General features: G+C 39.2%; 1 protein-coding gene across 4 annotated transcripts; it reads left to right on the forward strand.

Moving 5' to 3' along the window:
* The first annotated feature begins 20,951 nt into the window (after positions 1–20,951).
* LOC126248531 (DNA fragmentation factor subunit alpha-like) lies at positions 20,952–109,168 on the forward strand. Of its 4 annotated transcripts, XR_007545503.1 has the most exons (7): positions 20,952–21,052; positions 21,319–21,519; positions 45,250–45,415; positions 47,748–47,927; positions 83,684–83,829; positions 85,001–85,110; positions 102,823–109,168. XR_007545503.1 is itself a non-coding variant. In XM_049949586.1 (6 exons), the coding sequence occupies exons 2-5, from the start codon at positions 21,399–21,401 to the stop codon at positions 83,826–83,828; spliced, it is 612 nt and encodes a 203-aa protein (XP_049805543.1). In that variant the 5' UTR covers positions 20,952–21,052; positions 21,319–21,398; the 3' UTR covers position 83,829; positions 102,823–109,168. The 4 variants fall into 4 exon arrangements, 3 of the variants coding, with proteins under 3 accessions (XP_049805543.1, XP_049805544.1, XP_049805542.1); XM_049949586.1 differs by lacking the exon at positions 85,001–85,110; XM_049949587.1 differs by lacking the exon at positions 85,001–85,110 and having other exon boundaries at positions 105,731–109,168.
* Positions 109,169–144,179: the final 35,011 nt, after the last annotated feature.

Consider the following 144,179-nt stretch of genomic DNA (forward strand, 5'->3'; position numbering starts at 1 on the left):
TGTATTGTAATATACGGTGTATTTTCGAACATTTGCGAGTACCGCGACATACTTGTACCTTGTAGTCATTTTAGAGTTTGATTATGGTATCCTCGTTCAAAACTAATTTTCCTTAGTTTCATTATATACTTACGAGAAAAAAGGTATATGATCAAGAATTTTACTGTCCTGTGAAATATTGCACCAAGTACAATGCAGCCCAGTTTGTGTGCTGTTCTTGAGCACGCCACTGAACTAGTTGCTGTTCATAAGCAGATGGAAATCATTCTGACTACTGTCAAGCGATTGGAACCTGCTGCAGATGTTTTAGACAGTTACTGAGAGTCATGTGCCAGAGTTACCCGAAGTACCTCAAGTACTATCCTCTCCAGGGGATACTGTCTATTCTGCAGGAAATACAGAATCTGTCACTACTCGTTCATTTCACTGTAGGTGGTGTGTCAGTGGCAGGTCTAGACCTCCTGTATAGGGCAGACAGGGACGAAGGAAAACTCAATACCCATCCCACTATGCAACAGGTTCAAGGTGCCATTCCACTGATAACTGAAACTGAGTTGGTGAGGCTCACGTCACCTGTTGGGAAACGTGCTGTGCCCTGTGTCAAGGGAGACTAACACAAAAGGGCTAATCGTTGGCAGTTCAAACATATTGCGAATAATGATACCCATTAGGTAAATGGCAGCAAGGGATGGGAAGAAATACCAGGTTGCATTCAGTATGTGTGCCTCGGATATTGATTCTACCTGTTGGAAAGGCTATTCGGGCAGTCACTGATGGAACAGTGCAACCAGCTACAGATTGTGGCATACATTGGTATAAATAATGTTTGTCATCTGTACATGAAGTTCATCGTTGGACCTTTCCAGTGACTCGCAGAGAAGGTTGTAAATACCAGCATTTTCCCAGTGTTTCAACATTCCCAGTGTTTTAACATTGTTCCCTGAATAAATAGAGGCACCTTAGTTCTGAGTCGAGTGGAAGGCTTGAACTAGAGACTTTGAGGGTTCTTTGACAAGCTAGGTTGTGAGTTTGTAGACTTGCATAATTGGGTTGAAAGCTGTAGGGTCCCCATAAACGGGTCAGGTCTGTACTGCACATCAGAGGCTGCTACCCAGATAGCTGACTGTGTGTAGGGTGCACACAAGGCTACTCTACACCTCATCCAGGTAACAATAGCTGTAGGAAACTCAGACATATCAGTGTAAGATAAGGAAAGCACGAAAGTATTAAAATTTCCATAGCATCCAGAAAAAAATTGCTGGAATTCGAAGCGCTCCTAAAAAGCAGTGAAGCTCACACAATACAAGCTATGGAAGGCTGGTTAAAATTGGAAGCTGACAGTAGTGAGTTTTTTGGGAAAAATTTGAGCGTATATCGAATGGATGCTGTACAAAAGTTCCTCAGTAATACTCTAATCATCAGAGGAGACCTTCACCATACACAAATCAACTGGGATAGCTTGTTAAAATGGTGTTTGTCTTAACTGTGAAATGTTACTAAATTCCTTCTCTGAAAACTACTTGGAATAGATAGTTTGAAACTGCACTCATAATAGAAATATATTTGATCTGATGACAAAAAGTAGACCTGAACTCTTTGAGGATGTCCACATCGAAAATGGTATCAGTGACCTTTACGCAGTTACAGCAATAATTTATTCCAAAGTATGAAGGACAAATAAAAGAACTATTTGGTCAGAAAATTAGACAAAGAAAGAGTAGCATCATATCTCAATGAGGAACTTGAAATTTTTAGCTTAGGGCAGGACCATAAAGTGGAACTATGGCTCAAGTTTAAAAGAATATTTGGCCACATGCTGGATAGATATATACCCATTGGAGCAGTGTTTGATGTGAGGGACCCTTTATGGTATACAGCGCTGTAGAGAAACATCTAAAAAAAAAAAAAACAGAGGCTGCTACATATTAGGGGTAAAACAAATAATAGGGCTATAGATAGGGAGAAACTGAATGAAGCCCATTTGGCTATTAATAGAGCAATGCATGAAGCCTTCAATGATTATCTTTGCAGAAATCTTTCAAATGATCTATCACAAAACACAAAGAAATTCTGATTGTATGTAAAGGCTGTAAGTGGCACCAAAGTTAGTATACAGACTCTCACACATGAGACAGGAACCGAAATTGTGGATAGCAAAACAAAAGCAGAAATACTTAACTATGTTTTCGAATGCTCCTCTGAAAAGAAAAACCCAGGAACATCGCCCCAATTTAATTATCTTTCCACTGAAAAGCAAATGAAACTGATATTAGTGTCAGTGACATTGAGATACAGCTGAAATCGCTGAAACTGAACACAGCCCCAGGGCCCAATGAAATCCCTATTAGATACTATATCCAATTTGCTGCTGAGTTAGCCCCTCTGTTAACTATAATCTATTGTACATCCCTCAAACAAAAAGCCATACCCAGTAGGTGGAAGGAAGCACATGTCACACCCCTGGACAAGAAGGGCAGCAAAAGTGATTCACAGAACTACTGTCCAATATTCATGACATTCATTTATTGTAGAATCTTAAAATAAATTCTGCTCTCAAACAAGATTAGGTGTCTCTAACAGAATGACCTCCTCCATGATAAACAGTATGGATTTCAAAAATATCGATCATGGGAAACCCAATACACTCTTTTCTCATTTGACATTTGACTCAGTAGTACATTCACACTTATTATCAAAAGTACTATCATATGGGGTATCAAGCGAAATTTGCCATTGGACTGAGGATTTGTTGGTAGGGAGGACACAGTAAGTTGTCTTCGATGGAGAGTTGTTGACAGATGTGGCAATAACTACAGGTGCACCCCAAGGAAATGTGCTGAGTCCCTTGCCATTCATGTTATATGTTAATGACCTTACAGACAACATCAATAGAAGCCTTAGACTTTTTTGCTGATGATGCAATCATGACAGAGAGCAACGTTGCATTTTTTGTGTAATACTTGTTTTATGTCTTGTGTTGTGATGAGTGAATTCATTTCTGTGTATCAAATATTGTTCAAGTATCAGAACCTTGGAGCAAGTGGCGGGACAGTGGTGTCTGTATGTTTACGGACTGTAAGGAAGAGAGTAGTCGAAAAGAGGGTCATCAGGAGTTGTGAAGATTTCGGAAAGATAGTGATTAGTATTCCTTCAGGGCGGTAGGTGGGAGTTCATTATTGTGAGGGAGTGGGTAATGAGGAATGGAGTTTCTACATATGAGTCGATGAGAAGCTATCCAATCCTTGCATAGCCAGTGGCATGTAAGTGTATTCTGGCCACAAATCTGGAAAGAATGGTATAAATGAGAAGACTCATGTAGAGGGAGGTGAGCCTGTGGGAGAAGGGTGCGGGGGCTAGGTTAAATGAGTTTGGTAGGGATGTGGGTGGATATGGCATCTAACATGGTCTGCTGAAGGAAGGAAATGATACCAGGTATATCATCAGGGTTTTTAAAGGTTGTGTCTGGAGTCTGATATGGATGCTTATGGATTCATGGTAGGCAGACTTGGATAAATTTGAGACAGGTACTAAAATAGGGCACATGAGGATGAGTTAGAAGGTAGCTGATGGCGAGCAGGCTGAGTATGTGATAATTTGACTGAAACCAGAACTTCTGCAATGATACATCTGAAGAGTTAGGCGATGCTAGCATGATATTTAGGGTTGTGTTATTTTCAGGTCAGGTGTGTTGTGGAATGGGGGCTACGTCACCTCAGAGGGTGTAAGTAAACTGGTGGCACCACTGGAGGTGGTTGTTCAAATCAGAGGCAGTAATTTAGGTTGAAAAAGTACAGTTTATGTGGGTGAGGAAGTCATAGAGAATGGCAGGGAGTATGTACGGTTTATGTTACAAGTCAGAAAAAATGATTGCTTAAATGACCCTGTGCACACTACTCTAATCTTGTCTTTGCAGTCTATGGAAGTGATATGTAGGGTGTTATAGAATAGTCCTTGTTTCCTCACTTAAAGCTGATTCTTGAAACTTTATGACTAGGCTTTTATGGGCTAATTGGCATCTATCTTTGAGCATGTGGCTCAAACAAACCTGTGACCAGTCATACTCAATTTATTTTTATGTGCTCAATATCCCCTGTCAGTCCTTTTTGGTATGTGTCCTACACACTTGAACAAATATTCTAGGCCATATTGCATAAGCGCTTTTTAATCAGGCGTCTTTGTAGACTGATTTTACAAGTGTCCTACCAATGAACTGAAGTTAGCCACCTTCTTTACCTGTGACTAAGCTTGTCAGCCGAAGTAATTGGTGAAGTGAACAAATGTATTGAGCAGTTTTTAACTGAACAGTCTAAAGAAACATTAACAAAGTGAAAAGAAACTCCCAAATAGTGGATATGAAACTAGATACATCCTAGAAAACGTATATCAGAGTCAAACGCACTAGTAAAAGAGTTATTGGCAGCGAAAATAGGGATATTGAAATTCACCTTCGAACGAATGAAATTAATTTTTAGTTCATTTTGGACTGTGTTTCTTCCTCTATACAAAACACAGACACAGATCTGGGTTCTGAGAGGTCACTGGTACTCTTGCTATAACTATTCCTACAACTAATTTTGTAAAAATCATCGTCCAGAACCAGTCATACAGTGATTGTATCAACAACAGTACTATTGTAGCTGCATAGGATTTTATTTCAGGTCAAGTGTGGCTTTAAATCTTTTTGGGCATGAGTAAATATCCATTTCACTGTAATGTTTACTTGCTCTTTGCGACTGAATAAAAAGAAAATGTCATTATTTGAGATTGAAAAATAAACAAACTGCATTTTCTCGGAGGCATTCTTGAATAAATGCTTCACACGGCACGGCCACCACTGGACTGAGAGGACTACCCATGGCCACGCCTTCCAGCTGTTCGTAGAAATCTCCATTCCACGTGAAATAGCTCGTGGTGAGACATGCATGGAAGAGCTTTCTGATGTCCTGCGGGAAAATGGAACCGATGTGCTCCAGAGCGTCACTGAGTGGCACTTTCGTAAATAACGAAACAACATCAAAGCTGACCAAGATGTGGTTTGGTGCAAGTTTCAGTTTCTTCAGCTTCTCAATGAAATGTCCTGAGTCCGTAATGTATGTGCCGGTCTTCCCCACGTGTGGCTGGAGCAGAGAGGCCAATTGTTTTGCCAGTTTATATGTCGGTGATCCAGGAGCGCTAACGATCGGTCTCAGTGGAACGTTGTTCTTATGGATCTTGGGTAATCCATACAGCCGAGGTGGTAGGGCTTCTGTGTTGCGCAGGTTTCTCTGTATGTCCGCCGGCAGAGAATACGCCTTGATTAATCGATTCGTATTCCGTGTGATACGCTGCGTCGGATCTGCGCTTAGTTTGCGGTACGTCGTCGGATCTAATAGATCTCGTATCTTTTGCTCATAATCTTCGGTCTTCATTACGACAGTCGCATTCCCCTTATCTGCAGGCAGTACCAATATACTCTTGTCGGCGTTGAGATTCTTAATGGCTTGTACCTCTTCTTTCTTCAGGTTGCAAGGTGGTGGTTTTGCTCGGCGCAGTATCCTGGCTGTTTCCGTGCGTATTTCCTCTGCCCTTTCACAAGGAAGTGTCCGAATGGCTGCTTCGGTGTTGGCAATGATATCCTCCATAGGTATAGTTCTCGGGATGATAGCGAAATTCCCTCCTTTTTGAAGAACAGACACTTCCTCTTCGGTCAATTGTCGTTCAGTGAGGTTGTCCACTGTGTGTAACATGTCGGGAATCGCCTTGTCGGTCTGCTTCCGGCATCTTTCAAACTTTTTCTTCTGTCGCTCGGTGCAGCGCTCGAGTTCGTTCTGCATGCTCCTGTGAGTGATGCTGTCGATCTTGTCCCAGTCGTCTCGTTGTATTCTGCTACTTAGTTGATAGAAAATATCCAGAAGTTCCTGATCCGTTCTTGCCAAGTCTCTCCATGTTGTATGTATTCGCTCATGAAGAAAAGCTCGTTCCATTCTGTCGTAGATACGATGTGCTTGGGCGGTAGTGAATAGGCGCTTACACCTCAAGAACTTCGGTGTAGCACATTCATCTCGGCACCGTGACAGAAAGACGAGAGAGGACATCAGTCGCGCTTTCTTCTTCCGTCGTTGGTCAAGGCGTCGGTACAATCTGCAAATCTCCTCCCCGTAGAGGCGTAATACAAAATTGTTAAGGCTTTCGTGGCCACTTGTTGACAAACTGCCTATTGGCTTCTGTCTCGGGTTCTTCGGCCGACGTTCATCTAATGAATTTTCTGACGTTTCGCCAGCACGAGTGGCTGGCATTGTCAAAGCTTCACCCTGCATTGCCGGTGGTGAACTGGAGCCGAGCTCGCGGGCGCAGACTATATGTACCTGGCGCGCCAACGTCCGAGGGTTTCTCCGCGGTCATTTCCGGTGCGGATCTCCTCTTGCTACCTGCGACGGTCGTTCGCTGCAGTACGGGAAGCCAGGATCCGTTGACATTAAGGCTTTCCTCTTTCTTGTTCAAACTGTTCGCGTGTTTTTGTATTTCTACAGCTTCTCTGAACAAGCGCGTGTGATAATGCTTCTCTACAGCCAGAACTTCCGTGTCGGCGAATTTTATTACGTGGTCGGTCTCATTGAGTGCGTGCTCTGCCACGGCCGATTTCTCCACCTGCCCCAACCTACAATGTCGCTTATGCTCGTTGATCCTGGTGTTGATGGATCGTCCAGTCATTCCGACATAAACTTTTCCGCATGTGCATGGTATACGGTATATTCCCGACATTGCAAGTGGGTCTCTTTTCTCCTTCGCCGATCTAAGACACTCTTTGATCTTCCTTGTCGGTTTGAAAATCGTCTTTACGCCATGTCTGCGCAATATACGGCCGATTCTGTGCGTCACTCTGGGAATGTATGGCAGAAAGGCCGTACCCGACATTTCTTTTTCTGGTTCCTTACTTCGCCGAGTGTTTGGCTCTGTTACACTTCTAATATAATTTTTGGAGTACCCATTGCTCCTCAGGACAGTTGCATCTCTCGTTTGAGGTGTTGCGGCTCACATATTCGTCCTGCTCTCGTTACGAGCGTACTAATCATGCCTCCTTTCTGGCTCGGGTGGTGGTTTGACAGTTTGTGCAGGTATCGGTCCGTGTGTGTCGGTTTTTGATACACGCTGTGTCCCAGGTTTTCGCCGTCCCTTGTGACCAGCACATCTAGAAATGGCAGTTTCTTGTCCTTTTCTACTTCCATGGTAAATGTTATGTTGGCATGGAGGCTGTTCAAGTGTCTTAGGAAGTCACCGAGCTGTTCTTCACCATGGCTCCACACCACGAAAGTATCATCGACGTAATTGTACCACACCTTAGGTTTGCAAGTCGCCGAGTCCAGTGCCTGTGCTTCGAATTGTTCCATGAAGAAGTTGGCCACCACTGGACTGAGAGGACTACCCATCGCCACGCCTTCCAGCTGTTTGTAGAAATCTCCATTCCACGTGAAATAGCTCGTGGTGAGACATGCATGGAAGAGCTTTCTGATGTCCTGTGGGAAAATGGAAACGATGTGCTCCAGAGCGTCACTGTTTATAAGCTTCGAATAACCGAGAAGAGTCGTATGTGCTTTTGTAATCCATTTCTATTCACTTTCATTGTGTTTGTGTCGATAATTGATAAAGCCAGAACTCCAAAAACAATGATTGATAGTTTAGAGGCACCGATTTGTATTCGTTGCATTTTCAAGTCAAATGCAAATTTTAAATGTTCACGTTTGCAAGAAACTTACCTTATTTCCTTTGGTGTCCCATAGATGTATGCAGGGATGATATAAACAAGCCAGCTGTCATGTCAACAAAGTGAAAGATACGTTAAATTACGAAGGAACAGAACTGAATTTAAGATTGTCAGGCCCATTGCAATTTCCACATCTGCTTTCTCTTTAAATTGTACCTACCAAATGACATTCAGTGTGGCAAAGAACAGAAATTTACAGGGTAATACGACAACACAGTTGAGAGGCACCCACATGCCTTGCTCATAGTGTGGCATCAAGCGGTCAGGCCTGCAAGATGAGTGGTCTGCCAAGCGAGTGGATTCATTTTTATTTATCGAGTAACATGAACCCTAGTACTCACACTTACGTTACAAGTTATCCTCCTATATGATTAATACGCAACGGAAACACGCATCTGACTATCAGTAATTTACAGAACTCTGACTGTACACTACGCACTGGCAATACCACATTTTCTTTTTGCCTTTTTTTAACGGCTTTTGTCAACACGTGGCCACCGCACTGAATATGAATGCCGCACACATTATAAATTCGGGACATTATGACAACATACAATTCGAAGGAAAAGTCCACCAACCTTTTTCTTTTCACTATCTTATTTATTCCGATAAATTCTCTAACCTAAACACACAAATTCTATAACCTACAACAATACCACATGAGAAATTCCGCCCAGTGGGCATGGCTTTACATTGGTGAATCTCTATATTATGGTCTCGTAATTATTTAACGCTACAGTGCACATTCTGGATAGGATGGTGGATCTTTTATTATATCTCACACTTCGACTCTCACAATCATCATCACGAAACTTTCCTCCAGATCGAGCGGTACAGAAGGAACAAGCATAACCCACTAATCTTTTGAAACTACCTTGCTACTCTCCCATGCAAACCACACATACCCAAATTACATGACATACATCACACTACAATATGAAATACAAAACACTAAATAGTCACAACACTATCACTTTCAGCTTTCCCACTTCAACTAATATTTATCCCAGTTTCACACAACACTGCCCCACTTCGTAATACTACTTTCCTACTATGAACTCTGGAGATATATGCACGTCTTCCTGTGCAATGCAAGCCAAGTGGCGTTGCTGGACAGACGGCCGATTCACCTTGCTTCTCTCTCAGAGTTAGAATCTAGCGTCACACGGAATCATATCACGCAAAGTAATATTAAGAACGTATTCATCACACACGCGAGTCCTCATCTGATACCATGGACGAGTACTTCTCTTTATCTTTTGTCTCATACACAGTTTGAGACTCACACAGTACTCACCACGTGGAAGTACTCGTCTCTAATTTCAAGTCCTGCACACGCCATTTCTTAAATATTTCAACTTATGGTACACACACTATTTCTTAAATATTTCAACTTATTGTACACACGCTAGTAATTCAGCTTAACTTAAGCACACGGAAGTATTTCAACTTATTGCTACACGTGGTTTCATTGTGACCGTTGGTCACTTCCGAAGATTACTACAATCCCATTAATATTACCTGCCTGACATTTAATTCTCCTCACAAAAGTTCCTGAAATAGAGAAATTATTATTTCAAACTACTCTTAAATATTCCACATGCATACCATGTCTCCACTCTTTCGTCATTACGGAGCACAACTAAAACAGGTCTTAACAGCACAAGATCCAGCGGCAGAGTGCTGAAACATGGCCGTTCTCCAGGTCCTCTCGCACCTTTGCTGAAGTGGGGGAGCACCTTGCTACCGTATTGGTCAGCCACATTTCAGGCACTCAAAGCTCAGGTAAATTTCATCTCTTTGGTCCCACCAAAGGATCGTCTTAAAGATGATCATATATTCACATTCACTATCTGCAGTTAGCAGACAACCATACATTCATTCATTTCACAGATCTCACCAAACTGGTTGTAGGGATTTACTTTGTGGGAGTGCACATGTGATCAATTAAATAAATAAATTGTCATTCTTTCCCACACTGGTATCCGGCTTCGCTGTATTAATTGAAATTGAGTTATTTTACAAAAAAAGTGTTGTTCTGACAAAAATAATGAAGTATGTTGTACCTATTTTCAATGTCGGGCGGTACTGTACCCTTTCACAGTGATTAATGTAATGATCTAAGCCTGGACTTCGATAGGGAACTTTGCTTTAACAAATATGTAACCATTTAAGTACTTATAATTTAACTACTGTAACAGGTGTTCCACACATTTTACTGAAGATTTAATTAACTACATGTAGTAACATTAGCTTTATATTAAATTATTGCATTTTAAAACATTAGTCCCCATTTCCAGAATATTTCTTGCCAGGACTTTTCAGTTACTTCAGAATAACCAAACAATGAAAACCAAGTGTATTGCTCACTTCCAGAGAGCTCTTCGCCTTGGATTGATGTTGTTGTGGTCTTCAGTCCTGAGACTGGTTTGATGCAGCTCTCCATGCTACTCTATCCTGTGCAAGCTTCTTCATCTCCCAGTACCTACTGCAACCTACATCCTTCTGAATCTGCTTAGTGTATTGATCTCTTGGTCTCCCTCTACGATTTTTACCCTCCACGCTGCCCTCCAACGCTAAATTTGTGATCCCTTGATGCCTCAAAACATGTCCTACCAACCGATCCCTTCTTCTGGTCAAGTTGTGCCACAAACTTCTCTTCTCCCCAATCCTATTCAATACCTCCTCATTAGTTACATGATCTACCCACCTTATCTTCCGCATTCTTCTATAGCACCACATTTCGAAAGCTTCTATTCTCTTCTTGTCCAAACTGGTTATCGTCCATGTTTCACTTCCATACATGGCTACACTCCATACAAATACTTTCAGAAACGACTTCCTGACACTTAAATCTATACTCGATATTAACAAATTTCTCTTCTTCAGAAACGCTTTCCTTGCCATTGCCAGTCTACATTTTATATCCTGTCTACTTCGACCATCATCAGTTATTTTGCTCCCCAAATAGCAAAACTCCTTTACTACTTTAAGTGTCTCATTTCCTAATCAAATCCCCTCAGCATCCCCCGATTTAATTTGACTACATTCCATTATCCTCGTTTTGTTTTAGTTGATGTTCATCTTATATCCTCCTTTCAAGACACTGTCCATTCCATTCAACTGCTCTTCCAAGTCCTTTGCTGTCTCTGACAGAATTACAATGTCATCGGCGAACCTCAAAGTTTTTACTTCTTCTCCATGAATTTTAATACCTACTCCGAATTTTTCTTTTGTTTCCTTTACTGCTTGCTCAATATACAGATTGAATAACATCGGGGAGAGGCTACAACCCTGTCTCACTCCTTTCCCAACCCCTGCTTCCCTTTCATGCCCCTCAACTCTTATAACTGCCATCTGGTTTCTGTACAAATTGTAAATAGCCTTTCGCTCCCTGTATTTTACCCCTGCCACCTTCAGAATTTGAAAGAGAGTATTCCAGTTAACGTTGTCAAAAGCTTTCTCTAAGTCTACAAATGCTAGAAACGTAGGTTTGCCTTTTCTTAATCTAGCTTCTAAGATAAGTCGTAAGGTTAGTATTGCCTCACGAGTTCCAACATTTCTACGGAATCCAAACTGATCTTCCCCGAGGTTCGCTTCTACCAGTTTTTCCATTCGTCTGTAAAGAATTCGCGTTAGTATTTTGCAGCTGTGACTTATTAAACTGATAGTTCGGTAATTTTCACATTTGTCAACACCTGCTTTCTTTGGGATTGGAATTATTATATTCTTCTTGAAGTCTGTGGGTATTTCGCCTGTCTCATACATCTTGCTCACCAGATGGTAGAGTTTTGTCATGACTGGCTCTCCCAAGGCCATCAGTAGTTCTAATGGAATGTTGTCTACTCCCGGGGCCTTGTTTCGACTCAGGTCTTTCAGTGCTCTGTCAAACTCTTCACGCAGTATCTTATCTCCCATTTCATCTTCATCTACATCCTCTTCCATTTCCATAATACTGTCCTCAAGTACATCGCCCTTGTATAAACCCTCTATATACTCCTTCCACCTTTCTGCCTTCCCTTCTTTGCTTAGAACTGGGTTTCCATCTGAGCTCTTGATATTCATACAAGTGGTTCTCTTCTCTCCAAAGGTCTCTTTAATTTTCCTGTAGGCAGTATCTATCTTACCCCTAGTGAGACAAGCCTCTACATCCTTACATTTGTCCTCTAGCCATCCCTGCTTAGCCATTTTGCACTTTCTGTTGATCTCATTTTTGAGACGTTTGTATTCCCTTTTGCCTACTTCATTTACTGCATTTTTATATTTTCTCCTTTCATCAATTAAATTCAATATTTCTTCTGTTACCCAAGGATTTCTACTAGCCCTCGTCTTTTTACCTACTTGATCCTCTGCTGCCTTCACTACTTCATCCCTCAAAGCTACCCATTCTTCTTCTACTGTATTTCTTTCCCCCATTCCTGTCAATTGTTCCCTTATGCTCTCCCTGAACTCTGTACAACCTCTGGTTCTTTCAGTTTATCCAGGTCCCATCTCCTTAAATTCCCACCTTTTTGCAGTTTCTTCAGTTTGAATCTGCAGTTCATAACCAATAGATTGTGGTCAGAATCCACATCTGCCCCTGGAAATGTCTTACAATTTAAAACCTGGTTCCTAAATCTCTGTCTTACCATTAAATAATCTATCTGATACCTATTAGTATCTCCAGGATTCTTCCAGGTATACAACCTTCTTTTATGATTCTTGAACCAAGTGTTAGCTATGATTAAGTTATGCTCGGTGCAAAATTCTACAAGGCGGCTTCCGCTTTCATTTCTTCCCCCCAATCCATATTCACCTACTATGTTTCCTTCCCTCCCTTTTCCTACTGACGAATTCCAGTCACCCATGCCTATTAAATTTTCGTCTCCCTTCACTACCTGAATAATTTCTTTTATCTCGTCATACATTTCATCAATTTCTTCATCATCTGCAGAGCTAGTTGGCATATAAACTTGTACTACTGTAGTAGGCATGGGCTTTGTGTCTATCTTGGCCCCAATAATGCATTCACTATGCTGTTTGTAGTAGCTAACCCGCACTCCTATTTTTTTTATTCATTATTAAACCCACTCCTGCATTACCCCTATTTGATTTTGTATTTATAACCCTGTAATCACCTGACCAAAAGTCTTGTTCCTCCTGCCACCGAACTTCACTAATTCCCACTATATCTAACTTTAACCTATCCATTTCCCTTTTTAAATTTTCTATTCTACCTGCCCGATTAAGGGATCTGACATTCCACGCTCCGATCCGTAGAATGCCAGTTTTCTTTCTCCTGATAACGACGTCCTCTTGAGTAGTCCCCGCCCGGAGATCCGAATGGGGGACTATTTTACCTCCGGAATATTTTACCCAAGAGGACGCCATCATCATTTAATCATACAGTAAAGCTGCATGTCCTTGGGAAAAATTACGGCTGTAGTTTCCCCTTGCTTTCAGCCGTTCGCAGTACCAGCACAGAAAGGCCGTTTTGGTTAATGTTACAAGGCCAGATCAGTCAATCATCCAGACTGTTGCCCCTGCAACTACTGAAAAGGCTGCTGCCCCTCTTCAGGAACCACATGTTTGTCTGGCCTCTCAACAGATACCCCTCCGTTGTGGTTGCACCTATGGTATGGCCATCTGTATCGCTGAGGCACGCAAGCCTCCCCACCAATGGCAAGGTCCATGGTTCATGATGGAGGCTTAGGAAATCTAAAGTCAAATCACAGAAATAAAACCATACTGTAAAACTTTACAGTGCATCAGAATTTCAAGTATATATAAGAAAATAGCGCTTAAATAAGTCCACTTACGAATGAAATGTGATTTGTTTAAACTTTAGACTACAATCAGAACGATTACTACACCCGTAAGCGACGCAAGCCGGCATTTTTTATCAAAACACTTCATGACTACATGGAATCAAACCACCAGAAGCGAATGTTTTGGGGTGGCTAACATGGCGGACCTTCTCTTGGGTCGGCTTCAAGTTTGTGACGTCATGGCAACTCCTCTTATTTTTACCTCCATGGTTTTCCCATGCCTATTTTTACGGAGAGTCACGTGATACGAAGCTGCTGAGGATTGAAAGCGCATGCGTCAAAGGTATCAAAGTCGCCGCTACTGCGCTAGTCATAGATAAGATGTATATAGCAAAGATAAACATATAAGCGCAGAGTGCAAACAAAATAGTGCTGCTGCAAATCCACCATGCTTGTAAATACATAATTAATCTTTAAAAGTGGTAACATCTGTCGGAAATGAAGATGCATAAATTCTTTCCGAACGAAGGTGTGAAATAAGCGGTTTCCAAGCATTGTCAAAATGAAATCCTTCATACCGGTTTAGCAGGTTGTCGGCTAGTTGTATTTCTACAGCTTCCTTAATAACTGAGTTCCAGAAAGATGAAGCAGTAGTTAAAATCTTAACATCTTTATAATCCACGGCATGGCCAGTAGAAATGCAATGTTCGGCAACTGCTGACTTGTTGGACTGAAGAAGACGTGTGTGCCGCTGGTGTTCGACACATAGTTCATGTACAGTGCGCGTGGTTTGCCCTATGTAACATTTGCCACAATCACAAGGGATTTCATAAACTCCCGCCTTTCGCAAGAGCAGATCATCCTTAACGGATCCCAACAAGGCTGCATTCTTAGCTGGTGGGCGAAATATCACATCCACTTTACGTTTCTTCAAGATTCTAGCGATTTTAGAAGAAACATTGCCCACGTATGGGAGAAAGGCTGTAGATCTCACTTCTCTTTCCGCTTCCTCAACCTTTTCCTGTGATTTTTCTGCAGTTTTTATTTGCAGGGCTATCTTCATCTGCTGTTGCGAATAGCCATTTCTCCTAAAAACCTTCAAGTATTATACCATATAAATTATGTTGTTTTTATTTTTTATTTATGTGTATGATATATCTTTTTCGTGGAGGATACTGCAGCCAAATATTTATCGAATGACTGCAGGCCGTTTTCTACTTCGACTGTTATTTGTTTAATCTTTCTATCGTTGCACAACTAGTTTCAGCTCATGAAGCCACTGTGTAGTGATAATCTTTAATTTAGACAATCATGTAAATTGGCAGCGTCTTCACAATCTGTGCCTCCATTCCTATTGGTTTACAAAGTTTTGTCATGTGGTCTGTGTTTCTCACCTTATGTGCACAAAGCAAATTTCAGAACTTGTTGAAACATCAAGAAAAGTTGGATTTTGTAAAACACATTGACAAACAGATTGTGAAGATGCTGTAAGTCTAGGTATTTGGCAAATTTAAAGATTATCACTAGAGAATGGCTTCATAAGCCAAAAGTGTTTGTGGATAGGAAAAAGATTAAATAAATACCAGCCTAAGCAGAAAAAATGCTGCTTTTATTTGTAACTTATGCTAGCAAATTGTAAAATGAAATTTTTGGTGTTTTAACTCGCTGTCTCTTCCCCAATCTCTCTGTCCTTTCCCTCATGTCGGCCACTCCTCTCTCTCTCTCTCTCTCTCTCTCTCTCTCTCTCATACTGCATTAGACTTGTCAGATATACAGTGCACTATTAAAGTATGAGAGGGATCAAACTGGACCAACCAATGACATTTTTTTTGAATACTCGACGTAATAATAGTCATATATATCTACATCCACAAACAACCTGATGGTGTATGGTGGGGGGTACATCTGATGCCACTGAATGATGCCCTTTCTATATTCAATTCGCAATGGCACGTGAGAAGAATGATTGTCGGTAAGCCACTGCATTAGCTCTGAATTCTCGAATTTTCTCGTTGTGGTTATTTCGCGAAACGTATTTGGCAGGAAGTAATATGGTATCCAACTCTTCCCAGAAAGTACTCTCTCGAAGTTTCAATAGTATATTTCCCTATCATGTGCAACGCCTCTCTTGTAGTGTCTGCAACTGAAGTTTTTTGAGCATCTCTGTAGTTCTCAAGAGCCAACTAAACGATCCTGTGACGAAAGGAGCTCCTCTTCGTTGGATCTGCTCTATCTCTTCTATGAATTATATCTGGTAAGGGTCCCAGATTGATGGAGAATAGTCAAGAATCGTTCGAACAAGCCACTTCTTTAGTGGATGATTTTCGTTTTCTTAAGATTCTTTCTCTGAATCTATACTGCTTCTGATTTTCCTACTATTAGTTTTACGTGGTCATACCACTCAAGGTCGCTCCAGATAGATACTCCTAGATATTTTACGGGTGTTGCTGTTTCCAGCAATTTGTCATCAACAGTGTAGTTGTACAGCAGTCGATTTCTTTCCCTACGTACATACAATACGTTATTTTATTTACATCGAAGTGTCCCACACTGATCCAATGGATATCTGCATAAAGCTGTTATTAAAATGCTAGTGTTACCTATAAATACTTTTTTCTTTACTATGATCATTTACATTGTTACAATAATGTAGGAATAATAAAGGTCTTAGGACAGAGTCATGTGGCACACCATACTTAATCAATGATTTACTGGACAGCTGGGTTGGTGTTATAATGAAATGTTCTTTCATCTCATCGTGCCTGAATATTACATTATCCTGACTGTCTACTCGATAACATTTCTTTTGTTTTGGGATGCCTCCCACATTTTTTGGGCTAGTTTTTTGACAGTGAATTCGGTTCAGTAGTACACTAAACTTTTGCAGGGTCACTATCAGGAAATTACTGAGGTACTCTTAAATAAGAGGCTTGGGACTGGGGAACAACTTTAGAAGTCTTCCCTTGGTAATGCAAAAGGCGAGCAAAGCAGGTCAGTATGCAATAGCTGGAATGTCAAAAGGGAAGGACGTCTGATGTTACATACAATACAGTCACACTGTAAGAGCTGGGTGTCGAAAATGCCAATACAGCAGAATGACATCATAGAGAGAGGGAAATGCCATCAATGTGTCAACCACACAGGGTCAAATAACAAGGCATAAGTCAGAGGCAAGAATAATTATTTAGATCACTGATACTGCTGAATATATCCACAACTGCTTCTGAAAGGTGAAATTTAGACAGTTTTCAGCTACAGCCAAAGAGTCCACAAAGCTGACCAGTCATGAAAAGCAGACCAAGTGAAGTCATTTTTGTCTCACAATATCAACACAATTGATGCAGATCCTGTACGACTATTACTCCTGTGCAGTGGCTTGGTCTGCTTTTACTCAGTTCACAGCCCGCCAGCCCAGAAGGACGTGTCAATCAGTCCTCAGTTCAAGTCAAGACATTCATCATCATGCCTTCTGGAGGGCTACCCAGTGGGACCAGTCAACAATTGTCAATGGGCAGGGGCATGCCATAGCCACTGCCCACCTTCTTTCCTGTAGACATACTCCGATGGTGTTGGAGGCCTTCCTCCTGTCGAATGCTGTGTGTGTGACCCAGGCCAATGTCGCACACTCAGTGCAGGGCCAGTGAGTGCTTACTGGGATGCCGTCTATGATGTCAACGAGAACTGTCTGGTAACCAACTGCCACAAGGGGCTAACACCAGGTCAGCATAGGCAACACTGGCCAAGTTGAAGCCAAAGTGCCATGATGCCATAGGCCGCTGAGTACATGCCTCCACTGCTGCAGCAGCTGAGACAGTGTGGCAAATGAGAGTGTCAAAATGGCTCTAAGCACTATGGGACTTAACATCTGAGGTCATCAGTTCCTGAGGGTGTCAGTGGATGGTGATGTGGCTAGCGCCCTTCTGCCCACCACTACTGCTGGCAGCTGTGAATGAAGACAACAGTTTATTTTGGAACAATAAATGTTTGTTTGTTAATGTTGTTTCATTAGCACCTTCAGGTGCTGAGTAAGCCATCTTCCACTGAGTTAAGTCTCACCAATGCTCAAGTGGTGACAATCTGGCCTGATTGTGATACTGAAGACTTAACACTGTCTCCTAATGTACCGCCCAGTCACCAGGCAATTACATCTGGCATCAGAAGTGTTGCTGTCTGGCACTGTTACATCTCGTATCATCAGTACTGTGAACACTGTAGTGTGTGATGGCATCAGACAGACCAGTAAATGGAATCGAAGCAAACATGTTACAGGAGAAGCTAATGAAATAACTGTACTAGTGGCAGTGTACCAGAACCCACAGATAAGTGCCTGGCAATTACACAGCGATTCTGGTATATCTGTAGGCAATATTGTCACAATACCGCATCGTCATAAGTATTATCTGTACCACTTCTCACTGCAACAATAAATTCATGGTACCAATTTCCCTAACCACATGGTGTTTTGTGAATGGGCATGTCAACAAATGCAAACAACCTACATGTTCTTTGCTGAGGTACTGTTTTATAGTGAGTCTACATTCACAAACCATGGTAGCATTAATCAGCATAACATACATTACTGGAGTGAAGACAATCCACACTGCTTATGGTAAGCTGACCACCAACGTCCTTGGTTGGTTAATGTATAGTGTGGCATAATGGGAACAAACTCATTGGGCTGTATTTTATCGACGGCTCGTTGAATGGACGCAAATATCGAACGTTTTTGGAATAGGAACTACTGGTACTACTGCAGGACGTTGCCCAGGACGTTCGACAATGTATGTGATTTCAGCATAACGGTTTTTTAGCGCATTACACAATTCAATCACACGAGGTATTAGAATGTGTCTAGACTGGTAGATGGAACTGCAGAGGTGACCCTATTAATTGACCTGCTAGGTCGCCGGATTTAATGTCGCTGGATTTCTTTCTGTGGGGATATTTAAAAGATAAGGTGTAGCAGCAAGTACCAACAGGCTCTGAAGACACAGTCGATCGCATCAGAAACGCCTGTGCTGACATTCCCAGAAATATTTGTAGGGTCCTTTGAAAAGAGGATCACTAAGTGTCCTGAAGTTGATCGTACTACATTTAATTGAAAAAATAGAGTAGAGTTCCCCTTGAGCCATGGCCACAGTAGCGCATTGAGTAGTCCCCTGTTTGAAATGTCACAGGAATACAACGTTGCAAAAGGGGTTCCCAATTAGAAGTTGTGGAATAATGACCTGTCCTACAGTTGCAGCATGGAGATGGGGTCCTATGTGCCATTGCGCAGCATCTCGTAAATTGCGATTGTGTGCCCATTTCTATTCCTCTGATTACAGCACCAAATGTGGCGAAATGAAGAAAATGCTTGAGACAAAAGTATATCAATTTTGCTGTAGAATCGTAATCTGCAATAAAAAATAGCAGTTCCATTGAAGATTTCGAAGTTGCCCTCACCATGCACACATATGGTTGGGTAGAGGGTTTAGTGTGGTGTCATTGGATATCCCCCTCTGAGACAAAAATATGTAAATTATAACATGTTTTGAGTCCATGTGTAGTTTTCTGATGAGAAATTGCGGAGTAAAACTCATTGAACATGGGGAATTTTGTACTTTTACTGTGGCTGTTGAATTGCATGACACCTGGAAGTTTACTTCGGTCACAACACTTTATCTAGAGTGGATTCACTAGTTTCAGTGGAAAATAGCCATTTCCTCCAGTGCAGTATTTTTATCACAGTAATAAAATGGATTAGGCTTGCTCGGCTTATTATACAGTATATCAAAAGAGACGTCACTAGCTTATTAAAGGAACGCCATAATCCTACAAACGAGATTTATTGAAAAGTGTTATTTATTTACTTTCCCCTGCTGAATAATTCCTCATACTTAGGCTACATTTGTTAAGTCATTTACTACCTCTACCAATATGAGGAAAATGAGCTGTGATAGCAACAAATAAATGTTTTAATCTGTATCTTATACGTTTCTCTCCTATTTAAAATCGGAATTTTTGGATTCATTATTGTTCTAATTTTTAGGCTTAGTAGTTTCTGGCATCGGTTGATACCTACGAGGAAGACTGAAGCCAAATTGTGGATGTCTAGAGCTACATAAGTTTCACAGAAGTAGACAGAAGCAGTGATGTGAGGTTAAAAATATTGTGCTCTGTGTACCAGAATGTGTTCAAACTTCGAGAGTTCGAAGAGAACCCTGAAGTTAAGTAATTATTATTTTGAGAATACAGCTATTTTAAATGACTTGAAATATCGTAGAGGTGATATTTGTGATGTGAATATAAAAAGACCCATTCCACTTGATTATGATTTATCATACAAATGATCCATGTGACACGAAACTAACTAACCAACCTTATTATCTTCTTGGTATAACATTACTGCATGACCTGCATGATGACATATGCTCACCCATACGATCTCAACAGACTGATGGGTATTTTTAAGGAATTAAGAATCATGACCCTACTATTTATATTTATATTTGAAAGTATAGGCTTCCTTAAGAGCCATAGAGAGTTTTCAGAGGTGAACAGTGCGGTATTTTTAAGGAATTAGAAATCATGACCCCTTCAGCTGTGTTTATATTTGAAAGTATAGCCATAGAGAATTTTCACTTTTGAACAGTGAGATCCACAGTTATCGAACAAGGAATAAGGATGAATACAGACAATCAATACATTGCGACAGTGTACTATACAAACAGAAAATCCGCTATAGAGAATTGCCAGATTACATCAAAAAAACACCAAACATTAATATATTTAGAAAAAGAACTAAAAAAATCTACTATAAACAACAGCTTCTGAAACATTTATGAATATCTGGAATATTGCTCAAATCTGTAGGTACTGCATCATAATCTCACTAAACAATTATATATAATTGCCAAAGTATTCCTTGGTAAAACTAACCTTTTTTAATTAATGAACTCATATGTCTAATCATGTACCTACTTTATATTGCCCTATATATTGATATGAAATTCTTCTTGTAAAATCAACCAAGATGTTTCAGTAACTTTAGGGGACTTATGACCACAGCAGTTGAGTCCCATAGTGCTCAGAGCCATTTTCAGTAACTTTTCAGCAACGTGTCTACTTTTGTCTATATGTATGTACAAAATTTTGTTATGCCCAATTAAACTGTTTATGTCACTACAGTCATGAAGGTGTGTTGATAAAAAAAGGATCCAGACTTGATGAAATATTTCCAGTTATATACGACTTTATTTTGTGCATGAATGTAAACATGTAAAATTTTATACTGTTTTGTACTTTGACAAGTTCAATATCATGAATGTCATAAAATGGTGCTAAATAAATGCAAAAGTTAAAAGAGGGCGTGGTTGACGACGTAATGAAAACTGCGCCACTGAAGTTTTGGTTGCACCGTGTAGAAACCGTTGCTCATGGCGCCACTGCAGATTGGCGCGTCACTAGTTGCATTTGAGAACCCATCTTTTGTCGATCTAACATCGGTGTATATACTACCAAAGATTACCATTGCTTAATCTGACTGTGACATTTAAATAGGCGTGTCTGTTGATACCTAGTTGTGAGTAACATGACGTTTATGAATTGTATATATTTATGAGTATCGGTAGTTATGAAATGAATGTAGTGCATTGTTGTAGCTGTAGTCAACGGTGTTTGTGTTTACTATGTTATGTTCTTTTGCTATGTATGAATACAATATGAGCATGGCGTATTTAAGAGAAAAACTAGTATACCGAACGTAAATCAGTAGTAGTGTGAAACGATCCTAATATGCTGATTGATTTATAGTCATGTGTAAATGACGCCTTTTTATCCTTTCGTCAGAGACGAGTTGCCTGTGTAGCCGGATTACTCTTCTGTGCTAATGTATTTCTGAAAGTATTCCATAAGCTGGCATACCACCAATGGAAAAGAGCACCGAAGAAGCGCAGTCAGTTAAAGGGATACCCCTTAAAGTTGTTGACTTAGCTCGTGAATGTAAAAAAGGTGTCGTAGCCTCGACTCTGCAGGAATTAATAAGTCGAGGTATGTCCAATTATTTATGCATGTTTGCATGTGTGAGAAGGCGCTCATAATATGTCGTAGTTATGAGAAATTATTTTGTGAACTATATTTCTTTTGTGTTACTGTTGGTCTTCAATTCAGAATATGGTGGCGTCATTCTCTAATTGTATGTTGAAGTTGTATGTAGCACAGACGTTAAAAAAACAATTGCGCGGTAGTGAAAGAAGAGTAAGTAGGGAAATTTTTAAAAAATTGTTTACGGTATGTCCTAGGAGTAGATAGATAAGAAACAAATATTTATGAATGCCAAATTTACTCCTTTCGCTTGTGGTGTGACACAAACTCGAATTAAGAGTAATTTTGGATGTATGTACCAATGCTGCTTTCAGATGGATTTGTCTTTGATGAGTAGCTTCAGGAGAGGAGAAATGTTTTGTCAGGCTTTGTAATTTTTCTCTTAAACTACTTCCCTTTCTTTTCCCACCTAAAGAAATGTTCTGCAGTCCTAGTAATTCAGTTCAGATTCTTTATTGCTGTTGACTACACACAGTAGACTTAACTTTCTAGTGATATCAGGTTAATTACAACCAAAGTATTAAATTAATATTGATATTACATGTACAAATCAAGTAAATCATAGCCTATATCATTATTATAATCTTAAACATTAAAATAAACATATCCATATCATAGTACTCTTTTATATTATGTTTTTTTAAGTTTGTGTGAGCTTATGTTTTTAGTGTGTGTGAAATAAAGATTGTAATCCTAATCCCTCTGTTCAGTCCCTTGGTTTCTTCACTTTTTATATATTTGATGACATATGAGCAGTTCTCTAATTTGTCAGTTCTTTTGTATACCAGATAATTTTTCTGTAGTGTTCTGGTTATTTGAGGTGCTATCTTTTATTAATGGGAGACATTAAAACCAGAAGTCTGTACTTTTTTTAAAATACACTTATGGTGTATAATTAGCTGAATTACACAAAATGAAGTGACTTTTTGAAAAACAATAAATCCAGTGGCAATGCAAATTTCTCTGCTTAACTTACCATATGTCTAACTGGTAACAATACATCTAGCATCTTTGCCACCAATATACATATTGAGGTAATATTTTTTAAAAGCTTAGAAACTTCTTGATTTCATCATGCCCTACTTTAATGCTGGAAAAAGGAATTACACAATCACACGTGGAACTGGAAACTATGTATGTTTTAGTTGGCTGCTCTCACACTTATCATAAATATATAATGACTAATATAAATATTGCAAATGAAATTAAAGCCATATATGTTTGACAATTCCTTTGACGCCGTGGAATTTCTGGGGGGGGAAAAAGGGGGGGGGTGGTGATGCTAGGTATTACTTTAATCTTCTTATACAACATTAACCCAGAATTAAGTTTCAGATCATCTGAGATCACTGACTATCCATGCAATCATATGAAAGGTTATCTAAAATGTTTCCAATATATTGCCGTGATTCATACATTCGCACATAGTGTTAAAGTTCAAGTTGTTACCATCCTCGTAGATCTTTATATACAACGGTACTGGATTTGTCAGGGATGTGGAACACATCAAATTGCACGTCAGTTGGCAGAAGCAGCCAAGCTAATTCTGAATAGTATAGTGAAAGTCAAATTACGACTAGTGTTAATCTAGTCACATTCGTAATTATGGGAATTGCTTTACATATTAACAAACAGCAGCTACCTGGAAAAGGTCACTGCTCTTCACCATAAAATATGGGAGCTGTTTTTTACCTAATATTTGCAACTAAAGTGTAAGTAGTTATACACCTTACCTGTTGTGTATATTCGAGTAAAACTGCTTACGACAAGTCTTGTGCAAACATGACTCATTTCAAATATACTGCATCACCATGATGACATGCAAGAAAACACAATTATGTTGTGAATCAAAACAGATGAGTGGTATCGCAAGCCTAATTTGACCTGGTAGCATAGTAGTTGACTCAAATTCGGGAAAAAAAATTAGCCATTCAGATACAGATTTTTGTAGTTTCCCTAAATCAGTTAAGGATAGTTTCAGGATGGATTTAGAGAAATCACAAAAAATCTAAATCAGAATGGCTGGATGTGGGTTTGAACCATTGTCCCTCAAATGCGAGTCCAGTGTGCTGCATCACCTCGCTTGGTGGAAATGATTTAAACAAGCTTTATAGTTTTTATACTGGAAGAAACAAATAGAAAATTCTCAGCTCTTCATCTGTTGGAGACAGAGTAGGCAGATTTCAACTGGGGCTTTTATAATGCATCACCCATTGCTAATGGTAGTACTGTCTTTCCATTTTACGAACTGAAATTTTGTTTATGTATTTTAGACATAGGTTATGTTGACTTAATTTTTGCTTGAAGGTAGTTACAAGTAACAAGTTATAGAGGGCCAGAACCTTGGCCTCTACAGTCTCATTAGGATAGCATCAAGCAGAATAGGATGGTGGTGATGTACTGAATGCCCAAAGCCACTGATGAGACATTGTTATCAGAATACACATTAATTGATCAGAGGTATGCTGTTGCCTTTCTTCGCAGCAGAGCAGTGGGACGATGGGCACCGGCCACACTGGTATGCACCGACACCAGAGTGTCTTTCAGTCGCGGCTGCTGGGAGTAAGCGCACACATACTCAGCATCTCATGGCTAGCCAGAGCCATCTCAGTGGCCAGTATTGTAGCCACCAAATTACCAGGGCACCCTCATTGAATTTGTAGACTACATCCAGGAAAAGCAGCCAACAGCTCTGCATGAGGTGGCAGTAGTCGTGGAGAGTTGCATCAGGGCCTCTATGCGAGAGACTGGCTCGCAACGCTGGAGTCTGCTGATAGCTATGAGTCACGGGGGGTGGTGGGGGGTTGCAATTATTGCACTGCTCCATAACAATGGTGGTTGATCAGCTTGCCAAGGACCATCAGTGAGACCTGCTGTTGCAAGGCACAAAAGTCTGCCCATCAGCGAAGGCGAGGATGAGGCAGCAGCAGCTCTCGGCAGTAGAGTACATTAGATTTAGTTAGTGGCAGCATTGTAACTCATAGTCATCCCAATAGACTGCCAATACAGCATTATAGGTTAGCTGCAACACTGAGCTACAATTTGAGAGCGAAGCTGTGACAGTCAGGATATATGTATTTGTCAGGCAACATCAATGATGCTATTCTTTTGTGGGCATGACTGAACGTGCCCTAGTTTTCTGAGCTCATAAACACTTTTGGTTGCTTTGGGATGTCATAATTTTGCCTTTCAGGCACTCTTTCCTGCTATATCAGTAACTCAATAGAACTCTTGCGTTCGGTCAGGGCTTTCTTGGGACATTTCTGCAGTCACGATTATGATGATATCGATCTTATGTCATGATAACACATTGCTACATTGCTCACTTTAATATTTGCCATGAATATTATTCTGGGGTGCAACAATATTGTGGCAGTAAGGAAAATTTGTTGTATTGAATTATCATAATACAATCATTGGTACAGTGCAGTTGTGGTTTCCTGTTTCTATAAAATAAGAAAAAGAGTGGAAGTGCTGTAGTTACCATTACCACAAGACAAGAAATAGGTTGGATTCTGAAAATAATTGTAGCATTCTTGCCTCATGAGCTGATAAACATTTCTTTCTTATGCTGTAGTTGCTGTTTATAAACTATGCATACAAAATCGAAATGATGACACATGCAGCAGTATTAACAAATTTTTCTCTGCTACTGAATATGCAAAAAAAAAAAAAAAAGAGAGAGAGAGAGAGAGAGAGAGAGAGAGAGAGAGAGAGAGAGACAACACAGCGTTGGTACAACATTCTCGGATAATGGCACTGTCTGGTTCATGCAGTGGCAATCCATTGCTTTTTCAGGAGGTAACAAAATACACACGTCATGTATTAGAATGATCTGTATATTTTTGCAAGTGCCTGTGTCTCTTTTAATGCTACTTCTAAGTTTGACAACAACAATGGTGATTATTATAGTTAACTGGAATGTAAATTTAAAGCAGCAGCTTTTTATAAGACTATGTTGAATTGGTGCTTTTGTAAATGCTGCTTTTGTATTATAATGTAAGAAAAATGTCAACTTTAGTGATGGAAAACCAACTTTGAAATTCAGTTACACTGGAGTACCAAAAAAACTGGTAAAGGCATGTGTATCTGATAACATTTTAATAACCAGACTACTTTCCTTTGCCTTTCATTGAAATAAAACATCGGGAGGTGTGATTAATAATCAAGTACGTATATACACTGAAGCACCAAAGAAACTGGTATAGGGATGCATATTCAAATACAGATATGTAAACAGGTAGAATACGGTGCTGTGGTCAGCAACGCCTGTGTAGAACAACAAGTGTCTGATGCAGTTGTTAGTTCAGTTACTGCTGTTACAATGGCAGGTTATCAAGATTTAAGTGAGTTTGAATGTGGTGTTATAGTTGGCGCACAAGCAGTGGGACACAGAATCTTTGAGGTAGCAGTGAAGCAGGAATTTTCCCATACTACCATTTCACGAATGTACCGTGAATATCAGGAACCCCGTAAAACATCAAATCTCCGACATCGCTTCGGCTGGAAAAAGATCCTGCAAGAACGGGACCAACAGCGATATGATAGAAGTTCATCCCTTCTGCAAATTGCTGCAGATTTCACTGCTGGCCCATCAACAAGTGTCAGTGTGCAAATCATTCAACAAAACGTCATCTATATGGCTTTCGGAGCTGAAGGCCCACTTGTATACCCTTGATGATGCACGACACAAAGCTTTATGCCTCACCGTGGTCCACGAAGACCGACATTGGATTGCTGATGACTAGAAACATATTGCCTGTTCAGACGAGTCTCATTTCAAATTGTATCTAGCGGATGGACATGTATGGGTATGGAGAGAACCTCATGAATCCATGGACCCTGCATGTCAGCGGGGGGGCTGTTCATGCTGGTTGAGGCTGTGTAATGGTGTGGGGTGTGTGTAGTTGGAGTGATATGGGACCCCTGATGTGTCTAGATATGACTCTGACAGTTGACACATATGTAAGCATTCTGTCTGATCACCTGCATCCATTCATGTCCATTATGCATTCCGATGGACCTGGGCAATTCCAGCAGGACAATACGACACCCCACATGTCCAGAATTACTCCAGGAACACACATCTGAATTTAAACACTTACACCGGTCGCCAAACTCGTCAGACATGAACAGTATTGAGTGTATGTGTGATGATGACTCTTACTTTAGAAATAAATACAGTTTTCTGAACGATATATGTGCAGGATTTTTGGAATCAAAAAATAATATGAAGGAAGAAATCAGTTTTCTATCAACTGTTGTAAAAAGAAGACAGAATAATGACTGAAACATGTTGATCTGCAAAAAGATTGTGACCACCTGTAGCGTAATTGTTCAGTTCGTGTAGCTCATATTTGTATTAGCTTTGCCAGTACATTATGTCCACTTGGTACTAGTTCCAATCAACAGAATGATTTTTGTAAAGGCAGAGCTTTCATGCCAATTCAGTCAGAGCTTCAGATAGCTCCAATTGAATAATCAGTGAAAGTATTTCAAAAAGCCCTTCGTGGTCTCAGGGTTGTGTTGCTTTCTCAAATTCCACATGTGAGATGAGGCATCTGTGTTAGTTTTGATACTTTTTGGTATGCTAAGAATATTGCTAATCTTTTTTTTTTATTTTGACAAATAGTCTTTATGGCCTCATAAACTACCATTTGCTGTGTTACTGTAACTCTGGTAATTACCAAGATGCAGATATCAAAATTATTTTTTCGAATGAAACTATGTAGTTTTTTGGTTCTGAAATAGTATTTCTAGATGATCTCTACTGCTCTTTATGCATACTTCATAACACAAAAATTTACTGATTGTAGAGCCGTGTCATGTAAAATATCTATCACTGGATGAATGAAGCCCGTGTTTCATCTGCAGTTGCAGTGGCCTTCCTCAGAGTCACCAGTAGACATGCAGGTTTTATTTGTCCAATGCCCCTTTTTTATGATGCAACTTTACACCCAAAATGTTTTATTTCAAGTGACTGGCTGTGGAAACGTATGCACTTACTTTCTCTGTAAGTTAGTGCTAACTCGACTAAGCCTTCATTACAAAAAAACATTGAAGGCTTCAAAACAGTTACAGATTTATACTACTTTGACACTAAATGTCATATCAGCAGCAGAAATTAAATGAACTTTGGTGCGCCCTTATACCCCAGACCAATGCAGACTTAGATACCATTTTACTTTATTCAAATCTTCATATGGGCAATATGCAACTTGTTTGGTCATCCTGGTTCTGGATGTCTAGTAGTTTGTTGTTTTTGAGACAGAGAGTAAAATAATTAGATGCACACATAGTTTTTGATAACTTATTTTACTTAACTTGAATAATAGCAAGTCCAGAGCACAATCCAAAGCAAGTCCTTGAGATTGACTTGTTGGTATCCACAATATCAACAGAGGCTGAACGACAGTTCCTCCTTTAGACAGGGAGAACTTAAAGAACAGGTAGGATGGAGGTCAGTTTAGTGTTGTGTTAAGTCGAGTCAGTGGTGGTGTTGGCCACACAAGCTGATGAACATGTGTCTCGGAGCCAGCCATAGAGTGGCGGTGCAGTCACATGGACTACAGCCAACTTGGAAGTGTGGACTGATGGGGCATGATATCACATTCCTCCCTTCTCCCCCAAAATTCCTTGCCATCATCATGAACTGGTACTGCCAGAAATGATTGGGAGGGGGGAGGGGGCTGGTTTCAGGTGCCAGTGAGGAGGCAGGAGCCTGCAATTCAGCTGTTGACAAGCTCCTGCCTGTGTCCCACCATTCATCTCACAAATAGCTGGAAACATCAGCTGAAAAACCAGCCATAGAGTGTGCATTCAAACCCAGGGACTGAGCATTTTCTTCTATCAGCTGGGGCATGATAACAACTTGAGTGTTCACGGCGGCCCACTGGAAGGCGGCAGGGTGAAGTGGCCCCATCTCTCGTGGCTGGGGCTGCGGTGACCATGCTGTGTCACCATACTTCCGTGTCCAATGCAGGTGGCGTGGACCAAGGGAGCCGAAGGTGGCTGAGGCTGCAAGGTCATCCATAGCACCAAATCTGTAAATGAAAAACCCATAGCAGCTTCATGCAGCCCACGCAAACAAAACTGGTTTTCATAGTGCCTTCTCTACAGCTACATCTATACTCCGCAAGCCACCTGACGGTGTGTGGCAGAGGGTCCCTTGAGTACCTCTATCAGTTTTCCCTTCTATTCCAGTCTCGTATTGTTCGTGGAAAGAAAGATTGTCTGTATGCCTCTGTGTGGGCTCTAATCTCTCTGATTTTATCCTCATGGTCTCTTCACGAGATATACATAGGAGGGAGCAGTATACTGCTTGATTCCTTGGTGAAGGTATGTTCTCGAAACTTCAACAAAAGCCCGTATCGAGCTACTGAGCATCTCTCTTGCAGTCTTCCACTGGAGTTTATCTATCATCACTTTCGCGATTACTAAATGATCGTGTAACTGCTTTCCGTTGGATCTTCTCTATCTCTTCTATCAACCCTATCTGGTATGGATTCCACACCGGTGAGCAGTATTCAAGCAGTGAGCGAACAAGCGTACTGTAACCTACTTCCTTTGTTTTCGGACTGCATTTCCTTAGGATTCTTCCAATGAGTCTCAGTCTGGCATCTGCTTTACCGGTGATTAATTTTATAAGGTCATTCCATTTTAGATCACTCCTAATGCCTACTCCCAGATAATTTATGGAATTAACTGCTTCCAGTTGCTGACCTGCTATATTGTAGCTAAATGATAAAGGATCTTTCTTTCTATGTATTCACAGCACATTACACTTGTCTGCATTGAGATTCAATTGCCATTCCCTGCACCACGCGTCAATTCGTTGCAGATCCTCCTGCATTTCAGTACAATTTTCCATTGTTACAACCTCTCGATATACTACAGCATTATCCGCAAAAAGCCTCAGTGAACTTCTGATGTTATCCACAAGGTCATTTATATATAATGTGAATAGCAACGCTCCTACGACACTCCCCTGTGGCACACCGAAAATCACTCTTACTTCAGAAGACTTCTCTCCATTGAGAATGACATGCTGCATTCTGTTATCTAGGAACTCTTCAATCCAGTCACACAATTGGTCTGATAGTCCATATGCTCTTACTTTGTTCATTAAATCACTGTGGGAAACTGTATCAACCGCCTTGCGGAAGTCAAGAAACACAGCATCTACCTGGGAACCCGTATCTAAGGCCCTCTGAATCTCGTGGATGAAAAGCGCAAGCTGGGTTTCACACGATAGTCTTTTTCGAAACCCATGCTGATTCCTAAAGAGTAGATTTCTAGTCTCCAGAAAAGTCATTATACTCAAACATAATACGTGTTCTAAAATTCTACAACTGATCGATGTTAAGAGATATAGGTGTATAGTTCTGCACATCTGTTCAATGTCCCTTCTTGAAAACGGGGGTGACCTGTGCCATTTTCCAATCTTTTGGAACGCTACGCTCTTCTAGAGACCTACAGTACACCACTGCAAGAAGGAGGGCAAGTTCCTTTGCGTACTCTGTGCCTTGCAGCCTGGTCATACCCAGTACAACTTACAAAGGGCAGCCCGAGACTTAGGTGATAATACCCTACTACCAGCGCCTGTGTCTGGCAAAAACTCTGAAAAAGACCAAATCATGCACATTACAGTTAGAACAATTGTAGGATGAGAGGAAGAGAACTGAAGCATGCTCCTGTGTATGGGAAACACGTAACTTGTTCACCTCTTGCTTGAAAGCTCTGAGGAAGTGTCCTGCTTCATCATTGGGTTGAGAATGAAACTGTGTGGTTGTCACATACTTGATGCCGTTGACATCACAAAACTGCTGAAATTCTGACAATGTGAACTGTGGTTTGTTGTCCAAAACCAACACTTCAGGTAAACCTTTGATGCAAAAAGTTGCTGTCAGAGTCTTGCTAGTGATAGCTGTTATGGTGGATGCATGGATACTATGAATGGAAACTTGCTTGAAGGTGTCTAGCACAATTAGCCAAGGTGACTTCCAACAGGGCCCTGAAAAGTCGATATACAAACGTTACCAAGGGGCACTGGGCTTGGGACAGTTGAAAAATTTTTGTGGTGGAGCATCCTGGTGTCCCACACATTCTGGATATCCTGAAGTCAATTGTTCTGTTTGAGTGACCATGCTGACCCATGTGCAGTGGTGTCGGGTGAGTTCCCCCAGTGGCCTTGATGGAGGAGGCAAAGAATTTCCTTCTGAAGCAAATGTTGACAACCACACAGGACTTATTGTTGTCTGCATTAGGAGGATGACACCCTGCTGGATTGATAAGCTGTGCCAAAAAGCAATATAATGGTGTTTGACCAGATCACTAATCTGTTTCATTGAATGTGGCCAAGCAGTGCAGAGGTAGTGCAACAGAATCGTGAGACTGGGGTCTGCAGCTGTTGTCTGAACAATCCATATGTGGCTGATAGGAAAACAATCAAGTGTTTCCCTGTCACTGGACATCAGTGTGAAAACAAGAATCTTCTGAGGTGTTGAATGCGGAATCAGTGCCAACTGGTGGTTGACAAATGCTTAGCTATTGGCCTGTACACAATTTCATATGGGTAACTGGAGATGCACAGAGACCAATGCTGCAACTTTTGCACCATGCATGGGCGGACTGACTTTGAACTGCTGAACAATGAGGTGAGAGGCTTAGGATTGGTCACCAAGTAGAATTTTCTGCCGTGTAAGTATTGATGAAACTTGGTCACCTCATATACGATAGCAACAGCATCCTTCTTAATCTGTGCATAGTTCCATTGTGCTTTGTTGAAGGGTTTGAATGTGAAAGCATTTGCCCTGTCCAATGATTCAACTTTGTGTGAGAGAAGAGTGCCAATCCTGTAAGAGGGTGCGTCAACTGCAAGCATGACTCGATTGGCTGGATCAGAATCTACCAGAGAACACTTGCTCAATATGGCATCCTTCAGTTTCTGAAATGTGACTTGACACTCCCTATTCCACTCAAACGGAACATTCTTTCATTGAAAACAATGCAGTGGAGCTGCAATCTGTGCAGTGTTGGGAATGAACCAAATGTAATAAGTTAGCTTACCCAACACAGCTTGGAGTTCACCGATGTTCCTAGGAGCTGGGAAGTTCTGTATGGTGGTTAAGTGTGACTGCCAAAGGTGGATGCCCTGACTGCCGATCACATGACCTAAATCTTCACTCTCTGTCTGGAAGAAGGAGTATGTGGCTTTATTACATCTTAACCCAGCATCTGAGAGCAACTTGAAACAGTTTTCTGAGAATGGGAAGATATTTGTTAAGATTGTGAGCCAAATTGACTATGTCATCAAAATAGTTCAAACAAGAAGGAACTGTAGTCATCAGCTTTGATAGGTAATGTTGAAAAATTGCAGGTGCTGCCAAAGAGCAATCACAAAAATGTAAATAACCCCGTATGGGTGTTGATCACAAAAAATCGTCGGGGCTGTTCATCCAAGGCAAGCGTCAAGTAAGTGCTGTGAAGGTGGATTTTGGAAAAGAAATGACCTGCACCAAGCTTGTCTGTAGTCTCTCAGGTGTTGGCAAAGGAAGAGAGTCAGTCACAATCTGTGGACTTACTGTTGTGCTGAAACCTGCACATAAGCACAATTTGCATGTAGGTTTCATTAGACTAGCCAAAGGGGATGCCCACTGTCTAGCTGCTACAGCGGAAATCATATAATTGGCATGCCAAGATAGAAATTCCTGTACCACTTGATATGTGATAGTGTGAGGGATGGGTAATGCGCAGCAAAACCATTGTTATGCATTGTCTTTCGTGGTAATGTGAGCCTTGAAATTACTAGTAATGCCTAGGCCATATCAAGAAATATCACTAAATTCGTCACAAAGTTCAGCTACCTTATCTGTGGCACAGAGGAGTTCACAGAGAGGACATTGCATTGAATTTTCAAACCAAACAGATCAAAAGAGTCAATGCCAAAAATATTTTTACTTTTACGTGAGCACAAAACTGTGTTAGTAATGTTACGAAATGTGGCAGATAGGCTGCAGATACATAGTACAGGAATATCATGTCCCCCACAACTGGAAAGAGTTGTGTGTACCTTATGTAGAGAGGGTTTACCTAGCAGTTTATGTGTGCTTCCATCGAAAAGTGTCACTGACACACGCAGGCCTAATTGCATATGTATCTTGTGACCAGCAATCTGCAGAGTGATGAATGACTTACAGGCGTGACACTGAAGGGAATAAATGTGTAACTTCTTCCCTGTTGCATTTGATTGCATTGTGTAGCGCCAAAATTACTACTTGTCTTGAAGGAAAAAAAAATAAATAAATAATAATAAAAAATAGACTGAGGCCTAGTTGGACTTCTGTTTCTGCAGACTGACAGATTGAACACGACCGTGCTTGCCACAATAACACCACTTCAACCTCACGATGGACAGCCTGCCGCTTGTGAGCCATTTAACACTGAGGGCAGGATTTAATCCCACTAGCATGCTGCCTAGCATACTGGGTTTGTTTACATCACTGCCCTGGCTGAGGTTTTGTGTGCTGCAGTGTGTGAACTACTGGCACAACCTGTTTGCCGTTACACTGTACTGCACAAATAGGAGCGAAATCAAAGTCTGCTGCTGCCTTATCATAGGAGTCATGATGCTCCACAAATTCCAAAACTATTGCAAGCTGAGTTTAGGATATTTAAAAATCTGACCCATTTTGAGTACTGGCTTCCCTAATCATGGCATCACTATAGTAACATCCACATTCTCACTTGAATTTGCAATGGTGTGTAAGTCATTGCAGGTCTGCCACCCACTGCTTATGTGTTTGATTAGGTTGTTTACACAAGTGAAGGAATGTATAGCATGCAGCTGCCAAATTAATCTGTTCAAAATAGTACTTGTTTAGAGCAGCAATTATTTCTTCATAAGGAACACTTTCTGTGTGAGTGGTGGGAAAAAGTTTGGCGGCTAATGGGTAAACAGACACTCTGACTGTTGCAAGAAAATGTGGTTGCCTGTGCCTATGTGCAGTGTGATGCACTGTGAAGTGCGAGTCAAGATGTGCGCAGTACGTGAACCATTCCTCTTGTGTAGAATCAAATACACACAATGGCGGTATGGAAACAGGTGCTACTTGCTGTGGTGGTGGTGGTGGTGGTGGTGGTGTGTTTGCTTGTGCAATGAGCAGTCTGGTCATCATCTCCATGAATTGCTACACTTGTAACTGAATGATCTGAGTTACTGACAATTCTTGTGGGGACTGCCCATAATGGAACACACAAAAATAACACTTGAAAAGAGAGCACAACCACTACTATGCTACAGGAAGGTACAGATTAGAATCATGTGGAATAGCAGCCTGTGAAAAGCACAGAAACACAGTTAATTACAGGGCAAGCACGGCTAAGGACAACATTTCTGCAAGAAAGACACACAATTAATACCATCACCAGTTATTGGTATGGTGAGAAGTAGAACAAAGTAGCAACCAAACCAAATTTTCCCGTGTTGTTAGATGTGTGGTTATCTTGGTGGTTAATGCCAAGGAGTTTGTGGGTTGGGACAAGGAACAAAATAATGAGATGCACATGTAGTGTTTGATTACTTCTTTTACTTAACTTGAATAACAGCAAGTCCAGAGCACAATTTAACAGCAAGTCCAGAGCACAGTTAAAAGCAAGTCCTTGAGATAGTCTGGTTTGATATCCATATTAATAGAGATTGAATGGCACTGCTTCGACTAGACATACAGAGCTAAATGAACAGGCAGATTGGAAGTCGGGACAGTGTTTAGCTGTGCTGGCTGAAGAGAGGGTGTCTCTCAGAGCCGGCCACAGATTGGAGGTGCAGTTATATGGGCTGCTGCCAACTTCCAAGTGTGGACTGGCATGGCATTGTATTGATAGCACACGATACCACACAACTGATGGAGTATTTTCCATCTTGACAAAGTGTTTTATTGTTGAGAGAAGCATAAAATTCTTAATGATGCAGCATTCAACCAGTCACAAAACCTCAGGAAAACCTAATATTAAATACATTTTTACTACATAAATCTCTCTCTCTCAACAAAGTTGATGCAGCTGTATTGAAAATTTTTTAATTGATTCTGGAGATTAAATGTACCCCCCAGACACCCCCCCCCCTTTGTGGCAAAAAATGCTACCTCATATACTATCTCCATTTTGACCTATCTAAAAATGTGTATTTTTCAATTCCAATTTTAATAATAATTTTAGGTAAAGCACTTTTGAAAGAAGAATTTGTGGATCTGTGTGAACTTAAACAAACCTGCTTTGTCTATATGACACGAAAAATATTTTAGATGTCACAGTCACTGAGTGAATGTCCATCTCCTGCAGCATGTCAACATTACATGCTGCAGGATACTTGGTGCTACCTGCTGGAACATCACAGTTTTCTCCATTCTCAGTTGCTTAATTCATCAGCTATTTCCATGTTGTACCAAATGTATGATGGCATAGTCAACCAGTCAATAATGTAATGTCATATATGACCAAAAGAATGCAGAAAGGCATATTCATGTCTGTAAATGACATTCTGTTTAAGATACAACAAGCAGAGTTAGTTCTTTTTGCAGCTGACACTAGTATTGTAATGATTTGAAATGTACATACAAAATGGTAAATAATGTTTTTAAAGGAATTATTCGATGTTTTTCTGAAATTTAAAAAAATCAGTGGGCCCAACTTATTCAGTTTTGCACACCAATAATAAATGTAACACATTGTGAAGAAATAATAACTAGGGTGTAACATTAGGCCTAAAAAAAAAAGATGATGTTTGTATGATGAGAATTTAAACTGAATAAAAACATTTTTGAACTCTCAAAACAACTCAGTTCAACCACATTTGCACATCAAATCATTGAAAATCTTGAGAAGACATGAATCAGTAATTTACAATATTTTGTGTGTTTTTATTCAAGAATGTTGAAGCGATGTTTGTTTTTATTGTTCAGAAATGTCCTGGTAGAATAAAATTTTGTAGACATCTGTTTAAGGGGTTAGGCATTTAGACTAGTGCTTTACAGTGTATTTATTCATTCGTGAAGTTTGTTGTAAGGAACCCTTACAATTCAAAAGGAATAATTATGTACCTAATTACAATATGAGAAGTAAAAATGATGTTAATTATTCCACAGAAATGGGTTCATAATCCTGTCACTGAAAGTTTTGATAACTTAGCTAACCATATGAAATGTGTGACAGACAACAAATTTAAATTTGAAAACCGACTGAAAAAATTGCTGCTTGACAACTCCTTCTCTTCCATAGAATAATTTCTATTTCTCACTTTGACTGCCATGAGGCTATTGCCAGCCACTGCAGAACCTAACACCTGACTCCTTGTGCCTGTCGGCAGCCACAGCAGGGCCTCAAACCTGATGGCCTGCTGGTGAAACAGCCATTATTACGCATGTGTCAGTCAACATGTTAAAAGGTGGTGGGTGAGAATTACAAAGGTCAAAATGTATGTTGCATGTTGCTTTTTGGTCAATTCTGGAGAGAACAGGAAACAAAATTGGTGTTCTTCTGTCAGGCACAGTCAAAAGAAAACAATAATAAAGAGGATACACACATTTCCACATAATAAACACAAAAAGAACTTAAAAAAGATTCCACTGCAAACAGTACAGTTTCTTCTCGCAATCGTCTTGCATAACACATTGTTTATGAATGAATTGGCCCTCCTTGTAATTGGAGATACTTTTGAATGTATTTAGGCATACACCTTACCACATTGTCCAGATAAGCTTGTGAGATATTGTCCCATTCCTCCACATTGACCTCAGCAATACTCTGCAGAGTCTTTGGTGACAGGATGATTGAAAACCACTGAGTTTAGCATGGTCCATGCCCTATCTTTAGAATATGGAAGCCATTTCATCCACCTGATTCTGTGCTCCATTAGGAAGGTTTTCACAAGATTGTGATGCTGGGGGTGTGCATTGTCATCCATCAGTGTGAATACCACTCCAATATGTTCAACAAATGGAGCCACAGTGCGTCCAAGGGTGTCATGCTGATACTTTGCACTAGTCATCCTCCACTGGATTGGCATAAGCAGTTTCTTGCAGCCATACGTTCTTCCTCCCCAAAACATGACTAAACCACCTTGATAAGTGTGTTGGTATGTGATGGATTTAGTGTGTAAATGTTCTCCTTGTTACCTCCACACATGAATGTCAGTATTGTCAGGGTAGAGACTGATACAGGTCTCATCAGAAAAGAGTGTTGTGTCCCACTGCTGTGTACTCCATGGAGAGTGGTTTTGTGTCCATGTGACGAGCCCCTTTCCAAACCCGATTTAGAGAAGGAAACTTTAGAGCTCTTCTGGCACATAATCCCTGCTCGTGGGTCCTATTTCGTATCATATGTGTTGACACTTGCACTCCTGTAGCCGTTTGGAACTGCTGCTGATATCTACCACTTCTCAGTGTGTTCATTAGTTACAAATATCCATTGAATAACAAAAGTATAGTACTTATATTTCATTTTCCACCAGGGCTTAAAATATGACATTTAATATGTTTCAGTGTTTGCTTTTGCTTTGTAAAATAGCATTGACTTTTTTATTCAAGAAATTGTTGAGCACATAAATGAACCAAAGCTTGTAACAGGCTAAGAAAATTGCTATAAAACAGATTTTTAGAGTCATTTCACAATTTGTAGTCACTTAGTGGCAAACATTTTGTGTGTGGTACAGAATGTTAACAGTTTGGTTGAAGGCACAAGAGCTTCACACATGATATTGGATATGGGTGGAAGTCATTTGCTTAATTATGCAACTGGTTAGTTGTTTGTGGGGAATGATGTGTGAATACGTTAGCGGCAGCTTGACAATATTTTTGTGCAACTGCACAGATAAGAGGCATTGTCTGTGACTGATAAGTCAACTGAGCCAGCACAGCTTGCCTCATCTGTTAGACAGTTGTCATTCATCTGTCTGCATCTGGACTGACAAATACCTTTTATTAATTACTTTCAGTGCTTTGGTGTTTGACTAAACCTTTCAGAAAATGTGCCACAAGGGGGGAGAGAAATCTGATGCTCTCCTTGTTTATGTGCCAAAAAGGGGTATCATAATACGGATGAGGCATCAGTGAAATTTGTCAGCTGGCTTCTGATGCTATCCTCAAGTTTTTTTCACCAATTGTTTGTAGTTGCTTTTGTGTTGGAGCCGTGACTGATTTTGATTGTTAAAATCAGCAACCCCATACCAAACATGTATAAAATTTGCAGACAACACAAACATTCTGATAAAAGGGAAGACTATAAATGAACAGGAGAATGGAATCAAAGTATGCATGTCACACATCACTTACTGGTTCTCCAGGAACAGCCTTATCGTTAATGCAGAAAAGACAGTAACTATGCATTTACATATTGCAGAGAGGATACATCCTTTGAGCCATACCACAATGCTTTCTGGTAAACACTCATAAACTGTAAATGGCATTAAATTTCTTGGAATATGTAAGCTTCATCAATAAGATATTAACAGTTTTTGTAAATCTAAAAGGTAAAAGGGTAAAGCTTTCATGAAACAAAAGATTGGTTTGAACACCACAGTGCTTTACTAGGCACAGTCCTATTAGAAGTAATATTCCATTGCCTTCTTTTGATCTTTGAACTAACTTACCCAGCCTGTTATGAAGGGACCTACAATTTATTGCTGTCTGCAAACTATGCTGAAACTCGGCATTTTTCACACTGACATAAAATTTCCAGAGGTGAAAGGAGTGGAAAGTGACAGATTAAAATCCTAGGACTGACTGGAGATTAAATCTGAGACCTGTGGATCTAGAGTCTGGCACTTTACCACCAAGCCACAATCTACCCAGAATTAATTGTGGTCCTCTGGTTTGGGAATGCATGGAGGATGTCAACCAGAGATTTTTTCTACTTTGATGGGGATAACAACTTTTCTGATATGGTAAGTCAATCTCAAGGGATGCCAGAGTGAATCACACAAGGGAAGTGGCTATTTGGTTAAATGAACACATGTGGCATGTGCCTTTTTCAAGTTGTTTGCAGTAAGAGTTCCCGGTATTGTCGTGCAGCTATATCCTTAAATTAGATGAGGAAAAAAACAGTTCTGCCTACACAGTTTGAGTCATACCAGAACTGTGTACTGGCAAATTTGTCCACCCCCTTCCATTGCAAATGAGCATACACATGTTAAACAGAAAGCAGATGATGTGGCATGAAAAGTAAATAACAGGCACCAACTTCACAAAGAAATCTTTTACTAAACTTTATGTCAAGAGCTGCTGATTTTTAAGTATGTGGCAGAAAATAGGTTGAGTTGGTGGTTAATTGTGGTAAAAATACAGACTGATGTCAGAAGGTTCTTCACTCTGTAAAATGGAATAGGTGGCAAGTTGTGTTGCAGTTTACTGTGGAGCACAGTTTTGAAAAGAAGAGAGTTGTAGATCATACCACTTATCATATGTTGTTGCAAATAAGGCTTTGCAACAAGAGCAATGGTAAGTGCCCCACTAATGACCCACTGATGTGATTATACTTTGAGGAGCATTCACTTGGGCATTTTGGGGCCTCAGATTTTCACAGAAGGCATTGTGAGTGCTACAGACTAGTCCGCATTGTTGCTGATCACTTACATTCATTCATTGTTAATATTATTTCCATAGCACTGGGCATTTTGCAGCAGAACAACTACATATGCCTTAAGACATTTACAAACTGTCTGCTCAGCAAACTGAAAATATATAGCTTTGAAGAAGAAATTACAGGGCCTCATTAACTTCAAATCCATATTTGTTACTGCGCACTCAGGCTGATTATTCATCAAGTAAGATCTGGAGGAATGGTAAAAATCTGTTGAACGTTTGCAACAAATTGTTATTAACCTGCTAAGAAAGATTTGAGAGTCGAAAGTTTCCACAATTTTGAGAGAAAAATTCTATCCATATAGCTGTCAAAGAATCCCAAGCAAGATCTTTGCTCGCAGGTAGACTCAATTAACTGATTAAAGCTGTCTACTAAGACCAAAGCTGGTCTCAAAATGCATACTAAAAATAAAGTTCAGAAATTATATTTGGTTACACAGTTGCATCATGTTTTAGCATGTCCCAGACAAGTTCAAAAGATTAATGTCAGGTAATCTGTTACGGCTAAACATCTGTTGAATCTGGCTTAAACAACAGTCTCACTCCTGACATCATTACATCGTCAACTGCCCCTGGGGAACAGAGTTTGTGGTAGGGCATGTGTAGTGATCCACATGGTTTTCTTGTAACAGATTGGAATTTGGCCTCAGTGACTGGTTCAGTTTCAGTACACAACCCAAGCATGCAGTGAAAATGTGCCCAAACTATAATAGAACCTCTTCAAGTGTTGCACAGTGGCTTGTTCATTACTGCGGTCCCACTGAGTTTTTATATTTTAAACATGGGCTTGTTATCTAGAGGAGAACTGAGGAACAAATCTCTCTATGTCTTGTAGTTATTGTTATCTATACTTTGGTATTAAAAAGAAATGAAGTAGTCTTCATCTTTGGGATTGGTTTGAATAGCACAATATGTATTAGGTGTGATGCTATTAAAAGTGGTATGCCTCAAGCTTACTCAGACTGAAAGTTGGGGTGGATGGCATGCAGTGTAACATAAAATCCAAAAATTAATGCAGTTTGTGTTTTTCACTAATGAATAACAATGTCAGTGGTAAAAGTAGCAATGAAAGACAGAAGAGGTACAGGCTCAACTGGGGACCAAAACTTAAAGCTTTGTATCTATAGTGAGAGCCTTACTCAGCTATCAAACCACACCCTTTTAATATGAGTATTAATAACTTCATTGTTGAGTGCCTTAGTACAGAATCATGATCTTTTTCTTTGCAGTATTATCACTGGTGTGCAGCATTTTGGTAATGTTGGAGAGTATGTCTACATGATACAAATAGTTATATCTCATACAGGATGCTTCATTCCAAAAATTTTAATTACTTGGATTGTGTGTCCTTGTAACAACATTCACCAACTAAGGCATGACCAACATGAAACGTAGTAGCTGAGGACTAGTCTCAAGTACGTAGAATGAAGCTTTTCAAGATGTAAGTTAAAAAAGAGAGACAAAGAAAATGAAAGTGGCTGTGAAAAGGCTGTAAAAATACAAGTGTGTATTAATCTTAATCAGCTAATGTGGAAGGTTGCACTAATACTAAGAAACTGCACGTATGGACAGGTACACCAAGACTTTGAGCATCTGTGTTTATTGGCAACTTGAAATCTACTTCAGCATGACAGATTGGTTCACGTAAAGAAACAGATGGAAGTGTAGGATCAAAGGGATCAGATCAGTAGATACTGTTTTTTTCTGTTACAATTTTTGAACGGTAAAATATTTTCAGAATGGCCATAAGTTCAGTGTGACAATGGGAATAATAAGTAGGAGCATAATTATGTCATATTGTGAATAGTGGTTTATTCATCTCCTGATTTAAATTTACAACCCATTTGGTTTGCATGCAGGAGACATCAGAAATATGTGGTAGGTAAAAGTAAAATTGTGCGTTCTGGCTGTAGACGGGCCAGTTGGATCTGACTGCCCACCATGTCATCATCTAACAATGATGTTATTAGATGTGGTTTGGAGGGGCACGTGATAGGCACACTGCTTGACCTTGGAACCACTACTATCAGTTGAATAGCTCCTCAGTTTGCCTCAGAAGGCTGAGTGCTCCCCATACCAGTCCTCTCCCCAAGGAAGAGTCCCTGGCAGTACCGGGACCTGAACCCGGGCCCTCAACATGGCAGTCAGTTGCACTGACCACTCGGCTAGTGTGTGGTGGGCAGAAATATACAATACAGTTAAAATAATTTTTACAGAAATAAATAATAATATTCCACTAAAGTATTATTTCTACTTGTATTGTATTGTATTGTATGGAACTGGGGGCCTACAAACGACAGAGAGGCTTCGTCCCTGCCATAGCCTTCAGAGGTTCACAACTCCACAACAGGCTACAGCAGTCCACTCAACTTACTGCTGCTCCACACCAAACCCAGGGTTATTGTGTGGTTCCACCCCCCAGTGAACCCCCCCCCCCCCCCCCATCCCCCTCCTGGGAATGTCTCATACCAGACGAGTGTAACCCCATTGTTTGCGTGTATGCGTACGTGGAGAATGTGTTTGTGCACCAATCGCCAACATAGTGCAACTGAGGCAGAATAAGGGGAACCAGCCCCCATTCGCTGAGTCAAATGGAAAACCGCCTTAAAAACCATCTACAGACTGGCCAGCACACCAGACCTCGACACTAATCCTCCGGGCGGATTCGTGCCAGGGACCAACACGCATTCCCATCTGGAAAGCAGTGGGTTAGACCGCACAGTTAACCGGGTGGGCTGCCTTATGTCTACTTAGTGGATATGTAACAAGTTCTAGCCAACTTAAATTAGCTGTTCATGCTGCATGATTTCATCTTCTAAGTAGTAGCACTTCAGCACAAGTGTGTCATGTACTTTTCTTTTCAGAGGACCATTCATCTGCATGAATGTGTCACCTTTTAATTTATTATAAATTTTCATTGTCATATATTTAGGCGTCTAGGGATACAATTTTGGGAAGCAGTTTTATTAGGTGCTTGTGTCATGTTTATGGGCAAAATGATTTTCTTAAATAATTCTTGTCTGGTATACAAAAAGATAATAATTTCATAACTATATAGGAATTGGAGAGTTAATATTTTTAGATTTCTAATTAATCTTATTTCTGGTAGAATGTAAATACTTTGGAGTAAAGGAGACCAATCACTAAAAAGCAGAAGTCTTGAGTTGTTGACAGGCGTGCGCGCGCACACACACACAAAGAAAGAAAACTTTTCATCTTTCCGACTAAATCTTTTTGGCACACATGTGAACCTTCCCGTCTGTTGCCCCTACATGGCTCTGGCCAGATGAACATTATTTTAAAAATAATGGCTGATGTGGCTCTTTCTGATGTATGGCACATGTATTCCAAATGAGTTCTCTCTGTATTTTTAGTATCCACACAATGTTAGCCAAGTTTCCCCAAAAAGCAATACCATACCTAATAACAGGTTCAAAGTAATTTCTGTATGCTACATTTTGTGTATTAGTCACAGCTGTTTGATTTGTTAGCTGGGTACTCAGTCTGTGTCTGCCTGCTTGAATTTAAATTCAGTTGTAAGAATTTGACAGATTCAGTTTCTTCTGTATTGTGGTGGCTGTGAATAATTTTAATCTGGTCACATTTTCACTGTATGGTTCTTTTCTCACTAGGCACTGTTATGTCATGCTATCTTTGGAAATGAGTACCTGTTAATTATCTGTGGATGTACAGTTCATGAATTTCCATTTGTATTGAAAAAACTGTAGAGATATTTAAGGAGTGAAGAGGCTGAACAGAGCAGAGTTAACCACATTTAAATTTTCTACATTTCACTGATGTCTTGATAAAAAATACACTATTAGAACTTAAGTTAGGAGTTATGTTAAGAGAAGACAATTACGCAAGGCAGTGCACTAGAGTGGTATTGTTTCTGTTATATTCATGAGTAGTGCACTGTATCATAACATTTTAGAAGCTGATCTTTATGAACAAATGTGCCACAGTATTTGATGGTCCGAATAAATATATCACATGTAAAGATATTGTAATATTTTACAGTTTCTTATTTTACATATTTTGGCAGTAAAACATTGGGTCATTTATTATACCTTTGAAATTCTTGCGTTGTGTAAAATACTTTACTTTTTATCCATGTTCTCAGTATATTTTGGAGTAGATGGGATTGTAAATGAGAAATTTGAATATTATAAAAATTTTGAGTAGCGGTTATATAACCCATTTACACAATGCTATGCTGCCTTGCAGGCACAATATATTGGCTATTGCTAGAGACAGGAAAAATAATTTTATTTGATGGCCAATTTTGGTGTTGTTATTTGTCAATTTTAGTGTTATTTTCTACCAATTTTTGATTATTATGTGTTATTTCCTGACAAGATTGGAATTTTTTTTGTCCGGTTTTGGTTTTATTTTATAAGAGCTTATTTTGAAGTACATTATTTCCAGTGTTATGTTAAAAATGAAAATATACCAATTAGTTACATTGTATTTATTGACATTGCAAATCTCATTTGTGTACATTGAGAAAAGAAAGTATCATTTATATTAAACACCTTAAATCTAGTCAATTAAAGAACCAATTATTTCACAACCATACAATGTTAAAAGGTTTTCAAAGGAAAGCATCGTCATAATTTCAAAACTCTGAGACATTACGCTGCCAATCCATCAGCACTTCACTATAGTGTGAAAATGGCAACCTGGAGTCTAAATTTGAACAAGGAAGACAAACTGCCTTCAGATAGCACAACACTTTTGACAGTGTTCTGATGAAATGATTGTATGGCATTATTAGGCAGAAGACCCCATCTGGGGTCGTTTGGCCACCTAGTGCAAGTCTTTTTTATTTGACGCCACTTCAACGACTTGCGTGTTGGTCATGATGAAAGCAACTAGTCCTCAAGTGGATAAAATCTCTGATATCCAGCTGGCAAGGAAGGTTGCTTTTCCACTAAATTATGAAGGGCTTTGTATCCCTTCAGAATATCTGACATGCTTGAGGCGTGGCATTCTAAGTACCTATAACAGGCTCATTGCCATGTCAACAAGATAATAGTTTTATGTGGCCCCACAAAAGTATGAAAAGCAACACTTTTTGGCAGATTGACAGTGTGGTGCATCAATTAAACCACATATTTTTGTAGTGCACAAGTATAAATACGAAAATCACCAAATACAACACTTCAGCGTCACAAACATACAAATCAACACAGTGCCCACTCGGTCAGCCCATCAGAGTATAGCATGTGATGTCATGCAAACATGTTCCTGTTGGTAGAACAGAACACTGAGAAAGTTTATTTCAATATTTATTCAATATTATTTCTTCTATTTTGGGAATTAAGTTTGTGGTGACAGTGTGATCTGTTGTGTAGACTGCGGCCTAAGTTAGCTTGAAAGGTGATCAGATGTCAAATTAATTTATGTTTCTGCACAGCTAAAGTACCATATTTGGTGTTTTTCATGTTTATACTTGTGTACTACAGAAACTTGTTGTTTAATTGATGCGCCAACATCAAGAACTCTCTAAAACGAGTCAATTTTTTGTTCAGTACAATTTGCAAAAGTATCAAGAAATGGTGGCTAAAACTGTTATTGGAGTAGAGATAATTGGAAATTGTGTATTTTCATTTACTGCCACATCCCGAGCAATAGTTCTTTACATGAGAAATCAGTTTTCAACATTGAAAAGAGGTCAAAATTCTGTTTCAGTATTGAGTAAATATCAGTTATCGATAATAGTGTACTACATCCCTGAGATTTATGGCATTCTTACTCTAGAATGGGAAAAAATGCCAAATTTAATAAAAATCTTCAATTTCATGTTATATCACTAAAAATATCAGATATCTTGTTATGTTTCGCGTTATCATTTTCATAAAATTTTCCTGTCCCTGACTGCTGCTTCTTTCAGCTACATACCCCTTGTTAATTGAAGTATAACAATACTGACAGGTTTCTAAAATACAACCTAGCAACTGAAATGTCTCCAGTTTATAACTTAACACCTTTTTCACTTTCTGTGTCCTGTGTTCACCAAGAGTATTGCAATTTTTGTTAGCTCGTGGAAAACTTGGTGTCCCTGACAATGTTCCAGTCAAAATTGTGTTGGAACAAGATGGAACAGAAGTTGATGATGATGAGTACTTCAGTACAGTGGAAAAGAATACTGTTGTAATGCTACTGAAGAATGATGAAAAATGGTTACCACCTGGAAAATTCCACAGGTTTGTCTTCATTTGTTTTGTTCTACTGATCTTAGCTATAAGTCTTTCAGGATGTCTTAATGTCAAATTATTACAGCTTTGTTCGTGTGGACTTGAAATTAAATCTTCTTATTGAAACATATTGCAACTGAGAAATTTATTTAACAGTAATGGAAATTGCTGGTGGAGCAGTACATAAAATTAGGAAAAGGCAACCACTTACTTGTAGTAGATTGATGCACAGAGCACAGATACATGTAACAGAAAAAGAGCACTCACACTAGTTTTTGAGCATTAGCTCTTTTTTCTAACAGAAGTTCACACATTCACACTCACACAATCACACTGACACCCAAACATAGGCTTCTGTGGCCACAGAAGTATACATTTGGGTGTCTGTGAGGTTGTGTGTGTGAATGTGTGTACTTTTGTCAGAAAAAGAGCTGTGGCTCAGAAACTAGTATGAATGCTGTTTTCTGTTACGTGTTTCTGTGATTCATGCATCAGTTCACTATAGGTGAGTGGTTGCCCTTCTCTTATTTTCCATACTGAGAAATTAATTTGCTGAACAGAACATTGCTTAACGTTGCTTGTAACATTTAACAAAAACTGAACTGTAGAGTGTAATTAGAAATAATAGTGGTGAGGTCAGCGGTTGTTCTGTGACATTTCAGGAGTCTCCATATTAACAGGCCGTATTACAATATGTGTTCTTTACCATTACTGTTCACGTTTTATGTTCATGCATTACGATCTCGAGAATGAAAATCAGAGAAAATGAGATAAATTGGAGCTCATATGGTCCCTTACCGACAGTCATTCTTCCAGTATAACTTTCGTGAGTAGGACAGGAAAGGGGGTAAATGATAGTGGGCCAAAAGTACCCTCTGCCACATGTCATAAGGTGACTTTCGGAGTATAGATGTAGCTGTAGGTCCTGTTTCAGAAACACAATACCTGTCAAGAAAGGATACTTGGTGCATATTTATTGCAGAGTGCAGAAGAGTGTATCATTGGTGTGCAAAAACAAAGTCTGGGTACTGTACAACATTTTACCTGTTTTAGTATGGCCTGTCTAATCAAGAAAACTGTTTACAGGAAACAAGAACATCTTTGTTGCTGCTTCACTTGTTCCCTCAGAGAGCATGCTAAGACAGACAGAAAAACTAGAAGAATATACTGACATTGTTTTTGTAAGAATAGTTAAAATCTTTGTTTTAACAAGTGTGTATGTATGCGAATGCGTGTGATCATGGAATCCATTGACTGGATGAGACCATTTTTTGGAACACCGAAGATCCAATCCTACATGTGTCTGGTTTTTACATGATTTTTCACACCCACACTCATTGAGGTGTATGCTAGTTTTGTTCTTAATTCTGTTTCAGAAACAAAAAGCACAATGAGCTAAAAAGGAAAATACATTGGACTGATTGACAGACAAGTGGCATACTCATGATTTCCCTATCATCTGAGGTTCACAGTCTGCTAAGCTAATGAAAGGAACCAAATTAAGACCCCACACTTGGAATGATTACTAGGTGGACCAGAAAATCAGTTGCTGCCTTTTAAAAGGAGTCATCTTTATTTGCTTGATACAATTTAGGAAAATCTCCAGTAAATCTATATCTAGATGTCTGGGCAAGATTTTGTATACTCCTCCTGCTTAATGCTACCCCAGTGTCATAACCATTGTCCCTCCCATTGAAATAGAGGTAGATGGAAAAAGAGAAAAAAATATGGACATACATTCAAAAATCGTACGGTGTATGGGTGAAGGAAGGTATATGGAATAACTTGTGAAGCTTAGCTGGCAAGTAATGTAAACTAAATATTACAAAATAATGAATTATAGATGAGTCAGTGTTTAACTATTATGCAGTGGAGTTTTATGTTCTATAGAGAGACCCAGAAAATGGAGAGAAAATACTGAGTCTGCATAAGGACAGGATGGGATGATAGTATGTAAATGGAGTTTTCAGTCTTAATTGTTATTGTTGCATTATCAAGAAACTTTTGGCTTCATGAAATTTTTCCCATTCATCTTTTATGTTTGTGGCTATAAATGTAAAAGTATTCAGTTAACAACCAGAATCGACTAGAGCAAGTTAAGAAGAAAAGTTCATATGTCTATCTGAAGGAACCTTGAGACTGTGAAACAGATTTCTGGGTATTATCCTTGCCTTGTGTTATAATAATAAGAATTTTTAGCATCTGATACAAAACACAAATAGAAATGATCATATGTTACTGGAAGGGCTAAGTTTATAATGCTATATGGTATTTACCCATTATATCATATCAGTAATTAATTATGACAATGCATTGATCATTTATCTGTTTTTTCTTCCAGAGTAAGACGAATCTCAGATGAAACAGATGGACCAAGGTTTGGCCCTAAGGACAAGGAACTTAGTAGTTTGGTCGATAGACTGCAAGGAGATCTGACTCACATTTCGATGTTAGGTGGAAGAGAATTGGAGCTGTTGAGTAACATGGATCCTGAAAGTCTGATAGACATCTTTCCTGAAAGGTAACTAAAACATATGCTTTCATTTCACACTCTGGTCCATCTGATGTTGAGTGCAAACACTCCTCTGCCCCCCCCCCTCCCACACACACACACACACAGACATACTGCTGGAAGAAGGAAAAGAAGTGGCTTGATTAAAAACATTTTTCAAGCCACTGTTCAAGAAAGATGCACTAGAGGTCAGGTTCATATGTGAACAAAGAAGATAATAATAGGCAACAGAGACTAAACAGTAACATGCAAATTTCTCAGTGTCATTTATTGTTGACTGGGTTTGTGTATTGCACCATTCTCAGGTTAGTCTTAGATTACATAGGTTTTTGGTACTTTAATGCCACTAGGAATAAGTAGTTGATCCATAAGCCTACAAGATTCGGATTTGTTTTTAAATGTACATCTAAATCCTTCTACAGTCTTAACTTGAATTCTAGTGAATGCTGCAGTCTTTATCTGCCTTAAATTATGTTGCCTTTTCTTTGTACAGCTAGACTGTACAGAGAATATGTACACTGAAAATATGACAGATTAATTGAATGTGGAAAAAACACCAGTAATGAAAGATTCAACTTTTTCATGTCAGGAACAGCCAACAGAAAAATAATTCTCTCTCTAGAGACAACTGTTATATTATGAACCCAGTACATTAAAAGAAATCTTTTATTAACCTGTAATATATAAAATGATAATGTAATTAACACCATTGTTTCTGAATGAAGAAGAATCATCTTAAAAATGACTGAGAGCACAGCGCTGAGCGCTAAGTGATGAATGAGATGACGTTCTGGTGCTCATATATTTTGAATAGTGTTTACAGATTTACTTTTTTTCATCTGTCAGTCATGATACCACATTCCTTTTTCCTATTTGAGGACAGTGTTCACTGCACTTCTGAGAAGAAGGGTGCTGGGGGGGGGGGGAGGGGGGGGGGGGAGAAGAAATATAATGGTTTCAAGTGTAGTGGTATATTGACATTGACACCTCAAATTTGTGGCTAGTGTTGCTCTAATTAGGTCTCTCATTCCTGATTTTCTAGTTTTAGGGCACTGTTTCAGACATGTCATGTGTATGTGGAAAAACTAACTTGATTGCCTTGTCTAAGTATAATGGACATGAAATAATGTACTGGACTTCACTATAGTTGTAATTTGCAGGAAGATGCACTTACATGGAAAATAGTGTCTGCATCTGACCATAAGAGACTAAACATATCAATAGGCACTTACAGTGAAAGCCCTGTGTGCTGCACGAAATGCAGCTTTTCAGCTGTTAGGGGTATACTGTAGTGCTACAGACATTTGAGGTTTTTTGATCTGCAGTAGTCTTCATCCAGTTTTTGCTGTTTTGACTTTGGGAGCATTATCCTTATGGAATTGTTTTTAAAGTGGAGGACTGTGCTATCCTGGCAGCCTTTTCGCTGAGTAAGGCAACATAGTGGTTAAGACAACTGACTCACATGCGAGAGGACTGTGTTTCAAACTCCCATCTGACCGTCCAGATTTAGATTTTCTATGCTTTCCCTAAAATATGTAAGACGTGCTGCAATGGTTCCTTTCCTAAAGGCAGCATTATTTTGTCCCCAATTCTTACCCAATGTGAACTTGGTCTCTGTCTCCAAGGATCTTCTGCTTGGTAATATATGTTAAGCCCTAAACTCTCCTTTCATTTTTTAAGATGTAGTTTGGTAGCTGACAAAAGTTATCATGTGCTTCAACTTGCATGTTGCTTTTGTTATGGTCTTCAGTCTCCAGCAACCCTCCATGCTATTCTGTGCTGTGTGAGGCTCGTCATCTCTTTGTAACTATTGCAGCCTTACATACCTTTGAACCTGTGAACCTGCTTACTGCTTGCTACAGTCATGTTTTGGTCCCCGGTCCCCCCACCCCCCCCACCCCCCCAGCCCCCCACCCCCCCCCCCCACCCCCACACGCATGCACACATTTCTCTCCATTGACCAATTAACTATTCCATGATGGTTCAGTATATTCCTATCAGTGAATCTCCACAAGCCACCATACAATGTGTGGTGTGGTGTACCCTGTACCACTACTAGTCATTTCCTTCCCTGTTCCAGTAGAAAAGGACCAAGGGAAACCAACTGCCTATATGCCATACGAGCCCTAATTTATTTTACCTTATTTTCGTGGTACTAATGCAAAATGTATGTTGGTGACAATGGAATTGTTCTGCAGTTAGCTTCAAATGCCAGTTGTATGAATTTTCTCAGTACTGTTCCTCAAAAAGAAGGTCACCTTCCATCCAGGGATTCCCGTTTGACCTCTTGAAGCATCTCCGTAATACTTGCATGTTTTTTTCTTTTTTAACCTACTGGTAACAAAGCTAGGAGCCCACCTTGGAACTGCTTCAATGTCTTCCTTTAATCCAACCTGATGCGGCATCCAAACATTTGAGCAGTGCTCAAGAGTGGGTCGTACTAGTGTCCTGTATGCAGTCTCCTTTGCAGATGAACCACATTTTCCTAAATTTCTACAAATAAACTGAAGTCAATCATTTGCCTCCCCTATTACAATCATTACAAGCTCATTCCATTTCATATAGTTTTGTAACGTTACGCCTAAATATTTCATTGATGTGACTCTGTCAGGCGGTATACTACCAATGCTGTATTCAAACATTATGGGTTTGTTTTTCCTAGTTATCTGCATTGATTTACATTTTTATACATTTAGAGCTAGCTGCCATTCATCATACCAACTAGAAATTTTATTTAAATCATCTTGCACCCTCGTACAGTCGCTCAATGATGACACCTTCCCATACACCACAGCATCATCAGCAAACAACGAGGATTGCTGCTTCACCCTGCCCACCAGGTCATGCATGTATATAGAAAATAACAGCAGTTCTTTCACACTTCCAAGGGGCACTCCTGATGATTCCCTTCTCACTGATGAACACTCGACATTGAGGATGGCTTACTGGATTCTGTTACTTAAGAAATCTTTGAGCCACTCACATATCTGGGAACCTATTCCTCATACTTGTACCTTCATTAACAGTCTGCCACCATGCATTTGAGTGCCCTGAAACTAATATCATCATATTCTAAAATTTCAAAAAGTGTGTTCCAGTTAACGTTGTCGAAGTTAGTATTTGCAGCCATCTCTTACTCAACTCATTGTTTACCAACACTCACACCTCTCTGCATCTACTTTCATTAGTACTGTGATGATTGCATTCTTCTTGAATACTTAGGCTTTGTCATAAGTCCCCTATATCCTGCATACCAGATGGAACAGTAATGACACAGTAATGACAAGTATCTTAAAGCTATGAATCAGATTCCTTGTTTTGACGTAGGTCTTTCAGTGCTGAAACAGTGTGGCATATGTTGTACCAGCAAGAGCAGCTGAAGGCTTTGCAGAGATATCCTTTTGTTGAAATAATAAGGTCAAGAGATCGTGTTTGGCCGTCCAACAAAGCAGTTGACGGAGAGCAAATAAGACTTCTACTGTACATGTTGTGCTACAGTATGCAAATATCTTTATTATCAAGTTGGTCAGATGCCACTTAATTTCGTGTATTAGAACAAAATAAATTTTGAACTGCCTCCCCCTGCCTCTCAACCTGTAGCATCTCATCCTGATGAAATTAAGGTTTCTTTGGAATTAATAAGAAAATCTTACTTCAAAATTATTGTTAAATGAAGAAGTTACTGAATGAACTGTCATCATCATTAACATAAAATGAAAGAGATTAAATATGTTATGTTAAATATGTGCAGTATATGAAAGCTTGGCGTAAAAAGGAAAAAACAAACAATGCTAAATGGCATTGAAATCATTGCAGAGTAATAATTACAGTTGCAAGACACTTCATGGATTACCACATAGTGGTGAATGCATGTTAAATCCTTAAATATAATACCTTTGATCTATTCCTGAAGTTCATTTTGTAAAGCTCACCAAGAAAAACAAGATATTGCTAGCAGCTATTTTTGAGTGCAGAGTATGTATTACTAACTGCTTTTGACCTTGTTTATTTTTTTTTATTTTTTTTTTATTTTTTTATTTTTTATTTTTTTTTAAGGAGAAGCAGATGCATAATGCATTGAATCATATGGCTAGAACTGATAAGCCAATAATCATTATTGCCATCTGCCTTGCCTTAAGATAAAAAAGTGTTTTTTCATAATTTTTATCTCTGTAAACTCTGTTTTCCATGAATCCATAATTGTTTTAATTGTTTGTTTAGGCATCACTTTATGTGGAATCCTTTTAAAGAACTACAAATTCACAGTGATGTATTTATTAATTCATAAATTGAGTTTTACAAAATTTCTGTAGGAAAACCTTCTTCATTCTTTTTTTCCCGTCGAAATTGTGCTGTTTAAAAGTAATAACTCCCTTCTGTCACTCCAAAGAATTAATTATACTGAAATTATAAATATAAATCTAGACACTTCAGACCTGTAAACTTAGCAATTATCTAGCTGAAAATTTTTTGTACAAAATTCATGAAACATTGACATTATTTCCACATCTTTATACTACAATAAAAAGCATTTCAAATGGTAGATTTCTTTCGTTGGTACACTTTCATTGAGTGTTTTCTGATCTTTTTAAATCTCATCCTCTTTCTGTGATCTAAATTCTTGATTGCTCTCTGTGTACTTTCTGTATAGTTAAAATTCATATTCATGTGAATGTTAACTTTTCTTGTAATAAAAGCATGAAATTGCTCTCTCTCTCTCTCTCTCTCTCTCTCTCTCTCTCTCTCTCTCTCTCTCTCTCACACACACACACACACACACACACACCACAGAGGCATGAGTAGGGCAACTGGAATCTCTCTCTCTCTCTCTCTCTCTCTCTCTCTCTCTCTCACACACACACACACACACACACACACACACCACAGAGGCATGAGTAGGGCAACTGGTATCTGTACACTTGAGGAACAGAACACTGAAGAAAGTTTCATATGAATGGAGATTTGATTTCTGCTGGCTGAAAATTGTTATTTCTTTTTTTCACATTTGCTTGTATAAACAGTGTTGCATCAATCATAATATTAAGAAATATGGCTACAGGTATTAGGTACAAAGTAACTGAGTTTCACTTTGTGCAATCCCGAAGTAAAGTTAACACGATCACAAAATTATCTAGATGTATTCATAATAAATATATATTTTTCTAGAATGCTTCATTACGCATAGCAGTAATGAGATGGAGTCTTAAAAGTGATTGTAAATTTAAAACAGACATTAATGCTTCAGTACTATCACCGTTTAAAGATGCAAATTTTTTTATAAAAGTATCGCTCATGAATTGGAGTTAATATTTTTCTTAAACAACCTTTGGTACTTCTGTACAAAATTAGATACATAAAATATACACTTTGATATCTGTCATTGTTATGTGGGGTCTCTCTCCACAATTCCACATTTTATTGTAAATATTCCTGATATAGAGTGTAATCTGTATTATTTCCTTGTGTCGGGCAGTTGAACTCTGTCCATTTGTATTGGTAAATTATTTGCTGACAGTTTTCCCAAAATGCAAGTGTTGCAGAAACAGAAATAACAAGTGATACAAGTGAGGAAGAAACTAGTTTTGGTCACTTGGATCAAACACAAAAGGGAACACCTGCAATTGTTGATACAGTTGAAAGTGATAGTGAAGAAGATAGTATAGATATTAATGGCAGTAGTGGTGATTCTTCAGTAGATTACCTTGGATGGAATGAAGGTACATCAAGCCCCTTATAGGCAGAACATTTGAGGTGAGTCAGAAAATAAGTGTAGCAGATCAGGAAAGGTATTGTGCAGTATTTCTTGGAGGGTGGGAGTTTTATTAGTTTTCATTACATTGTTTTTTGTGTTTGGCATGTGAGTTTTTTGTTTTGTGAACAGGGGTTATCACTTTTAGTTTAGATACTTGTTATGCACAGAAGTTTGACAAATAAAGTGTAGGTGTAAATAGTTAGATTTTCTAACTCCTAATTGACTGCATAAAATTAGAGAACATTTAGGGGAAAGATTGTGTCTCACCTGTAATGGTTGGTGAACCAGTATTTCTCCAAACACGGGTATCTGTATGCGGTGAGATGTTGTCCTGTGATTAACAGTCATTGGGAGTGTGGCATTTATTTCATCTCACTTTTTGAAATTTGAAAGTAATACCACTCCTCATCGTTACAGTGAAATGATAGCTAAGATTTCTCAGAATAGATGAGAAGCATAATTGGCTTAATTGTCATTAGGTTTATTGAACCTATCTTTGCTTGGTAAAATATAGGAGATCATTGCTGAGAACACCTTGTTTACTATTAAGCAGTGACCTGTGCTGGTAGCTCTCTTTGTTGTAAACTCATATGTAGACCCAATCATAGGTAAATGGACTGCTATGTCACACCCAGAGTTACTGTTGACATTGCAATACAGTCTGATGTAGTACCAAAATAAGGACTCATAAATTTCATTTATCTTGGCTACCAAACTCACGGAATATAAATATGAATGTTCACATAATGTAAGCAGGCAAATTAAAAACTAAGAGTTGCATTGTAAATTATTTACGGTAAGGAACCTGTTCCTTTCAGCTGAGGAAATGTGTATACAGTCAACACAAATTAAACCTTGAAACTGTAGAACTGTGGATTCCTTCATCGAAGGATGAAGAGCAAAAGTCAAGATCCAATTTTAAAATAAGGAGGAGATAATTTTAAACCAAGATTTTGGCATATTCATTACATGCTGTCATACCAAAGAGTGCAGGAAAGGAAATTGCAATGTAAGATATGTTAGTGCTGGATGAGTTGATTGTCTAATGACCTGACACTGGGTGCCAGCAAATGCGAAACTCGTTGTGGGTTGGGGTGAGATAAAAAACTCATCAAAGATGATAAAATGTAATTCTTACATTTGTACTTGCTGTTATTCTTTTGGAGTTAAAACTCCTTATGTTCATTATAATGATGTAATTGATTGTGCAAATTGCATGTTAGGTTTAGTGTAGTGTTTGTCTTTTTACAAATTAGTCTCAATATTTAAAATTGAGGAGATGATGATGATGATGATGATGATGATGATGATAATGATAATAATAATAATAATAATAATAATAATAAAACCATAATGATGCTAATATCTCTGTAATAAATTTGAAACGGGATGGCAGAAAAGAAAAGGAGAAATTGGAAATTATACTTGAAACCAAAGCTGCATGTTTACTGTTTAATTCATATCCATCACTTTATGTTACCACTTCCCTTGTTTCCTTTCACCTCATTGCCTTGCATCGGATGAGTCTATTGATTGGGAGTTACAAATGGCTGACTGAGCAAGGTCACACAGTTGGTAACACACTGGAATCATATTGTCAGGCAACAATGTTCAAAAGTCATAATCAGCCATCCTGATTTAGGTCTTCCACAGTTGCTTTAAATCAGTTGAGGAAAATATTGAGATGGTTCCTTCTCCATTCTGGACATTTACTCTATCACTTGTGAGCTTGATAGGATATTAAAATGTTACTTATCTTTCAGAAGACCAATACCCCAACCCATGTCATTTCTCACATTCTATTCTACTTCTGCCTGTTTCTCTTGTGTGTCTGATCTCACACAACAGTGAAGACATGTTTAAAAAAGACCACAATTTGGTACTTATTTGTGATGTCATGTCACGATTTTAAACCTTATCCAGTAAATTTATGTCCAAGCATATATAAATATGTTGTGGTGTCTAGAGACTAAGCAGAAGGAAAACTTTCAGGAATATGGAATGTTTTGGCACGTATCAACGCTGTGTATGATGCACTGCTTAGATATCACAAGTGTTGTAGAAGCTGAAACAGTCTGTACCCAGTAATTACTTCCACATATACCTTTTAATGGATATAAAAACATTGAGATTATTTTAAATGAGAACATTTTTGATTTGGTGTTACTGTGACTGCTAACTGATATCAAGTGAAACAACAAGTTTAAAGTTACCAGTTACAATTCATTTATTTCCACAGTATGTTCCACAGGATTAAACATCCATCACCATGTGGATGTATTTGAATTAAAATGGCATGTATGTGTTGTGTTATGACTATGGGGTAGCCTGTTGCACTGTCTTCAGTGGTAACAGGCTTCTTTCTCTTATCATATTACATCACATACACTGCCACACTTTGTAAATACTGAGAGACCGAAGATATTCACAAAGTGTGGTGGTGCATGAGATGTACCACAACAAAGATACTAAAGACTTCTTAAGATAAGTGTTGTATTAGGAATGCTGTTAGATAAAGAACTAGAAATCGTTTCAACTGGTGTCAAAATGCCCTGATTTTGTTGTATTACATCATAATTTTCAGTCACTTAAGAATAAAATTACCACATCAGAAGTACTGCTTGAATATAATCTAAATGTAGACATAATTTTCATAACTAAACATTGACTACAAAATGACGAAGTAAAATTAACTTCAATAGCAGGGTATATAAGTGGCAGTCAAATGAAAAAGAGTCAGATGGAAAAAAGTTAATAAGCTGTTTATTATTTCAAAAGTAAATACATTCTCCCCATTGTGAGACAAGATGGTCAATGCCATCATTGAAAAATGTTTGCAATTTCCTATGGAACCATGATTGTATCCAGGCATGCACCCCTTTGTCCAAAGCAAATCAATGGCCACGAATGTCTTTCTTCAGGGCTTCAAAAATATGGAAATCGTATGGGGAGAGATTGGAACTGTATGGAGGTTATGTAAGGGCTCCCCAGTGAAACTTTTGCAGCATAGTCAAAATAAATCTTGACAAAATGTGGGCAGGCCGTCGATTTGTTTTGGACAAAGATGTGCCTGCCTAGGTACAATCATGCTTCCATAGGCAACCACAAATTTTTCCATGAAGGCACTGACCATTTTGTCTCACAGTGGGATAAGTGTATTAACAGTTATGGTGATTACTTTTGAAATAATAAATAGTTTACTTACTTTTTTTCCCATCTGTCTTGTTTTCATTTGACTGCCCTGTATACATTTGTGAGGCATTTTAATGGATAGTTCTTCGTAAGGGTGATACTGCTATCTTTGCGGAACAGAAGATAAATTTCTGTTTTGTCAACAAACACTGTATTGACACAGTAAAAGAAAATTTAAAACTTTCAATTACTAAATTGTTAGAACTTATTTCATACGTACTAATGTATACAGAGCACCAGGTGGAAATCTGTCAGCCTTCATGCTCAAATTAGAGGTTCTACAGAACAGGATCAGTACATTAAATATGAAACTAGTGTGTTATAGTGATTACAACATTGATTTCTTAAAAGAATATATACTGACAGTTTGTGGAAAAAAACCCTCATAAAACAAAGTGAGATTCATATGCAGAGTTATAAAGAAAGTAATTTGTAACTTGGTACCAGAAACAAAGAGTATATTGTTAACACTAGAGGGCTCAAAAGTCACAGGCCCAAAATCAGTAGTAAAAAATTCAGTGAATACTTCACTTCTCTAGCTGATCTCATTCAAATAAATTGCAAAAGAGCAGTCCCATGTTTCTCAAGTCATGTGGTGTCTTGGATGCCTCTATGTATATCTGTGAAACAAACCCTGATGAAATTGTAACTAAAATTAAATCATATAGCAATAAATTGTCACGTGATCATAGTGAAGTACCTCACTTCATTTTAAAAGCATATGCTCATCACGTAGCAATATCATTGGCAAATTTTCATTCTATCAGTTGATGTTCTGAAAAAAGTTTCACAACTGCCAGAAAAGGTACTTCTGATAAAATTTCAAAATGCTGACCTGTATCACAGTTAAGTTGCTTTTCAGAAATTCTAGGTAAACTTTATCATAGTTTCATAAGTTTCATGCATAAATTACCATCCAACAACATGCCTGTAGGAAGACTGAAATTACGCAAACAGCAATTTTTGAGTTCTGGGACTGTACTTTAAAGGCATTTAATAAATTATCTGCAGGTATATTCCTAGGCCTGTCTAAAGCCATTTATGTCCTGGACCATATGAAGTATAAGACATGTAGCACATTGCTGGTTGTGTTCGTACCTAAAAAATCGTGGGCAGAAGGTATCACTTCAGTGTGTGAATCAAACAAGAAACAACTCTTTCGTTTCCAGTGAATTATCACTAAAGTATAGTATGCCTCAGGGCCCAATACAAGGACTGCTACTCTTCTTGATTTGTGTGGACACCTTTGTTGAATATACGAGTCCGCAAAAAGCTATCATATTTGCTGATGACATCAGCATAGTTCTAAGTTTATGCAGGCAGAAACCTTGCAGTTTTGTGAAAAGGCTTTCAGGGTGTTTCACCAAAAACAAATGTATTGTAAATACTGAGAAAATTATATTTGTCAACTTTTGTTTATTTTTCACTATTTAGCCAAGTGCCTGTGCGGGCAAGTGTAAAAAAAAAAATTAGTTTCTAGAAAATTTAAGTCTGACAAAAGTTTTGGGCCTGTGTGTTCAACAGGAGTTAAAATGGGACCTGCATATAAATACTTTGTTGAAGAAACTCTCTACTGTGTGCAATGGTTTAAGGATATTAAAGTTTACAACAATCAAAACAACAGTACAGCAGGCATACTACATATAGTTCCACTCTGTGCGCAGATATGGGATCATTTTATGGGAACACCAACTCGTAGCACAGATGATTTTAGAATGCAGAGTTCTAAGAATAATTTTTGGCCTTAAAAAAAAAAAGATGGAGTCCTGTAAATCTCACTTTACTGAGCTTGGTGTTCTTAATATTGTATGCTTATTCGTTTATGAAACTATCTTGTCCACTATGAACCACCTCTTGAAAACAGGCAGCTGCATGGAAACAGGCAGCTGCATAACAAGAATGTACACAACTACTGTACCAGAGGGAAATTAAATATACACCAAATATGTTCCAGACAATCATCCAATCAGAGGAGCATAATTAACATTGGTGTCATACTAAACAGTAAGATACCGGAGGAAATAAAAATTGCTTTGTATCCAATATTTAAAATGAAACAAAAAGCATTTCTAATAAAGCACTGTCTCTATTCTGTAAAACATTCTCTGAATATGTAAAACAAATGTTACTTAAAAAATTAAATTTTAGGAATAGGTACCTAATTTAAATTTGCCTATGGTTTTGCTGGTACTATATATTACTATATCTTTATTTTGACTTTTCCTTAAACACATACTGATGAATTTAGATTACAAGAACAGATACCTGCTTACTTGGACTTCATTTTTGCTTATACTAAGTGTAACTATATCATCATATTGACCTGTCCAATCTATCAGTGGTAGAATTTGTGCTGTATGATAAAACAGGACCCACAAAAAATCAAATCAAAAAGGAGCCTTTGACCACTGAAGAAACTGCAATTGGTTACCCCAACATAACACATCACATATATGTTGTATTAATCCATATATATATATATATATATATATATATATATATATAGGGTGTTTCAAAAATGACCGGTATATTTGAAACAGCAATAAAAACTTGTTGCAATATGCTTGGGACAACAGTACATTTTCAGGCAGACAAACTTTCGAAATTACAGTAGTTACAATTTTCAACAACAGATGGCGCTGCGGTCTGGGAAACTCTATAGTACGATATTTTCCACATATCCACCATGCGTAGCAATAATATGGCGTAGTCTCTGAATGAAATTACCCGAAACCTTTGACAACGTGTCTGGTGGAATGGCTTCACATGCAGATGAGATGTACTGCTTCAGCTGTTCAATTGTTTCTGGATTCTGGTGGTACACCTGGTCTTTCAAGTGTCCCCACAGAAAGAAGTCACAGGGGCTCATGTCTGGCGAATAGGGAGGCCAATCCACGCCGCCTCCTGTATGTTTCGGATAGCCCAAAGCAATCACACGATCATCGAAATATTCATTCAGGAAATTAAAGACGTCGGCCGTGCGATGTGGCTGGGCACCATCTTGCATAAACCACGAGGTGTTCGCAGTGTCATCTAAGGCAGTTTGTACCGCCACAAATTCACAAAGAATGTCCAGATAGCGTGATGCAGTAATCGTTTCGGATCTGAAAAATGGGCCAATGATTCCTTTGGAAGAAATGACGGCCCAGACCAGTACTTTTTGAGGATGCAGGGACGATGGGACTGCAACATGGGGCTTTTCGGTTCCCCATATGCGCCAGTTCTGTTTATTGACGAAGCCGTCCAGGTAAAAATAAGCTTCGTCAGTAAACCAAATGCTGCCCACATGCATATCGCCGTCATCAATCCTGTGCACTATATCGTTAGCGAATGTCTCTCGTGCAGCAATGGTAGCGGCGCTGAGGGGTTGCCGCGTTTGAATTTTGTATGGATAGAGGTGTAAACTCTGGCGCATGAGACGATACGTGGACGTTGGCGTCATTTGGACCGCAGCTGCAACACGGCGAACGGAAACCCGAGGCCGCTGTTGGATCACCTGCTGCACTAGCTGCGCGTTGCCCTCTGTGGTTGCCGTACGCGGTCGCCCTACCTTTCCAGCACGTTCATCTGTCACGTTCCCAGTCCGTTGAAATTTTTCAAACAGATCCTTCATTGTATCGCTTTTCGGTCCTTTGGTTACATTAAACCTCCGTTGAAAACTTTGTCTTGTTGCAACAACACTGTGTTCTAGGCGGTGGAATTCCAACACCAGAAAAATCCTCTGTTCTAAGGAATAAACCATGTTGTCTACAGCACACTTGCACGTTGTGAACAGCACACGCTTACAGCAGAAAGACGACGTACAGAATGGCGCACCCACAGACTGCGTTGTCTTCTATATCTTTCACATCACTTGCAGCGCCATCTGTTGCTGAAAATTGTAACTACTGTAATTTCGAAAGTTTGTCCGCCTGCAAATGTACTGTTGTCCCAAGCATATTGCAACAAATGGTGTATTTCTATCGCTGCTCGTTTAGTTTTTATTGCCGTTTCAAATATACCGGTCATTTTTGAAACACCCTGTATATACTGCTGTACTTGACTGAGATTATTTCTAATGCAATACCTTCACCACTGCCTTAACCACAATTCATTTAATGGTTTTGGCTGTCTTTGGGAATAAATACTGTGAAATAATATATATTGAACTTGTTGCTTCACTTGACTGAGATTATTTCTAATGCACTACCTTCACCACTGCCTTAACCACGATTGATTTAATGGTTTTGGCTGTCTTTGGGAAACATCTGAATTTGTACAATATATCAGCAATTGATGAGAAAGATCTTTACAAATATTATGTACACTGTTTCGCTGACCACAACTGTGCATTCAGGAATTCTGAATTATTCATTTTTTTCTCCTTGTTACCTTTGGTTACTCAGTACAGTATAAATACTGTGAAATAATTTGCAACATCGTTTTCTTTGGACTAAATAAAAGTGTGGTAGTGACTAATTGTTAGTAGCATACTATAGAAACAGGCAATATGTGAATTTAATATATGTAAAATGTCAGTTAAACATGAGAATCAGATGCAATAATCACCTTTTAACACAGGAGCAGTGAGGTAGATTTATCTTATTACTGGGGACAAAATATTCAGGTCTGTAAGAATAAAATCGTATTGTGCTTTGAAGTAGTGATTTGCGAAATCGAGAGTCAAGCAATGATTAAGTACTTCGAAAAGAAAGGTATGAGAGTGAAGGACATTCGTGCCGATTTCCAGAATACACTGGGGGACTCTGCTCCTTAATATTCAACTGTTGGCAAGCGGACAAATGAATTTAAATTTGGTTGGGAGAGCGTAGATGATGATCCGTGCAGTGGTCGGCCAAGATATGCCACTACTCCAGAAATCATTGGAAAAGTGCACAAAATGGTCATGGAGGGTCTTTGAAAGTGTGTGACATTGCACTCACCCTTGCCAGAAGTCATCTGAAAGGGTATATCATATTTTAACTGAAGAATTAGAAATGAAAAAAATTATCTGCATGATGGGTGCTGTGACTCTTGAAGCACACCTGCACACATGTGCTGTCACCATGGCAAAACTACATGAACTAAGGTATGAATTGTTGCCACATCTGATATGGCTTCATCAGACTTCCATCTCTTCCCAAAACTGAAAATTTTTCATGGTGGACGAAGAGTCCTTTAAAACAAAGGATTGATAGCCGGAGTTGACAACTATTTTGCAGGCCTGGAGGAAACTCATTTTCTAGATGGGATCAAGGCACTAGAATATTGCTGGACCAAGTGCATTAATCTACAAGGAGACTACATTGAAAATAAAAAAAAAAAAAGTTTTAGTGATGTAAGTACTTTTTCTCTGTTCCGAGAACTTTTCAAACCACCCTTGTACACTGTCCAGTCATGTTAATGTGATCACTTGCCAAAAGCCTGAATGTGATCCCTAAGGATAGATGCATACATTTGTTGATCCATTTTGCCTTCCATAATGACAAGATCACCCAGGGAATGCCATGACCACATTACCCAGATCATAATGCTCCCTCCTCCGGTCTGGACCCTTCCGGCGATTGTTGCAGGTGTTTGCTTTCAGACATTTCACCCTGTGTGCACAAATTGTCATCTGTCTGATGGAGTATAAAACGTGATTGATCTGAAAAGGCCATTTGTTGCCACACAATGAATGTCAAGTTGTGCTATTGGCATATACACGTTCCAACCTTTATCGCTGATGAACAGCAGTCAGCCTGGGTGCATGAACCATGGATGAAGACCCATATGCAGCAAAGTTTGCTGAATGGTCATTGAGGAGATACTGTTGGTAGCCCCTCGGTTTATCTCGGATGTCAGTTGCTCAACAGTTGCACATTTATTCCCCTGTACACATCTTTGCAGCCATCGTTTATTCTTGTCATCTGTGGCCCATGGTGCACCACAGTTGCCTTGACAGAGGTTTTGGATAGCACCATTTTGCCACACATGGTGTAGTTTAACCATGGCAGCATGTGAACAGTTGACAAACTTAGCCATTTCAGAAATGTCTTCACCCTTTTCCTGAAAGCCAGTGATCCTACCCTTTTGTACATCAGATAAATCGCTCAATTTCTGCATTAGAACAATGACTGCACTGTTTTCCGTGTCTCCTGGCCATGTTTTATATACCCTCCACTACTAGTTCTGGCGCCAGCTGTTTGTGCAAAACAGGTGCCTTCAGAGTTAAATGTGCAGTCTTGAATGACTTAATATTTTATGTTGACAAGAAAAGCCTTTCCTGTGTCTCACTATGGAAAGACTGCTACCATGTAAAATTTAGAAGTTGGAGTCTGTCCTTGTTAGCTCTGCCAAGAACCACCATTGCTACGAGTTATTGTTTTTTTTAATTTCCGTAGTCATATGGAATTTGTAAGGAAGAATGAGAAAATTGTTAAATGTACTTTGTTGTCCTCTCAGTGACTTGCAAGTAGTGTAGCGGATATACAACATTGGTAAAGCATTCAGCTTCACCAAACTCTACCTAAGTTGAGGGCATTTCTAAAATATTTCTACCTGGTAGCATTCACCCTGTAATCTTCTGTTGACATTTTGAAACTTTGTTTACTCGATACCAGTTCATTACCCAGCAAAGAAGCAAACTGATGATGCAGTCGGGGTGGCAGCACCAGTATGTTTACATTCGAGAAACAATATTCAAGGGTGCCGACTTATAAAAAATATTGAGGTGGGAGCCCATACTGGGGGTCTTGCCCTGGGAAATTTTCTAAATTTTAGATGAAAAATGGTGAGTTTTAAAGTTATTTTTAAGCATTTTAGAATCATATGATCAACATTAGAACCCCGAAAACTGGACTCTCGATAACTCGACACTCTGGGAAACTTGACAAGCCTGACACATGTTTTTGGCTTTGAAAAAAGAAACAAAACACAAACATACACAGTATTTTTGTAAAAAGCTAATTTTATTTACAATAATAATCGCGCTTATAAACTATTACAGAGCAGTGAATATGTAGCTCTGAAAAGACTGAAATTATATTTAAATAAATCCTAAACTATCATTAAAAGAATGTCCGCCCCAGTAGCTGAGTTGTCAGCGCGATGGACTGTCAATCCTAAGGGCCCGGGTTCGATTCCCGGCTGGGTCGGAGATTTTCTCCGCTCAGGGACTGGGTGTTGTGTTGTCCTAATCATCATCATTTCATCCCCATTGACGCGCAAGTCGCCGAAGTGGCGTCAAATCGAAAGACTTGCACCAGGGGAGCGGTCTACCCGACGGGAGACCCTCGTCACACGCCATTTTTATTAAAAGAATAAAACATAAAATATTGCTGTTGCACAGTAATAGCACTTTGATTAATAAGTGAAATAGCTAATTTAAGCTTACTTTGAATAAGGCTCAGGGTTCATTAAATAAAAACAATATCTCAAAGTTAATGCTTTTATACTGTTTATAAAGTTAATATAGTATGCCTAATACTTTCAGTCAAAAAGTATGTAAATAGTGGGTTTTAATTGGGTCTTACACCCTAAAAATATTTAAGTATTTGAAAATAACTAATACAGAACTATAGTAATACAGTACTAAACTAGTAATACTATTTCGAAACTGAAAATTTAACATTATGTATGTATTTAATTCTCTATTTTATAAAGATTTTTAATATTTCTCTAAATGCCATTATTAGGGCTAGAGTGTCTTTAGAAAGGTGCAAATGTCGACCATCTGAGTGGATTACTGAATATGCAGTTGTTGATGACTAGTAGGATATCCAATTCATCCAAAACATCTTGGTGGGCATGAAGAACAGCCAAGTTGTTCAATGGTTTCTGTCCCATTGTTGATCGGAGATATGACTTCAGACGTCTAAGTGCGCTAAATGACCATTCTGCTGTTGCTGTCATGATTGGAACTACTTGGAGAAGTTTAATGTGCTCCTCTACTTCACATAACATTTCTCCAACTGAAGGCTCTTGTGTAATGTACTTTCTTACATCACGCATGTTTTTTAAGACCAGTTGTTTTTTACTAGCAATATCGCCTAACATATTCAAGTGTAAACACAGTCTCTCAATGTCTAGGTCATTTTTGAAAAACTCAGTTGATTTTTCCAAATTTGTTTCACCTCTGTTTACTGAAAGCAAGCACTCTTGTTCAACTGCAATGACCTGTGTGAGTCCAGTTGAAGCAAACTGCTCAGTAATGCAAGATTGCACCGTTTCACAAACTTCAATGTAAATAGCTTTGTAGTATTCCTTTGGGATTTTGAAAGTGTGCAGTGAGCTGGCTTTTCATACTTCTTTGGTATACTTCGATTCCGAGGAAGCGAAGAATCATCAACTTGTGAAGGTTTTTCTTTTAAACACAATTCACAAAAGTGTTCAAAACTATCATGCCTTCCATTCAATATACAAATCAAGCCCTCATATATTTTTTCCAGCTCAGCAACACTTAGATGAGGGCATTGAACGTTTTCATTGACATCCTCTACTGGGTTCATTGCATGGCACTAAAGATGTAAAAAGAAATAAGTCTTGAATTGTAACATTGACTCAAGGTAGCCTGCACATTTGTAACCTGCCTCTGTTTTGTCCTCTGCAGAAAATGTTTCAAAAAACTCTAGAAGTTCTTCAAAGTTTTTTCAGTATGCTCAAGATACTAGAAGCTCACATAGTCCATCAAGTCAGGCAAAGGGGTCATAGACCAGCTTGGTCGTTGGCACTCTCACAGCGTATGCTTTTGAAAAGTTTCATCCTTTTGTTGCATTCCCTTTCGGTGTTTATTAAGTCCTTGGCTAAAGCCATAATATCCCTCATAGACGTAAGACGGCGGAGACTGTCTACAACTGCAAAGTCTAAACTGTGAACAGTGCAGTGCACATAACGTGCTTTTGGTTGTATATCCAAAACTAACTTTTTTAGTCCTTTGAACTTACCTCTCATATTCAAGGCACCATCGTAGCACTGTCCTCTTTAAGTTATCCATTGACAAATCAAGATGAGCAAAAAGTCTTTTAAAATACTAAACAGAGTTTGTGATTCAGTGTTGGGGGTCTCGTATAAGCCAATAAAGTCTTCGCTGATGATTAAGGAATCATCGACAGTATGAACACAAAATTACACTTATTCGTGAATCGAAGAATAACTTGTTTCGTCAGCCATAATAGAAAAAGGTTCAGTCTTCTTGATTGAAGCTCATACCTTTCTCAACACAGACTTTCCTAGTACATCAATGATCTCATTTTGAATATCGTGGGACATCCACTTATACCCCGAACACCCTAACCAATCTTTAAACTCATGTATGTCATTCTTTTGGAGTTCCAACAATTGAAAAAAAAAATTGAGTTTACATCTTCGTGCCCTCTAATTGCTAGTCCTTGTCAACATAGACAGAACACCTTCTTTATGTGTAAACGTATTTTCATGAAGACAGAATTTTTCCAAAGCCTTTTTCCAGTTAGAAAACCCTACGGAAGTAAATGCATCTTCTTTTTTGAAGAAAATTGTAATAGTTTTTTAGCATCTGCCTCTTTGCAGGTTTTGCAAAAAACTTTTTCAGTAGGTGCTTCATATTCTAGCCATGTATATTTGATCAACCAAGACTTCTGAAATGATCCTCCCTTACCGGATTGTCCAGGTTTTGGCTGTGAACGGTACTCGCCTGAAGACGCCGAAGCAATTGATGACACAATAATTGTTGGAGGTTGACTTGCAATATCATCAACTTCCAAGCATGCCTTTTTGGTAACAAATTTGTTATTGTTGTTGTGGTCTTCAGTCCAGAGACCGGTTTGATGCAGCTGTCCATGCTACTCTATCCTGTGCAAGCTTCTTCATCTCCCAGTACCTACTGCAACCTACATCCTTCTGAATCTGTTTAGTGTATTCATCTCTTGGTCTCCCTCTTTCAATTTTTACCCTCCACCCTGCCCTCCGATACTACATTGGTGATCCCTTGATGCCTCAGAATATGTCCTACCAACCGATCCCTTCTTCTAGTCAAGTTGTGCCACAAATTTCTCTTCTCCCCAATTCTATTCAATACCTCCTCATTAGTTATGTGATCTACCCATCTAACCTTCATTGCAAACTTAATTCACAATACACTAAGAGACTAAACTAAACGAATAAGATATAGTCATATAAAAGAGTCTACTAGACACTAATGTTGGAACACTAAACACATCTGCAGCATGCACTGAACGAAACTATCTACACTGAATGACTGCGACAGCAGGGTGGGCTTTATATAGCTGCAACGTCGTAATGTCTCGAAGCGTCAAGGTGACGGGAGGCGGAGGGTTCCACGCGCTTCTGCTCCAGTCCTTTTGATGCTGCCGCGGCCACAGCACTGGCCAGCTGGCGCCAAACTTTACCCAAAGGTTCGCGCACTGGAACAAATTCTAAGTGTGCCTGCAGCACCATAACACTATCATGATTCACACCACTCGTTTTCAGTTAATAATAATTATTTTTTTTAACTCATTACTGAATGTATTTTAGAAGGTAACTATTGTCAAACAAGGAAGATAAATATTTCCAACATAATTTTGTGAGTTTACAAAGCATAATATAACTAATAACAAATTTTTGAGGGGGCTCGGGCCTCCTCAGGCCCCATGGAGTCAGCGCCCATGCAAATATTATAGGCAGAATAACTTTTAGAAATATTTTATGGGTTGTTGTGACTTTTTAATGAATGTTACGAAATGCATTATAGAATACACTACAGTACCTGTGTATTTTATTAGGGAAGATTGATTTCGATCTAGGATCAGACAACCATTGGGTCCAAAAACCATTTCAGCTATTCATTTGCGTACTTGTGCAATAACAGTTCTGATCCTAGACTGAAATTGATTGTCTATACTAAAATGTACTGCTACAATTGTGTATTGGATAATGCAGTTCTTAACATAGAAAACTTTTCTCAGAGTTTGCCTGCTAGCCTTGAAATTCAGTGCTGTTCAAGAAAAGCTGTGAATTTTCACAAAGTTGGTGTAATTTCTGTCTAATAACACATTTATCCCTATTGTCAATGGGATATTTATTGTGTGCTCTTTGCTTTTTGATACTGCAATTATGCTCTACTCAGCAGTGTGTCCCTCCTGCCATAATTTCTTCACTATCAATCAACCCAACTTCCAAATTTTGCTTGCACGCTCTATGAACTTCTCTCAGCATTGTCATTATTTGTCCTTCTCATTGTTAGTAAATTCAGTGATGTTAACTGCAAGTCATTACAGCTACCCATAAAGATATTTTCATGAGCACTTTCTGTGCTCATACTGTGTGGTAATGGCGTGCACTACTTTCAACTTTAGTGTGGCTGTACCTACAATGTGACCAAGTTACTTCCCACTATGGCTGGGTCTGCAGTTCGCTTTGTCAGGCAATAAGTTTGCAGTTGTAGGAAAATAATGTGGTGTGAATCTTTTGCTATTTAAATAAATACTCAACTAAAAATTGCGGTACTACATGGAAGTGTCCATTTCTGTAAAAATCTCATAAAGCAGTCCAGACAACTAAAATGTATTCACAGATCAGATATAATACATTTAAGAATTAATATGCACTGCTCATATGATATGAATATAAGATATTGGTGTTACATATCAAAGAGTTCCGCAGTCACTGGGGCCTTCCTTATATTTGTAGTTTAACTGGTACTTTATTTTGTGGACCAGGCTTCATCATTTGACATATTGTCTACTACGAGCACATAAATGAAATGAAAGAACTTTGTGCTGCTTAAGACTTATTTGTTGAGCAGTTTCTGGTGTGAACTTGACAAAAAGGCAACCGTAGTGGAGCTTCTGTGAAGCCTCGCTGGAAATGACATGTAGAAATGTTTTTGAGTTGTGGAAAGAATGAATACAGATGTGTGCGAATTCAAATTGGTCCTACTTGAAAGGGGATCCACACTATTTGATGTACCTGCTAATTACATAAATTTGCACCATTATTCTTCCGTCTTCTGTAAACTGAATTCTGCAACCTGCTTTACTCAGGACATCCTATGTGATCGTCCCATTTCATATCCCAAGAAACTGTTACACCTAGGTATTTGTATGAGTTGATTTTATCCAATTGTGACTCATTGATATAGTCATAGGATATTACATTTTTTTTTTTTTTCATTTTGTGAAGTGCACAATTTTATGTTTTTGGATATCTAAAGCAATATAATATTTTCCACCACTTTGGGATGATACGAAGATCCAACTGAATACTTACACAACTTATTTCAGACAGTACTTATTTCTAGATAACTGCATCATTTTCAAGAGGTCTGAGGTTACTATTAACATTGTCTGCAAGGTCATTAACATACAACATGAACAGCAAGGGTACCAACACATTTCTCTGGTGCACATCCGAAGTTACTTCTACTTCTGACGATGACTCTTCTTCCAAGATAACATGTTACATCCTCCCTACCAAAAAATCTTCAGTCCAGTCAAAAATTTCACTTGATACTCTCTATGATTGTATTTTTGACAATAAGTGTAGATGTAGCACTTAGTCAAATGCTTTTTGGAAACCAAGAAATACTACTTCTACCTGACTGCTTTGATCCAAAGCTTTCAATATGACCTGTCTGAAAAGTGAGAGTTGGGTTTCACTTGATTGATGTTTTCATAATCTATGCTTTTTGGCATGGGTATGTGATTGTCAGCCCAATGTGATTCTGTTTTGGTTGGCAGGAGAGCCAACACCGTGTTACTAGAAGGAGGCCGAAAGGCACGCGTTTTAGCTCACGCAGGCTGGCGTGAGGTCTGGAACAGGACAAGGAAATTAGAATTTAGAAAAAAACGGACGTAGCTGGTGGAATACTTAACTTTAATCCGTTAATGAAGAACGTCGGTCTTGACGGTACATGATTCATAATATCAATAGTAACTGATAATGGCGCCTTGCTAGGTCGTAGCAAATGACGTAGCTAAAGGCTATGTTAAACTATCGTCTCGGCAAATGAGAGCGTATTTTGTCAGTGAACCATCGCTAGCAAAGTCGGTTGTACAACTGGGCGAGTGCTAGGAAGTCTCTCTAGACCTGCCGTGTGGCGGCGCTCGGTCTGCAATCACTGATAGTGGCAACACACGGGTCTGGCGTATACTAACGGACCGCGGCCAATTTAAAGGCTACCACCTAGCAAGTGTGGTGTCTTGATGAGAATGCTTGAAACTGAAAGTACTTACACATTGTGCATCGGTTTGTGTTCAGTAGTGTATGATTAGTACATTATTCTAGTTGCAGTCATTGAAATAATCTTCATAACATGCAGCTACAGTGTCCCAAAGGTCTGTTAGAGAACAGTTGATGGAAGACTCTAATGCATTATAATAGAGTTTTTCTTCCTTTGTTCTTTTACATTTGACTCTACTACAAAAGATATCCAGTAAGTAACCTATTAGCCAGTGAAAGTGTCTACAAAACAATAGAAATATCAGTGAGGGTTTGCTAAATTTGTTATTGCTTAAACAATAATACTCAGATTGTCATAATTAGTATGTGGCCATACATTAAATACCAAGAAATTGTTGTTGTTGTTGCTGCTGCTGCTGTTGTGGTGGTGGTCTTCAATTTGAAGACTGGTTTAATTGCTTGTTAACTGTTTTAAATCTAAATCAAATCATTTGAAGGGATATAGGTACTTATTCCCAAAGAGTAGGCAGAAACAGTACCTCCTGGTAGTGTACACGTCATGCATATAGACAAGACAGTGGTGACTACTGCTAAGAAAATATATTTTTTTCCTTCTGTATTGATTGCTGAGATGATAAAAAATGTGCGCTGTGCAATTGCATGTAGCTCTATTGCTTTTCAGCTTCCATGTGTTGTACCAATCACTCAGCGATATTCAGCATAACAAGAAACTTATATGGCTCTCCACATTGCTATTATATGTTCAAAATGGAGCTTTTTGTAACTTTAAAAATGTACCTGCAATTAATTGTACTGATAAAAATGCATTGTTGTAATTCTGATCAGAACTGATAAGACATCCTACAGTCACCTCTTCAAAAAAAGTTCGTTTTTTTGTGTTCACTTTCCATTATAAGTAGTATTTGACATCATGGGAGAAAATAGTACTTGGTCTTGAGGAAAATGTTTGAGACGCTAATACCAATGCCTTGAAATCTTAAAACCTGAAAAAATGCATGAAAGTGCAGAAATTTATGGTATTTGTGATAAAGATGTAATTTAATGACTTTTTTACATTTTCATCCTATATCCCTGAAGGTTGCGTCACAGTCTGACATATTTTTAATATGTTGAATTCATTGATAGGTAGCAGCATATATCCATATATGCATGTATGAAGAAATATTTTATGACTGTGAGGCCTACAAAGTATCAAAATAAAAATTTTGATTTTAGTTTTAAAGTTCAGTAGCAAAGTAACGGGCAGTGCATGGTTGGCAGTTGGTTGAAAGTTATCATCTCACTTTAAGCCATATGGACACTTGAGTAAGAAAAGGGACAATGTTCATATTGTGACTTGATAAGATCACACTATTCACTTTTCTGTGTATTTATTACAAATAACACAGATGAAAAACTTGTTTTTTTGTATTTGTTTAGACTATCATTAAAAATAGAAAATATAGTTGCAATGAAGTTTGCCTGCCAGTGCTTGCATTTGCTAAAAAAAGTTCAATTCTTATTGCAGAGCAGCTATGTTTTTGAGGGATACTGGTGCATGACCAAGGTATACATTTCCATTTAAGTTTACAAGCAGATACCTTAAATTTACAGCATATCCAAATGTTCAAGAAACCAAAGCATTTGCTTTGTTACAAGCACTGGAGATGTTGGTATAGTCATCTTCATCTTCCGTAATTTGTTTCTCGTATTCTTCTTTAACTCCATCCTGTGGTGTTACATTAAGATAAAAGGCATTGTAGATGGGGGGGGGGGGGGAGGTTGTAAGAAAAAGGTTTGTCGAGGCCCTTTAGCTTTGTCTCAGAGATTATTTCCTCTTCTGGGTGCACCACGTGAGTTGAGGAAGACCCACCTTGTGTCTAGCAAAGTCAACACTTGATTAATCTCCCGCGTCCGGCCATCCTGATTTAGGTTTTCCGTGATTTCCCTAAATCACTCCAGGCAAATACCAGAATGGTTCCTCTGAAAGGGCATGGCCGACTTCCTTCCCCGTCCTTCCCTAATCCGATGAGACCGATGACCACGCTGTCTGGTCTCCTTCCCCAAACCAACCAACCAACCAACTTGATTAATCTTCAATATCACCCATAGAGTAATGGAATTTTATTGCTATTTGGTGGGTTTGTTATATTCAAAGCCTCTGAGTTTACAGCTATTGCACTTGCTGCTTTCTATTGGTGCCTCCTTTCTGTAAATAACAAGCTCTCTAATTCACTCAACAAGTGACAGTCATTATCTGCTGTCTCACCACCTCAGATTATACTTTTTGGATTTTGATGCTAGTTTTATCCTTTGTACAGGCATGTAAATACAGTTGAACCTGATTTATATGTGTGTCAAAGAGAAGAGAAAATATTACTTGTAAGTCTGAATTACTTAGTAGTCGGATGTAGATACATTAATAATATCATATTTTTCACTAAAAATAATAAATAAAATATAAAAACATACAATGGGCCTTCATGTGTAAAGTTTACAAATGAATAAGATAGAGTACAGTATTAAAAGAAAAATATTATTTGGCCCTGCTTTAGAGAAATTAGATACTGTATTCTAATTAGTCGCTTTGCATTGTACAAACAACAAAGATACAGTATTGAAGAGAAAATACATTATTTTGAACTTGATCCTGCTTTAAGGAAGTTGGACAATTTGGGTTGTTTCACTTTTCATGCATTGAGTTAATAAACCTCATTTTGCAACATTAATAACGAATTCAGAGCTGTTTCACCACAACTTTTTGCTCTGGTGTAGCACCTGCACACATGAATTGCACTTAACACTTCACGCAGTTTAGATGTTTCAAGTTTCAAGTTGTCATCTCCATCACTGTCACTTGAAGCTGGTACACCTTCTTGATCATCATCACATTGCTGGCACAAATTAGCAGTAATCTCGTCATCTTGTAGTTCTGCACACATGTTGAGATATCACCAGAATGTTCAAAACTGTTGAAATCTGTAGCCTACAGCAGAGCTAGCTCATTACCAGACATGACTTCACCACCATCATCATCATCATCATCACATCAGCGGCAGCCTCTCCTAGCAAGGCACCAGCTATAGGGAAACAACTGTTGTGGCTGTTGTGGAGTATGACACCAGCCACCAGGCAGTCAAAATAAATTCCATAGCATGTAGTAAGTTTATGGAGAGATTTCCATTTCCTGCATCAGTCAGTGCTATCAAATGTTGAACAGTCAGTCCTATCAAATGTTGAACCAGTTTTTTCTGTAATGCAATATGAGATTTGCAATAATGCCCAAATCAAGTGGCTGTAGAACACTGGTACAGATTGGAGGGAAAAATTGGACTTGAACATTTTCCAAAATTACTTGGAGTGTTTGTGCTGCACATCGATCCATAAGAAGAAGTATATTCTTTCTTTTTTTCTTTTCCTTTTTCACTCTAATTCCACTTTTTTTAAACCATTGTTCCATTATAACGATAGTCATCCAAGAATTTTTGTTGGATTCTTCCATAGGTTTCATCTTTACACCTTTGAAACACCTCGGATTCTTAGAGTTTACTATCACAAGTGGGCGAACTTTGTCAGATTCATCGGCATTTGTGATGAGAGGGACTGTTGCACAAATTTTACTTTTCTTCCCTCCGTGGCATGAGTCACCATTTTCAGCTAATGTTTTACTAGGAACCAGACTTAAGAATAAACCTGTTTCATCACATTTGTTATTGTTTTGAGATTGACAAACCCTTAAGATACCTGACAGAACCTTATCAATCCAGTGTTGCACCATGATGTCATCCACAGCTTTTCATTTGCCAGAAATTGTTCTCCCTACGATTCCATGCCAATCTTTAAATCCTTGTAACTATCCTGATGAAGCTGTGAAATCAGCAATGAAGTTCATACTTCTAGCTACTTTTATGGTCTTTGCTTTTGCTGGAACCATGTAAAAAGTGCCTTGTCCATATCTGCATGTCTCGCTTTGTGCTGACAGCTTCATTTGGTTGATTTTGCACCCAATTTTTAAAACTAATTCAAAATACTTTTTCTTTTGCTGATGAACATACATAGTGTGGCATAGGCAATTTCTAAGCCGGAAGAAATTTCAGATTTTATTTTGTGTGGGTTAGCATCCACCTCTGATATGAATTTTACTTCCTGATCTAGTGTGTAACATTTCCTTTTTCTGTACTCCATGGGTGATCAAAAGTGACTGAAAGATAGAGCTACTGTTCAACAATAAATGTCAGCTGGCAACTTCTAATTTCTCGGTTGATACCATGAAATAAATTCTCATGTTGAAAACAACACTGTCAGGAGTGTATCTTTTTTTTTTCCATGCTGCTCGCTCTGGTTAACCATGTCTTTGTCCCTTGTGTCCACAGCGCCACCCGCTTGCTGTACTTGCACATGTCAACAAACTTAAGGAAAATATCACAGGGCTTCTATTCAAACAACAATGCTCATTACATATACACAAAACTCAATTTATTTCATTGGAATTTGTCACATATAACAGTGAATTACATAAAAATGTATTACATATATGTGAGGCTCGATTAACACTTTATTCATAATATTTTGCTGGGACCAACAAAACTTTATGTATAAATAAGAATTATGCAGAACAGAGTTCCATATAAATCAGTTTCAACTGTATCACAATTGTTGTGCATTTTCTCAATGACAGCAAAGTCCACTTCATTTGATGTTCTCATACATCATTGCTAGAAACTACATACCGTTTTGTTAACAAGATAGCCTTCGACAGTAGCAACTGTCAAAGTCTTGTTTTGTACACCACAACTGTTGGAATGTGTTACAATATCCTTCATGGGATCATTCAGTGTCTCACTACAGTATTGAATTATACATGATCTAATTTCATCTGGTCCTCTTTAGAGGCAAGCCCTTTGTGCCAAATAACATTCCATAATGGGTTGCAACCCTCTTTTCTTGCAAAACGCAAAATTCATGTCATTTATATTTTTTATGTTTAATTTGGAAGTAATATATTTTGTTTAGTTTTCAACCATGTGCTGTCTTCTAAAGTAATGACTCAACTACATGAGAAACAAAACTATACATCCTTTAGTAGTTGATCTATCAGTGTTCTTATAAAAGTTGTGTTTGCTAATCCCATTTAATTTTGCTATTCCATCAACCGAAGTTTTGAGAAGACCGTCTAGCTGACAGCTATTGATTTGTAACACTTGAATGAAGACTGACTTGCATGCCACATCATCACCTTCTTTTGAATGCATTGTGAGGATACATGTATGATTTGTTCACTCTAAGAAGAGTTCCTGTGTGGTGGCTGATTGGAATAGCTCCATTGAATTGTCTTGGTCATGCTGACACATTTTTCAGTGGACCCAACCCATACTCAGAATAAAATTACTTTTGTGGTTGACAAATAAGTGGTCAGGAGTGAAGTTGCTGGCTCATAAACAACATGCCATGTGCTCATGTGACTGATTGTTGCACATGTACTGAAAAAGAAACAAGTAGTCCACTTATTGACTGTTGCCACTGTCTTTGTAAGTAGTGGAGAGGGCATTGGTGGTGGCCACAGCTGATGTAGATATGGTGATGCGTAAGATACCGTAATTACATTTTATAGACGAATAACAGTAATAACATGAGCCATTATTTTCTTAATTTCAGAACATTGTAATAACTACAACCACTAAAGGCAAGCTATGATATGAGACTGTAAGATGCAAAAGAATTGAAGTTTTTAACCAAGTAGTTAATTTATGGTCACTTGCTAAAAACTGTAAATCTGACATTATTATTTTCACTTTTTTTAGTGCAGAGACTAAAGTGTTTACAAAGTGCTATCTTCAGCTGCAGATATAGTTTTGTCTTATTTGCACAAAAGTATTTTGAAAGTGGCTCAACCGAACATGCAAAAATCACTACATATTTGGTGCTCCATCCCCTCCGTTCCTGCCTTGCGACCTGCGCTGCCTGGCTGTATCACCTGACAGGTTCTCCACAGAACAGGCACCAGGGCAAACATGGGGAGCCCAAGAAACAACTGTGATTGGCTGACCCCCAGCCCGTACCACTTGACTCACTAGAAACATCAATCACAAAGTAATTTTAATCAAAGTATGTCAATGGCAGTTATAGTGGAGCACACATGAGACAGTGCCAGCCCAGAGAGTTCTGTGCAGAGACAGATAATACTTTGCGGTATTTCCAGTGCCCTCTCTGTCTCTATCCCACACCTAACATTCCAGCCATTGCTTACCATGGTAACTGGCAACATAGCTGCATGCAGCCACTATTTTTTCTTCTGACTGTGCCTAGCAGAATTTTTGTGCTAGGAAAACTATCACTGTCACTTCTTAACATAATCCATGTTGTGTCTGCTTTATATTGTCCATAATGAATGCTCACTGTAGCTAAACCAACATGAAAATTGATGCTGAATATTCTACACACACCATGATGCACGTGCTGCAGGCACAAGGGAATGATGCTACGGCTGGAGCATAATGTGTTGCAGTGCTCCTTGCCCCTGCTCATTGTCCCAACACCCGCCTTCTTGTGTGCGCACAGTTATAGCAGATGACAATGTGTTCGACTTGTCTACATATTTGTAAACAAAAGTGGACATAACACATTGAGCTAGAAATCGCAGAAATGTTATATGTAAGTGAATGTGAAATGCTTTAAATTCATTAATACCTTCAGTGAAGACCTCCTCACACACATTATTGAAAGCAAAGGTTGGTAGTGACTAGAAACAAATGAATATTGGTCTGAAGTTGTACACTTTTCATTGAAACAGCGGCTCAAGTCAGCTATAAATCTTGTAAGAGTGAGCTAGTAATAGTAGCTTTTCCCTTTTTAAATTTTTATTTAGTCTCTCATATGAGCTCCTATGGCATGCCACTTCCCTTCTCTAAACAGAACAAAATTGTTCTGTGTATTCACATTTCTCAAAGCTTAAAATCACCTGTGAGCTATATTTATGTCTTGAGCATCCACATTACTAGTACGGTCATTCCTGTATTTATGACTGGACAAGTCTGGATTTGAAACAGAAATAGCAAAATTATTCATGAAAGCATCAATTTCTCTACACATCTAAAAACTGCATGGTCCAGTAACATTTTATGTGACTACCACATATGTTCAACATCAACATGCAGTAACCACTCACAGACAGCAGATGGCAGCACTAGCAGTGGAGGGTGTATGAAGCGTGTCTGGGGAATGTGAAAATCAGTGTAGCCATTGTCATAATACAGAAACAGAGTGATTTATCTGACATTCAAAAGAGAATGATCATTGGCTTTCAGCCAAGGGTGGAAACTGTTTGGGTGTCACCATGCTTAAAGTGTTCCATTCACGGCAAATGGCGCTATCCAAAACTGGCACCAATGCAGCTGTGATGCACCACGGGCCATAAATGACAGGTGTGAATGATGGCTGTGGAGATGTGTGTGGGCAAATAGGCATGCAACTGTTGAGCAACTGACTGCCCAGATGAATGAACCAAGGGCCTACCAACATTGTCTCCTTAATGACTTTCAGTGAGCATATGGGCCTACACAGCAGGTGCATGGTTCATGCAACCATGCTGACAACTGTTCATCACTGACAAAGGCTTTAATTTGCATGCAAATACCACATGTGGACGTCCACTGAATGGTGACAGGTGGCATTTTTAAGATGACAGATTGCCATTAGTGTGTACGGCGTGAAATGTCTGAAAGCAAACACTCTGTAACAATCGTCAGAAGGGTCCAGGCTGGAGGACAGAGAGTTACAGTCAGCCAAATGTTTTTGTGGCATTAGCTGGATGATCTTGCCATTCTGGAAGGCACAGTGGATTAACACTAATATGCATCTATCCTTGGAGACCATGTCCACCCTTACACACAGTATGTTTTTCCTCGGCACAATGGCATATACCAGCAGGACAGTGCAACATGTCACACAGCTCACAGTGTTCGTGCATGGTTCAAAGAACACCTGGATGAGTTTACTGCCATCAATATCCCTGGATTTAAACTCAATCAAGAACCTGTGGGACCACCCCGATCACGCTGTTCATGCCACGGATCCTCAACTGAGAATCCTAGTGTAGTTGGCCATGGCACTAGAGCTGGCATGGCTCCACGTCCCTGTCAGTACCTTCCAGAACCTCATTGACTCTCTTCCTGCACATTTTGCAGTGACCCATGCTGCAAAAGGTGGATATTCAGGCTTTTGACAGGTGGTCACATCAATGTGATTGCACAGTGTAGATGAGAATTATTCATTGCTGCCACTTGTCATTAACATAGTTTCAGATATCTTAGTATCACTGTGGCTTTTTGCTGGGCTGTACACTGTAACATTGTCCTTTCCATAGAAGCAGTACTGTTATTTTGAAATTACACATTAATTTTATCTTAAAACTCACAAATCTGTAACCACTGTTGTATTTTTTTATTTACTTTTATAGTCTCCAGAATCGCTAGGTATGAAACTCCAAAATTACAGTCCAAAATGTGCAACATTCAATGGACACAGCCCATTACATAACTGAACAAAGAAATCTCACTTCTTAGACGTACCAGATAAGTCCAAAAGGAGGCAGAGAAAGAGGCACCCCAGGAGACAGCTCGTTTCCTATGATATATCTTTATGTTGGCTACAAGAAGCAATGCAGAACCCAAAAATGGAAAAGAAATTGCATAGTCCATCTTTTACTCAAGTGCCTATATAAATTACTAAAATTATCCGAAGTTCACAAGGTTCCAAAGTTTCTTATCAGTACTCTCTAAAAGAAATTTTGTTGAGATATTGCATGCTTACAATTCATAATTATGGTTTGTAATGGAAACACATCTTTAATGAGTATTTGAGGACAGATAGCTATTCACCAAGCAGAAGAGATGCTAATCAGCAAGCCGGCCGAAGTGGCCGTACAGTTAAAGGCGCTGCAGTCTGGAACCGCAGGACCACTACGGTCGCAGGTTTGAATCCTGCCTCGGGCATGGATGTTTGTGATGTCCTTAGGTTAGTTAGGTTTAACTAGTTCTAAGTTCTAGGGGACTAATGACCTCAGCAGTTGAGTCCCATAGTGCTCAGAGCCATTTGAACCATTTTTGCTAATCAGCACACAGCCACATTTAAAGGACTATAATTCAAGGTCTGAAAACTAATCAGTTCATCAATCTTTCTCTGTGCTTGTCCACTGATCAGCAGTTCTTCTGTTTAGTTAGCAGTGATCTGTCCTCATGTGTGTATTATATTCCATTCTGGAGTTCCCATTGGTACAGTGAAAGAAATAAGCTAACCAGTGCATTTTGCTACTAGTTTGGAACTCCTCTTAAATGGTCACCTGGTTCCAGTTTCAGGTTGTCCATGAAACAACTTCCATGGGGCAAGAATAATTTGATTTTCAGTATTTTATGTAATTATTGACCAAGTTTAAAAATGTAAAATGCTGTCACAACTACACATTAAGAGGTATAATAATCATGGCAGGGGTAGAGAACCACAAATCCATCACATTCTACTATTCCATCTTAACATATCAAAGTGCATTACTTCTTATAAAAATAAAATAATTGCTACATTTTTAATTTTTGGATATTATAAAACAACTATTTAACAATAAAAGTTTTACATTTTCACTATTTGTTCAAAATGTAAGAATTTTATTTCATTATATTTTTCAACTATATTCTTATATTCATAACAGAAGAATTATCTTACATTTAATGTGAAACTTGAGATAACAATGTCCTTACTGTTTTGTGTATAACATTTTACACTTATTCGAATACAGTAGTTCAGGTGTTCATCAGCCAGCCATGTTTTGTGCTAATTTTTTAATAAAATTCATATTTGGAAATAATGATACACAAAGGTAAGCAGAAGCAAATAAGGCATTTGTCATACGTGCAGCATTAATTGATATAGAGTACTTATGCGGAAATAGGCCAACAGTTTTTGTGTTCTGCAACACTTTCAAGATAAAAGTCATTTTTTAAAGATATTATTTCAAGCTCACCAGCTAACCTATCTACATCAAAAACATTTTCAATGGAAGAAGATTATCCAGAAGTTCAAGGCTAGCCCAAGGGAAAGATAGAAATTGGATTATCACTGATATCTTTCTGAAATCTGAAAACCAGCCATTGAAATCATCCCTAAATTGGATGTCATTGGTACATGACATTGACTATCAGTAGGTATCTCATTCTCTTCTGTTTGATTCTTCAGAGTTGGAAAGTGTGTTAATTAACCTCACTTGAGGCAGCACTCCCATAAACACAATTTATCTGTAAAAGAAGTTACTTCAGATATCATATCAGCAATATGTTTGTCATTACCGTGAAATTTCAAGTTTAGTCCATTAAGTGTTCCTGTTAGGTCAGTTAAGAAAGCAGAAGTTATAAGGCAGAGAGGATTATCAATATAAGTAAACAAAATATTATCTTCAAACAATGGAAAATCCTGGAGGGAGCAGCAATCTTTGTGATACTGAAACAATTATCATCTAGTTTTTGAAAAATAGTTTGATAGCTGGCAAAAGACAATGAGACCTAATTTTGTTGACCATATTCACAACAGTTTTCATAGTTTCATTCAAATTTAAAAACTTTCCACACAGAGACTGATGGTGTGAAATACAGTGATATAAAAAAAACAAACCAAAAAAACATTATTTTTTTTAGAAACTCTTATGACTAGAGCTCCATCTTTGGTGCTCTTACAAGTTAGTCAATAGATGTTTTGTCAGCTAGGATGAAATACTTAGAAAAACTGATAACTGAGCTGTGTATGTTGCATCATTGGGCTCGTATTATTGCATTGAAAAGTAGCAACACTCATCCAAATCTGTTTTCAGTTGAGGAAAAACATCCTTAGCCATTGTTTCGGCTTCTCTTGTGGCTGTTCTTGATTAAAGTTGGAGGGATTCAATAGGAGCCACTATCTCAGACTTGTTTTGAAATTCTGAAACAATGCATCAGCTACTTCTCAAAATGCATCTTTTACGAATTCCCCTTCAGAGGGTTTCCTCCTCTTCTCCAATACATTTGAAACACAATAAGAAACAAGAGTGGCAAGTCCACTGATTTTGTGAACAGATTTTGCTTTTTAAGTTTTTTGATTTTTTTCCTCAGTTTACAGTATAAAAGACACTCAACCTTCTCACTTAGGTATACAGTTTTGAAATGTCTCTCAGCGTTTGTATTTTTCAGGAAAGCAATAGTAATTTGATACATAAAACAAATACATGTGCCATTTTTCTCTGTTACAAAAAATACATGTTCCTGTTCCCAATGAAAATGACATACTTCACATTTTTTTATACGCAACTCATTATGTGTAAAGTCATTGTACCATGTATTATTTTCTTGATACAAGATCACACTGAAAGATCTTTGTCACAAAATTAGCCTGATGACCAAACGTAATCTTTGAGATAACATTCACTTTGTTGTTGCAAATTGCGACAATGCTTTTGCAAAGTGTGTAAGCATTTATGTGTGCTCAGTCCTGACAGCACACACAAAGTATTAGCAGCCTTCTGTCTGTGTCCACTTAAAGATGAAACACAATAAGTCAAGTATTAAAGTTATAAACTGTACATATGTCTCAATGCATATAACTCACAGCAGTCAGACATTTGAAGCTGGTTTATACATGGGAGTTCGATTCTTTAAAGAATCGTGGATGTGATCCTACTATTTCATTAAAAATCTCATTTTTCTTTTTTACTTTGGTAGTGCATATATGTTCTTTCTGTTCTCTTTTTTTATTTTGATATGTCATATTAGGGTCATTGGCAGTACTTACATAGAATTTTACAGTGTGATTTTGCAGTAGTAAGAAATACCGTGTAACGTTATGTTACTGTAACCTTTACAACAAATGTTTTAAAAATATGTTCTCATTACTGCTAAACACCCCTCTGTCTCACTTAGTGGTGAACAGTTTTTTGTTGTGCTGATTTTTTCTTCTCTGCTTTTTGTACAGCACCAGCAGAGTGAAGCATTGTAACAATCCTTACCTGACAAATCTGTCGATAAACATTTGTAGCTTCATCACATGTAACAATAATCAGCTAATGAAAGATAGAAAAATCGTGTTTAAGTTAAGAACATTTAGAGTGATCTTCAGAATTTTTGTATCTCATGCCCATCCAGACAAACTGCAAACTCTGATCCAATGTTTGGCTTATCTACACGACTTGAAAACTGCTAAACAATTGATTCACATATGATTGCTAAGTTACGTTGATTCCAGAAAGGCCATCTGTTCTTCCTCCATTGAAACTGTTAATCAATTATGAGTCGTGCTTTTTGTGTCAATAGAACCCTATAAGTTACACACACCTCTTGGATGTTGTCAGATGGTTAACATGTCCAGAAGATCAGCCAACCCTCACTAGAGTGAGGCTTTATGGAAAGAAATTTGTCCAGGCGGGAGCAAGCATCCACAATTTCGATTTTTTATGTTAGTCATTCAGTGAGTTTGATAATGTATTGTGTCCTGAGAACCAAATGTGACTAAGCACACAAAACTTATTGTATCACAATATTTGATAGGTATCCGCTCAGTTTTTCAAAGTATATTACTTTGTACATATACATCCACATACACTGCGTGACAGAAGAAGCACCCAGATGGGGAGGAGAAAACAAAATGAAACTTCAGGTGTTGAGAGCATGTGTGATGTTATTTCAGTAATTACAAATTGAGTCAAAGTTACAAATAATATAGCAGTATGAGCCCATTTATCAGTATGGAGTTACACCCCCTCTGGCCTGAATGCATGCACCAATTTTATCCTCGTCTGAAGCGTAAGTGTTGTAACTGTTCCTTGATATTCTGGATACTGGTGCTGGGACAGAGTTGATGCCTGAGCTGGTCCCACACACGTTCTGTCAGGAACACATCTGGGGATCTAATACTGTCACATGAGACTTAGCACACGAGGATGCAGGATGTCTGTGACACATCGTTGTGCCCTCAGAGTTCCCTCAATCACTACCAGCCATGACCAGAAGTCATACCTGATGCTCCCCCATACCATGACACCAGGAGTAATATCGCTGTGCCTCTCCATAACATTGGAGGAACGGGACCTCTCCACAGGTCTCCATCATACTTTCAGAACCGCGATTCATCGCCGAACATAATGTGATGCCGTTCATCAGCAGTCCGTGCCTTCTGGTCACAACATTACCCCAAATGCAGGTGTTTCTGTTGTGGTGTTATGGCAGCCTACACATGGGGCAATAATTCCATAGTCCAGCAAGTCTCAAATCAGTGGTGCAGGCTGACACAGAATGTTGCAGGTAGTCCCGTACTTGTTCCTGGATGGCAGGTGCTGATGTGAAGCAGCTTGGTGCACAATATGGCACCTCTTACTTGCCTTCCTTTTTGTTCTGTATATGTTGTGAAAGTGACTCTGTCCTGATATGTTGTAACAATAAAAACATGCCCCACCACATGTAATTGTGAAGCTCTGAGAATTTGCACAACCTGCTGTGCTGTACAGACCCTTACGGGCTTTTAAATATTTTAGTGTGTTATGTGAAGTTGCATTCTGGTTTATACTGATTCATACAACGTCTTCATGTTGATCTGTTTTTTTTTTTTTTTTTTTTTTTTTTTTTGTTAAGTATAAATGTTACCTGCTTGCTGAAACTATATAGCTATATTTATAATGAAATATTGACTTTTCTAGTGAAATATTTTTGGTGCAACTGAAAGAAGCAAGTGGAAGATTCCTATCAGAGAAACGGCAAGCTCAAGAGGCCCTAGAATTGCTCAAATTGTATCGTGGAGGGCAGCAGGAGGAAGTGGTACAAGTCAAGAAAGAAAAAGTGTAAGGTAACTATCAAAGATATTTTGGTTGTCATATATAATAATAATAATAAATTGTAACTGTGTGTAATTGTTTGCTAATGCTATAATATATTTTGACCATGATAAATAGTTTTTATCTAAGACAGAGATACCACTTATTGCCATGTAGTTAATATTTTATGATGATGACAGTAATTTACTTGATTCTTGACTACTTTGAAAATTCATTCTTACTGTAAACATGTTCAACAGAAGTTGCGAAAATTTACACTATTTACAATGTGGATGGTTTGTGTTGTATGATTTAGTGGCAGTATTGTTTCACTCTTAAGAGTGTAATAGATGAAGCTGCTCTGGTCCTCTGGAACACAAGTACTTCTATAAATAAACAAAATTCACATGTTATTTCAGAATATTTTTCTCTTCACTCATTGTTTCTCGTCATCTATACCACAAGGGTGGTTTGAAAAGTTCTCGGAATCACCTCGAGAGATCAGCGCTAGCGCAATGAGTTGTTCACATGATAGTCATTGGACTGTTGCCTGTAAATATGTGCCATGTCAGTGCTCTTGGAAGAAAGTTGTGGTGGTGACGTGGCTCTATTGTACATGTATAGTGATTTGTGAAGATGGAAAAAATCGAGATTCGAGCTGTGATTAAGTACTTTGTAAAGAAAGGTATTAAAGCGAAGGACATTCGCGCCGATTTCCAGAATATTCTGGGGGACTCTGCTCCTTCATATTCAACTGTTGCCAAGTGGACAAATGAATTTAAATTTGGTCAGGAGAGCTTAGATGATACACGTAGTGGTCGGCCAAGATGTGTCACTACTCCAGAAACCATTTCAAAAGTGCACAAAATGGTTGCAGGGGATTGCCGATTGAAAAAGCATGAAATTGCTCACACTTTCCAGATGTCATCTGAAGGGATATATCACATTTTAACAGCATAATTAAAAATGAAAAAATTATCTGCAAGATGGGTGCTGTGCCTCTTGACGCGCGCCTGCACGTGTGTGTCGTCGGCGTGGCAAAATTACACAAACTAAGGAATGAATTGTTGCCCCTCCTGCCTTATTCACCTGGTATGGCTCTGTCAGACTTCCATCTCTTCCCAAAACTGAAAATGTTTCTTGGTGGACAAAGATTCCTTTCAAACGAAGGATTGATAGCTGGAGTTGACAACTATTTTGCAGGCCTGGAGGAAACTCATTTTCAAGATGGGATCAAGGCACTGGAATATCGTTGGACCAAGTGCATTTATCAGCAAGGAGACTACATTGAAAAATAAAAAAGTTTCAGTGATGTAAGTACTTATTTTCTATTCTGTTCCGAGAACTTTTCAAACTATCTTCGTACCATATAAAAACAAGTCATCATTTAATGTTGTTACCAAAAATCTCGAAAAGTACTTGACTGATTTACTTCAGATTTTTACATGATGCTCTAATAAACGTTCAAATGGACATGGGCTATATGTATTTTAATATGTGCAATATATAAAAGGGAAGTGTTGTTAGTGAAAATTTCAAAAGTTCTTTGCTGATTTGCTTCAGAATTTTCCACAGTACACTAATATATATATTCAGATGGACATTGGAAATATATTTATTTATTTTTAATGACAATGTAAAGGTTTGCTATTAAAACTTACTGGTAGAAAGAAAATGCTATGCTGTGAAAATGTGTGATTTTGTTTTCTTTCTCGTAGTTAGTTTTAACTGCAGTAGCAGGGCACAGAAAGCCATTAGAAAAATTATTTCTCCCATGTATATTCTTTCCCCTTGTACAATTTTACATAAAACTTGCACACACAACAATGAGATTTTTTTGTTCCCTTGTTTGACATTAATTTTGCAGAAAAAAGGACAGTTGTATTTATGGTTTATCAGTTTATGATTAGAGTACTACTAGGGAATCTGAATCGTCCATAACTATGTAATCATACCAACTCACAGCTTAAAGCTATGCAAAATGCTATTACTGAAGCTACTATATTCACAGATCCAGCAGCTGGAGAGGTCTCTCTCATACCTCAAATATAAATGATCCTAACTGATTTGCCTACTTATTTTATGTGAATTCAGTTTCCATCACAATTTCACAGTTTTGTTTACAATAACAGAAAACGTAGCTCATGGTCAGACAGATGAGAGAAGAGAAGATGGATGGGGGGAGAGAGGAGGAGAAAGTAGACAGAGGGAGAGGGAGAGAGAGAGAGAGAGAGAGAGAGAGAGAGGAGACGGACAGAGAGAGGGGAGGAAGGAGTTTAGTACATATATCCAATTGCCTACATATTTAGCAATTGTGAAACATTGCCTGGTTTGCTAGTCCTTTATAATTACTTGAGCAAACTAATTTTTTCCAAATGACTTCTGTCAACAAGACACATTAGTCACCCCACACTTCAGCTCTTCATCTGGGTAAAATTAATGTTCTTCCATTTGAGTTTGAAAATGTGAAAGCAAATACAGTTACAAAGGATTGGAATTGGGGATTAAGGCTTAGTGGACAATAATTTTGGAACTTACCAGTAGCTAAATTGTCAGTGCAGACTTAACGACAAGTATGCTGGAATATTATTGTAATGGAAGAATCTACTGTCATATCTCAGTTTTGATTAGTGGTTCCTAGTGACTTGGAATGAAAACTGGTCATAAAGGCCTATGAAATTTGTGAATGACTTTTCCTCTTTATAACTTTACAAATGTTATTTAGTTAGTATCTGCTCTAGTTCAGTGGCTCAATTGAGTATACTTCTTTACACAAATTTCTCACAGTGTTGTAGGACAGTGATAAGTATTAGATTTTATTAATGAAGGGCGGTGATATCTCAGACTCTTTTCAGTTCATGAATATAACTTCCAGGACAGACATGACCTGTCTGTTGAGTTTCATTTTTGAAACCCTCACTCACATTCAGATGGTTTATTGTACAAAATAATGAGAGAATCAAATAGGAATGTCAGTTTAACATATTGTTTTAACCAAGTTTTTCCCTCAGAAATTTTAATACGAAATTGTACATCATTCTGCAAAGAGAGATTCAAATGGGAGAAAATTGACAATTATTTTTCTTGCTGTCTATGTGAGGATAAAGTAATAGGATGAAAATGGATGGCGTTACTTTCTAGTTATTCCTGCTCCAAATATTACTACAATAATTTTCTCCATAATTGTGTTCACAGCCATCAAATACTGGTCAAATGAAGGTGTTTCTTCTGGGGCTGTAACATAAAGCAATAACCTCAGCAGAACCATGTCTTCATTTAATAGTACAATACGAGGACTATCCACAAAGTACATTACGTTTTGGAATTAAAAATAAATAAAGTATTGGAAATCTTTTTTATTATATACAGATGAAAGCCACACTTAAATACTACTTTTCTACATAGTTGCCATTTAAATTAAGGCACTTATCGTAGCAATGGACGAGCTTGGAAATTCCTTCGTTGTAAAATTCGGCCGCCTGCGCCTTCAATCACGTGGTTACCTCTTCTTGAAGCTGTGCGTCGTCATCAAAACACTGCATAGGCAACCACTTCTTCATTGCTGGGAATAAGTGGAAGTCGCTCGGTGTCAGGTCGGGACTGTACGGCGGATGAGGAAACAACTCCCACTTAAAAGATTCGAGAACTTCACGAGTGGCATTTGCCGTGTGGGCCCGGCCGTTGTCGTGAATCATCAAGATCTTTGAGCCCAACTTTCCCCTGCACTTGTTTTGTATTGCTCTTCTGAGGTTGTGCAGAGTTTGGCAATGCCTTTGAGAGTTTATTGTAGTGCCTCTTTCCAGGAAATCCACAAAAATTGTATTTCTACCGGGTTACTGATTAACCACTTGGTTGAAGGCGCAGGCAATCGAATTTTACGATGAAGGAATTTCCAAGCTCGTCCATCGCTACGATAAGTGCCTTAATTTAAATGGCAACTATGTAGAAAAGTAGTATTTAAGTGTGGCTTTCATCTGTATATAATAAAAAAAAATTCCAATACTTTATTTATTTTTAATTCCAAAACGTAATGTACTTTGTGGATAGTCCTCGTATATTGGAGTCTATGTGTATTACAAAACAGATGCATTATATGTTTGGAGCCAGAATGGCCAGACAGTGCTTACTTTTAGGAGATAAAATTCCAGTACTGTTAACGGACACATTTAAAACTAATCCTATTATTCAGAACTATCAGGTCCTTCCTCAGTTCTCAACTATTATTTTTGGAAGCAAGGAATAGTGTTTTCTTATTTGAACTTATTTTTTGACCATAGTACTGGAATTCTGCCTCCTGAAGGTAAGTTCTAGAGATCAGAAATGGAGCGAGTACGAGTCTAATGTTGAGGGTTGCATACAGAGATCAAGATGCCATTGTTCCGTCAGTGCTATAAAAGCTTCCTTCCTTCCTGCTGTAGTTCTGCAAATATGATGAGTGTGAGAGCAGTGTGCTGCAGTCGCTCCCTACTCGTCGACTCTTCTCTCTCACTGAAGCGTGCCGGAGTGAGGTTAGTAATGACTGTTTACAGAATTTGAGTGCACAATCATGCTGTGCACTGACAAGGTGAAAGGACCGATTGTCAGGATCAGATGGCCTTTTACAAAGCTGCATTTTGTGAGTCTGTGGAGGTTGTAAGATGAATATTAAGTGATGAAATTGTAAATGTCCTCCATTAGAGGAAGAGTGATATCTGGAAGAATGTCAATGATGTAGTCCACACTTCCGATGGAAAGTATACAAAGAATGTCCAGTTCAAACAAAATGGTTATATTCTTGTTCATTCCATCTCCAACATGAGAAAACTTATGTGCTCCGTCAACCGAAAACTGAGCACAGAGCAACATCAGTATTATGTTCCTGCGAACGAAAAGTGCTTTGTTTGTGTATCCTTTTGGTCATGGCAGCCAGTGTTTAGTAGCTAATAGCAAGTTGTGTAGCTTATCATTCATTTCTATAATTAATTCAAAGGCTATTGTAAATGTATTTTAATAATTAATCACCATTTAGAGCAGTGATCGTTAAACGTTTTTGCTCAAGAGCCAGTACTGACACTGCAGGATGGAACCTCATACCACATATGTGCCATCCTTGTTATTAATTGGTAATCTACATAAATTAGTGTCTTCATGAGCCCCCATAGACTTGCTGTAATACTGGTGCGAGAAGTACGCTGCCGGGCAAGTACCAGTAGTTAAAAATAGTCACCACTCAGAAACTTTGTGTTGATTGTTCTCTATTTCATATTGCTACCACCCTCAGTGATCTTACAGCTGTGTTGTCAAGTGTTGTTGGTTTTACTGTGGGTGCAAATGACATTTAATGTCAGTTTTCTCCTACACACTGCATTATATTAGAACAGCCATAATTAATTTAATGTTCCTTGCTACAAATAAGACTGCATTTGAAGATGACCATCTCTCTAACGTGCATACGTAAGTATGTAACATCTGTGTCAAAATTTATATCACAGCAGTTGATTGGTGTATGTCGTGCATGCCCGTGGGTTGTTGTAACTTGAAGACAAACAGTAAAACATTCGACCACTCACATCCTCTAACACTGCAGTGGGCACACTACTTATGCCTCTGCCTCTGAGGTAAGCAGCTAACTTACTTAGCTCATGGCCATGTTAACCAACCAACCAACCAAACATTTTAAAATATTACTGCGTCTGCGAATATTTTTGTCAATGAGAAGGAAAACTACATGTTCTTAATACTAGTTGCTAGATAAAATAATGCCATCTAACAGTACAGCCACCGGAACTCCAGACAGCAGCAAAGCTTAAGCAGAATCCGAGTTAGGCCTGGTGGTCTAGCGCATGTCTGAAAACTAAAAGGTCATGGAATTAAATTTCCAGAAGAAAAACTGTGGGTCACCTTTTCCAGGTTAGATAACTGGTAAGGGAGACATAAGAAGTCGCCATAGTGTAGTTTAGTTGAAAGACTTGCACCAGAACATAGGGCCACGTAAAATTATTATTATAACAGGAACTCTCTCTCTCTCTCTCTCTCTCTCTCTCACACACACACACACACACACACACACACACACACACAGCAGACTGGCACGACTGCCTTGCTCATTTTTAGCGGATTGCAGTCGGACAGTCCTCTGACTCCTTCAGCAGCTACCTTATACAGGCAAATGGCATGAGCTGCTTAAATCATTTAATTTATATGAAATGTTGATATTTAGTTACCTTATATTGTTCTCTGAATTTTAATCATAACTCTACACGACACCCCGTAAACAAAATTACTGCTTTGTCAGACAAGTTGCCTGGCCACACTTACTTCATGCTACCCATGCAGAGTTAGGGTGGGTTACTTGTATTATAATAAAATATGGATGAGAACTGTGGGCCACATGAGTACTTGATTTGGGCCACATGCGGCTTGTGGGCTGCAGTTTGATGACTGCTGATTTACAGAATACATTTCATCCTCATGTCCTGTTTTCTTGTACGGTTGTTACAAACTGGGTAACTTGTAGAAAGTGTGTGTATGTTAACATAATTGTTAATCATTCTCTAAGTAGAGATTAAATATTAAAATAAATTGACAGCAGTCATCAAAAAGTTCTATATGTCTACAGATGTAGAAAAATTCAGACATTCATCCACATATACATATATATTGGTACATGTGTACACTCTTAAGATAAAAAAAAGGACGCACCGTGTAGGAATTATCCAAATGGGATGGAAATCAGTAGATGCGATGTACATGTACAGACAAATAAATGATTACAATTCCAGAAAAAATGTATGATTTATTCAAGAGAAAGAGCTTCACAAATTGAACAAGTCAGTAATGCAATTCTGTCCAATTGTCATGTTAGATTGTCAAAATCCCGAGCTGGTTGGAGGGTCTTGCCCATAATGCTCTGAATGTTCTCAATTGGGAAGGGACCCAGTGACCACATTGGCCTTCAATCATGACGAAAAATGTTCTGTTGATTACAAAATACCGCCAGTAACTAAACAGATTATTTTGTGTTCGTGTATGTAAACTGTATTTATGTCAAAAGTAATTGTTTTGGCCACATAAGAGTGCAGCAGTTACGTGAGCTTCTAATTTTTTTACTTATGAAATGCAATTTATATTTGGTAAGGATATAGAACATGCAATGAAGTAACACTGAACGATGTTTGGTTCTAATTATGTGCAAAACAGACAAACAAACAAAAAAGACAAAGATAAGTCATTGGCTCCCAGTTCCTCTATGCCATGTTTATTTGTGTTTCTTTCCCTATCAGCGCTTCCAATACCACCTGTAATCCTACCTTTTACCAGGCTCCCCCACCCCGTGCCCTTCCTCCCCCACTACCAAACCTTGGTTTTGTTAGAGTGCAATTCAGCCCTTAACTGTTTAAGGTACTCTACAGGAAATGTGTACATCTACAGGCACAGATGCTGTCCTGTTCTTTGTTAGTGACAGTCATTATAAACTATTGCAGCCTACTCGCTTCTCATATAATTAATTTGCAGTTGCCCTCTGAAAGAGAAAAGGAATTCCTTCTAACACTCAGTAAGTGGTGCTCAACAAGTAGGTCGCTTGGTTAACAGTTAGAACACCACCCTGACTGCATTAGAGAATTAGAATTTATTGGTGTGCCACTCCTTTTTTCTCAGTATCTTATATTTACTTTTGTCGTCAAGAAATGCCTCAAAATCACTAGTTTCCCATTTGTTAACATTTACTGGTGTGTCAAAAGAAATAAAATGATCGTCATTGATGTAAAAAGTACTTTTGGAAAAATACATTTAATTTTACTTGCATATCCAGCCGCAATCCCCGAACCGAGATACTTTCTGAGGTGGGATGGCTTGGGTGCCTCAATGATACAAATAGCTGTACTGTAGGTGCAACCACAACAGAGAGATATCTGTGGAAAGGCCAAATTGAACTGTGGTTTCTGAAGAATGGCAACAACTTTTTCAGTAGGAGCAGGAGCAACAGTCTGAATGATTGACTGGTGGTGTCTTATAACATTTGTCAACAGGACCTTGTCATATTTGTGCTGCGAATGGCGGAAAGCAAGGGGGAACTACAGACATTATTTTTTACAAGAACATGCAGCCCTGAATCTTTTGGTTATTATACTCCGAATGTAAATTAGTAACAATATTAAGAAAAAGATAGTTATTACTCGCCATATTACAGGGTCGCAGATAGGCACAGCAAAAAGACTGTCAGAAAGTAAGCTTTTGGCCAATAAGGCCTTTGTCGAACACACACACACACACACACACACACACACACACACACACACACAAACACACATCTCTTACACACCTAACCCCAGTCTCTGACAGCTGGAGCCAACATTCCAGCAAGGATTTTCCATTGTTTGAATGTAAAATAGTCTCCCATTTGTATCTCTGGATGGAGACTACTTGAGGATGTTGCCATCAGGAAGAATGAAACTGGTGTTCTACATGTCAGAGCATGGAACATTAGATACCATATTCATATAGGTACCGGGTGATAAGTCAGTATAAATTTGAAAACTGAATAAATCATGGAATAATGTAGATAGAGAGGTGCAAATTGACCCACATGCTTGGAATGACATGGGGTTTTATTAGAATAAAAAAAATACAAACGTTCAAAAAATGTCTGACAGATGGTGCTTCATCTGATCAGAATAGCAATAATTAGCATAACAAAGTAAGACAAAGCAAAGATGATGTTCTTTACAGGAAATGCTCAATATGTCCACCATCATTCCTCAACAATAGCTGTAGTCGAGGAATAATGATGTGAACAGCACTGTAAAGCATGTCTGGAGTTATGGTGAGGCATTGGTGTCGGATGTTGTCTTTCAGCCTCCCTAGAGATGTCGGTCAATCACGATACACTTGCAACTTCAGGTAACCCCAAAGCCAATAATCGCACGGACTGAGGTCTGGGGACCTGGGAGGCCAAGCATGACGAAAGTGGTGGCTGAGCACACGATCATCACCAAATGATGTGCGCAAGAGATCTTTCACGCGTCTAGCAATATAGGGTGTGTTTTTTTTTTTTTTTTGTTCTAATAAAACACCATGTCATTCCAAGCATGTGTGTCAATTTTTACCTCTCTATCTACATTATTCCGTGGTTTATTAAGTTTTCAAATTTATACTGACTTTTTGATCACCCGGTAGATTAGAAATTTTAAAACGGGAACTGGATTGCTGATGTTAAATATAGTGGGATTTAGTAAAATGCAGTAGCCAGTAGAAAATAACTTCTAGTCAGCTGAGTACATGGTTCTAAATGCAAGATCAAATAGGAATAGTTCAGGAGTAGATCTAATAACAATGAGACCCACCATAGTAGTGCAAGTTTATAAGGGGCAGTCACATAAAAATGAGACAGATGGAAGAAAAGTAAGTAAACTGCTTATTGTTTCAAAAGTAATCAACATAACTGTCAATACATTTATTCCACTGTGAGACAAGATGGTCAATGCCTTCATGAAAAAATGTTTGTGGTTGTCTGCAGAACCATGATTGTACCCAGGTGTGCACTCTTCATATGAAGCAAACTGATGGCCACAAATTCCATTCTTCAGCACACCAAAAAATATGGAAATCATGTAAGGAGAGGTCAGGATTGTATGGAGGACATGTAAAGATTTCACAGTGAAACATCTATGGCAATATTTGGGCAGGCATTATCCTGCAACACAATGATGATGGTGTTCATCAACTTTCCTGGGTGTTTGGACATAATGGCGTGCTTCAATTTTTGTGAAGTATCCTGTGCATTAATGTGGTGCCGTGTTCCGGAAAGTCAATGTACTCTGTCTGTTGCAGTCAAAGAGAAAGCTCATCATGACTTCCTTGGAATTGGTGTGTACTGTTTTGGATTTTTTCAGTGAGCTGAATTCATGTGCTTCCATTGTTACTCTCAGCCTCAGAATGATGACACTGTGTTTCATCTCCTGCAACATTAGAGGATAGGAAATAGTATTTTTCACAGTGATACTATTCCTGGTGGCATAGTGATGTAGACATTCTGTTCAAATTCAGTTGCTCTGTCATGATGGCGTGTGCTCTGCCATGATGGCATGAGCGGTATCATGACTGATGCCCAATATGAGCTGAATGTCTTCCACCTTTCACCATTGGTCATTTCTGATGGCAGCAACCACTGCAGAAATTACAAGGAATATGGACACAATGAACCTTTCCTGGCTCACTGTTGTCTTTAGATGACTCTTGACCTCCTTGAAATTGTTTATTCTACATGTGCATGTGGCATACTGTGTTCAACATACACTGCAGAAATTTGGGTGTGATTTTCACTTCCTGAAACTACTTCTACAGTCAAAAACTGCACTACACCTTGCTGTTCCTCTTTCCTGGCCTCCATAGTGAAGTCGGATGCACATACGACTTGATGACCTCGCATCAAGCACGTTTAACAGAGAAATGATACGTGGTGAATATTTGCACTGTACCTTTCAGATTCCCTATAGAGGGCACTTCTATTCACACACACCTACTTTCGTTACCAACATCCATACCATGCTCGTTATAAAGTCTGTCTCATTTTCATTTGTCTACCCCATATATATGCCAACTAACTCTGCAGATGACAAAGAGATTGAAACAGTCTACTGTGAAATAAAAGAAATTATTGAGATAGTTAAGGGAGATGAAATGGGAGACTGGAATTCATTAGTAGGAAAAGAAAGAGAAACAAAAATAGCAGGAGAATGTGGACTAAGGGAAAGAAATGAAAGAATTAACTGAATGGTAAAATTGTCCACATTGAGTACTGTAATCATCACTAACACATTCAGACAAGGAAAGAATTGAAGCATTTGAAATATATTGCTAGAGAAATGTGCTGAAGACTAGATGGGTAGATCGAGTAACAAATGCGGATGTACTGATTCAAATTGGGTAAACAACAAACAGACAGGAATCGGGTGATAGGACACATCCTGAGCTAACTTATCAATACGATATGGAAGCCATTGCAGAAGGCTAAAAACTGCAAAGGCAGACCTGAGCTCGAATACAGCAAGGAGGTCCAAATGGATGTAAATTGCATTGGTGATGCTGATATGATGACTTGCACAGGATAGACTATAATGGAAAGCTGCATCAGACCAATCTTCTGCCTGAAGACGACAACAACTAGTCGTTGGCGTAAAGACGATGATGACCAGTGCTCCACTTGAAGATGGTGATGACCGCTGTTCATCCTGAAGACAGTGACAACCACTGTTCAGCCTGAAGACAATGATGACCAGTCTTCAACCTGAAGACAACGATCATGACAACCATGACCAGTCTTCAGCCTGAAGGTAAAATCATCATCAATAATGACAGCCAGTCTTCAGCCCAAAGACAATAATGACAGTGATTACCAGTCTTCAGCCTGAAGATGACACTTGTAATGATGACAACCATTCTTCAGCCTGAAGACAATGATGATGAGACATCCTGTTTTTTACCTGAAGATGATGATGACAATTATGACAATGACAATGACAATGATGACAATGACCAGTATTCTGCCTGCAGATGACAACAGTTTCCAGTTTTCATCCTGAAGATTACGACAATGATCAGTCTTCAGCTAGAAGATCATGGTCAGTCTTCAGCCTGAAGGTGGTGATGATGAGGATGACCAATCTTCAGCCTGAAGACAGAGCATTCTTTTGCTGGATATGGGCTTGGTGATCCCCAGGGTTCTTCAGCTGGGGACTAGTAAGTGCCACCAGTCCTCTGTCACCATAAATTGTGGGCATGCTTCAACAAACACTGTGTAGTGCAGCAGTGGAACTTTATGTGTCACAGGGTGTGGGGATATTGGCTTCAGGATGGTAAAAATCTATATGTAAAGAGTCTCAAGGTGTGCTGTGCTCCGATGAGTTGCATGGCTATTGAGGTAGAACAGTAGTTAGCAGGCAAGCTCTTGGGAAACCATTGCCCCTCAGTTGTATAATGCCTAATGTGGAAAGTGGAGCTCTGTGTGAGTGGACTCTTTAGTTCTCTAGCTGCTCATGGGACTGGGACGGAACCCTTGAACTCAAATTAATGAACTCCCAGAGTGACGGGTGTACCATCTGAGAATACTTGCACCCACTCGTCCAAATGAATGAGGGTGGCTAATCTTCCTGATAATTAACTTGTATTTAATAACAGGGCTCAAGGAGTAGGCAGCCAAAATGTATTTGTAGTGATCGAGAAGAAGGAGGGGATGTTTGAAAAAGTGACCCCTTCTATATCCATAAAGGCTTAAAAGGGCTTACTGGTACCTTAAAGTCTGTTAAGCAGTTACAAAATGGTTCCTTGTCAGTTGAGTCTAACAGGGCACAGTAGGTGGAACTTCTTAGAAAGTCACAAAAATTGGGTGACTGTGATGTAATTGTTGATTAGCACAACTCCCTTAATTTTAGCAAGGGGATAGTCACATACCATGATATATGGACATTGACATCACAGAACTTAAACAAGAATGGACATCACAGGAATGTGGAGCAAAGGATGCGAAGGAATGATGGAGAAATTGTGACCTTCAATTCTACAATGTTGCTTGAACATATTATGGCAAGGTTCCTTCATCTTAGGGTTGGACCTTGTATACCTAACCCTACACTGTCCTACAAATGCCAGAGATTTGGCCAAACATGACAGGTGTATGTGTACAGCAGTCTGCATCAACTGCTCTGGGAGCCACCTAGTCTGGAGCCGAGACTGTCCTGTTTTTGCTGAGGGACACAAAATTAAGGAAATAAAAGTGACCAAGCGGATACTATAGCAGAAGCCAAAAAAAAAAGAATATAATGCGACAAAACCCTCTGTATTTGCCACTTCATATGCTTCCATGGTGCAGAAACCTGTTCCCAAGGTCGACACTTCCACACAGACAGTGTCCAGCGCACCATAATCCACCACCAGCACCTATACTTTCACCTGTATGTGACAAATGAAAGTAAGCAAAGACGTAGCGATCCAGGCAGCTATGACAGAAAGTACCAGCAACATTTTCACAGTGAGCATTGACAAGGCACCCCAAAAGCAGAGTGCCTCTCAGTGCCCTCTTCCCCCATCATCATCGAAGCATCACGACATTTGGATCAAAAGCTGTGCTGGGGCACATCAGATGTCTTTGTGCCATGTCCCACTGATGAGGACATCATGGGTTTAGGTGCCTCCTCACAATACCCAGGCAGTCCCTGCACTACCCCTCACTCAACAACTGCTTTGCCAACCTGGGTGAAGGATAGTGATAAGTCAAAACCACACTGCTGAAATGGCTCCCATACTCCAGTGGAATATGAATGGATACAGTACCCATCTGGAGGAATTGAGACTCATCATACAGGATGGATCTTTCTGCCTCTGTCTTCAAGAGACTCTTTTTAAACTGACTGATGCACCTGTACTTGGAGGCTATCACGTCTACAGAAAAGACAATGTTACTGGTGACAAGGCAAAAGGTGGGGTAGCAGTGTTTGTCATGGACATTTTGCACTCTTCACATGGGCCTTTAACCACAATGCTACGACTTCCCCATGAGCCCATTGACAGTGAGAACCTCACTTTTCCCCTGGGGTCAGATACTTGAGGATCTGACACAAATTACAGATATCTGTTGACGAACAAGGGTCAGGCTACACATTTTAGCAGCACTACGGGTTCATCCACAGCTATAGACCTCTTCTCCTGTTCACGTGCTCTTGCAGACACTGCTCAGTTGGGAGTGGACAACGACCTTCATTGTTGCGAACACTACCCTGTCAAGATACATCTGTCGGATGTAGCAGATCCTGAAAGGGTGTCACCGAGACAGCTCTTCAGAAAGGCTGACTGGTAACAGGCAGTTTGCTGTTTTTGAGCAGTGTAGAGATGTCCAGGACTGGGCGGATCACATTACAGGCGTGATACACGGTGCCACTGATGCAGCTATCCCGAAATTCAGGGGAACACCTAAGAGGCAACCTGTATCTTGGTGGAATGATGAGTGTTGTTCTGCAATCAGGGACAGGAGGGCGGCTAAGCAAAGATTCAATCGGTGCCCTACAGACGCGAATCTTGCAACCTTTCGAATGCCAAAGGCAAAGGTGAGGAGAATAATTTGAGGGAGTAAGCAGAAGACTTGGCAAGAGTTCCTGAACTCCATCAGTAGGTTCACTTTGGCAAGTAAGGTATGGGGAGCCATCAAGATGATCTCAAGGCAGAACTAATAGCAACTGTATGAGAGCAGGGGTGTCCCCTAACATCACCAAAAGGCATTGCTCCAATAATGGCTCAGATTTATGAGAGCATTACAGTCAATTTTAGCAATGATCCAGCATTCTGTCATTATCAGGAGACGCAGTAGAGGGCTGGTTTTGTTTTCCATTCCACCAACATTGAGGAATACAACCACCCTTTCTCTCTGTGGAAGTTGGATTCCATGTCAGTAGCTCATGATACTCTGCCCAGACATGACCTGATAATGTACAGCATTTTGGAACTGTTGGACATGGGTCGAAGGAGCTTCTCCATCCTCTGTTTAATGAAATTTGAATGAATGGAGACTTTCCTAGCTTGTGGAAAGAATCTATTTTAATCCCAATTTTAAATCCAGGGAAGGATCAGACTAAACCCCCGTAGTTATCATAACGTTAGTGTCATAAGATGCATAGGAAAGCCATTGGAGTGAATGGTCAACCAGTGCCTAGTATTGGTTCTCGAAACCAGGACGCTATGAAGTCGCTCCAGTTGTGGGTTCAGGAGGTAGCACACCACAGTCAATAACCTGAACCTACTGGAAGCAGCAATTCAACAAGCTTTCCTCTGTAAGCAACACTTTATTGGTGTCTTCTTTGATTTGGAAAAGGCCTGTAATAGTAAACGGAGGCACAGTATTTCGTTGCAGCCCTTTCAGTGGGGTTCATACAATCCTCCCTTTCTGGCAGGTATATCAGATATGAGGTTGGGAATCACCTGTCTGACGATTTTAAGCAGGAGAGTGGTGTCCCTCAAGGGAGTTTTTTTAAGTGTTGCAGCATTCACCATTGCAATAAACTATATTACATTTGCAGTATAATGTTTTTTGTGTGTGGATGACTTCTTCTTTTGTGCCGCCTCCAGCCTTGCAACAGCAACTTGGCAATTGAATTTGACGATCAGGCAGCTGGAGGAATGGTCAAACAGCACAGGTTTTAAATTCTCATTGTAGAAAAATGTTTGTGTAGCTTTTAATCACAGCCACACTCTTTTTTAATTCACCTTTTTTTTTTTTTAATCTGAAGGATACTGTTCGCACCTTTAAGGAAATAGTGAAATATTTTGGCCTCACTTTTGATGAGAGTCTAATGTGGCTGCCACACTTTAAAAAACTCAAGATAAGATGCCTCAAGGCTTTAAACATCCATAAGGTGTATTTACACCTGTGCGTCTTGCGGCTTGTCACCATGCGTCTGTAGCTTGTCCCACACAGAAGTAGAATCATGTGTGCAGGTGCATGCATCATCCTCAACATGTGCATGTGAACAATTCCATTCACATCTGTGTTCACACTGGTCACATCTTTTTCCATGTGTGATAAGTTACAGCTCCATGGCAATGAGCTGCAAGGTGCACAGGTGTAAACACACCTTTAAAAGCATTAGTCACAGGTTTTTTGGGAGCCGATAGGGCACATCTGCTCCAACTCTTTAAAGTATTCTTGTGGCCCTGACTTGAATATGAATGCCAGATTTATGGATCTGCAAGACGTTTGTACCTCAGAATGGTGGACGCTGTTCACTACAAGGGTGTTAGGCTGTCAACAGGAGCTTATCGCACAAGATCAGTTGCTAGCCTATGTGCTGTGGCTGGTGATCCTCTAATGTCTACTTGCCATCTCCTCTTCATGGTACACCAAGCATATGGGACTCTGTTCCAAAATCACCAGCATTCATCTCTGTTGCCCAACTGCCACTGGAACATTTGTTTCATAACTGTCTGGGGCCAACATGACCGTTTGGGATTAGTGCAGGGAGAGCCTTGAGTTCCTGCAGGTGGAGGGTATTGAGGTCCAAAGGCAGAGGTGGAGTAAGGAGTCCCCCTGGATACTAGAGAGGCTCAAGTTTCTTCTCGAATTGACCGCATGCTTGGAGGGTTGTACCCCAGATTATATTTTTAAACTTACATGTAATGAGATTTCAAATCACCACTTGGATTTTAATACACAGGTGGGTCTAACCAAGGGGATTTTATTGGCTGTTTCATTGTTTTCCTTGACATTGTCCTCAGGATAGGACTCCCAGAGCAGTTTTAAGTTTATTATGTGGAATTGTTTGGTATCCTGAGGGCTCTGGAGCAGATGAGATATCTACATGGCAAGAAAGTCCTCACCTGCTCAAATTCCCAAAGTGCCTTTTGTGCCATTGATCAGATGTACCCCACAGATCAGATGGTGCAAGAAGTGCAGGATGTTTTTCATCTCTTGTAAAGGCAGGTCAAGGAAATACATTTCAGCTGGGTTCCAAGGCACGTAGGGGTCTGGGGAAATGAACTCGCTAATGCGGCTGCCAAAGAGAGCTGCTCTCTTTCTGCCTCCCGCTTGGTGTTCAGTCACCCTGCTGGCTGTTACCTTATTTGTGGCAAAGAAGATCAGATGTTGGTGGGAGGCTCAGTGGCTGAAAGTGAGGAATAATGAGCTGCATTTGGTGGAACCTTCAGTGTGACCATGACTTACCTTCTGACCACAACAATCTCAAGAACTAGCCCTTACAAATCATAAAGTGGGATATTGCATAGTGACCTATAACATTCTGTTATGTTGCGAAGGGCCACCAGTTTTTCACAGATGTGAAATATAGCTGTCGATATGACATATTCGTATTGTGTGTGTTTTCTATTACAATCTGAGGGCAGATCTGGGTCTCCCACAGGACTTGCTCTCTATTTTTAATTGATAATGAGGTGAGTTGTAGTTTGTGTTTTAAATTTGTGTATGATGTGTGGACTTCATCCCAAAATATTAGGTGTGGGATTTCGATGTGTCACAGAACAGCTCGGACACCCATTATTTCTAAGTAGTCGCCTAGCCACAGTCACCTGCACCCTTTTAATTGTGCCTGTTCTGGTATCTTATCCTTGATTTTTTTACTAACCCCCCCCCCCCCCCCTGCCATCACCATCAGTTGAAATGTCAGACTGAGCAAGATTGTGAGATTGTGCAGTGTTTAACACACTGGATTTGCATTGAATTTTGAATCACCATCCAAATATCCTTATTTAGCTTAGTTGTAGTTGGGTTTTAAATTTGTGTATGATGTGTGGACTTCATCCCAAAATATTAGGTGTGGGATTTCGATGTGTTACAGAATAGCTCGGACACCCATTATTTCTAAGTAGTCGCCTAGCCACAGTCACCTGCACCCTTTTAATTGTGCCTGTTCTGGTATCTTATCCTTGATTTTTTTACTAACCCCCCCCCCCCCCCCCCTGCCATCACCATCAGGGCTCATGTGATCACCAGTCCTCTTATACAACTTTTTATAGACAAGTGTGATCAATATTGCGGCATTATCTGCACGCTAAAATTTCACAATGTAAACATAATTAATAATAATTTTTAGGCACTGTAGTTTGCCCTCAAAATTCAGATATTTACAATTTCTCCTTGCAGTGGTGAGAATTGTTCATTCTCATAGTAGCTTTACTATTTATTGTACAAATATGAGTGGTACATCAGTTTTATAGTATTTTGTCTCCTCTATCCATTGCTGTTGTTAGAATTCATATATCTTTAATCAAAGTTAAATTTTGGGGAAAACTATGAAAATTTAGCATAAAACAATAAAAATGGATAATAAAATAATAGATCTTAATATCTACATGGTGTTTGTGGTGAATGGCTCTTGATGCCAAAATATACTGCCATGCTATCAATATCTCTGTCTTCATTCAAAAGATATGCTGATTTCAAATAATTTTCCAATTAAACTGTCTCTCACAGCTTAATTATTAAAGTTAATGATCATGTAAGTAGTTCTGTTGACGTGTCTTACTGAGACCTACAAATTGAATGCTTCATCTCTCTGGTGTAATGAACATTTTAAAAATTATGAATTATTTAGTGCACTAGTTGTATTCAAATCTATTTGTGTCTGTATCACCACATATGTCATTTCCAGATCATATCCTTATATCATTGCATTTGTAATCAAATTCTCTTTCATTTAACACCTTGTGCTTCCCTGTGCTCAGCAATATTTGTCTTGCACGTGAGCAAATAAGTACAATTCAACTTGAAAGTTTGTTGTCACGACCAGCCCGCGAAAAACCTACGTAGAACCATGCTGCCTCAGCTGCTGGCCAATGTCACCAGACCACTCACCAACTGCCAGCCAGCTAGTGGCACGAACTCTGCCCGCACTCACTGCACACACACTTCTTAAATGCTGCACACAACTAAACAGAAACCCAATGCACAGGTACAACTCGGCATATTACAACCAGCCTGGGGGTAGGCAGATGTGCAGCTAAATTGCCAGATATTGTGGGATCTGTATGTCAAATGATGATGCGGTTCAACCGCAGGGATAGACCGCATTGCCAAACTGCCCACTCCAGAATGTGAACTTTGCCTGTGTGTGAAGAATAATAGTAGAGCCTCACACAACAGTCTTCACTCAAGACACCCCATTTCAAATTACTTGTATTCCTCTCTCTCCTTCCCCGATCTGTCTCTTCCTCCCTTTGTACCTCCCCATTGCTCCCTCCCTCCTTCCCTGCTTCCCTGTACCCTCCCTGCCGCCATACTTCCCCCTTTCCTCCCTCCCTGCCTTCATCCTTGTGTGTGTGTGTGTGTGTGTGAGAGAGAGAGAGAGAGAGAGAGAGAGAGAGAGAGAGAGAGAGAGAGGATGTTGACAGATTATTATTTATCTAATGTATTCAATAATTTTAACTTTTTATTTGTATGTATTAACAAAACCAAAAATTATCCTGTGTGTTGTGTGAATCTTTTAATTGATTTAAAGCTCCCGCAAGTGACTTGTGTCAGCTAATGTGAAATTTGTCTCTTCTTTCAGATTGTTCTATCCTGCATGGAATATTTATCAACCACTCCCACAGCAGTAGCTATAAAGTTAATGTCTGCTTTATTGTTCTCTAACATATCAGTGTCTTGAATTAAAATTAAGATATTTCTTGTTTTCCAAATTAAGTTATAGATGTAATGGTATGTGCATGTCTAACATAAGACTATTAATTAAATTAATAATTGTAATTTATCTGCAAATTTAGGATTGCTGTGCAAAATGTCCAGAGTAGTATTGAGATTTGTTGTATAACTGTGCAACAATAGGAAAAAAAATTACAAACACAACCTGACCGCACACTGCCAGAAACCTGTAACAGATACAAAGTTAATGGATTTGCACAATATTTGATATTGACAGGATTTCCCCACTAGCTGGATAGGCTCTGTGTCTTTGTTCATTGTTAATATCATCAGTAGTAGTGAATGCTCAGGTAAAATGCATTGTATGCAATTATATTGTTAGGATTTTACAATCTGAATCTGAATTTTTAATCTTTAATACAAGCATTAAGGAAAGTTCTTTGATGGCTGGGAGTTTTAATATGGTCAGATAACTGCAGAATGAAAATTAGCATAAAATTTGTGACATGATATTGCTCTGGTGGAAAGTATTTTTATTGGTAAGGAGTTGCTGTTAATGATTTTTTGAGTAGGCAACAGATAATGATGATATGTATATCTTTGGGTCTGTATTTGATGTAATAAAATAGTGAAAAGGAAGAAAACCAAATGATTGCCAAAGTCTGCAATATTAATTTCTGTTGACAGCATAGAAAATTTTCCTGAATGGCCAGGTGTTACATGTGCTGCGACAGATATTGTACAGATCATTCAGTAAATGACTAGAGATTTTTATCACAAAAATTTATTATGAGGATACAAAAGGCTTATGGTAACAAATTTACAATCATAGTTTTAACTGAAATGAAGAAAGACTGAAAAAGGCTCATTTTTAAAAGTAATTCGTTCATAACTAAGGCAACTAGAGAAAATACATTGACTTTAAAAGCTGTGAACTGAACTATTAGCTTCTACCTATTCAGACAGCTCAATTAAATTTAAACTTAACTCATCATCTATAAAGTAATTTAGGTTTCTATTTTACTTTAATCACTCATTGTATAAAATTATTAACTACTTGAAGCTCATTTCTCATATACCACAGTGTGTAAAATACTATTGTTGATTTGAACACTTATGCTCACAAAACTGGAGTTATAAACAAATTCAAATACTGCAAGACTGACTGACATTGAGGATAGTAAACAGTTCATTGCTCAAATCTCAATAAACTTACGGATCTACTTTTATACAAATGTGAACGTAATTTTGGCCTTTGAAAAGTATTTCATAACATCATTGTTCATAAGACCTGTAGTAGTTGCATCACTATGAATGAATGGAGTGATATGCAGTTTTATGATAAGGATAGTTACAGGAATTGTAGTTATGGAGAAAATGATGTAGAGATGTATATTTTAGAATACTGTTAAGCACAATGTTGTGAAATGATTCATCTTGGCTGGATCCAATTTACTTGTTCTGATTGAATCATTGAAACAGTAGTTAGAAGGGGACAATACATTTGAAAATACTTTATGGTGCCTGGAGTAGGGAAAAGAAATTATGAACGGTTTGGAAGAGTAGCTATTTTGTGAGATCCATACCTTTTTCTGCATTTAATGGAATGTTTGTACTAAAGCTGCTAGGATAAGAGGTATCTTTCTCCTTCTCCATGGCTCCTTTGTGCAATTTATTAATTGTGCATCTTTTTGAAAATGAAATATGCCGTGCATAATAAGTAAGGCATATATAAGTTACATCTCATCACCACTGCCAAACTTAAATTCACTTTTCAACTTCAGATTATTTATTTTGTAAACTTAAATGCACTTTATAAGATGGGGTAACATTGCTCTTAACTGGATGCCTCTTTGTGTGGAAGTACTAAAAGTGGCATTCAAAAATAGTATCTAAACTTATTTTCCTTTATCCTTGGAATATTTAGTTTTGTGGCCAAAAGCATGAAGTATACAATTCCAGGGGTGACAGCACTTTTTCTTTTTTCCAAAAACATTGATGGTTTTTTGTGGAAGTACTGTGAATTGCTCTAAATGCCTTCTAAAACAGTGATACAAATAGTATATTAGATGTTAAACCATAAGCAGAAAACTAGATTAGAAATAAGATAAAAATGATATATGAAAATTGGTTTATACTGGAACATATAGATATGTATACACATTTAGCTTCATGCTAACAATTATGGAAATAGCTTGAAGAATATGGAGCTATGTATAATGACTGCACTGCTATTTGGCAAAATGAAGTGGAAAAATAGTTGCTCAGAGAACTGAAAGGAAATAGAAAATCGGTAGATTAAATATTTCTGTTACTGCCTGCCCTGAAGTTAATATTGATAAAAATGCTGTTGATGTGATGTGACTAACATAGTTACAGATGCACATTAGAAATATGTAGTTAGGTGCTGTAAGTGGTAATAATTTGGTTTGTACTGTTTTTCATGAGGACTTAGTTATTTATACTTTATCGTAGCAGCATTCTGAAAGTGACTGAGTTATAACATGGAAGCATGCATATGGTTGCATCCACAGTTTGTCTAATGGCTCTCCATTAATTTAAATCACAACCCCGGAGTAAATTGCCTGTGGTTTATGCAAAACTTAAAACACTTGTAGTTTGATAAATCTCACGCCCTCCTTTCCCCTCTTTGCCACCACTACCACCACCACCACCACCACCACCACCCACATTAATATACACCTTCTATTTTATTATTTGTTGTGTATGTCCTCCTCCTCCAACTCTTCCTCTTTCCCATCGTTGTTGTATCTCCTGCAATGAAATTTGTGACAGCATATTTTTTGTAATTGCAGAAGGTCCGTGAGTGTTGGTGAAATATATTTTCTGAGAAGATACATGGCCAAATAAAATTTTAATGATAAATTAGCTGCATTTATACCACATTGCCAGAAACTTCACTGAAAACAGGTTATTTAAGTTTTATTTTTCTTGTAAGAAATATGCATGGTGAATTTCCTGATGAAATTGAACAATTTTGAATAGTAATTGGGTACCAGATCATTCACTATCAATATGAAGTGTTGAGTGGTTGATGGCCATCTAAAAGGGTCATGAAACAGTATTCAAGTAGAAGAGAAAGTGTCATAAAAAAGACAAGATAGATAAAAATATTGGTGAAAGGCAAAAATAACAGTAACAAGGAAACATCAGAAAAGTTTGGAGGCAAAAGAGTCTACAGTATGACAGAAATAGAAAAGGAAGAAAGTAATACAAGAGCAGGAAAGTTACCTACCCTCCAAGCACTTTTCTTGTCACCTAGTTTGCAAGTCTGCCCCTTTTTTTCTTAGGGCGTTTCCTGCACAGCAATTGAAATTTCTCTGTTCCCTTCCCCCTCCTCACCCTATGCAGTTGTGAATGTGTACAGGCACCCTTACCAATCCTAAAAAGAAGTTTGGAAGCATTACTGATCATTCCTCCTCCTCCTCCTCCTCCTCCTCCTCCTCCCCCTTCTCTTTCTCCTCTTGGCATGCCTGTCTGCCATTCAGCACTTTGTCCCAAAGATAGCTAGTGGACTGTCCTCTCATTCACTGTTTTAATCATAAAAAAAGCTTTAAAAATGACTGAAATGGTAGAAATAGAAAATATGTGGGCAAGTCATCCAGAAGTCATACCATTTAATTGTTTCATTACAATGAGGAATATAATGAGATGATGCATTCTTTAACAATGATTGACCATGGGGGACTGTGTAAGTATGTGGGAAAACAGTCCTAAAAGTTGTGAACTCTACTATGTTCTGTATGTTGCCTGCTCTTGTCAAGTAATTGTGCTTGAAATATAAACTAATTTTTTAAACATCCAAATATTATTTGGCTCGAAGAAGGTGGCCTATCCAAAGGAAAGGTACACTTTCATGTGCAGTAATTGATCATGGGATCATATGAAAAACGATGTAAGTGAAGTACCGTCATTACCTCTTGGCTGTTATCAGATAATTTCAATCTTTTGTAGTTAGATTCTAAACTGTGAACAATTCTGAAAGAAAGTAAGATCTTTAGGGCAACACCTTAAGAATTTACACAGGACATTCTTAGCATTTTATGGATAGAAATAAACAAAAGAATTTTTTGGCACTTCAGTTCACTTTGTGTATATTTTACTTCCTATAAAAGGTTAGTTAATAAGTATTCTTAGCTCAGTGACATGGAACATTGTCATCTAGACACTTGCTATCAGTGGTAGGACATACAAATCACCAAAACGTTGAATGTAATGACTTCAGTATTGATTCAGTTTCAGCAGCAGTTTTTAACCATAAGTGGAATCCATCCTGTACCACTTTGGAGAATCAGTATATTGCACAGTGCAGTGGAGACAATTTGGGAGTGCACCATGTATATTGCTCATTGGTGAATATACTTGAGTTTATGAAGGGGTGCATGAGGTGATATAGAAGTTTGTAATCTAACTCTGATAAGTGTCATTGTGTAGACATAATCTTATTAGGAGGCATTTCAGAAAATATGCAAAGATCATGTGAAATAACTGTTACTGCTCTGTTTATGTATACAGCTTTCATGTTATTCCAGTGGCTCTTGACTATTATAGTTGACTATTATTTCTGACTCATGATTTTATACATTTGGCTCTGTAAAGAAACTGAAGTCCAAGGCAAAAAGGTAAATGTGTTAGACTTTTTTTTTTTGAAACTAAAAGAAAACCTCACTATAAGAAATGTTTTTCCATGTCTTGTTTTTAAAGATATTAGCTGTCTGAAATGAGACAGTTTCTTTGTTTCTTACATCAAGCCACTACTCCCTCACCTTTTTCAAACTTGATATGTTCTCAGTGTTACATTTTATTCATCTTTCTTACATTTATGCATTTTGCCTGGTTCTAAGTGAAACTTACTAAACAATTTACAGTACTAATTTTAAATACTGTTGAGCAATTAGTGTAAATATGTAAAGAATTAAATACAATACCTATTGCTTGGGTGTTATATGAAAGTTAATGCTGTCATGTAACATTTTACTGTATGCTACTTCTCATTGGAATTGTAGTGTATGAAAGATGGCTTTCTTAAAAATATTTTGTGTCCATCTCTAAAATTCATTCAAGTCTTGTATACCAAAACACACAGAAAATGTATTTGTTGAACATAAGAAACAATTATTTCCCAGCAGGTATGAATATAGAAATTAAAAGTGTGGTGGGAGCTTAGGTGCAGAGAGTCTCAGAGGAAAACTAATTGGGAGTTATTTGAAAATCAATAATTTTTTTGCAAGATGGACAAACTATTGTTGTTCACATAGGAAAATGGATCAGCTTTCTGTTTGCATTTTCATCTTGTAAAGGCAGTATACTTAAAACATTGCAAAATCATAACTATTAAACTTTTATAGTACAATGTTATGATGGCAGAAGATAAACAGCAGTTTGGAAGAATATTTGCCGAGTATAACTGGAGCAAACAATGATCAATAATTTTATTCTGTGACAAAATTTTGATACGAGCAGTGAAATTGTGTTTCTTGGTTTGTCATAAGTATTGCCATAGAATACACTGGAGAGCTTGTTATGCAGGTTAAACTTAAAGCTACAGTGGCACTATGTCAGTTTTAGGTGGGAAGAACAATTTTCAAGGTTTTAGTGTATGACTTTATTTTTGAAAGAAAACTTACCTGTTCAGCAGGATATCATTGCATTATAATGTCAATATCAAAGTAATGTCTGACATGTTTCTTGAATTCAGAACAACAACATACTCCATAATCTGGCAAAAACCATCATAGCAGTTTATCAAAACCTCTGCCTCTCAAGGAGAACCATAAGTTTGTATGTATGTATGTATTTATTTATTCACACACAAAAAATATTCAATTTTGGGTCACTCCTATAAACACACATTTTGTGATTGTTTATTTGGAATCTATTTCATACATAATTGTTGTAAGCTACATTATCTCTAAAACATATTTGAAATATACTCTTTGTTGTGCATGCAGCATGTCATAAGTTGCGATTTTAAAAAGTGATTGTATTAATATATGTACAGTGAAAAACATGTAATATTTGTATCACCTTCATTATTGGAAAGAACATTGTAATGTTCTAATATTGAGTGCAGCAGAAACATTCTTTCAGAGTGTATCATGTTACTGTAACCTCTAAATCGTAAGAGTGGCTAATGTCAGGAGCACCTATACTAGAGCTATTGGATGTAAACTTTATAATACCTCTGATTAAATACTGTTTGTTTTGTACATTAAAATTTTGTCACTGATTAATGTATTTGTTTCCTTCCTGATAGTTCCATGAGAGTTGAACATATATTTCAAAATTGCAAGTGTGCACATATAATCACAGAGATGAATTTATTGTGTACTGCCATGGATTTGCCTACATACATTTTGTAGGAAACCAATTGTTTTCATCACCTACACTATTCAACATACATTAATTTCATCTTAGATGAAAAACATCTATTATATACTTTATTTACTTCATGTTCAAATTATGAAAAGAAAAGAAAATTTGGGAAAGTTGTCACTATTTTACATTCTAACAGCATTTCATGTTATAGCAGGAATTCTGAAGGTACTGTAAAACTGGGTAGAGGTATAACTTTGTGATAAATGTGTGCTCTAGCACTTTATTCTTACTTACTGTAACTCACATGAACAGCCAACATAAAGCTCTTCCACGGTATGTTCTTGTATAGTGCTGCCACTCCAGTATGCTTCTTGATAGTGCTGCCATTAGTAATGGAAGCTACAACTGGGTGCATTCACTTCAGCTGGTCGCAAAGCCATTTTGTTTGCAGGTGGAAAAACGTGTTTATAGATTTCTTGGAAAGTGCTACTGCTGACAGCTTTGAATAGCTGACTAACTGTAGGTAAGTTGAAATAAATATGTTGACCATTTTGTATAAGAACTAAATTTTAAAACAGATTTTATTTGGCCACTGGAAACCAAAAAAAGTTATTTCTGACACCACATATACCTGACAGTTGAAATTGTAGGAAACAAGTCTCATTAATGGAATTAGGGATGATTTAGTAAAAAAGACACTTTAATTTCACATTATAAATTTCTTTGCAAATATGGCTTACAGTTGCTTAGAACATTATATTAAATGTGTCATGACTTCGTTCTTTCTGATACCACTGAACTTGTGAGCAAGTGTCTGTCAGTTTGAACTAAATACCTTGCCCAGAGGACAGTTTGTTAAATGTAAGTGTATCAACCTCTTTTTTCCTCATACATTTACACCCCAACATTTGCATAAATGAGTGTATAAGTTTTGTTTAATTACTTTGCATACTGCAGTTTAGTTTTTTTAATTCTTATTTTGTTTCAGTTAGAATAGGTCTATAATTTGGATTTTAACAATATTAGAAAAATAAATCTCTCAAAATTAGCTAACTTTCTGACATGTTTTATGGTGTATGGACAAAATAAAATTCATACATCTGGGCAGATTTATAAAAACGTTATAACTGCCTGTCATAAAGAAACACCAAATCAACCCATCATGTGACATATGAATTTAAGTCTACCTTTGCTGTCTAAGGCTTCATGTCACAATGTTGTCCACACCTTGGTGGGTTGAGGTGGGGGGGGGGGGGGACTTTGTGTCAATTAATATTCTGTGTTTTGAATATCTCATCACCCATAAAAACTTTATTGCTCTCAAAATTAAAGGACAAAGGTTATACAATTCCATATATATGTAAATTAAATGTAATGTCAATTAATATTCTGTGTTTTGAATATCTCATCACCCATAAAAACTTTATTGCTCTCAAAATTAAAGGACAAAGGTTATACAATTCCATATATATGTAAATTAAATGTAATGGTAATATATATATATATATATATATATATATATATATATATATATATATATATATATATATATATATATCAGTTTTACAGTTGTAAAATTATTTAGAAATATGACTCTTCTGCTAAACTGGTTACCATCTGTCAGATTAAATGTAACATTAATACTGATATTCCACATTCCGATACCTTCAGAATATGTAAAAGCAGGTGTTATGCATCCTAAACTAAACCTCTTAAAAAAATCTCGTTGTTGTTTCAAATGGTATGTTTTGTTCAAATGACATACTTTGGGCCGAACATGTGAGCATGTAAAGACCAGCCTATGTATGGCAATAATACCAAAGCATCACATGAACCAGAAACAGTGTGTTTAACTCAACAGTGCTGAATAACAATAACAACACTCAACATTTGTATCAACAATGCTGCCTCAATTATTTTGACAGTTGTGTCATTTTGAGCCAGGATGAAAGGTACATAATGAGCAGGCCTCAAATTTTTGGATGCTAAAATACAGGAAATTTTCTGTCTTTTAAAAATACTTGAAATATGTGACAAAAAAGTAAAAGTATTTAATTATAATTCAGTTTATTTATGTGAATATGAACAATATGCAGCACTCATGAATGCACTTTATGTTATGCCTCACAAACTGCTGATGATTTACTATGCACAATGAGATTAAACCTCAAGTAGTCCATCACAAATGACTGACAATTATCATGAAGCACTGCCTTATACTGGCAAAATGAGCACTCCATGCCACATAGTGTCAGTCTGGGAAATTTATGGCAGGGCACGTTGATATCCTCTTCTTGATGGTGATGTAACAGATTTGAAATTTTGCACATAGTTTGAAACTCACATTTGTTATCAAACACGTCTGAATTTATTTTGTAACATTTGTGCTGCAGATCCACAAAGACTGTTAAGTTTTCTTTTGATGTCATGAATATGCTCAACTGTTTCTGGAAGGAGGATGCACCTCATTTCAGGTTTGTCAATTGTGCTGCTAAGGAAACAAATATTAGCAAATATATATGGCAAGTCATTTTTTAACACTGTGTCACTTAACATTTTGTGAAGGATTCCAACTGTAGCTGCATCATATTTGTCCAGTTTAGTAACCACTAAGGCAAAACCATCAAAATAATCTGGACTGGACTGCAGCAAGCCAAGTTCCACCACTGCATTATTGCTGGGGTGGATGGCAGTGGTACATTGTGATATTTAACCTTGAATACGTGAATTATTCTTGAAAAATTAATGAACATTCTTTTCCTATTAGAAATGAATTTATTCACATTAGGATATACTGCTCTATTTTCTTCACATATTCTGTGTAAACCATCTGCAGTGCATGTAACAAAGGTCGTTTTAGGATAACTAACAACAAGATCTGCTGCCTTCTTAATATATGCTGCAGCATCTATGGGGTGACCAGCAAAGGAGTCCCTGATTTCAAAATTAAATATCTAGAAAACTAAGAATGATAGATGAGTGCAGAAAAAGGTGTGTTTACTGTCTAAGCTGTAAGTATTTTATACAGAAGTTTTGAAATAGTTCAAAAAGCCAACAGATGGCGCTGTACACTGTGTAGCTCATACAGTATCAGTGTGCATAAGTAAATTCGTCCTCTGAAAACAATCTTTGCAATCACATTCACAGTCTTTTCAAAATGTCCATCACTCGCAGTACAGAGGTGGTGCAAATGAACAATGTAATTTTCCATCACATCCTGTGGTGTCTCAATGGAAGTGGGTTCAGATGCCACACAGATTGCAAATGCAAGCTCATCCAGCATAGTGGGGTGGTTATGGTAGACATTGTATTTCAATGTGCCCCATAAAAAGAATTCACATGGAATTAGACTGGGTAAATATGGAGGCCAGTCCATCCCTGCGCCAGTAAAAGTGCAAGAATCCAGCGCAATGACTCTGTCCCCAAAGTATTCACCAAGAAAGCAAAACCTCTGTTTGGTGTGATGTGGCCCAAACATTAACTTTTGCAGAATACAGTGGTGTCACTTCACACAAATCGGAGTTTTTGGAATCCCAAAATCACCAGTTTTGTTTATTCATGACTACATTGAGTTGGAAATGTGCTTCATATTTGAACCAGATGCAGCCAACATCAAATCCTTCATTATCAATCATTGTGAGAATCTGGCTCCCAAAGTCAGCCCTCTGTCGTACAGCTCATACAGGTGGCTTTGAATATGGAACAGAAATGTGTAGGGTCTGACTCAGTATTTTCTGCATACTGGAACAGTTTCATCTAGTCTCTGGTGCAGTTCTTGGGATGGTTTTCCGTGGATCTTGCTAAATAATTCTGGAAACTGTGACAACATTTTGAGGAGTAACTGCAGTGAGCTTAGGGCCAACATTCCCTGTTAGATCATCATCCACACTTCCTGTCCATTGGAACTTGGCAAAGAGCTTGCAAATGGTTTTCACATTGTGTCCTTTTGGAACATCAAACCATCACCACAGGGCTGTGTTCCAACCCGTGGTATTCCAGTGTCAGAAAAACATCTTCAATGGAATACATGATGTCAACCTATTCATTCAGTACTCCAACCTTCTTTCACATCCCAGCTGTGAAATTGATTGCTCTGAGCAGCGGCGCACTATTTATAACAAACAATATTGAGATTACAGTGCCACATGTTAACAGGTTTTTGAAGTATTTCAAAACTTCAGTATAAAATTCTTACAGCTTTCACAATAGACATAGCATTTGTCACACTCCTCTGTTGATCTTAGTCATCAAGATATTTAATTTTGAAATCAAGTGCTCATTTGTCAGACACCTTGTATGATTAACAGCAAAACACTCCACACCACCAGGACACAATGTTTGCATTGCTTCATGAAATAATCTTGTAACTGTCACCTGGTTCACAGTAGTAATTTTGTGGCTTGCTAGCACAAAAGATTTCTTCAAAATCACATCGTCATTTTTTAAAACCATAACAATGACATTTACTTCTTTCCTGCCAGAAGAGTCTGAAGTTTCATCTAATATAACCCAGATGTTCTCATTTTCACACATGCACCAAATTTATTGTACCTTTTTTGGTAACTTTTTTCTCAAGATTGACGCTTCAGGAGTATCAAGATTTGAATATTTGGAGAGCAACTTCATTAACACTGGATTATTTATCATAGAAAGTGGTATGTTAACTGATACAAATGTCCTATATAAATCTTCATAATAAAGTGAAAATGTATGAAGTCCTGTAGAAGAACCTGGAACTGCATCACTAAGTAGAGGTTGTTCTAACATCAGCGATAAAACTGCAGCAATATTTTTCTTCCACTTCAAGTGTTGTGTAACTTGAGATTGCTTTTGAGCCTTTATTGCTTTCCCACTTGGTTGGTAGAAGAGGACACATCCATCTGAACTAAAAATACCCCTCAGTTCTCAAACATACTGCTGCAGACAATAATTTTTTGTTGCTTGTACTTTAGGCACTGTATTATTTTCTTGCATTCTGCAGCAAGAGAAATGAACTACATGTGAATGAGTTGGGAGGACGGTGAGACACGTGGTGCAGCATGGCTATGGACAAGCAAATCCCTAGCTTCTATGGAAAGTGCAACTTATAAGATGATAAGAACACAGTTGCAAGCTGATGTGCAGAAATATGATGTACACTCTGCATTTACTGCAGTGGATGTTTATATTAAGGTTAAATAGCTCACTGGTTCTTCTTCGCTTAAGTAACACAAACAAAAATGAAATAAACTGAAGGATTTTGTGAATTCACAGTAGCTACATTAATTGACATATTGTCACAAAGCTCAACACTCCTATAGAAAAACTCAAAAAGTTTTTTTATTGTTGCAGCCACACTTCAGATTTCTGTCACAAGAGTACAGCAGTGAGCAGTTAGGCAAGATGATATCAGGTGCTGGGAAAGCATATGTTGTGCTTGAAATGCATTCACATCAGTCTACTATAACAGTGCAATGACACTTCAGAACAAAGTTCAACAAGAATCCATCAACTGCCAACTCCATCAGGGATGGTGTGCGCAGTTTAAGGCTTCAGGAAGCCCTCTGCAAGGGGAATTCTGGGTGGGCCTGCAGTGTGTGAAGGAATGGTTGACAGTATGTGAGTGAGTTTCACACGTATCCCACAGAAGTTGACTAACAGAGCAAACAGAGAGCTGAACATAACACAACCAACTGTTTGGAATATCTTCAGAAAATGCCTGAAGCTGAAGCCTTACTGCTTACAACTGCTACAAGTCCTGATTCCCAATAGCAAAGTCAGACACTTTGAATTTTTGACACAGTTGCAACAGCTTATGGAAGAAGATGGTTTTTGCAAGAAACTCATCTTCAGTGATGACACATCATTTTTTGTGAATGACACAGTGAACAGGCACAATGTGCAAATCTGGGGAACAGAGAATCCCCATGCTATCATGCAGCACACTTAGGGTTCACCAAAAATTAATGTGTTCTGTGTAGTCTCACGGTTTAAAGTTTACTGTCCCCCCCCCCCCCCCCTTTTTTTTTTTTGGAAAAGACCATTGCAGGACATGTATATCTGGACATCCTGGAAAACTGGCTCATGCCACAGCTGGAGACTGACAGTGTGGACTCCATCTACTGACAGGATGGTGCTCCACTCCACTTCTGTCAGCACACTGGACTCGCATTCGGGAGGACGACGGTTCAATCCCGTCTCCGGCCATCCTGATTTAGGTTTTCCGTGATTTCCCTAAATCGTTTCAGGCAAATGCCTGGATGGTTCCTTTGAAAGGGCACGGCCGATTTCCTTCCCAATCCTTCCCTAACCCGAGCTTGCGCTCCGTCTCTAATGACCTCGTTGTCGACGGGACGTTAAACACTAACTACTACCACCACCACTTCTGTCATGAAGTTTGTGAATTCCTAAACAGAAAATTGAGAAACTGATGGATCAGTCATAGTGGGGTTAATTATTAGCAGATCATGTCATGACCACCACACTCTACTGACCTAGCTCCATGCAGTTTTTTGTGTGGATGTTATGTGAAAGATCGAGCGTTTATGCCTCTGCTACTGACAAACCTACAAGAACTAAAAGCTCACATCAACAGTGGTTTTGAATAGACAGATGTGCCGCACCAAATGTGAGCATAACGTGTTATTGACTTGCTATCTGCAGGATCAGTAGGGGGACACGTATGGAGCACTTAAAAAATAAAAATAAATACTTTTTGAGATTTTCTATGTGTGTGCAAAGCCCAGTGACAATTGGTCAAATAATATAGCTACAGTAAATCTGTCCAATCACTTCAATCATTTATAATAATCTTGTATTATATGCTAATAACTGAAAAATAGGAATTTATGTAATTTTAGAAAAATGTTTAAAATACATATTTGCATAAAAAATATTTATTTACCTAAATTTCTAAGCCCTAATAACGAGGTTAAAATGTCCTGTAAGGCACAACACTAAATTTCAACCCTATTCAGAGTAGTCATGTAGAAACTTAAGTTAGTGTTCTTACACAGACATGCAGTGATGGTACTTTTGTCTGTAATTGAATTTAGAAAAGTGTAACAGTTACAAAGAAAGTCACCTCCTCCAGCAATCAGTAAAATGCAGATACCACTATCAATGTGCATCTCACTTTCTCCTCCCAGCAGACTTACACAAATAAAATTACTACTAAAGAAAAAATGTGTGGAATTAAAAACAAAAAAATGTATTAAAATGGGTTTCACGTCACCATGTTGTGCAAGGACAGTTTTGTATGATAAATCTTATGTTCTACAATGAAAATATTTATTTGGGAGTCAGCTTGAGGAGCCATGCAGTCCTTCATCCATCAAAGATTCCTAATTTTAGTGAAAAGTTGCATTTAAAGGGGCCGCTATCTGGGCAAAATGTGGAATATAATTTCAAAAAACATTTATCATACCCATGAACTTTGGTATCCCTTTCTTGGTGTTTGGAGATTGGAACCTATATATTGGCCGAGTTTGTGAGTGGTCCACATGGATATCACCAGCAGAAACCAGATGCCCCAAAAAAGAAATTTCAGGGCCTACATGGTAGACCTTTGAGACCTTTGATGGCTTCACCATTAAGACCTGCCTTTCCCAGCCTACCCAGTACCTGATGGAGCTGTTCCAAATGCTCAGAAAAGGTTTTACTATATACCACAACATCATCCAAATAATTATAAATGAACTGGAACTTTAGGTCACCCATACCAGAATCCAGCAACCTAGACAGCATGGGTTAGAGAGACCAAAGGGTACCCTGTTAAATTCATACAATTTCCAGTCCATGACGAATGCTGTGGCAACCTTGGATTCCTCCACCAGTGGTATCCAGTAATACACTTGATTTAGATCAACTACCATAAAGTACTACCAGTGGACCAGGTGAAGCAATGGTGAAGGTCAGGAAGAGGGACATATTCGAAAACTACCTTCCGATTCAAGGCGCAATAATCAAGCACAGGATGAAAACCACCCCATTTGCCTTTCTGACCAAAAATATGGACGACGAATAAGGGAAGGTCGAAGGGAAAATCACTCCATCTGACAACATTTTATCAACTTCCTGTCTTAACACTCTCATGTTAGGTGGTGAAAGTCTGTAGAGACTGCGTAACAGGCTCTTGATCTGATAACTGAATTCGGTACTCTATTTTATTAGTCATACCTAACTTGTCAGTTAATGCATGAGGGAAACTATGAAGTAATTGCAACATCTGTTGTTCCTCTTTATTAGATAAGTGACTCAACTCAGACTCACTAGATTCACAAACCATAGAGCAAACACCTAGATGATGAGTATGCTTACAGGACAAAGTCTTTAAAGAAGTGTGAAATCTGAAATAAAAGACACCCTGAGAATATTCCAACACTAATCCAGTTTTTCCTATAAAATCACACCCTAACAGGGTACACAACCCCTTAACCACAGTGACCTGAACAGGCCAGGAAAATTCGCCAATTCCACAATACACACTCAGTGTGCCTACTGAATTCAATTGTTGCCTGTTAACTGCCCTACAACTCCCTATGGTGGGTTGTACCTTGGGTAGTCTACAAATATGCTGATATCTGGAATACCACCGGTAGCTCAACAAGAACATAGTACTACCGGAGTCTAGCAAGGCACACTCTCGCTCATCATTGAGGTAAGCACAAGCAAAGGCAAAGAAGGACCTTTAACACCCACCACCATGTTACAAGCTCATGAAAGGTATGTGAAGCTGAGTGCCTACCTTTAACCTGGCATTAGCCATTTGAAGGTTTCCCTTGGGGAACACAATAATGAGCAAAATGCCCAGGTTCACTGCAACGATAGCAAAGCCCAAGCATTCTCTTACCCTTGCCCGAGATGTTACGTTTAGCATGAACTATATGTAGTGCCTGTTCATCAGAACTGTGCCTTGCATCCACTTAAGAAACCCCAATGATATTAGTAATCAAAAGATCTAGATCTTAGTAGGTGAATGGTTCTTTTGAAAACAAAATGTGGGAACAATCCTCAGGATTAACTCCCTGTTCAATAACACTGACAACTTGTGCCTCTGATAAATTCACATCAAAAGTGACCCTGGCATGGTGTATTTCACTTATATACATAGCCAGTAATTCCCCAGTGCACTGAACACGAAAAATATGCTGATTAATTAAATCACTACGAACTCTTTCAGAGAGCTATTCTCTTAAAATGTGGGCCTGCAACTCTTGTATACTGCCACGAACAGCTAAGAGAGCACTAATCAAGTCAGCTAATGAACCTTTACACAAAGGAGATATCACCTGAAAAGCCACCTCCCAAAGAATATTAAAAACACTGATCTGCCTTTCCAGGTAGACCAAAAACAACAAAAATTTTACTAAACAACAAACAGCATCAATTGATAAATAATCTATTCCTTGTATCACATTGCAGACAGAGTTCAGAAATTTGGCAAAATGCCCAGAAGCACAATCCTTCTGGGCGCCTGACAGACGTAGGTCCTAAATGGAGTTTTCCGTTGACAAACTGTCCTTGATGGTTCCATGTAACATCTTTTGCCACTCTAAAGCACTTAACTTTCTGTGCAAGACCATTATCCCAATGAGTAACTTGCTAACCCCACCTTTTAAAGAAGTGTCAGTTGTTACAAAACTTAAATCCTCGGTACGATTACTTAAGTGAGAAATATGCTTCTGAAGCCTATAGATTTGGGACTGACAAGGGGACTGCCTTCTAAGAAGTCAATATTCTTACCCAAATCACTGGAAGAGGCTGAACAGTATTCCAGCACAGCACTTACCTACCCAGTACGCTCTGGCGTAATTTTCACTGGAAGCACGAGTACGTCATAAACACAAATCCAGTATGTCACCCTCTTTGGATTGGTCATGACTCTTGCACTTGTACCTGAGCTGCTCCTTCACAATACATCCAGCCCAATCACCTGGTCTTTCAGAGAAAACCTGCATGCTTCAACAACTGATAGTCTCTGAACCAAGAACAGAATTAACCAAAACCTAAAAATAACAAATATAGAAATGAACAATGCTCAACTGACCTGAAATCCGAGAAAGTAAACAACGAAACCACGCTCTTGCTACCAGAATGTGGCATGGCACTATGATACCACTGTGTGTGCTCAGATTAACACATTAGGAGTATTACAAATGCGAATTGAGCACCAGATAATTATTTTGAATTAAAGTTACTTTAACAAGGGAATCACTATTTCATTAGAAAGAACATGAAACAGGACCCCATTAAAACTTACAAGATATGTAACAGAATGTGAGTGCTGTTTCAAGACACATTTAAGTTTTATTCAAATGCCCTCATAAACAGAAAAAAACCACATGCACACAATAGTAAATTTTACAAACACTAAAAGATAAAAATACCAAACATAATGGGCAGAATACAGACAGAAGTGGTGCCTGTAAGGCATGATCGCCAACAGCATGTCCTGAAACTAGCCAAGGCCCCAGCCAACACGTCAACCAAAACAGCCATGCACAAGGTCTGGCTAGGCTGCACAGGCACATGCCAAGACTGATAAATGATTTCTATAATACACCAAAATTCTTTAATGTAATTAAAAAAAGAAGGGGCCACTAGAGAGGTTGCAACTTTTAACAGATTCAAACATGAAATAGCAAAAATGGCTCAAATACCCAGACATGCTCCAAAAAAATTTGTACCAGGTACACCAGTCTGAAAATGATAACCAATAGATCCCAATCAACAGGTAATTGCAATACAACACAAACGCTTGGCAATAGAAGCCAAAGATGAAAACGAATTACATCCAAGAGGGAGACTGAGCATTGCATTGCTAGATCAGCATGAACATGCCAAAAGCATTCTAAATAAGCAATATGGGCACGTGTCGAAATAAAGAAGAAAGTGATGCACTACAACAGAGCAAATGGGCAAGCTGTCAAATAATATTCCAATAACTGTGCTAAACACTCCACTGCCTGGATCTGAGGAAAACTGCCAATGTATGAGGATAATTATGGTGTTCACCCAGTCTTAATAAGGTCAGGAGCATGAAGCCTTCATCCTCTGGACAAACCACCACTAACAGGAAGATCTCGAAAAAGACGTCGCCACAGGCTGCAAGTTTTCTGGTTGTGGTGCATCCTCAGTGCAGGAATGTCCTCCTTGGTGTGTTTATGCTGTTTCTGCTTACTCACCCAGCAATCTCCAAAACAAATTCATCCATACTGAGAACCTCATAGCCAAAATAGACTGCCAGTGACCTCTTTCAATAGAAACCACTAGAAATCGCTCCCTGCATGCTGCCCCAGCCTACTCTGTCAAGCAAACCAAAGAGAGCCTCACATCACAGCACCATAGACATACTCACGAGCTTGGTGCAAGGTACATCCTTGCAGCATGGCTCAAACACATATGAAATTCGCCCGTATAGTCACTGACTTTGCATATTCTTCTAATGTAGCACCAAAATTCTGATATCCTGGTCCGACAATTTTGACAGCCAGAAGGCTTGGATGTAGACGATAGCCGCCAGACAGTGCTCTATAATCTGCAAGTGCTACTGTCATGTCACAGCACTATGCATGGGCCACGCCCTCCATGCCAGCCTATTGCCACTCACAGTAGTCATATAAAGTTCGCAGTGCAGGGGCTCAGTCTGTAGTCGTGTTCTGACAGTGCTCATGATCATTTTTCTGCTCATTCTTGCTCTGGTCGCTGATAGTTGCTACATCTTGGTATTCAATTTGGTTTTGCTCTCTGGTCTTGGTATTTTGCTGAGTTGTCCGCCTCATCAGTCACCCTGTTATGTGTATGCATTGTACCGGTGATTCCCTGTTCATACCATTGGCCCATCGGCCAGTGCGCTCCGTTCTCGATCGATTCCGGTTACTAGAATTGGTGTTGAGGTAAAAGGTTGACAGTGCATTATGGATGAAAAATTTGTACAGCTTGTGGAATAGCGAGAGCAACAGCTGCTGCTGCAGCAGCAGTTCCAACAGCAGTTCCAGCAGTAAACAGACCATTTGCACCAGGAAATTCAGCTTGTGACCAAATGATTATGGGTACCAGGCTCACAACATGTCCAGACTGTGGTCATCTTCCAGCTGTAGTCTTGCCCACCCACAATTCTGCATTTAACAATATCTAGGAGGATTGGGGTGTGTATTTGCAGTGCCTGAAACAGTACCTACGGCTGCATCTACCACGACAGCAGCACTCACAATGTTCCTGAGCTCCCACAGGTCCACCCCTGTCCATGACCACAGCCCAGCAGAACTCCTTCATGGTTGACTGCCTCGAACCCTCCTCCATCTCCTGGCACCCCAATCCAAGGAACACCAGACCTGACATGCTGGACGATACCTTCCAGGTTTGGCCATTTCTGCTCATTCCTATGGGACAAAACCCTCTTGGATGCCAGCTACAGTAGTGGCCACTCATGGGTGGTGCCTTACAACAGTTGATACCCCAAGAGGTTCGGAGAAATGGCACAAGAACCAACTCCATCCCTGTGTCCAGCCTACACCTCCAGTGGTGGATCGCTCTAAGTTGGTGTCCCCACCCTCACTCATCCCTCCACCTCATGACTAGCATTTGTGCTCCAGGGCTCTGTTGGTACCTCCCGTGAGCACGAGTGTGAAGATTGAGACATCATCACGGCCTCCATCTGCTCTGCAGTCATCCCCCACACTGCAGCTACCCAGTGCAGTGCCCAAAGTCCCACATTCCTTCTACCAGCTAGCAGCCTCCACTGACGGGACACCACCTGTTCACCTCCCAAAACAATGTCCAGGGCCCTATGCAACCATTTCAGGGGGGAGGGAGATCTGGTACCCCAGTCTGACAATTTCGACAGCTTGCCAGAAGACATGGACATAGATGACAGTCTCTATACAGTGCCCCTAGAATATGCTAGTGCTGCTGTCACCGCCACAGTGCTATGCGTGGGCCACACCTGCTGCGCCAGCCTATTGGCACTCACAGTGGTCCTATAAAGCTGGCAGCACAGGGGCTCAGCCTCAGACTGCAGTTGTGTTCTGACAGCACTCATAATCATTTATCTATTCATCATTGTTCTGCCCACTGATAGTTGCTATGTCTTGGTATCTGATTTGGTTTTGCTCTCTGGTCTTGGTATTTTGCCAAGCTGTCTGTGTTGTCAGACATCCCTGCTGTATGTGTCTGCGTTGTACTGGTAATTACCCAATGACGCCATTGGCCCATCGGCTGGTGCGCTCCGGTCTCGCTCAATTCTAGTTACTAGACAAACATTTCATGACCAGACAAATGTCCAAAACAATCTAATAAGTTACACACATTTCACAATAACGAAATTGGGTAAAGTCAGAGATATGTTTTTTATACTTCACACTCATAATAACCTGTGCTTAAGAATGTCTGTACATCCTGTAAGATGTCAATATGCGAATCTTTACTTTGAACCTCAAACTCTCCATCTGTCTTGTGAGCTTTAACTCTCAAAGTCTTTTGAAACTAAATAGTAGCTGTTTCATTATATCTGCTCTGTGTGTTGAATCTCCACATTACTTCTATTCATAACCATCTCAATCACTGCTAGACATTGGATGAAGATTTTTTTCACAGAAAAACTTTTTAATGATCTGCTTACTACACTCCTGGAAATGGAAAAAAGAACACATTGACACCGGTGTGTCAGACCCACCATACTTGCTCCGGACACTGCGAGAGGGCTGTACAAGCAATGATCACACGCACGGCACAGCGGACACACCAGGAACCGCGGTGTTGGCCGTCGAATGGCGCTAGCTGCGCAGCATTTGTGCACTGCCGCCGTCAGTGTCAGCCAGTTTGCCGTGGCATACGGAGCTCCATCGCAGTCTTTAACACTGGTAGCATGCCGCGACAGCATGGACGTGAACCGTATGTGCAGTTGATGGACTTTGAGCGAGGGCGTATAGTGGGCATGCGGGAGGCCGGGTGGACGTACCGCCGAATTGCTCAACACGTGGGGCGTGAGGTCTCCACAGTACATCGATGTTGTTGCCAGTGGTCGGCGGAAGGTGCACGTGCCCGTCGACCTGGGACCGGACCGCAGCGACGCACGGATGCACGCCAAGACCGTAGGATCCTACGCAGTGCCGTAGGGGACCGCACCGCCACTTCCCAGCAAATTAGGGACACTGTTGCTCCTGGGGTATCGGCGAGGACCATTCGCAACCGTCTCCATGAAGCTGGGCTACGGTCCCGCACACCGTTAGGCCGTCTTCCGCTCACGTCCCAACATTGTGCAGCCCGCCTCCAGTGGTGTCGCAACAGGCGTGAATGGACGGACGAATGGAGACGTGTCGTCTTCAGCGATGAGAGTCGCTTCTGCCTTGGTGCGATGGTCGTATGCACGTTTGGTGCAGTGCGGGTGAGCGCCACAATCAGGACTGCATACGACCGAGGCACACAGGGCCAACACCCGACATCATGGTGTGGGGAGCGATCTCCTACACTGGCCGTACACCACTGGTGATCGTCGAGGGGACACTGAATAGTGCACGGTACATCCAAACCGTCATCGAACCCATCGTTCTACCATTCCTAGACCGGCAAGGGAACTTGCTGTTCCAACAGGACAATGCACGTCCGCATGTATCCCGTGCCACCCAACGTGCTCTAGGAGGTGTAAGTCAACTACCATGGCCAGCAAGATCTCCGGATCTGTCCCCTATTGAGCATGTTTGGGACTGGATGAAGCGTCGTCTCACGCGGTCTGCACGTCCAGCACGAACGCTGGTCCAACTGAGGCGCCAGGTGGAAATGGCATGGCAAGCCGTTCCACAGGACTACATCCATCATCTCTACGATCGTCTCCATGGGAGAATAGCAGCCTGCATTGCTGCGAAAGGTGGATATACACTGTACTAGTGCCGACATTGTGCATGCTCTGTTGCCTGTGTCTATGTGCCTGTGGTTCTGTCAGTGTGATCATGTGATGTATCTGACCCCAGGAATGTGTCAATAAAGTTTCCCCTTCCTGGGACAATGAATTCACGGTGTTCTTATTTCAATTTCCAGGAGTGTAGCTCAGAGACAAAAATGTTAACAGCATTTTTACATTTAATTCTGTTTCAGTTTTAATCAAAGGAATAGTACGACAATGTCTTCCAACTCAGCAGGAGCTTGCTGGCTGCCAGTCGGACTTCAATATTGCCCAGCTACATCTGATGCAGCAATGTCCATAGTCAGCTAGAACACTTTGTTGTATCTCTTGACGGATACGAAACAAATAAAGCACATACACAAAATCAATACAACAATTGCACTAACACTGATAATGCAATTACACAAACATATGTCAATACATAGCTGGTGTCACTTGGTGGAAATTTTATAGTTTATGTCCTGTGGATGGTTCATTTGTAAACATTACTTATCGGGTGGTCAAGTTTGTTCTTGGGCACAAACTGGTGGTGGCCATTCTTTCTGGTGGACAGCTGGTTGATTGTCATACTGGCATAAAAAGCTTGCAGTGAATGCAGCAGAGTTGATATATGACATGATTGCTTTCGTGGGATAGAACTGGAGTAGGAACTGCTGGGTAGATGCATTGGGCAGGTCTTGTATCCGAGTCATCAACAGAAAAAAGACACTTGTGGCAAGAGGTTGACCACTATGTTGTGCATGTTGTATAGGTGACAGAAAACCACTTTAGGAGGGGCAGGAAGGCTCTTGAGTAGGATGTCCTTTACTTCTGACCATGATTGTAGGTAATCAAAACCCTGGTGAATGATATGGTTGAGTTGTACCACTTCAGTATTATATTGTGTGACAAGGGGTATGGGGGTAGCTGATTATTGGGGGTTGTGGGAGGATTAGTGATATATGACAATATGGAACGGGAAATCTGTTTGTGGATTAGCTTCAGGGGGTAATGCTTGTCTGTGAAGGCCCTCACGAGACCGTTAGCGTACTGGGCAAGGGAATTCTCATCACAGCAGATACACTATCCATGGGTGGCCAGGCTGTATGGGAACAATTTTTTGGTGTGGAAGGGATGACAGCTGTCAAAATGCAGGTACTGTTGGTGTTTAGGGAATTTAGTATGCACAGAGACATGGATGGAGCCATCAGAGGGATGGAGGTCAATGTTCAGGAAGGTGGCACATTGAGCTGTGGAGGACCAGGTGAAGTGGGTGGGAAAGAAGTGTTAAGGTTGTGGAGGAATAGTGATTGGGTGTCTTGGCTATAAGTCCAGATGATGAAGATATCATCAATCAACCTGAACCAGTAAGGGATTTGGAGGCTAGGAAGCTTTCCTCTAGATGGCCCATAAAAAGTTGGCATAGGAGGATGCCATGTGTATACCAGTGTCTGTGCCGTGGATTTGTTTATATAACTTCTCCTCAATGGAGAAGCAGCCGTGTGTGGTGATAGAGTTGGTAAGATATGTAAGGAGTGAGGTAATGGGTTTGGAGTCTGAAGGATGTTGGGAGTGGTAGTGTTAGACAGTGGCAGGCCCATGGACATAGGGATGTTTGTGTATAGGGAGTTGGCACCAACAGTGATGATCAGGGATCTAGGCAGTAGAGGGATTGGGATGGTAGAGAGTCAGTGAAGGAAGGGGTTAGTATTCTTTATGTGAAAAGGGTTAGTATTTTTTATGTGAGTTGGTTCGAGGTGTTGGTCAACAAGAGCAGAAATGTTTTCAGTGGAAGCACAATAACCAGCTATAATGGGACATCCAGGATTGTTTGGTTTGTGGATTTTGGAGAGCATGTAGAAGGTGGTTGTGTGGAGTGCCATTGGAATGAAATGAGAAATGGACTTGGGAAACGCTCTAGGATGGTACTAAGAATTTCAATGGAGATTAGAGGTAGTGTTGGACTTCTCTGATCACTATGGCAGATCTTGTAGGGGGAGGAGACAGACAGTTAGTAGAAGCCTTCTGTCAGATAGTCCTGTGATTCATCATGACAGTGGTGGAGCCTTTGTCTGCAGGGAGTATGATTACATTAGGATGTTTTAAGGTTGTGGATGGCTGCCCTTTCTTCTGTTGAAAGGTTAGTGTCCTCAGGAAGGAACTTGGGGAAAGATGGTGAGGCCAAGTTGGAGGTAAGGAATTCCTGGAAGGTGACCAGTGGATGGTTAGATGGAATGGAGCTAGGTTCACTGTTGGATTGTGGTATGAACTGCGAGAGGCATGGTTCAGTGTTGGAATTAGGTTGGCTTTGGTTGGAAGGATTGGTACCAAAGTGTTTCCAATCTAGAGATTGGGAGGGTTCAGTGTTGGAATTAGGTTGGCTTTGGTTGGAAGGATTGGTAGCAAAGTGTTTACACTCTAGAGAATGGTAGGATGTGGTCTTTGACACATCCAACTTGTAAATACTTGGGTGTGGGGCTCAGGGGGTAAGGATAAATACAATATTTTGGGTTGGTTTGTTTTATGGATTTTGTGGCGTGTTGGGAGGTAGTTTTGGAGGATGTGGCAAATTGGAAAGGTCAGGTATGCAGGGTCTATGTGTTATGAGGGGCTGACGAGATGGTTCATCATTGGTAGGATAAGTACTGATGGGTAGTTGTGCTCTAAGGTGGGAGTAGGGTGTCGACAGGTAGGAAAATTTATGGAGATGGTGTTGAATGCTCTTCCAGGTGATGGAGAGCAAGGGTTTCAATTTTAGAGATGTCAGTGTACATAGTTAGATTTGTGATCATTACACAATTGATACCACACCAGGCCGTCATTGTTGAAGACTCCAAAGTTAGCAGCACAAGTCCAGCAGCTGTCCACCAGCAGTCACTACAGCAGGCCCACGCCCCCTAGGATGCAGCACCACCAGGGCATGAGACCCAACTGCATATAGAGGTGCCATCTGCAGTGGAAGTTCCACTTACTCAACAGTTACTTCCCCAGTTGCTCTTTGGGTCCCAGCCAGTCTAGTCTATGATGACGCCAGCGGAGCCACTTAGCAGTACAGAGATGTACATTGCTATTCAGTGTTTATGTTGCCTCAGAGATGTCAGCTCACACCTAGGATAGTTGGCTTTGTGGAACTTTGTCTTCAGTCAGGCACAAACAGAACTATGATACAGAGACTTACAATTGTGCAAATCAATGACACCAGTAGTCAAAGGATTTTATGCTGCATCACATGCAGATCTTCAACCTTTAAGTTGAGTATTCTCAACATAACTATTATACAGTGATGTTTGTTTATTCATTCCAAGTTTTACTTATGCTTCAGTTCCCATGCACCTTCCTGCACAGAACAGTATTTTTTATGAATGTCTACCACTCAGACACATGTCGTTTGGTGCTGATGCTAAGCTCCATAACACATTTTAATGTAATTTCGACAAGTGCTGCAAATATAATATACGATGTGTGATCAAGGGAACGGTGTTACTTGTTCTAATTGTCTTCCAAAGAATGCAATAAATGCACTCAGGTACAGAAAAAATCAAACAGAACTATGATATTAAAGACTTCAGCTCCAATTGCTTTTAAAATTTTTTTATTTGTCATTCACTACAGATTTTGACTACCAAAGTGGTCAACATCAGATTTTATGACAGCCACCTGATCATTACATAAAAATTTGAAGGCCAATAAATCATTCTGAATGCAACTCAAGTTGCATTCTTTAATATTTTGTAATTGCAGAGCTGCTGTGTGTCACTGATGGAGAAATGATCAAATATTATACAAAGCTTCCAGGACAGACTACATCCCAAGAAGCTTGTCAGACATGAGTTGCTTTAAAATGTGCCTTTATCCCCCTGCTGCCAATGGCCTGGCTGCAGTGGTAAAACTGGTTATTGTCAGATCACTGAAGTTAAGCACTGTTGAGCTGGGCTGGATGGGTGACCATCCAGTCTGGCGAGCACTGTTGGCAAGCTGGGTGCACTCAGCCCTTGCTCTGGTCTTGTAAATTGACATATGGCCAGGAGAGTGGTGTGCTGACCACATGCCCCTCCATATCCACATCCAGTGACATCTGTGGGCTCAACTTGGTGGCCACTGAGTACCATTGGACCTTCATGGCCTGTACGGGCAGAGTTTTTTTGGTTTTACCCCGTGCTATTCGTCATCTACTTACTGAGTGAGAGAGTAATGTCAGTGGGAGCAAGATTGGCTATGAGTATGTGACAACAAGCTGTAATCAATGACGAGTGTAACTTTTTTGTAGTGCACCATCGTCCAACCACTCTGATGTAATACCATATGAAGGGGGCTGCGCCCTAAGTTACAGCTTTTTACACTAGTGAGAAATCAGTCTATAGTCATTGCAGTATATACATTTAAGACTTACCACATTTTATTAGTTATTGAGTTTTCCATCATAGCTGCATATAATCTTTAATGGTGACTAGTTTTGAATGCTTGGGTTCATTTACAAACCATTGCCTACACCTCTAATATTTGACTATAACATAATTCCAGTGGTAAGACTTGTTCATACATCAAGAGCAGAAATGCTTTCAGTGGAAGCACAATAACCAGCTATAATGGGACATCCAGGATTGTTTGGTTTGTGGATTTTGGAGAGCATGTAGAAGGCGGTTGTGTGGGGTGCCATTGGAACGAAATGGGAAATGGACTTGGGAAACGCTCTAGGATGGTACTAAGAATTTCAATGGAGATTAGAGGTAGTGTTGGACTTCTCTGATCACTATGGCAGATCTTGTAGGTGGAGGAGCCAGACAGTTGGTAGAAGCCTTCTGTCTGATAGTCCTGTGATTAAACATTTGTTATTGTTTGAAAATTCATGCAAGCATTTGAAACTAGTCACCATTAGATACACTGTCCAGTAACATTAATGTAACCATCTGTCAGAAACCTGAATAACCACCTTTTGCAATGTGGATCACTGTGGGACATGCAGGAAGAGAGTCAAAGAAGTTCTAGAAGGTACTGACAGGGATATGGAGGCATGCTGATTCCAGTGCTGTGGCCACCTATGCTAGGTTTCTCAATTGAGAATCCATGATGCGATCCCACCTGTCGAGGTAGCCCCACATATTCTTGATTGGGTTTAAATCCAGGGAATCTGGTGGCTAGAGAATATGGTAAACTCATTCTGGTGCTCATACACATCCCAGACCATAACAGTCCCATAGTGTTTGTTTCCAGACATTTCACAGCGTACACACCAACGGCGATCTGTCTGATAGAGTATAAAACATGATTCATCTGAAAAGGCCACATGTCACCCCTCATTCCAACTGTGTTATTGACATGCAAATTCCAGCCTTCATCACTGATGAACAGCAGTCAGCATGGTTGCCTGAACCAGGTGCCTGCTGCAGAGGCCCATGTGCAGCAAATTTTGCTGAATACTCATTGAGGAGACACTATTGGGCCCTTTGGTTCCCCTGGGTGATCAGTTTCTCAACAACTGCATGTCTGTCTGTTTGCACACATCTCTGCAGCTTTCATTCACCCCTGTCATCTCTGGCATACAGTGCACTACAATTGCCTCAATGCCAGATTTGGCTCTGAGCACTATGGGACTCAACTGCTGAGGTCATTAGTCCCCTAGAACTTAGAACTAGTTAAACCTAACTAACCTAAGGACATCACACACATCCATGCCCGAGGCAGGATTCGAACCTGCGACCGTGGCGGTCTCGCGGTTCCAGACTGCAGCGCCAGAACCGCGCGGCCACTTCGGCCGGCAATGCCAGATTTGGATAGCGCTATTTTGCCGTGCACAGAATGCTTTAACCATGGTGGCATGCAAACAGTTTACAAACTTAGCTGTTTCAGAAATGCTTCCACCCCTGGCCTGAAAGCCAATGATCATTCTCCTTTGGACATCAGATAAATCACTGCCTGTGTTGCCACCTGCTGCCTGTGAGTGGTTATTGCATGTTGACATCAAACAACATTAATGTGACTGGACTGTGTATTATATGCAACTGTGATGGAAAACTAAATGAACAGTAAATAAGTTGAGTTGCAGGTTCTTTATGCCAACACAATGTCAGCATTGCACCAATGCCACATTTTGAGAGGACAAATTTGTGCATTTTGCATCTTGACCAGAGGGTGTAGTATTCCAGTTTTAGGATAAGGAATGTGTTCTAAAATGTTGCATTTTATCTGAAATTCCTAGGTGTGTCCTTGTTCAATAGGGCAGCATTGGAACATCCTACTCTCAGGTGTGTGTGTACAGCAAAAATTCTAATGCACTGCAGAGTACCCATCATACTCATTTTTGAAGAGGCTGAAAAAATTAGCCAACCAGTTGCAAAACGAAGGTTTATGAGCCCTTGGCCTAGGTTTCAATATTTCTAAAAATATATTTTTCCAAAGGAGTGGGCCCTAAAAATGTATATAAGCAGTTACAAAATTATTTTTACAAACATAACAAAATATTGATAGAAAAATATTTGTGAAGTTACATCACATGATGGTACATTAGATTAGCTGAGGCTGAGCAGCTCTTGTCATATGTACAATTGACAAAACAACAATTATCCGAAGTCAGGGATTTAGATAGCAGCCGGGTTACATTTAGTGTACTTCAGAATGAATGCTCACTAGTAAATTCCCGCACATAGAGGCTCTTGTCAACATAAAATTGTAACAGGAGTCACAGGAAAAAAAATTGCATAAGTACATCATGCCAGAGACTAAGGGCAGCTGTTTTCTTTCATGCAAAATGCTGATATTCGACACAAACAAGGCACAGTTCTTATGCCCATGTGTATAGCACACTCTGCAGCCCAATTTTTCCTGGTCACTTAAGCCTGTATATGTGTAACAATTGGCCTTAATCTTTGGCATGATGTATGCATAAATTATGTAAATATTTTATCCTGTGACTCCTGTTACAATTTCATGTTGACAAGAACCTCTAATCTGTGGTCAGTTACTAGTGAGCATTCATTCTGATGTACACTAAGTGTAATATGGCTACTATCTACTGCCATGGCTTAGGATAATCCTTGTTTTGTCAATTTTATATATGGCAGGAGCTGCTCGGCTTCCGCTAATGTAATGTACCGCATGTGATGTAGCAAGTGAATATCCTTATCTCACAAATTTCTTTCTATTAATATTTTGTTATGCTTGTAAAAATAATTTTGTAGCTGATTATATACATTTTTAGGGCCCACTCCTTCTGAAGAAGATATTTTTAGAAATATCGAAATGTAGGTCAGGGGCTAGTAACCCTTTTTTTTACAATTGGTTGGCTGACTTTTTAACTTCTTCAGATAAACACAGTTGCTATTTTGCAGCCATGTTTAAGATTTTGAAATACCCTTTTTTATGGTATATAATTTTATCTGGTTCATCTGTTTTCACTTTTCCTTTGTACATATTTAAATGAATATACAGGGTGGTCCATTGATCGTGACCGGGCCAAATATCTCATGAAATAAGCGTCAAATGAAAAAACTACAAAATACGAAAACTGTCTACTTTGAAGGGGGAAACCAGATGGCGCTATGGTTGGCCCACTGGATGACGCTGCCATAGGTCAAACCTATATCAATAGCGTTTTTTAAAATAGGAACCCCCATTTTTATTACATATTCGTGTAGTATGTAAAGAAATATGAATGTTTTAGTTGGACCACTGTTTTTGCTTTGTGATAGATGGTGCTGTAATAGTCACAGACATATGTCTCACAATTTTAGACAAACAGTTGGTAACAGGTAGGTTTTTTAAATTAAAATACAGAACGTAGGTACATTTGAACATTTTATTTCGGTTGTTCCAATGTGATACATGTACCTTTGTGAACTTATCATTTCTGAGAACGCATGCTGTTACAGCGTGATTACCTGCAAATACCACATTAATGCAATAAATGCTCAAAATGATGTCCGTAAACCTCAATGCTTTTGGCAATACGTGTAACGACATTCCTCTCAACAGCGAGTAGTTCGCCTTCCATAATGTTCGCACATGCATTGACAATGCGCTGATGCATGTTGTCAGGCATTGTCGGTGGATCACGATAGCAAATATCGTACAACTTTCCCCACAGAAAGAGATCCGGGGCTGTCAGATGCAGTGAACGTGCGGGCCATGGTATGGTGCTTCGACGACCAATCCACCTGTCATGAAATATGCTATTCAATACCACTTCAACCGCACACGAGCTATGTGCTGGACATCCATCATGTTGTAAGTTGGTTCAAATGGCTCTGAGCACTATGGGACTTAACATCTGTGGTCATCAGTCCCCTAGAACTTAGAACTACTTAAACCTAACTAACCTAAGGACATCACACACATCCATGTGCGAGGCAGGATTCGAACCTGCGACCATAGCAGTTGCGCGGTTCCAGACTGAGCACCTAGAACCGCTAGAGCACCGCGGCTGGCTGTTGGAAGTACATCGCCATTCTGTCATGCAGTGAAACATCTTGTAGTAACATTGGTAGAACATTACATAGGAAATCAGCATACATTGCACAATTTAGACTGCCATTGATAAAATGGGGACCAATTATCCTTCCTCCCATAATGCCGCACCATACATTAACCCGCCAAGGTCGCTGATGTTCTACTTGTTGCAGCCATCGTGGATTTTCTGTTGCCCAGTAGTGCATATTATGCCGGTTTACGTTACCACTGTTGGTGAATGATGCTTCGTCTCTAAACAGAACGCGTGCAAAAAATCTGTCATCGTCCTGTAATTTCTCTTGTGCCCAGGGGCAGAACTGTACACAATGTTCAAAGTTGTCACCATGCAATTCCCGGTGCATAGAAATATGGTACGGGTGCAATCGATGTTGATGTAGCATTCTCAACACCGATGTTTTTGAAATTCCCGATTCTCACGCAATTTGTCTGCTACTGATGTGCGGATAAGCCACGACAGCGGCTTAAACACCTACTTGGGCATCATCATTTGTTGCAGGTCGTGGTTTATGTTTCACATTTGGCTGAACACTCCCTGTTCCCTTAAATAACGTAACTATCCAGCGAACAGTCCAGACACTTGGATGATGTCGTGCAGGATACCGAGCAGCATACATTTTGATCACAATAGCCATACATCAACACGATATCGACCTTTTCCGCAGTTGGTAAATGATCCATTTTAACACGGGTAATGCATCATGAAGCAAATACCGTCCACACTGGCGGAATATTATGTGATACCACGTACTTATACGTTTGTGACTATTACAGCGACTTCCATCACAAAGTGAGAAAAGTGGTCCAACTAAAACATTCATATTTCTTTATGTACTACATGAATATGTGATAAAAAAATGGGGGTTCCTATTTAAAAAAAAATGCAGTTGATATCTGTTTGACGTATGGCAGCGCCATCTAGCAGGCCAACCATAGCGCCATCCTGTATTCCCCTTCAAGCCAGACAAGTTTCGTCCTTTGTAGTTTTTTTGTTTGATGCTTATTTCATGAGATATTTGGCCTGGCCACTATCAATGGACCACCCTGTATATTAATTGTTTTAACCCTGCTCATCCGATGGTATTTTGGGCACTGTTATTGGGCACCTGAGAAATATCACCTTACCCATCACCACCACTTGTCTTATTTCATGTAATTCTTATATTGTAGCAGTTAGTTTGATGATGGAGTGGAGCTGATACTGTGCTCACATTTTTAAATTATTTTTTTCATATAAACAGGATGAAATGAATTGACAATAGATACTAAGAGATTGAAGTATGAGCTAAATATTTGTCATGTCCCACTATGGACTCAGTTTTATTAAACAAAGTAGGGTAGTGAACAGTAACTGGAGCGAGTATAGCAATAATCACTAGCAATTGCTCATAACAATGAAATACAGAGTACAGCATGACTGCTAGAGGTTAAACTGTTGAGGCTGCTTGACAAAGTACAAATATAACACAACTGAAAGACTATTCAGAGAGAATAAGCCAGTTTAGGTATGTAGACATCATAGTAATCACACAGGTATGTGAAGTCAACTAATGACTCCTGTATGATCAGTGTAGAAGTTTATTTTTTAAGACTGTGTGTCCAGATATGTATACTGGTGAGAAGGACACCACTATCTTTGTGGACATGTTGCTCACTGTATGCTGTGTGGCCTTATAGGGTCTAGTGGCCAATCTGAATCATTGGTGTTAGGGTCAGTCACTAGACATTTTGCCCTCTGTGGTCAGCACACAAGGCCAGGAAATTCAGGTTTGTGCTTCTACTCTACAGGGGGTAGTATTGGAACAGATGGAGTGGCTGTTGGGTTGCTGGCCTTAGGTAAATCCTTCTCAGCTGGAACCACAATTGTCCAGTGGTAGTGCTTCTGCTGTCAAAACCTGTAGTGCCTATTTGAGATGTGTCCTGACACAATATATGTGACACCACATAAGCTGTTTTGTACACATCATTCTCTTATTGGGTCTTTCAACTGCTGCACTTGGGGAGTGATCATATGGTATTCTTAACATGTAGTGGCAAGGAGGATCATCATCTTGCCTGTGTCTTTATAGCAACAACAAATAGCCATATATTGGTAGGAGTGCACACTGCTAGATGTGTGGGACAGCCTTTGGGAAGGTTGTGTAAAACTAGTTGTAGGATGGCACCCTGCCTTACAGCTAGTACAACTCTGTACACATTTATTGGGAATCAGTGTGGGTCACCCATGGGCACAGGTGCACAAACAGCTGATGTGTGGGCAGGCAGCAGGGCCATAGCCTGTGTGGCCATACTGCAGTGACCGATCACACACAGGTAAGGGCAACCTAGTGACTAGTACAATTGGACCATCTGGTGGGTAGCGTACACTATATGCATCTGTCCACAAGCAAGTGGAGGAGTGCCCGGGAATGCCCTTGCATGATGGGGCAGCATTGGAATAGTCTACTCCAATGTGTGCAGGGACAGTATGTGGACTGAGTGAGGTGGTGCAGTAGTTAGAACACTGGACTCGCATTTGGAAAATCGATGGTTCAAACCCACATCCGGCCATCCTGATTTAAGTGCTCTATGATTTCACTAAATGCTGGGGTAGTTCCTTTGAAAGTACGTGGCTGACTTCCTTCCCCATACTTCCCTAATCTGATGCGACCAATGACCATGCTATTTGTTCCCCTCCCCCAAATCAACATACCAACCAACCAACCGTGTGTGTCTGATCAGGCTAGACAAGGTGTTAGCATCTTCAGGGGAAATTCAAATAGAAGATTATGTTTTTGTGGACCATAAAGAGGGTTTTTTTAAATTTTATTTACCTTCGAGTATTACCCATATCCATACAGCTATCCACATAAGTAAAGCAGAATGACATGTGAGTGGTATAGATAACAAATCAAAATTGGAAAAACACACTACTCTTTGATTCTGTTAGAAAGGAGTAAAGTTCTTTATACAGTGCGAAGTCTGTGGTTGCTAATAATGTTGCCACTGGCAACTGGTATTTCTTACTCTCAACACTCCTTAGCAATTTTGATGTGAGGTCCCACTGATTGATGAATCCAAAAATATGTGATTTTTCTCTTTCACTTTGTGATGTCACAAAGTGGAGGTGGTGGTATGCCTATGCAGTGTATATGCTGAGCAAAGTGGCAGCAGTAGAATTTCAGCTGTGCTATAGTAACTAGGAATTTCTGTGTATGTAGAGTTCATGGTATCAAGGTTTGGTTGGTAGCACTGGTGTTATTTGGGCACAGCATTTTCCTTTAATTGTGTGAGAAGCTTGCCATTCTTTCCCTCATTCATTCCTTATCCTCTTCTCCTAAACTGATCTGCTGAAACATGTGTATAGTCTTCTATACCTGAAATCACCACTTCCTTAGCAAGAGTGTCAGCAATCTCTTTGTATAGTATGTTGTCGTGCATTTTAATCCAATAGACAGAAACCCTGTGGGCATTTCTTTCCATTTAGTTTACATATTCTAATATCTTGTGGGCTATTGGATGATTTTTATGCCCTCAATGAAAATATTGAAGGAGAGTGGGCGCAGATTGGGAGACCAAAAAGATGACTGTTTCCCTATAGTAATGTACGGCAGTATTTCAGGGCTTCCAAGATAATAATAAGCTCTGCCATCATTATTGTAATCTCTTTTGGCAGCTTGTACTTAAATGCTACTTGCACAATAGAATCCCAAAAGGCACATCTGATTCCCTCCAGGTTTCTTGAGCCATCTGTATTCAGTATTATCACCTGTGTTTATATGGCTCAGAGCTCACACAATGCATGCTTTGAAATAGTTGAAGAATCTGTCAGATCAAATCACATGTCAGGTTCAACAACAGTTTAGAAGGAATTTTGTCAAACTTGATCAGTTTTACTCCAGAGACATCTACTTGAATGTCTGGTGCTGCCTCTATACAGGGTGGGCAAGAATTAACTCTCCATTGAACTATTGAAAATTGTTTGTAACTTTTTAAATATGTAACTACTTTTCATGAAACAAAAACATCTTGTTACTTACAATAGTAGAATTTATTGCATTATATCTCATTTATGTCATTGCAGATATCAGTGGTGGGCCATGGAGCAATGTCTAACCTTACATGAGCAGGCTCTGCTTGCATCCCGATATAAATTATGGCAATCCTACGTACAAGTATAGAGATGGTGGTAAAGTGTGAAAGGACCTCTTGCGTTGGTGATGCAAACATCATAAGGAATTGTCACTTGAAGCTGTATCAGATGTTAGGAGATGTGGTCAACACTCAACATCCAGGATGAAGGAAAATGTGCAAGTGGTTCAAGAAATATTCACTCGAAGTCCTCAGAAATCCCAAACATAGGCACCTCGCAAAGGTGGTTTAACCTGACACACAATCTGAACTGTTCTGAAGAAAGAGTTGAGTTTTTGTCCATGTGAACCACATTACTGCCAGGAACTATCACCAGAAGCCTGTGATCATTAGTTGGAATATGGGGATATGATGCTTGCTTGGTATGAAGACTGGTCTGATGTTTTTGGTAATATCCTGCAGTCAGATGAAGTTGTGTTTCATGTTGGAAAGTTCAACTGCCACAGTTATTACTATTGGCAAAAGAGGATCCAAGGGTGGTTGTCGAACAAAGCCAACATTGCCTAAATGTCATAGTATGTTGCAGCATGACATCCATGAAAGCTGTGGGTCCATACCTCGTTCAGGATACAGTGAATGCAGAACAGTACCTTGATATGATTGAGAATTATGTTCACAGTATTTTATCTAAATGGGATAATTGCAATGACTTAATCTTTATGCAAGATGGTCCCCCAACCCAATTTGTATATCCTGTCCACGTGTGGCTCAACACCCATTTTCCAGGACACTGGTTGGGATATTGGGCCCCACTTGAATGGTAAGCAAGGAGTCCTTATGTAATGCCTTGCATGTTATACCTCTGGAGGTGGGTGAAAGAGAAAGTTTACTGCACAAAAACAAAAACTCTTGATGAATGGAGGTGCAAATTCTCCAAGTTATTAGAAACATACTGCTGGATTGTCTGCAGAAGCCTGTTGCAAACATCCACATGTGTTTACAGAAACTAGTGGATAATGATGGTGCTTATGTCAAACTGTAGCAGTGAATAATACACTGAAGTGCCAAAGGAGCTGGAATAGGCATGTGTATTCAAATACAGAGATATGTAAACAGACAGAATACAGTCCTGTGGTTGGCAATGCCTATATGAGACAACAAGTGTCTGGCGCAGTTGTTGGATTGGTTACTGTTCCTACAATGGCAGGTTATCAAGATTTAAGTGAGTATGAACATGGTGTTATAGTCAGAACATGAGCAATGTTACACAGCATCTCTGAGGTGGCAATGAAGTGAGGATTTCCCCATACGACCATTTCACAAGTGTACCATGAATATCAGGAATCCATCAAAACAACAAATCTCTAACATTGCTGCTGCCGGAAAAAAAATCCTGCAAGAACAAGACCAACGACAACTGAAGAGATCATTCAACATGACAGAAGGTCAACCCTTCTGAAAATTGCTGCAGATTTCAGTGCTGGGCCATCAGCAAGTGTCAGTGTATGAACCATTCAATGAAACATCATTGATATGGGCTTTCAGAGCCAAAGGCTCTCTCATGCACCCTTCTTGACTGAACGACAAAAAGCTTTACACCTCACCTGGGCACATCAACACTGACATTGCACTGTTGATGACTGGAAACATGTTGCCTGGTGAGACAAGTCTCATTTCAAATTGTATCAAGTGGATGAATGTGTATGGGTATGGAGACAACCTCATGAATCCATGGGCCCTGGATGTCAGCAGGGGACTGTTCAAGCTGGTGGAGGCTCTGTAATGATGTGGGGCATGTGCAGTTGGAGTGATATGGGATCCCTGATATGTCTAGATATCACTCTGGCAGGTGACATGTACGCATGCATCCTGTCTGATCACCTGCATCCATTAATGTCTATTGTGCAATCTGACGGACTTTGGCAATTCCAGCAAGATAATGCAAAACCCCACACATCCATATTTGTTACAGAGTGGCTTCAGGAACACTCTTCTGAGTTTAAACACTTCCACTGGCCATCAAACTCCCCAGAAATGAACATTATTGAGCATATCTGGGATGCTTTGCAACATGCTGTTCAGAAGAGATCTCCATGCCCTCATACTCTTATGGATTTGTGGACAGCCCTGTAGGATTCATGGTGCCTGTTCCCTCCAGCACTACTTCAGACATTAGTTAAGTCCATGCCACATTGTGTCGCGGCACGTCTGCATGCTCGCGGGGGCCCTAAGTTGTGTTAGGCATGTGTACCAGTTTCTTTGGATCTTCAGTGTAATTCTACCATTGTCAGGAAATTTTTTTTTTGTTTCATGGAAATTGGTTAAGTATTAAAAAAGTTATAAACAATTATTAATATGGAGTTAACTTTTGCCTATCCTGTATATTCCCTTGCTAGTGGAAGTGGATTCTTACACCGTGAATAACTTGACATGTAACGTATTACAGGAAGTTTCCATTTGTGGGATAGAAAAGGTGTACACTGAAAAATCGTGCCCTCCTCATTAGGAATTTTATGCTTAAATACTTACATCAGAAGTGTAGGGATGGTTCATTACTTTCCACAAGTAATGCATTTGTTGGGGTTGATTTCATGTCACCAAAATATATTCTATGTGATTTGTATTGTATCTTATTAAGTTTTTGTGGTATGGTGCCCCTCATTGATCTGAAGTGTATACTTCTTAGTCCAGATGTGAGCGTGCTTGGTCACAATACATGTTCATGTAGGTGTTGTAGTCCACACACCATGTTACAGTGCCACTGCATATAATATATTAATGTTTCCCTCACATTTTGTTACTACTTGATTTACATGTGCTGTCCAGTGTAGTTTACAGTTGATGTAAAGGCCAAGGTATTTCATGGCTGGGTTCTAGCATCATAGATGGGATCTCTTGCATCCAGTATCTGCTGTAGATATCACAGCATGTTTGTTCTGTGAAATGGTTAGTCTTTTTTCTTGTTGCAGGAGGTTGATGTTGCTGTCAAAATGGTGTGCATGTCTGCACCATAGATATTAAACAGTATTGGTGATAGAACAGATCATTGTGGGATTCACTTACTTGTCCTCTAGGGTCCTGCACTGTTATTTGCAACTTCATACAAAGTTGTTGTCCTTAAGTACAGAAATGAATTTGCTGATGAAGATAAGAGAGATATTGTCACTTCATCTTCTTTGCTATTAACCAAAGGTCAACAGCATCATAGGCATTCTAAATATTTATATAAACTGCTATTAGGAACTTCCTGCTGATGAGGCAAAGCTGGATACCTGTAATAAGTCATGCTAGTGTTTCATAGGTTAAACTTTCTGTCCAATCTGTAATAGGCCATTTTATTCATACCACCATTCTATCCCATAATTAATTATTCATTCTAACAGCTTCAAGGAATGTGAGTGCAGTGCAACAGGTCTATATGACAACAAATTTTCCAGGAATTTTCCAGGCTTCAAAGCTGGACCTAGTCACACTGTCTTCAGGTCAGGAAAATAATTCATACTGGATCCAGAATTACTTTAAGTATTACACAGGTGAGTTTTTCCTTGTTCTGTCAAATTATACAGCATGGTGTAAAAGATGTTGTCAGGACCTGGTGCTGTACTTGTGCCAACTGACAGTGTTCAGTTTAGGTCACTTATTGTAATGTGCTCATCCAAGAAATGTTTTAATCTTGCATCAGTTTCATTGATGAAAAGGTCCACTGAGTCAGCTGTTAAGGTGTTGTAGAAATGATTCCATCATAATAACTGGCAAAGTAACGCAGATGGACATCTATATTTCAATTCTTCTGAAGCATTTATTTATTTATTTATTTTTCTCACACAGATGAAATGAGTGTCCTTGCATGTAAGCTACTGCAAAATTCCCTCTGGTTTTCCCTTTTCTTTTCCTTTAAGAGTTTTTTTCACTTTTTCCTGCTCCCTGCTTAAATGTAATTTTTTACTGCCACTTGTCGTTTGTATAATTTCAGTGCATTCTGAAACTGAAACTCTTTCATGTTTTTACATTCTTTGTCCCACCAGTCTGGTAGTTTCCTTTCTCATGGAAGAAACAGTTTACACTGTGGAATGGACATATTCACTGCTTCCTCAATATTTTTTCTGAAATTCATGTAATCTGCTACTGTGTTTTCTCGAACTTCAAATCTGTTCATTAGTGATGCTATTACTGTATTATATTGGCTGAAGTTTGCCTTGCATATGTTCCACTGGCAGCTGTTATATATAACTGATATATCAGGACATTTTGGTATACATCTGTGACTGAATAGTAAATGGTCTGAGTCTAGTAAACACTTGCCAGCTCCCCTGTAAAACCTGTAGCCATGGATGGAGAGGCGAAACACTTGCTGGTTCAGTGTTTAGTTGGGGTGGGGGGTTGGGGTTAGTGTTGTTTAACGTCCCGTCGACAACGAGGTCATTAGAGACGGAGCGCAAGCTCGGGTTAGGGAAGGATGGGGAAGGAAATTGGCCATGCCCTTTCAAAGGAACCATCCCGGCATTTGCCTGAAATGATTTAGGGAAATCACGGAAAACCTAAATCAGGATGGCTGGAGACGGGATTGAACCATCGTCCTCCCGAGTGCGAGTCCAGTGTGCTAACCACTGCGCCACCTCGCTCGGTTGTTTAGTTGGTTTGGATTACTGATTATTATTAGTCTCCCATTGTTGAGTATTAGTAAGTTACTTTCACCAAGGATCTCTGTGGTCAATCTCCCAAACTATAATTTCAACCTGTGTCTGTGCAGAATTGTGAATTATTCATTTCATAACGTATATAAGCAACCATTTGATTAGCGTACAACAGATACATCAGAATATGGTTTATACAATTTCATTGACATAAAACAATGGTTAACTTTTTGTGAAAAGATACCTTCACAAATTTACATAATAAGACAGTTGATAAACTGCATCAAACTCAAATATTCAGTTCATCATTCATGAATTCTTTGACTCAGTAGTAGCATTATGAACTAGAGTATCAGTGAATCTAGGTTCATACTCATGTTCCTGGCTTTTAGTTTGTTGTAAATTTTCAGTCCCATATACTGAGGAGTTTGAGCATATAATTCTAAACGATGAGCAGACAGCATAAAATTTTCTTTGTTTCTTGTATTGTGAGTGTGATCCAAGCGGTTGTCCTGGCATAATTATAAAGTGTTACATAAAAAAAATTATAATACTAGATATGTAGGGAGGACAGTGTTAACAATTTCAGATTTTTAAATAATGGACAACATGATTTTCTTGGGTGTACAGTGCACATGTTTCTAACAATTCTTTTCTGTAATTTCAGTATGCGCATTAAGTTGCTCAGATTTCCCCAAAAAGCAACACCATACTTTATAACTGACTGGAAGTAGCAATGGTATGCAATTTTACTTGTGTCCATGTCAGTGGCATCAGCTAATATTTGCATTGCAAATGCAAAGCTATATAGTTTGTTTAATAATTTCACAGAATCCACTTTTTCCAGATTTTGATTTTTGTGATTTATTTTAATTTCCTGGGCTGTTGAATTTTTATTCTGAACTGGACCACATGGATTTTTGGGATGTTTAGGGTGTATCCATTCAGATGAAACCAAGTTTCTAAATGATCTATTGTATTGATGATGCTGACAGGAATAGTTTCTGGCTCCTATTCTTCTTTGTAGAGACAACCACTCTTTGTTTCCTATTGCACAGGTATGAAGTAAGCCACTGTAAAGCACTACCCCTAATTCCGTACTTGTCATGCTTTTGGATAAGAAGTGCATGATTTACTGAGTCAAAAGTTTTTGTGAGATCACAAAAGAGTCCTGCGACTTTATTTTTATTTCAAATGATATGCTAATCTTATCAAAAAACATGTTTATTGCGTCTGTAGCGCTTTTTCCATTTTGGAAGCCAAATAGTGTTTTCAAAATAATCTCATGTTTTTGAATAAAATTTTGGATCTGGATGGCAGCAGCTTTTTCGAATACTTTTGACAGGACTGGGAGAAGAGATATGGGATGATAATTTCCCATGTCCTCTCTTGACCATTTTTTGAACAGCAGTTTCACTTCTGCACACATTAACTCCTCTGGGAAATATCCATGTTCAAAAAACTGTTGTATTATTAAAGATGGTGGGTGTCCTATTATTTTACACACAAATTTGAGAACTTTTATGGGTATCCCATCCCAACTTGAAGAATTTTTGTTTTTCAGTGTTAATATAATGTTTTATACTTCTGTCACCGGTACCACTTTAAATTTTGTGAAGCATTTCAACATTTGATCAAGTCCGAAGGGACATATTTTATTGTCATAATCTGCGACTCTGACATCTGATTTCACTACATTTATGAAGCATTCATGGAAGCATTTTGAAATTTGAGCTGGATTATTATCTTCAAGCTTGATTTTACAAATGTCATGACTAGACACATTAATACCTAATTCAGGTTTCACAATTGACCACACTGCCTTTGATTTATTCTCATGTCTTAGAATTAAACTATTATTTGCCATTTGTTTTGCTGCCTTGACCACTTTCTCAAATGTAATTTTGACAAAGCCAATTGTATGAAAAATACTGAAAGCCTAATAAAAATAGGTGCAGTGGTTAGCACACTGGACTCGCATTCGGGAGGACGACGGTTCAATCCCGTCTCCGGCCATCCTGATTTAGGTTTTCCGTGATTTCCCTAAATCGCTTCAGGCAAATGCCGGGTTGGTTCCTTTGAAAGGGCACGGCCGATTTCCTTCCCCATCCTTCCCTCACCCAAGCTTGCGTTCCGTCTCTAATGACCTCGTTGTCGACGGGACGTTAAACACTACCTTCCCCCCCCCCCCTCGCTAATAAAAATATTCTATTCTATTGTCTAACATATTCAACAAAGTCAGTACTTTTATTATATCTTAGTTCATTATCTAGCTGCCTTTTCTCAGCACTGGAGATTTTTATACCTTTAGTAATCCATTTCAACTTTTTTGTCACTTTATTGAAACAAGTTTTAGATGGAAACATTTGATTGAAAACATTTAAAAAATTCCTTATGAATGCTTCAAAATTTTCAGTATTTGAAATATTTTTGTCAAAGTCTCATTCAGTCTCATTCAGCTTGATATGAAATAAAATCATATTTTCCTGATTACAGTTTCGTTTTACATAGACCTTTTTACACAGAACTTCCTTACTTGATCTGGGCAACTCTACGAATAGTGCTGAATGATTAGAAATTCATAAATCTAAACAAAATTTATGTACATCTTCAAAAACATAATTTGTTAAAATATTGTCAATACATGTAGCTGAATGAAGATTTTCCCTCATTGATTATGAAAAATTTAATTTGAAACTGTATTTTTTTTTATTAAGCCAATAAATTTTGATGCTTCACCACTTTCACTCAACACGTTGACATTGAAATCAGCATCAATTACAATTTTCTTCTTTTTTGTCTTTACTAAGGTGTTCTAGAAAAAATGGAAATTTGCATAGGAAATTCTCAGTTATGACTTTCGGTGGGATTTTATAAATCAAGATTATAACAACATTTAGG

This window comes from Schistocerca nitens, chromosome 3 (assembly GCF_023898315.1).
Source record: "Schistocerca nitens isolate TAMUIC-IGC-003100 chromosome 3, iqSchNite1.1, whole genome shotgun sequence".
Classification (NCBI taxonomy): Eukaryota; Metazoa; Arthropoda; class Insecta; order Orthoptera; family Acrididae; genus Schistocerca; species Schistocerca nitens.

Excerpts from the sequence above, each read along its gene's own strand:
- LOC126248531 (XM_049949585.1), top strand. The coding sequence starts at position 21,399 with ATGGAAAAGAGCACCGAAGAAGCGCAGTCAGTTAAAGGGATACCCCTT. Across the intron at positions 21,520-45,249 it reads GCAGGAATTAATAAGTCGAG|CTCGTGGAAAACTTGGTGTC; the intron begins GTATGTCCAATT and ends AATTTTTGTTAG. Across the intron at positions 47,928-53,450 it reads ATAGACATCTTTCCTGAAAG|TGTTGCAGAAACAGAAATAA; the intron begins GTAACTAAAACA and ends CCAAAATGCAAG.